This window comes from Malaclemys terrapin, chromosome 3 (genome assembly GCF_027887155.1).
Source record: "Malaclemys terrapin pileata isolate rMalTer1 chromosome 3, rMalTer1.hap1, whole genome shotgun sequence".
Lineage (NCBI taxonomy): Eukaryota > Metazoa > Chordata > Testudines > Emydidae > Malaclemys > Malaclemys terrapin.
In genome coordinates, this window is record NC_071507.1 from 7,096,093 (window position 1) to 7,228,919 (window position 132,827).

Here is a 132,827-nt window from a genome sequence, read left to right on the forward strand (position 1 = left end):
GCAAGTCACTTCCTCGCCCCATACCTCAGTTTCCCCCGTTGTAAAATGGGGATAATAATAAAGTGCTGTGTCACCTACTGATAACTGAGCAGGCCTAGAATGATTTCTTTAGAAGCATGTTGTTTGCTCTTCCAATTTCTCCTCGCTAAGGATAGCCTGCGGCAGGAGAGACTCTCAGATGATAATTGCAGTGTGCTGGGTTTGATTAATGGTTATAACTAAATATCTAAAAACAAATTAGACTTCCTGATTCCTAGTGTCTCGCAGTGAGACATTATCTCTGTTTGCAGCTACTGAGTCTGGCTTTCCCCCTTTGCTTTCATTGTACAAACAGAGAAAATCCTCCTTCAAATCTTTCCCTTCCCTTTCTGGATCTTGTCCCAGGAATTTAGTCGCAGTCCCTCCAATCATCACAGCCTGTCCACGGGGAGATCGTCCGCCCCCCAGATTGCAGGCAAATATTGTCCTAATGAAACATTTGACTATTTGCATCTTTAAAATCTGCAATTCAGTTCCTATGGAATAATAAAAATGAATCATAATGCCTTATGCTTATTTAGTGACACTCTGTCCCCTACCCTGTCTGCCCCTCGCAGGCGTGGCAATGACAACCGGCAGCAACAGGCGGTGTAAGTTACAAAGAACAATGATTTTGTGGAGGGCAGGGGCCCTGGAACAAGGCGGGGGCGGACAGAGGACCATGGCCCCATCCATCACTTTAAACGTGGGGGTGGGGTCTTGTGGGAGAGGTAGTGTAGGGACGGGGCCTCTGGGGAAGGGGCGGTGCGAGAGCGGGGGCTCTGGGAGAAGGGGTGGTACAGTGGCGGTGCCTTGGGGGAAGGGGCGGGGTGGCACAGGGGCAGGGCCACGGTTCGGGCACCGGTGGCCCCCCACTTTTAGGGGGCTTACGCTGCTCCTGGCTGAGGGGCATCTTTCAAATCGTCCTCAGCTCTTTGGTTGCAAAGTTTTCAAAGGGGAAGTGCAGAGTAGTTGTTAGGAGGTCATGCTGTACCAACGCATGAAGAGGAGACACTTTTCAAAAGGGGAAAGTGCTGTGGCCGAATCCCAGTGATTCCTGGCTATTTTCTTTTTCCCAGACATTGCCGGAGTATAAAGTTTTTTGGGACAGAGTGAGAATCATGTTTTTTATTCATATAATCGGCACAGCCCATGTCAGTGCCTGAGAGAGCTGACAAGGAAATCTGCTTTTTAGTACAGGATGTTTAGAGCTACATCCATATTAGACCCATAAAAATGTAGGGTTGGAAGGGACCTTGAGAAGTCATCTAGTCCACCCCCACCACGCGGAGGCAGGATTTAGTATACTTTAGACCCCATCGCTGATGGGTGTTTGTCTAACCTGTCCTTAAAAACTTCTAAGGATGGGGATTCCACAACCTCCCTTAGTAACCTATTCCAGACCTTCTCTCGCCGTATGGTTAGAAAGTTTCTCCTAATACAGGGGTCGGCAACCTTTCAGAAGTGCTGTGCTGACTCTTCATTTATTCACTCTAATTTAAAGTTTCACGTGCCAGTCATACATTTTAACGTTTTTAGAAGGTCTCTTTCTATAAGTCTATAATATATAACTAAACTATTATTGTATGTAAAGTAAATAAGGTTTTTAAAATGTTTAAGAAGCTTCATTTAAAATTAAATTAAAAAGCAGAGGCCCCCCAACCGGTGGCCAGGACCCGGGCAGTGTGAGTGCCACTGAAAATCAGCTCGCGTGCCGCCTTCGGCACGTGTGCCATAGGTTGCCTACCCCTGGCCTAATATCTAACCTAAATCTCCCCTGCTGCAGATAAAGCCGATTGCTTCTTGTCCGACCTTTAGAGGACATGGAGAACAATTCATCTTCAGCCTCTCTATAACAGCCCTTAATATATTTGAATACTGTAATCAGGTCCGCCCGCCCCAGCCTTCTCCTCCTGCACTAAAATTCTTTCAGCATTTCCTCACAGATCAGGTTTTCTAAAACTTTTACCACTGTTGTGGCTCTCCTCTGGACTCTCTCCAAATTTGCTCACATCTTTCTTAAAGCGCAGCGCACAAAACTGGACACAATACTCCAGGTGAGGCCTCACCAGTGCTGAGCAGAGCAGGACAATTACCTCCTGTGTCCTTCTTACAACACTCCTGTTCAGACATCCAGAATGACATTTGCCTTACTCGCCCTAGCCTGGCTGACTCCTTTTCAGCTTGCGATCCCCTATAACCCCCAATCTTTTTCTGCCATAGGGCTGCCGAGCCAGTTATTCCCCATTTTGTAGTTGTGCGTGTGACGTTGCACTCCATGGTCTTGATGAAAATGAAAATGACATAACTGAGATATACTTTATGCAAGATGGCTCATGTGAGATATCATTGGAAAGGTTATAACTTACTGAATGCGATTATCCAACTCGGATGTCTGTGTTACGTCTGTATCCGAAGTTAGGAATATTGACTATGTATCTGTATTTCAACTATGCTACTATGGGTGACCCCCTGCCTCCCACTGGCCAACACTTCAGGTACAACAACAAAAAAGCCGGACAGGGCGGATGGCCCATCAGCAAGAGCCAATGGAGTGTAAAAGAGCTTAGTCTTCCTGTGAACGTGTGGGTCAGCCTGTGAAGAATGGCTGCAGGGGCCCTACAGAGGCAGGTGACCATGTCACGTGATAGTGGAACCCATCTTGAATTCTGTACTTTTCCATGCTGGGGGATGTGTGTCAAACAAAGGAACAAAGGACTCCCGCCTTACACAAATCCGATTTAAGAATGGGGAGTGAGGTAATCCCGGCTGTCAGTTCTCCCCGGCTACCCCACCCAAGATGACGGCTGGAAACAACTAAGACTGAACTCGGGGAAAGAACCGGACCCAGGCTGGGAGGGTGTCTGGCCTGTGAAGAAGATTGTTAGAACCACATTTAGGGTGAGAACTTACATGCAACCAGTTTCTTTATGTATTAAGCTTCGTTTGCGTGCTGTTTTATTTTCTTAGTAATCTGCCTTGTTCTGTCTGCTACCTCCTTAACTACTTAAAATACACCTGTTATACACCTCTACCCCGAAATAACGCGACCCGATATAACACGAATTCAGATATAACGCGGTAAAGCAGTGCTCCGAGCAGGCGGGGCTGCGCACTCTGGCGGATCAAAGTAAATTCGATAGAACGCGGTTTCACCTATAATGCGGTAAGATTTTTTGGCTCCCGAGGACAGCGTTATATTGGGGTAGAGGTGTAGTTAATACATTTATTTCTGGTTTATAATATAACCCCGTTTATGTGATTTCTACCTGGGGGAGCGAGAAGTTGTGTACACCCTCCTCCATATTGAGAGAAGAGGCGAATTTCATATAATTTGGGGTTTGTACTCCAAAGGGGGGTGGATATCCAGGTGCTGTGGCAAGCCCCATAAGCTGAGCCTTCCCAGGGCAGATCTCTGTCTCTCTGTGCAGCTGGGTGTGCCCATGCCTCTGTGCTTGGCTGGAAAAATCTGGGGAGCCTGGCCTAGCAAGACCAGGTAAAAGGGGGCCCAGGCTGGCAGAAAAGTCTGACTCAGTAGTGGCCCAACACCCCAGGGGGTCCAGCCCATCACAGTGCGTTTGATTTTTTCCTTCCCAAGTGTAGTACTTTGCACGTGTCTGTGCGGAATTTCATCTTGTTGATTTCAGACCAGTTCTCCAATTTTTCACATTTTTGAATTCTAATCCTGTCCTCCGAAGGGCTTGAAACCCCTCCCAGCTGGTATCCGCTGCAGGTTTTATAAGCCTCCTCTCCACTCTGTTATCCAAGTCCTTAATGAAATGCTAGACCCAAAACAGGCCACTGCAGGACCCCACCAGATACATCCTCCCAGCAAACCATTTGGACAGCCAACACTCGAGAAGTATTCTTTGAGAATGGTCTTACGACCGGTTGTGCATCCACCTTACAGTAATTTCATCGAGACCACATTTTTTTTGTTGTGTATGAAAATGTCACGTGGGACTATGTCACAAGCCTTATTAATGCATTAAATTGCAGCAAGGGAGATTTAGGTTGGACATTAGGAAAAAATTCCTGTCAGGGTGGTTAAGCACTGGAATAAATTGCCTAGGGAGGTGGTGGAATCTCCATCACTGGAGATTTTTAAGAGCAGGTTGGACAAACACCTGTCAGGGATGGTCTAGATAATACTTAGTCCTGCCATGAGTGCAGGGGACTGGACTAGATGACCTCTCGAGGACCCTTCCAGTTCTATGATTCTACGTGCAGATGCATCACATCTACTGCTCCTCCTGCATCCATTGGGCCGGTTACCCTGGCAAAGAAGAAAATAAGGTTGATTTGCCCTGATTTGTTCTTGACAAATCCACTTTGGCTCTTACTTATCAGATTATTATCCTCTAGGTTTGAACAAATTGACATCTGATATTAAGCCAAGAGTGTCTCTGGCTTCAGCGGCCTAGGGAGATACACAGAAGAAAGAGCCTGGCCTCTGTGCGGGGCAGAGGGTTTTCTGAGGAAGGGAAGATGGACCTTGTCGGATTTCACCCCCATTGCAACACTGGAGATGCAGAATTGGAATTCAGCCTGACACTTTAACTGGAATATGACCCTGGAAGTCTGACACCTACATACAAATAGCACCTTCATTCTCAGCTAATCTGCTCCTTGCATCTAGTCAGAGTCCCATCTGCTGACTTCAATGACACAAATCATATTTTCACTGCTTTTTCTCCTGTGAGCTAGGTCAAGCGCATTCATCTTCCAGGAAAGGAACCTGGAGTCTGTTGCTTCTTGTGCATCCTCATCAGAACTGGTTGTTAGTTTCTAATCTAGGACACCTGTGCTAGACCACAAGTGTCACAGACTCTGTTCTCGCCCATCACCACGAGCAGGAAATAACCCTGCTCAGCTGGGAGCCCTGGCTGAGTTTGCAGGGCTGGAAAAACCCAGCCCATCCTTTTATAGGTAAAGCGAGCACCTTTGAACTGCACTCATGGGCACTACAAACATGGAACTTCACTAGCTTTTTTTTTTATGGAGCTACTCCAGCGCAAGCAAAACTTTGCACCAGGAAGTGAAACAACAGAAGACTCCTGGAGCAGAATGCCAAGCAAACCAGCATGGGGAAGGTCAGTAGGGAGAGGCAGAGCACCTCAGATTATAGCAGTGGGGCATAGGTGCAGGAACTAGGGGTGCGGGGGTGCTGTAGCACCCCCAGTTTTTGTGTGGGGTCCCCCGCCCAAGGTCCTGCCCAGCATCTGGTGTCCCAATTCTCAGCAGCCTGACCTGCACATGGGGCTCTGGTCTCGGCCCCACATGTAGAGTCCCAGATGCTGCAGGATCCATGCCCAAGGCTCTTTTTCCAGCCCCACACGTGGGGTCCTAGCCTTGGCCCCCTTATCCTTGTCCATGTTCCTTCCCCTACCGAGCCATGGCACTGCTCCTGGCCCCAGGTGTGGGACGGCATGGACTGGAGTAAGGGGGGGTGAGGTAAAGTTTGGGGTGGGGACCACTGGCTTTCAGCACCCCCACTGTAAAAAACGTTCCAGTGCCACTGCAGTGGGGATACGCATCTGAAAGGCCAAAAGGGGGAAGAGGGCCCGAGAATCTTGGGGGGAACTCTTCTTCCCTCCCCTTTACTCAGAGGTGGCACAGCCTAGCAGACAAAGGCGGCTTTAAGACACCTCCCAAATTCTGGGTGCATCTAGTGTCAATCAGAGCTGCTCTCGATTCAAGCAGCTTCCCTAGCCGCAGCTCTGCGAGCCGGGGCTAGCTGGGACAGCATGCTCAGCCTAGTAGACCCATGCCCCTGGCAGGCCTAGACCTGGAGCAGCGTAGGGTCATTGTTGTGCCAAGGAAATCCACCGTCTTTATGCCATTCCAGCAGAGTGCTCTGTGCGTACTTCCACTGTGTTTATGTGACGATCTCACCTCGCTTTGCAAATGTCTGTATGAACACAGCCTCCCTTAGAGGGCAGGAAGTGGGTTACCTGCTTTTACAGAGCAGGAAGGAGTTAGGGCCCCTTTCCAGAGCTCCCACAGAAGCCAGTGGGAGCAGCGAATTCTCAGCATCACATGCTCAGTGTGACATGCAGAGTCAAGGGCTGATTTTGAAAGCGTCGCCCTGAGCGAGTGGGCCCAGGTCACATAGGGGAGGCTGGAAATGGAACCCAGATCTCCTGGGTGCCAGCCTGGGGCCATAACCACAAGACCTGCTTTCCCCTCTTAGGCTCTGACTCGGCAAGGCACTTAAACCCCTGGCTAACCTTCAAGTCTACAGGAAGTGACGTCACTTGGGCCACTCCTGGGGTCAGTGTTGGAGCAGGTGCTTTTCTATCTTGCTGAACCTGGGTCCGAGTTAACAGCTTGGCTAAGAGTGAGAAGTTCCAGGTTTCCCTGTGGGCAGGGGGTTGTTGGGCCGGACTCTCAGTGACTCTAGTAGGGTAGGACAGGAATAACGAAGGACAGAATTTGGCCCACTTAATCACCCCACACAAGAACATACAACAGTTTGTATTGGAGGCAATAGAGACTCTGTTCATCTACGAAGAAGACATTGAGGCTGGACAGTTCAAGGCAGGAGAGACTTTATTGCAGGCCACAGAACATGCGAGGAGGGCTGAGCTCCCTAGAGGAAAGCGTAGCACCAGTCCGTTAGACAGGAGGCGCACCGCTGAGCCTGGCTCGGACTGGCTCCATACGCCCCTTTCAGCCACCTTTGGAAAACCGCATGGTCCTTTTTTAACAGGAGGAATTGGCCCAGAAGGATGTATGCCTAGGGGGAGGAACAGAACGAGTTAGCACTGCTAACGAGTTTCCCCCGCCCACCCATTTGACTCCATACCCTGGAGGAGCTGCTTAATTTGAAACTCTGGGCCCCTTTATAGTCTAAGCTTTGCCAGACAAGTAACTGCTTCTCTTCCTGTGGTTACTTCATTAGCGGCGCTCTACCAGGATAAGGCACTTTGCCCATTTTTAGCCTGGTGCTCAGCTCTCCAGAACGAGAGGGAGGCCAGGTTTGCTCTGACAAGTGGGTGACAGGCTCCTCTTTTAATGATGCTAGGAGCCGGTCTTTCATTTCCTTGCTCCGGGGTAGTATCAGCGCTACTAGCGTGTGTAGTGCAGCCTTGGGCCCTGTCTGACCGGCTCCCTCGAAAGGGGCTGTTTTCATGATGCGAGGCTGTTGCAGGTTAACTAGGATGACCAGATGTCCCGATTTTATAGGGACAGTCCTGATATTTGGGGCTTTTTCTTATATAGGTTCCTTTTATCCCCCACCCCCTGTCCTGATTTCTCACACTTGCTATCTGGTCAGCCTAAGGTTAACTCCACCCCATAACCACTGGAACAGGGTCTGTCCTAACTTTTGTGCCGGGGGTGAATCCGCCAGGAACTGGTCCCCGCTTCAATCCACTCTGACCCATTTTGATTGCAACCTGAAATGTTAGCTATTGTAAAAGACAAGGACAGGCTCAGGGTTGTTGGGCCTAAACATTGACCTGCCTTGACAGTCACGGTCTGCTAAAGGAGTTAGCTCACGGATTCTGCAGTTGGCCCATTAGTACTCCAGCAGAAAATGGACCAAGCAGTAGGAGGTGCCCATTACCCGATCAGCAGCACAACTCAAACCCTGCAGTCACCTGGTTACTTCAGTTTAACCAAATAAGGTGACATCATATATCTGTTGCTGTCTGACTTGCTTCCCAAGCATCCCATGGTAACCAAGGTGATGCACGTGTCCTAGGAGGAGAGAAGGCCTCGCACGCAGTGACCATAGCGGGCTGTTCTGCCCTAACTACTTGACTTCGTAGCAATGCTACGGGTGCAGACCGGATCCAGTAGCTACACAAAACTGATCCCCAACACAGACAGGTGGAGCAGGGTTTGCTCTTCTTGAAATCTACCCAGAGATCTTCCCACACCCCTTCTATTCACTTCCTTTCAACCGACACGCACAAAAGGTTAACTGGCCTAGAAGTGGGAAAAAAAAATTTCCCTATGGGGGAGATGGCTAACCAGCATTCAAGGAAGGTAGGAAGAAAGCAGAGGCATCGGTTTCTCCAGTGACGGAATTTCCCAAGCCAGCACTAGAAACTTAATAGCGCAACTTTCTTTAGCTTAGCTGCTGCTAGACTTACCATAACGAATGCCTGACATATATATTTTTAATGCCGTACTCCCACCCTCCCATGGGAAGTCCTTGTGACTTTCTTACAAACAAATTCTGCAACAGGGAAAAAAAATGGGTTTTAAAAAAAAAAAAAAAAAAATCAAAGGCATGGTTTGAATATTTCCGGTTGGACTGTAAAGAACTGTCACGATGCATTCAGTTTAAGATTGAAGAGATTTGAGCTTGCCCCTCTGAATAACATTCAGTCTTGCTTCTTTGAATAATTCAGCATAACTACCTTCCAGAGTTTAGATCAAGTGATGGTAATGAAGTGCCTTGAAGACCATAATAGCAGGAGAAACTGTCACGAGCAAAATCACAAGAACAGTCTTCTTAAAATCAAGTCCTTTCACAGTACCCACTCCATAAATAGAACAGAGGTTGGGAAGGAGTGGGAGGAAAAGATGGTTACCTTGTCAAAACCCTTTGCAGCTAATTTTAGTCCAAGCTCGTCATTAATGCCATCCACTGCTGTAACGTCCTTATCGCCCATCGGCTCAGACACAAACGCTTTGAACTTCTGGGTTCTGGTCGCCATGATCTGCAACAGCAGCAGCGGGAGGGTGGGAAGGAGGCAAAGAATAATCAAAGGCCAATGCTGATATCACACCTATCAGAGTCATCCAGGAAGACCAACACTCCCACAGCACAAGCGTTCCCCTAAGCATCCCTCCCTTGTTTTAATCCCAAAGTAGTTATCCACGTTCCATACAAATCCGACTTCCCCTACCTCCCTGCTTTGATGGTTGAAGCTTATTAACGCCAGAAGTAAATAACCATGAACCTGAGGTTAGAGAGTTGGATACTAAAGGTGCATTGTTTCAAGGTTCCTGCATGAATAGTTGGCGTGTCCCTCATTTGGGTCCTTTAGCACCCTGCATTTTGGCAGCAGCAGTGCACAAGGAATGCCTCAAACAGCTCCCAGATAAGGCCCTTGCTCCCTGTTGACTGAGCAATTTTTGTCCTGTATAAACTTCATTTTCTATCCCATTTAAAAAAACAAAAAGACTCTAGTTTACCCCTAACTTGATATCTAACTTGTAATAACGTATTTGCTGCTTCTTCCGGCTCAGCGGCACTTCTGAAAAATCAGGCTGACACCTGAGCATCAAGGCATCCAAAGTCAGGGGCCACTTTTGAGACTTTTTGCTTCTGTCTACACTGGGAAAACCAGCGCACGTTTTCCAGCCACGCTGCAGTTGCATTGTTGCCACCCACAGCGTAGACGGGGCTTATGCATTTATACCGCCCAGTCGTGACAAGCTGCTCAGAGGCCGGTAGCATCAGCGGAGCTGCAGCGCTGCTGATAAAGCGGGTACTGAGTTCCCCCGTGTGCAGGCGAGCTCAGCGTCTAACAAGCTGCGTGACCCCACAGAGAAGAGTAGCAGAGTCCTGGCCCATCCTGCACCACAGGACAGAACCCATGGCTCAGCTGGTTAGCTCGTTCCTGCTGCCAATTCCAGCGTAGCACCAGCGTCCCTGCTTGTCAGTCCCTTCGCCTGCCCAGCTGGTCTGATGGAGACGCCATCTGCAGAAAGGGGACGGCGGCGAAAACAAGCCAAATAGGCTGGGGCCACTTCTCTACCGTCTCACAGACCTTGGGCTTTAGAGGCCTTGATGGAGAAGCGGCAGCAGTGGGTGCTTCCCAGGCCCAAACTTCAGGTTTGTGACTACACCTCCCTCCCCACCATGGCCTGGGCTGGAGACGCCCTGGCGGACCTCAACTGCCACAGGCTTCTGGAACCCCTGTCCCTATGACATCACTGCCCCCTGCCCCGGGAAGAGGCCCGTTGCTCGGCCTGGGTTTTAGCTGCCTGCAGTTTCTCCATTGAGAGAGTCCTGATCGCAGCCGGTGGGCGTTGGGCAGGAAAAGTGGCTGCGGGCCCCAGGGCAAGCGCTCGGCGGCTAGGAACACTCCTGCAGTTATAAATATTGGACAGTGCAGTGCAATAGAAATCAAACCCATCAATACAGCGAATGCAGGTTATACCACGGCCCTACCCACACACAGGGGATATTTTCAAGTAACAAGTAGAGGGTTTTAGCCCATCTCCCCCTATTCATTCGTGCATCAGGGCCTGACTTGCAGAATCCCTGAGCATCGCCGGCAGTGGGGGCTCAGCGCTTCAGAAGCTCAGGCACGTTTCCAGCTAGGCTCAGCAACTGCAGGAAGGGCTGATTGAGGTGCTTAACTGGCAACCTCTCAACAATCAGTGCTCAGAGTGCTCTGCTCCCAGTGCCACGCCACCCTCTCTTCCGAGCAGTGGGAGCTTGAGCTCTGCAGAGGCAAGGGCTCGCTCCTGCACGTAGTCACTCCCATTGACCTCACATGCAAGGCCAGGCCCAAACACCACCTGCCATAGGATTGATGGGGCATGTGGCAGCGAGGGGTGGGGAATAAGGGAGAAAGAAGGTTGCCATGTCTCCTTTTCTCAGACGAGCACCCTACCCTTGGGCTTCTCCGCCACCTTCTTGATTTCAGTGCCGGGAGGTGGAAGCTCAAGGACTCGTGTGGAGTGGCGGGTACTCGCGGGAAGGCAAAGAGAAGGGTGTTGGACTGTCCCAGGCATGGGGTGGAGAGGATCTGGAGGGACTTGTGGACAGGGGGTGATGATAGTATGGAGGTGGCATCTCCTTCCATCTAAGACAGCCTGTGTGGGAAGGGACCCAGGCATGATCTGTTCACAGCCCTCAGCAGGAAATCTGCTGCAAAGACAACGGAGGAGGCCCCAGCTGTATTAGCCCTCTACTCACTGAAACCCTTTCCCCACTGCCTGGAGGGGTCTGTCTTCATGTCTATGCTACAGTCACACTGGCAGGGAGTTGGGGGAGTAGAGACCTCTCCAGACCACGGTTGGTTCCACACTGAGCAAGGCAGCCCCCTCCAGACACAGAGTCAGAGGAAGATTTACAAGGGAGAATTCGCAGGGTTTTCGCTCCAGATTGTGCCATAGGAGGACATGATCTGCCCTATGATTGTTGCCTGGCACAGTTTCAGCACAACAGACATGGTGCAGTTTCTAAAGATGGGAGCCACATAGACATTCAAGGTTATAATTAAACCAATAGTCCTAAAAACCCTGGATAGGTGCACCACCCACCAGCATGAGTAGACACAAGGAGCCAGTTATCTGATACCACTCCTAATCTACCATCACAACACCCTATGCCACACATAACTGCAACCGGTAGAAGTTTCCACTGCCCTTATAAACCACTCACTTCTTAAACCAAAAAGCACAAACCACTTGCAAAACACACCAGGAGCCAGAGAGCAGAAGGAACAGCCAGCAAGCAAGGAAATAGCAAAAAGCCAAGGCTCCTGCTTTTATAAGGGGCAGGGGAGGTGGCTGGCTACAGGAGCTCAAAAGGGACAAACTAGGGAAGTGCACTAGGCTATACCTCTCAACTCCTTGTGCATTGTGCCTATAGCATTATATAGCCTCCTAGGTAACGTATCTGTCTTTCTCTGACTAAAATAGAGCCTTCAAATCCTACAAGAGTTGCTTGTATTAAAATTTCTGCTAAGTTTTATTAATGATTATAGCAACAGAGGATCCTGTGGCACCTTTGAGACTAACAGAAGTACTGGGAGCATAAGCTTTCGTGGGTAAGAACCTCACTTCTTCAGATGCAAGTAATGGAAATCTCCAGAGGCAGGTATATATCAGTGTGGAGATAACGAGGTTAGTTCAATCAGGGAGGGTGAGGTGCTCTGCTAGCAGTTGAGGTGTGAACACCAAGGGAGGAGAAACTGTTTCTGTAGTTGGATAGCCATTCACAGTCTTTGTTTAATCCTGATCTGATGGTGTCAAATTTGCAAATGAACTGGAGCTCAGCAGTTTCTCTTTGGAGTCTGGTCCTGAAGTTTTTTTGCTGTAAGATGGCAACCTTTACATCTGCTATTGTGTGGCCAGGGAGGTTGAAGTGTTCTCCTACAGGTTTTTGTAGATTGCCATTCCTGATATCTGACTTGTGTCCATTTATCACTACGCATTGCTGGCATATTATAAACTGGATAGTCACTACGCAAGAGGATAAATGGACACAAGTCAGATATCAGGAATGGCAATCTACAAAAACCTGTAGGAGAACACTTCAACCTCCCTGGCCACACAATAGCAGATGTAAAGGTTGCCATCTTACAGCAAAAAAACTTCAGGACCAGACTCCAAAGAGAAACTGCTGAGCTCCAGTTCATTTGCAAATTTGACACCATCAGATCAGGATTAAACAAAGACTGTGAATGGCTATCCAACTACAGAAACAGTTTCTCCTCCCTTGGTGTTCACACCTCAACTGCTAGCAGAGCACCTCACCCTCCCTGATTGAACTAACCTCGTTATCTCCACACTGATATATACCTGCCTCTGGAGATTTCCATTACTTGCATCTGAAGAAGTGAGGTTCTTACCCACGAAAGCTTATGCTCCCAGTACTTCTGTTAGTCTCAAAGGTGCCACAGGACCCTCTGTTGCTTTTTACAGATTCAGACTAACACGGCTACCCCTCTGATTAATGATTATGTATTTTATTTGTGCATTTCTATAGCAGCCAAATCATGGTCAGTGCTATACAATCCCACCGAAAGATCCCATGCCCCAAACAGGTCACACTCTAAAACCTTTATTCCATGAATGCCCCTAGAGATTTTTCCCATAGCAAAACACAAGGCTTGTAAGACATGCTCCAATGTTAGAAAAGAAATGCCGAGCGGCTAAATTGGAGGGGAATGCTGCTTTGGGTGTGACTAATGTGGGGTGGGCCTGGCGGGCGTGGCCCTTATCCCACAACGAAATCTATTTGAGCAAAAACCCTGCATCCCCATGGAGCCTTGCTCATTGCAAGCGCAGGCCTAAAAGTACCTCACTGAGACGTGCATGATTTTAAGTAAACTAATAAATCAAGTGGAGAGATCTGGAAATGCACCAGCACTAAGCAACAGGGCTTGCCAAAGCCTCCCTAGCTAGCAGCCAGAGACTTGAGGCTATAAAATAACTTATCCTGTTTTAACCTCATCATTGTACAAAGCTTTATTTATTTACTCACCTGATTCTATTCCTTCTTCCTTCCCTCCCCAGCTGGGTGGCTTGGTTGGAAACACAAAGTAACAGCCGCCTCCAATGCAGATGTTGATCAGTCAACAGGGGCCGCTTTGAGCATAGAGGTGGAATTGTGTGGTTGATGACTATGCTATGCTGATGGAATAATCTCTGGTGTATGTCAGGGGCGAGGGGGGGGAGTTCATTCCCTGGTGTGTCTTCCTGAATTACATCTGGATCAAAGTTATAGGGTGAACTTTTAGCTGCTCGCTTGCTCATTAATTAAGGGGACTCCAGAAGTCCCCCCATGTAGTGCAGCATTCCAGGGAGCGTAGCCACCCTTCCCCCCTGCCGCAGTATCAGACAGTTGGGGGCAGCAGTGGGAGTTGCAGCCGCATCCTGTATGGATCCTTCATCTGCAAGATGGATCCGCTTGTCTGTTCAAAGGACCACTACAAACGGCCCATAGGACTGAGATGGAAAGAAAGCTGGGCTCAGCGGGTCAGTGTCCCTGGAGCCCTGTGGGCAGAGCCACCACTGATGGAGGCATAGCAGGATTGCTGGCCACGATCCTGCCATGATCCAGTGCATAGGCCCCAGGGTCCACACAGGTGCAGGGATCTGCTTGCACTAATGGGCCCTAACCTTTCATTGCCTTCTCACGCACCGTCTGATGCCGCCGGCTCAGGTGCACTGGTTCTAATGATTGGATCTGACATCCCTGCAAGAAGGTTTATTTCTACCCTTCACATTTCCTAATTAACAATGTGCGCCCAGCTCTGACTCCTTTCATTTCACCCTCAGATGCAGCAAACCTTCCCTTCGTGCCATCACCTTGGGCAGCTGTCACCGGGTCGCTGCGACATGGCATCAAACAGTTACTTGGTTACGTACCAGGGTTGGTACATGTGCCCACTCTTTCAGGGGTCTGGCTGTGAACTTTCAGCACCGCTTTTACCACGGAGAAATATTTCCAATACACTTCCCTTTCGCTCTCCTCGTTTGATTAAGCTTCGGCGCTGCATGACTTCACAGATCAGGGCCGTTCTCCGGTCGGCTAGGTCTGTTTTCACAGGCCCAGCGCTGAATTCTCTTCACTCGACATTGCTTTCTTGGCTACAAGAGGACAGGAACAAACATTGCAGGTTGGCAGCAGAGCCAGCCTTAAACAGCGTGGGCCCCTCAGGCCCAGATCCTCACAGGGATATAGGCACCTTGGTTTTGATGGGAGGATCTGGCCTGACTCCTTGGAGCCAGCACAGATTCACAATTGATCGGATTTCCTCCTCTGGCTGGACCAGAGAGGGAGTGAGCTCACCATCAGTTTACCCCATCAGCCGGAAGGCTGGTGAGGCACAGATACCCCCTCCACCTCTCTAGCTTGGAGCACCAAAGTTTGTAGTGCGTGCCCTGGTCCAGCTTGTCCCAGTTAAATCTAACTCTGGGGGTAGTTAACATGAGTGTCACTGGAGAAATAGAGCCATATAAAGAGAATCTTCCCCCTTTCCCTACACCCTCAAAAGGTTTTCTACTTAAGCTGCTTGGGATAGGGACCATCTTTTTGTTCTGTGTTTGCACAGCACAATGGGGTCTTGGTTCATGACTGGGGCTCCCAGGTGCTACCACAATACAAATGAATAACAGTAATAATAATCATTAATAACTGCCTCACAGTATCAGACCAGGGGGCCATCTACTACAAATTGCTTCAAGGAAGGTACAAGAAATCCTGCAGGAAATAGTAATGGGATAATCTGCCCCCAAAGAAAGTTTCCTCCTGACTTCCATTAGTTAGAGGTTGATTTAAGCCCTGAAGCATGTGGGTTTATAGTCCTTCCAAAACTCTTGAGTTTTTTTGGTTATGTATTATTATAACCCTAGATATTCTTTGTAATCAAATAATAATAATAATTAATATAGCTTATCAAGTGCTTTTCATCCACAGATCTCAAAGTGTTTCATGAAAGAGGTCAGTAACATTCTCACTATTTTACAGATGGGGAAACTGAGGCATGGGGAGGGGATGTGACTTGCCTAAGGTCACCTAGAAGGCCAATGTTAGAGCTGGAAACAGAACCCAGCTCTTCTGAGTCTCAGTCCAGTGCTCTATCCACTAGTCAACACTGTCTCTCCAATTCCTTTTCTGTCCCCTACTATGCTCTTGGTTTCAATGATATCTTGTGGCAATGTTGTGCATCGTGTGAAAAAGTATTTCCTTCTGGCACCAATCAATGTTTTCTGGGACTGCCCACTGTTGGGAAAATGTTATCACTGTTATGGGTGACTAGTCTGATAACAGAGAGTGACGAGAAACACTTGGTAGGATGTATTTGTCCAAACCAATAAAGAAAGTAAAAAATCAAATGAAAATTCAGTTCATACAAGTTACCATCCTGGGGTGGCTGATGGGATGTATAGGTCACAAGTGCCAAGAGAGCAGGGGAAAGGTTCCTGCAGGCCTAGCAGGTGGGCTCAGTTAAACTTGTGGCCAGGGGCATGGGCATTAAATTAAACCTGGGAATTCCTGAGGTTGAGAGGATGTTATGTGGGATGAACTAGTTGTGAACCACAAAGGGAGAAAATCAATCTCACCTTGTGACCCTCCAGTAAAGGCATTTCTTAAAGGGACAGCATCCAGTGGTGGGAGTCTTCCACAAGATGCAGCTTTCTCTGCAGTGTCCTCAAGGCAATGGGCCTGATCCTCCCCGCTGGTATAAATCAGCTAGTCCCTTGATGCTCCACCGGCGCTACCCTGATTTACCCCAGCTGAGGACTTGCCAGGTCTCCATGAGGCCAGCTTTGGAACAGCCCTGATTGCAACAGTTCTGTGGCTGTTGCAATCAATCAGTGGCAGCAGAGATTCAGGGCAGATCATTGAGAGTCTGGCTTCTAGACAAATAACGTGCAAGCTAATAGGAACTAATGTGCCAAAGACAATTAGCACAATCAAGCAAGAGTGCTGTGCTCTGAGAGCAGGGAAATGTAATTGACAGGGGCAGCCAGAGGCTTAGGATGTGATTTCCCAGAATACCCCAGGAGATAAAGACCCTGAAGAAGAAAGGAAACGGAGATAAGAAGCAATATGGGGCTAGACCAGGGGTCTCAAACTCAAATGACCACGAGGGCCACATGAGGACTAGTACATTGGCCGAGGGCCGCATTACTGACACCTCCCCCCGCCACCCTTGGCCCCGCTCCCACTCCACCCCTTCCATGAGGCCCTGCCCCCATTCCAACCCCTTCCCTGAAATCCCCACCCCAACTCTGCTCCCTTCCTGCCCCCAGGGAGAGCAGGAGGGGTGTGGGGCTCAGGGCAGGGAGTTGGGGTGTGGGGTGTAGGAGAGGTGTGGGGTACAGCAGGGGGTTGGGCTGCAGGAGAGGTGTGGGGGGCGGGCTCCGGCCTGACACGCACTGGGGGCAGGACAGGCCACCTGCCTGCCTGTCCCCGCACCGTTCCGGGAAGTGGCCGGAACCTGGGGGAGGAGGGGCACAGGGGTGTGTGTGTTGCTGTTGCTTCAGGCACCGCCCCCAGCAACTCCCATTGGCCGGGAACGGGGAACTGCGGCCAATGGGAGCTGCTGGGGGCGCTGCCTGAAGCAAGAGCAACACACAGAGCTCTGTGCCCCCCCTTCCCCACGTTCCGGCTGCTTCCCGGAGCGGCAGGGGGCAGGGCAGGCAGGGAACCTGCCCTTCCCCCGGTGCGCGTTGGGATGGAGCCGTTGGGGGGGGGGGGCGCGAGGAGCTCGCGGGCCGCAGAAAACAACCCCACGGGCCGAATGCGGCCTGCGGGCCGCGTGTTTGAGACCCTTGGGCTAGACAAAACCAGGGAAATGTTAAATGTAACAATGTAAAAACAATCCCACTGTGGGAGCTTTCTGTACTGGAACTGGGGTATGGACTATCTCCGGCCTGCCACAGATCAAAAGCCATGTGACAATGGGAAACCTTCTGCCCGAGCCACTGCAAGAAGCGGATTGAGGGGTGGTTCAGTGGAGAACTCCAGCCCTGCCATGCTGTGAGTGGTGTTTTATAGATGAGTTGTAAATCAGAGGCCTTGACAACTTCTTGCTAATACAGATCCCCGGGGCATTTTTGTTATGCAAAATCAGGAGGTGTCCTGGCAGAATGCTAGGGGAGTATACGCTACCTAGGTACAGCGCCTCCTCTGGGGCCAGCTGACCAAGGTATTCTTTACTTTCTACTGTGCACAGTCATACGGTGTTGCTGCTTGGTACTTAAGGGGAGGTTGCTTTGCAGTGTTGAGTGAAGAGATGCTTATGCATAGAGATCCCCTTACATCTGTGCTATCAATGGGCTGCACAGGTGCAGTTGGGCTTAGAATGTGACCCACGGTTTGGAAATCAATTTGTACAGCAATTTCTGTAGCTGAAGGGCACTAGGTAAATTCTAGGGTTGCCACCCGTCCAGTTTTCACCTGGACAGTCTGGGTTTCAGCTTGTATGTCTGGGTACCATTTGACAAGTCCTGATGTCCAGTTTTTTTTGATCTGGGGGAAGAGATGGTGAAGGGGGCGGGGCTTGGGAGAAGAGACAGAGAAGGGGGTGGGGCCCCAAGGGAAGAGGCAAAGCGGGGGAAGAGGCGGAGTGGGGGGGGGCTTGGAGGAAGAGGCGGGGCTGGGGGTGGGGCCTTGTGGGTTCAGTCACCAGCAATTAGAAAGGTGGCAACTCTAATAAATTCACCCATTATTATTACTTTGCAAAACTGGGGGAATATTCAGGGCAGAAGGATTTAACTATTTGCAATCCACTAACATTAATGGGAGACATGCAGCTAAATCACTTGACACTGTACTGGATGTGTGTTGTGATGAGTTTTATTAATATTTGCATTATCGTAGCCCCTAGGGGTACTAGACACCGTACAAAATAAGAGGCAGCCCATACTCCCAAGAGCTTACAGTCTGACCCGAAGTACCATGCCCGCCTCACAGGGCGGGAAGTGAGGGACACGCAGGTTAAGTGACTTGCCCAAGATCACACAGGAATTTTAAGAAGCAGAAATTGAATCCAGCCCACTTTCATTCCAATCCAATGGGCTAAACGTAAGACCTGCCTTTCTCTCCACCTTCTTTCTTTATGATTACAGCCTGTTCACATGATGCACTTGGAGTGCCTTTTAGTTGATTCATTTAATCAGTTTGTTTAGACCAGTGCCCTTTTTGTGTGTTGGTGGGGAGTGGCGGGAGGGGGGGGAGGAAGGAGGGGAGAGCACCCCAGTCCTATAAGACCCTGGCACCACGCCTGGCTGAGTATCCAGGAAAAACGTGAAAGCCCCGGAGTCTCTCGCAGGCGCTGAGAATAGAGCGACTATTTTGGGATGCCATGCAGAAGTAGCATTACCATAATAAGCAGAAAGTGCTCTTGATTAGCATATTTTTTTCACTTCTTTCATCACATCTGTTAGCGCAAAACAGTCACTCATTCTCATCTCCGCCGTGGCGAGATGTACCAGGCGATCAACGAGACCCATTGACCTTTGACAGCCCCTCTTCAATAGCAGGGCTTGTTTTCTGTGCACCAGCGGAAAGACGTCTGGCCAGATCCTCAGTGGGTGTAAATCAGCGTAAGTCCACTGAGGATTTACATCAACTGAGGATTTAGCCCCAAAAATTCAACAACATTTTAAAATTATTTTGCTTCCCCACGCGCTTCCCTGCCATCTTGATGTTGATTCCACGAAAATATTGAATTTTAATCTCACTGGGACAGGGACAGTCTCTCACGCTGTGTCCGAACAGCACCTACTGCACCTCTCATTGCTCCTGTAAAACAAATGATAGCAATAGGACATTTATGGATGTAGCCTTCAACTACCTATTTTCCTCTTCTTCCTTCTGTTATCAAAATTGCTTTTCCTCTCTTTGATCTCAGACAGTAAATGCCCTCGGGAGCGAATCCAGTTACGAGACTGTACGCTAACAGTTCTGTCTCTGACCTTACACTAGTAAGATGCGACAGCATTGATTGGAGATGTATGTCACGGTCCTTAGACCAGTCTGGTTCCTGCCTGAAGGTTTAACCGAACATTTAGTCAGAAGTGCAGTTTTTCAATCCCGTCACTCTCTAAGTACTTGATCCAATGCCCTGGTGCTACCGCTGCTGGAGTATTGTGTCCAGTTCTGGCGCCCACAGTTCAAGAAGGGTGTTGATAAATTGGAGAGGGTTCAGAGAAGAGCCATGGAATGATTAAAGGATTAGAAAACCTGCCGTATAGGGATAGACCCAGGAGCTCAATCTAGCTTAACCAAGAGAAGGTTCAGGGGTGACTTGATCACAGCCTGTAAGTATCTACATGGGGAACAGATATTTGATAATGGGCTCTTCAGTCTAGCAGCGAAAGATCTAACACGATCCAATGGCTGGAAGCTGAAGCTAGACAAATTCAGACTGGAAATAACACACAAAGGTTTAATAGGGTAATTAACCATTGGAACAATTTACCAAGGGTCGTGGTGGATTCTCCATCACTGATCATTTTAAAATCAAGATTGGATGTTCTTCTACATGATCTGTTCTAGTAACGCAGTTCTCTGGCCTTCTGGCCTTGGAATCTGTGAATCTATGAATGCCTATTGGAGTCACTTACTGGCTTCAGTGGGCTTTGGATCAGGCCCTAACTCAGTAGTTGCTAGTTGTTCCTGTCCTGCAGTCGGGGTGGCACAGGAGCCGGCTATGCCAGGACTGCTGCCACGCACCAAGGGAATCCCAGCTGGCTGGATCTGCCTGCCTTCCACTGCCTTTTGCGGCAGCGCAAAGGGGCTGGCGTGGGGCTCGGGACTCAGCCCAGCAAATCACATTTGTACAAATGTTTTTAGTAGGAAGTAGAGCAGTGAAATCCTAGATACTTTCACCCCAAACATACCCCTTCTGGCCCCCACACCTTGAAATCAGCCTCACTAGTGGTGGCTTTATCCCTCGCTGATAACTCTGCTTCTGAAGGGACAATGTTCTTTGCCAATTGGGAGGCACCAGAGGGAGGGTGTTTCTCAAGGGAAGATATTCCCAGACCTCTCCAGCTGGGTGCCATGCTTACAAACTCCCTTCTGCAACGGGCTCACTGCACATTACTGGCTTTGAACACAGGGGTAGAGTCCGAGAGAAAGGATTACGAAGGGAGGGGGCGTCATTAACATCACATGTGGAACGAGTGATGAGGGGTAATGTGACCCTCAGCAGTGCTAGACTGGAATCCGCTCCTGGGGCAAAGGTTAGGGGCTACCCCAGTATGGGAAAAGACTTAGGGGTAGCAGGGACGGACTTGTAGTCCCTTAAGAGGTGACCTAGAGAAAAGCAGAGAAGAATCACACTGGCTTGACGGTCTGCGGCCAGTGCTCCTGACGACGCTCAGATATTTGGGTGCTCCTCTCACTTTGGCAGCACCTTTGGGTGCTCCTCATCACTTTGGTCGTCTTGCAATCTGCCGTTGCTTCAGGGAATCATGCCCGTCCGTGAATGGAGCTGGGCTGGCAGGAGATGCTGACTTTGTGATGGCACCATGTCTTTGGAAGGCAGGACCTCGGAGGGCATCTGATTCATGCCAGGTCTATGCAAGACAGTTAAGCCGACCCAGCTACGTCGCTCAGGGGGGTGAAAAATCCACCCCCGAGCGATGTAGTTAAACCGACCCAACCCCCAGTGGAGAATTCTCCCATTGCCCTAGAGCTGCCTCTCCTGGAGGTGGATTAACTCCCCGCCTCCCGTGAGCAGCTGCAGTGTTTCTAGTGAAGACGTAGCCTGAGAATCAGGAGACGGACGGAGGTTCTATCCCCAGCTCTACCACTGACCTGGGGTGTGATACTGGGCCAGCCGCTTCCCTCTCCCCGTTCGTTTGCTTCATCTCTTTAGATGGGGAGTTCTCTGGGGTAGGGGCTCTCTTCCTCTGTGTTTGGAGGGGTTCTGATCTTGGATGAGCACTCTAGGTGCTTCTAGCATATAAATAGTCCGAATGGGTGTGTGGTCCTTATAGGAATGATCTATGTAGTTACCACAGGTATCGTCAATCGCACATTTAATTGGTACTCATAAGTGGTATATATTTGCACAAAGGCTTATCAGTACATGCAGTAATTGTAAATAACAGGGCTATGACCCTGCTGAGGACTGTCTGTGAAATGTAAAAACCATAAGAGTGACCCTAGTTGTTTCTGACTATCACCAGCACCAACGCAGAGAATTTGAACTGCACATGCCAAGTTGGAGGTATTATTTAAAAGTGTATGGTGACATGAGACTCACTTTTCATGGCCAATTGCTGCAGCTTTGCACCAGTTCAAACAATTACTTCTGGCCAGAACTGAAATAGTGTTGATGGTCTCATCCCACTTTCTAGTTGTCTACATATAAAAACCGCATCAGAATACGATGTGATTGACAGCATCTACTCGGGACCAGAAGAGAAAAAGTGGTTTAGGTCTGGGATGAGATCAGGAGTGAATTTCTCATGAAAAGGCAGGGGGAGGAAGGGAAAGGAGAAGAGTTGGACCCTTTCAAATCTGCAGCCTAGTTGCAAGGTGCGATTTCAACCAGAAAAACTGTACAGCAGTTGGAAACATCTAAATAAAAAAGTCTAGTAAACTATTTAACAGGACAAAACGCAAGAGAAAAAGGACACTTGAAGAAATGGAAATAATGCAAATTTGAAACTGATCAAAGGCAATGCTTTTCATACAATGCACAATTAGTCTGTGGAACTCATTGCCCCAAGATATCATGGAGTCCAAGAGTTTAGCAGGATTCAGAAAGGGATAGGACATGGGTAACAGGAATATCCAGAGTTATCACAGGAAATAGGGAAAAAATAAGGACGTTTTGGAAGGGATATAAATAGACTTGGAAAGATTAGATTTTTATCGGTAAATGTTGATGGATGTCAATTTCACCGTAGACACATAAACCAATGAAACAATATTTCCCTCTATAATAATCAAAATGTATGGACAGGTAAAAGTAAGAAAACTGTTGCTTGCGAACGTATTGGAATTTGATTTAAGGATATTTACTTTGTCAACGTCACATGCCAGAATAATCATCTGTGTTTGAACGGTTATAAAGCTTTAACTTTTGGAATCCCAGCGTCTACTGTCGTTAAATAATTATTGCCCTAGAGCCCCTTCCCCCCCACCCCATCGTCTAACCCAGCATAAGTTTGCGCAATTGTGAAAATGTAAATTGATAAAAACGGGGGGAGGGAGGGAAGCTTAAAAATAAACATTGATATTATCCATCAAAATGATAAAAGAAATGAATCAATCAAATTCTGGCCACGTGTAGCTAGAAATGCCCTCCCACCAGAAACACTGAAGAGTACATCTCTCCTGGTGCTGGAGGGGTGAATTGCAGCCTGGGCGGATGTATGCATGCTAACTCGCATTGAGTTACTGAACTAAAATGTAGCAGTGGAGCCCTGAGGTGTGAGTGGCAGAAGGGTAGCTGCTGAGTTAGTGTCTAGGGTCCAGGCTGCGATTGTGCTCAGGGTGACTAACCCATCCTGCTGCCAATGCCACGGCGTATGCTGCTATTTAGAGCAGCTAGCGTGAGCCCAGCTAGCGTGCACATGTCTACTGGAGCTCCAGCTCGAGGGTAGATGTAGCCTGAGAGAAGATTAGCAGACAATGGAAGGAGAAAGGGTAACGGAGGACATGGGCTACTGGGGGGGAGGGGCAGGGAGTGGGAAAGTGGGGAACATTGCGGGGGCAAAGGAGGGTACAATGGTGAAAACAATCATTTCGGGGCTCACCATCATTTGTTGTCCCACACTGAAGCGCTGGGAGACTGAATGTCATGAAGGACCCCTCAGGGCGTCAGCCCACAAACCAGCATGTGAGCTGGGTCCCCTAGCCTAATGTTCCTTTTGGGCACTGCATGGGATTGTTCCCTTATGGGGAAAATGCCTTTTCTAGCCTTCCAGTGCAGCCCAGGGCACGCTCCACGCCAAGTCAATCGCATTACCAGAATTGTTTAGGGGAGCGCCTACCTCCGTCTGCCAATTTCATCTAGTAGATGCTTTGCCTTCTGCTTTGAGCATGGTTCATTTACATCGCTTTCAGTCAAATAATGAAAAACACAGTGTGCTGCTGGGAATCAAACAATGGCAGTGCTTCCTAGATAAGCCCATAGACCACCAGTGGGCCACAAAGCCATTGGCACCGTGAATGGTGGGTAGGAAAGGAAGTGGGGCCTTTTATGCCGTGCTCCACACAGCCTGGCCAAACTGGAGAATGGCTGTTGCAAAGGAATTTCCTGAGGTATCCCACTGCATCCACACAGCTGTTGCAGGAGGGGCGCTAACTTTCCGGATGTGCACGGCGGGGTGCAAGCCACATATGCAGCACAGCTGTGGGCAGCACCTGCTGTCCCTCAGGGAGCGGAAGAGCAGTGCGGAGTTGAGACCAGGAGCTCTCTCACACTGCAGGAGGTTTTGTGTCCAGCAGAGCATGTCCGCTGGAGAGCAGAGGGAGAGCGGGGCTGGAGAGCTGCAGGAGAAGAGCAATCTCCCGTGCCAGGCTGGGGATTCAAAACCTTCGGCAAATTCAGTTTTTCCACTTGGCGTCTCTGCTTCCCCTGTCTCTGCCCGCAGTGTGAACAGGCTGCCGGGGCAGTGATGCGATCCAGCTACAGTAACCCCATGCCCTTCCATTACTGCACTGTACTGCTCGGCTTGTTTTGTACCCGTGCTCTTAAAATGCCAGTCCGCTAGGGCAGGGAACCTGTTATTTGTCCGGCACAGTTCTCCTGTTGTACAGAGCCTTTGGCCCTAGGATGATAATCAGTGCCACTGCTAGCCAGCTCCTCCCCACCCTGGCTTTGCCACTAGGCCCCATTGGGGATGTAAGCAGTCTTCGACACTCCTGATTAAACACCCACCGAAATCAATGGATGGACATCGTCCCATTGACGTCCATGGACCCTTACTCAGGCTGACATTTCGCTCCTCCTAGATATTAAAGCTTATGGGCCAGAGAGTCCACTCTGCTTCCATCCGAGGAAGGGACCCAGATATCGGGGATCTGCTGGTGGGGTGCGACACGTGGGGAATTCTGGCTTTTGGGCATTACCCGTCTTCACCTCAGCCAACAGCAGCGTGTCTGTGGAGCCTCTCAAGCTTTGTGATATCAGGGACCAGCTTGCTGCCTTCCCAAACTGTGTCAGTGAGATCTCCACGACCGGCGCCAGTCCCTGCACCGGTCGTTGAGAAACACTGCTCTAGAGGAACTGAGATGTACACGTGCGTGTGCATGAGGGATGGGGCAGGACAACCAGCAGCCACTTTCCATGGCATCAGGACATGAAGAATCCCTAAATCAGATAATGCTGCTTTGGTCAGTATTACCATACACACTGTCCCCCTGAGCCGTGTGGACTTCCCTGGCTCTGAATAAAGGGTGTTGGACTCCAAGGAGCTCTTGTGATACATGCAGATCCCAGGGTATCCGAGAGGGCTCAGCCCTATGGTGGGAGAGAGGAAGGGGAAACTCCCACCATCTGATGGATTCATGCAGTGGAAACTCGCTGAGTTTCCTGTCTATTCGTAGTCCCCCGCACCCTCACACCTTCCCTCCCCCCGGCAGAGGACTGTCTAGTCTTATAGAAGAGCTGGTGGGGAATTTTTTAACAAAACATTTTTTCCCCTGAAAAAAGCTGATTCATCAAAACTGAAACTGTTCGCAGCAAAGAGCCCGTTTCCACACCTTTCCTGACTCAAAAAATGTTGGAAAAAAGTTTCCAAATTGCCAAGATGTCCTCCTTTGACATTGTCAAAATGAAAAGTGACGGGGGTTTTGGTTCAAAACAACTTTTTGTTTAGAATGTGCACTGAATTTATACCAAGAAATTGGTTTAAAAAAGAAAAGAAAGTAAAAAAGGGTCAGATTTGTATTGAAAGGTTTCAAAATGATCAAAACCAAACACGTCACAAGACCGGAACTGAAATTTGGTTTGGTTTGTCGCCTTTGTGAACATTTTGAGATTTCAACTTTTCGTCCTGTTGTATGATGGGAAATTTTTTCAAAATCTCAGAATTCTCCTGGGACAGCAAAACCATTTCCCGCCCACTCCCAGTTTATAGGATTATACTAATTAGAGACGATGTATATGAAAAATAAATACATCCAGCCTCCTGGATGCACCATAGAAACCCTCACAATTTGGATTGCATAGTGTTGAAGCTAGATTTATCCATTGTGTTAAATCAGCCCCTGGCCCTAATTCTAAGGCTAATGCTGTACTATCTCTCACCATATCCCACTTGAAATTAAGTCCAATAAAGGAGTCTTTCTTCCCAGGGAATGTGACAAGGAGCAGGTCTGCAGCGTTTCACCAGCACTGAGAATGCTATATATATTAAATAATGACTTAGGGTCTTTTATTTCTTAGTTAGAATTAGGCTTCCAGACCTTTTTGTGCAGGCAGTAATTTAAGCCTTGAAAGATCCCCTTCCAAACAAGCTCTAAAGTTGCGACGGTAACTCGAATGGGGAAGATTTTGAAAAATAACGAATGACTTTTATGTGTCTCATTGAAGCACACACACAAAAATCCTACACCAGCCTTAGAGTTTTAGGTGGTGCCTGCCAAAGAAATTTTCACCCTCCCACTCCCAGAAAGTGATCACACAGGACTGAGCTGAAGACACCGTGGAGGGCCAGCGAGGTTATTCTATAGGACAGTTAACCGGCTCATTTTAGATAAGAAGGGGATGGGATAGCCAGAGGTCTGAATGTCACCACCAGGTTCCTGCTCTATGAGGCAGCACTACATGTGTGCTGGTGTTCTTGCACAGCTGCCTACATTTCCAAAAGTTGTGTTAGGGACAGCTGTCCGCACAAGCCACTAGCGTGATGGTTGGTACTTAGGCGCAGAGCCTCAAAAGGTATGTAGGCATCTCCCTCCCTTTGGCCCTGATTCAGCAAGGTTCTTAAGCATATGCCTAACTTTAAACACGTGAGGAGTCCCATTGGCTTCTGTAGAAAAACTTATGTGCTTAAAGATACACAAGTGCTCAAGTGCCTTGCTAAATCAGGCCCATGCGCCCCGATCTCAAAGCTTATGCAGAGTCAAGGGCTTTACAGGGTTAGTAGTGGAAGGTCTCACTGTATTCGAAATCACAACAGCTGGAGGGCTATGGGGGAATTTTAACACTTACACAGTATTTTGCAAACATTAATTAATTGTGACAACTCCTGGGAAGGGGCGAGTTGGGGGGTTGGGAAGTGTATCCCCATTTTTACAGAAAGGGAAATTAAAGCAGAAAGGCCAAGGCCAAATTTTAAAGTGTCCAATAATTTTGGGTGACCGACTTGGGACACCAGGGCCTGATCTTTCAGATCAGCTGGGGCTAACCAGAAAGCCCTTAAAATTGATCCTACGTGAAGCAATCTCCTTGTGAATAGATATAACTTGTGGGCAGGTCTGACAAGTCTACTTATTAAACTAATCAGGAATGTTTCACTATTTACCTTGCTCTCCCTCCTTTTGTTTGTTTTATCCACCTGCTCTCTTGGTATATACAAGACTGTAAACACTTAGAGGCAAGGCCTATCTTTTTATGATAATGTGTGCACCGTGCCTCGTACAAAAGTGATCCCCAAACAGGACCTAAAGGCGCTTATCAAATAATGTTCCAGTATTTGACCAAATTGAACATGCCACAAAGTAATGCCTGTGATCCCAAACCTTCAGTCCTTTCTAAGATCCCAGTTCTGCCATCATTTAAGCACATGCCTATCTTTCTTAAGCACTTGGACACAGCATGGTCTACTGGACAGAGCAATAGACTAGGACTAAGGAAACCTGGTTTCTATTCCCAGCTCTGGGCAAGTCACGGTCCCACTGTGCCTCAGTTTCCTCCTCTGTAAAATGTCATTAATGATACCGACCTTCTTTGTAAAGCACTTTGATATTTACTGATGAAATATAGTATATAAGAGCTAGAGATTATTAATTTAACTCAGGATTAGGTCCATTTATGTCAATGGGATTATTTGTACAAGTAAAGAAAATCACGTATTTAAATATTTGCAGGAACAAGGCCTTAGGTAATAGCCCCCTCCCCTCACTTTGAAGTTAAGGAGAGTTTTGCCTGAGTTAGGATGGCTGAATCCTGTAATCACTCCAGATTATGAATTATATACTCATTTCATTTCTTTCGAGTGGAATAGCACTTAACAACCCCAGTACAAAAAGCCCTTAGGTGCCCTAACAAGTAACTGATTTTGCAGTCATCAGCCATAACCAGATAATATTTGTAGTGCCTAGGGCACTCCAGCCAGGATCGAGGCCCCATTGTGTCAGGTGCTGTACAATTGCATAATGAGAGACAATCCCTGCCCCCAAGTGCTGACAATCTTTTATTTAATTATTTTCACTCCTGCCACCCGCACAGTTGACAGAGAAGAGGCCGGGTGCAGAGCAGAGGAGACTCCAGGATGCCCTAGTAAATCGTGTGTAACTAGTAGGTGTAACAGGGAATGCCCTTCCTTGGTGCTATTCTCCAGGTCAAAGCCTGCAGCTGGCAAACTACAACTCCCATAATTCCACTCGCCTCCAGCTGCCCCATTGGTCTCCCTGCTCATCCACTCGCAAGAGTCCTGGAGCCCTCCCTCCAGCTGTCTTCTCTCTCACTGGGCCGCCGCAGGCTTGACTGGCGGGGCTGGCACCAACCGCAGCAGGTCCATGCTGAGGGCGGGGGCGGGGTGGAGGGAAGCTTTGGGAAAGGCTCCGTGCCAGCGTAGAGGAAAAAGTGCCACGACTCCACAGAGGCGGCGGAGGGGTGTTGGGGGGCTTTGGGCATCGGACGGGGCGAGGGCAGCAGGGCGCATCACCTAGCCAGAGGCGCTGTCTCCTCCAGCCTGGGCGTTGCATTGGCAGCTGCAGAGCTTGGAAGGGGGCGTCTCGTTGCACCGGGGCGAGACAGCGAAGTCTGAGGCTCCAAGTCAGGTAGGAAACTCGAACCCCCAAAGCCATCCTCCCCTTCACCGCTGCTTGCAGCGAGGCCGGTCGCAGGGAGACTGAGCCCGGGATCTCAGCCTGCCAGCGCCAGCCTTCCGAACTCGGGGGCGCTCCGCGTTCCATGGAACCCGGGTCAGCGTTCCATGGGGTCCCCCAGCGTTCCAAAGAGTTCCTCGTCAGCGTTCCAAAGAACGCCGGGCCGGGACACCCCACAGCGGCGGCTACAGCGAAGTGGGACAGAATCAAAACTGGTGGGGCGTGTGTGTGGTGGCGCAGAGGGCAGCGATACCTCTTGGAAATCCTAGATCTAATGGGGGGACCCCTCCCCGGCTCACACTACGCGCCTACCCAGCAGCATCCCTCTCCCCCCGGTAGCGAGTGCTCCGTTTCCCCTGGGAAGCGCCGGGTGAAGTTGTGTGGCTCCGGCCACGTTCACAGCTGGAGCAGGAAAGGGTTACATGGCAGGAGCGCACACAGCTGACGTTGCTTGACTGGAAGTCTCCAGGGGATTTAAATGCCTCCTGGAAGCCTTAAGCCAGGGCTGGATAATTGCGTGGAGCCAGGGACCGGTTTGGCGTGAGATCCGCTGTGAGGCGGCTCCTGGACTGCGATCCTTTTGGAGGAGGGGGCTAGAAAGGTGGGCACTGGGGCGGCTTCAGGCTTTGCAGGGACGTCACGAACTGCGGCTTCGTGCCCCAACTCCGTGTGTACGCCTCTCCCTGGCCTGGGGCGCCGGGGGGCAGGCTGCAGGGGGAGAAGGGGATTAAAACGTGGCGGGGGAGTTTGCAGAACAATTTAAGGCGGAGTTTTCGCCTCCCGTCCCCTCCCCGGGGCGATCCGTGCCCTATCTGCCGAGCCGCCGCTCACTCCGCTTTCATAAGCGGATCGGTTTGCAGCGAGCTCGCTGGGGGGGGGGTGTCCCTTCCGGATGAATGGGACCGCGCTGTGCCAGAGGCGGTGCGGAGTGACGACGTGTTCAATCGGGGAGGAGGGGCGCTTACCACTGCCCCGGACCCAGGGCACAGCGGACGGAGCCCGCTCCATCGCCAGTGCTTGTTTCCTCCTCTGCTGTTCAGAGCCCACGTCCCCAGTCCCTTCGCTTCAGCGCTTGCGAAGCGGGGCGGGGGCGGCTAGCCATGAGCTCGGCCCGCTCCCTGAAAGTGCTCGGGGAGTCCCCGATCGCCGCCCCCGCGTGTCCCTCGCCTGCAGCCGCTGGTAACCCCTTCCACGATCGCTCGTGGGCCACTGGCTGCTGCCGGTTTCCGGATGGATTAGTGGCCGAGCTCTGGCCGCTGCTCTTCCTTGGTGCAAGCACAAGGCTGCACCAAATAAAGACCGAAGTGTTCCCTTCGGGGAAACTGAGGAACGTCTGCATTTCCCTCCGCCAGAAGCTTAACGGAGGGAGGGGTAAAGGTAATATTTGCTTAACAAACGGGTTAGCTACAGATGTGGATTGTGCTTCTGTGTAGCTTCTGTTGTAGCTGGTCTTATGAAATCCTGGAGGGGTAAACGTTTTCTCTTTATCTGGCTTAGGGTGACCAGATGTCCTGATTTTATAGAGACAGTCCTGATTTTTGGGTCTTTTTCTTATATAGGCTCCTATTACCCCACCCTCTGTCCCGATTTTTCACACTTGCTCTCTGGTCACCCTATCTGGCTTACCCAACAAGGAGTTACCCCTGGACACAGAGCTGTGGTAGCTGGGAGGCTGTCTCTGGAATAGCTTGTCCTCAGAGCTAACTTTCTCTCCCCAACTGAAACAGTCATGGCAAACTTCTAACAATCCCATCTGCTGCAAATATTTGAAACAAATTCCTTTGACCATAGTAGGAGCTGATCTGGTGAAATCCTGTAATCTGATTAAATACAGTTACAAGAGGTCACAACCATGACAGGATTTTTTTTTTAAGAGAACAAAGGCTTTCAGCTGTGTTAACCCATAAAACGAGCCATTGACTGGTGCAGAATTAAATGATAGCAATACAGCACAGAGAGGGTACTAGAGATGTGAAAACCAGTAAGAACAGAGAAATTATACAGAGTGAAATAGCAAGTAGGGCTCTGATTCTGTAATTGACTGTATGACCAGTTAGGCTTGCCTGCATGTTGTCAGTTGAATGATTGGGACCTAGAGGACAGAGCACTGGACTGAGACTCAGATCTGTGTTCTGTTCCTGCTCTACTCCTGGCCTGCTGGGTGACCTTGGGCAAGCTGTGTCACGTTTCTGCCTTAGTTTCCCCATCTGTAAAATGGGGATACTGATACTGACTTCCTTTGTAAAGTGCTTTGAGAAAAGTGCAATAGAAAAGCTAGGTATGATATGCAACCAATGCATCTGGAGTTGTGTAGAAGAACCAGATATCTACAGGAAGGAACAAAGCTCTAATGATGGCCTTGAGAGAGTGAGTATAGGAAGGTACCCATGAGCTTGCAGTGAGAGGTCTCTTTGGGTTGGGTACACATAATGTAGAAGCAGAATAATAGTCTTGTGCCAAGTAGCTCTCATGGGACTGCCTCTGGAGTATGGCATTGTTCTTGAAGAAAGTGGCCAGAACTGATCTCCGATCACATCAGAACAACAAAATAAATAAGACAGGTAGAAGAGACACAAAGGTAGCATAAATCTTTCATAACACCTTCTTACTTGAAATACTCTGTAGTCACCTGAAGCTACAAATGCTTGAAGGCCCTAGCCATTAAGAAGGGAGATGTATATTGGAAGACTTCAGCAGACTATCGCAAACTTTTTAACAATAGCTACTGGAGGATTCCTTCCAAGGGAAGATGTGACAGTTCCACTGTTTGGTATCCTTAACACTAGACCAGTGTTTTTCAACCTGTGGATCCCTGAGAATCTGCAGACTATGCCTAAGATTTCCAAAGTGCTCTGCACCTCCATTCTAAATGTTTTAGGGACCTGCAAATGAAAAAAGGTGGAAAACCACTGCACAAGACCATGCACGGCACTGCCAAATGTGTCGTAGGGGAAGTATCCTGCCTTGACAGAGAGGAGTCTAGAGATCTAATTCTCTTTGTGAACCTCAACTTCCATAGTTATACTAAGTCTAAACTTACTTAGTAACATGATTTGTATTGATATTAGCTTTACAAAGACCGTAGCTCTTTAAAGAGAACGATCAGGAAAAGCTATGGTCATTGTAACATCTAGAAAATAACACGAGTACATCTTGCTGGAGCGAACGCAGTGAAGAGAATGAAGGGAGCGATCATCTCTTTTTTTTTTTTTTTTTTTTTTTTTTACAAAAATAACCCTTTGGAAATTGAATTCCAGACTGTTTCCTTGCCAAAAATCATTTACTTATGAGAGCGGAGGGGCTGCTTCTGAGGTCTGACATTGAAACGCTACCTTTTTTGGGGGTGTGGGATAAAATTTCAAGGACGCTAAAAATGTGCTAAAAATAGGCAACGTTTTAAGACCCTAACAGGGGCCTGTTACACTCCTTTTAGTAAAAGCTGCAAAAATATACGGGGGGGGGGGAAATAAAATGTAAAGCTACCACTACACAGCTGCAGTTGCCTGGCTTTTGCGGTGGCTCGTTAAAAGTGCCTACGTAAGCTTAAGTAACTTATAACTGTAATGCGTGGGTGGGGTCTCTTGTGTGAAAGGTCACTGCATCTCATTGCCAATACTGAACAATATTAAATGCCTCTTTGGAGTGTTAATATGTAAAAATGGAGCGGATCCGAGAGAGGTGTATACTTCTCTCCTCCTTAAGCCATGGCAGCATCTTCCTTCCAGAAGTGTGTGCAGTGGGGTAAGGCTCTGTCAGAGGTATCCGCTGTGCATTAACAAACCACTCCAGCGTCCCTTTCTGGCTTATGATGTTGCCAGAATCCCTTGAAAGTTTCTGTTTGCAGGATCAGGTTCACGCTCTCTTTGCAGAGGCCCAGTGATGTTAATGAGAGTAAAGACTAGTGCTAGAGTAACTGCCCTTTTGAATACTCCAGGTTTGAGTTTTTTAAACCATATTATTGCCTCCTGTTTGGAAGGATGAGACGGTCTTTTAGGATACCAAAGAAGCAGCACGCTCAGTGTAAGGTTTGGATGGTCAGTCAGCATCCACCTCCATGGATGTGTGTGAAATACGCTTTTTAACCTGTTTGAGGTGGCTCCGTCAGCCACACGCGGCTCTGTTGCCTGCAGTCATGCATGGCTGTGGAGCTGGACAGAGAGTGACTCCAGTTCACTTGGTAGCTCAAGTGTAACTTCTTTTTTCCCCTTGTGTACTTTAACTTCAAAAGCCTTTGGGGGAAAGGAGGGGGGCCTTCTCTGGCTACTGATGGTGAGAATAAAACCAAGTATGGAGGGTGTGATCAGTGAGACGTGACTTTCTCTGCAATAAATACCCTCCCTCCACCCATTGTACAAGTTTTTAAATGTGGGGTTTTTTAATTGACAAGGTTAGGGGCTTCCATTTTAAAAACTAGTGGGTGGAGGGGGGCTCCCCATTAGAGTGGCATTGGAGTTCAGTAGCACTTTTAACTTCTACATCAAGTGTAGCTGTTTTCTTGTCCCGGAGTTGTTGGCTTTCTTAATAACTGTTGTCGTGCTATTTCAAACTAACTTTTTATGCACCTATTCTCCACAGGTGTTAATTGAACTACTCATAATTAACAACTACCAGTGTGAGTAAAGTTCTGCAGGATCGGGTCTTAGTTTGCCATTCTATTGGAATTTACTTCTTGATTTTTAAACTTTGCCTTCTGTTCTGCTAAAATCATCCCTGATTGTCATGCTGCTAAACACCGTAGTAAATCAGCTTGGGAGACTCCTCCTGGGATTCCTTTTGTGTCTTTCACTTTCTGGTGTCACTAGAACTGTTTGTGAATTATGGCGCCATCTTTGATATTACAAAACGGCTCCTTCATCTCTGGCATTGTTGCATTAGCCCAAGGTTACCATGCTGTGATACCAGATACTGCATCCACTCACGCTCTAACTACAGGAAATAGCTGCAATATCACAGATACTGCTCTGAGGTAGTTGGTGATCCCTTATGAAAGTCAGTTACTCCTGGAAACCTACATCATTCGGTATTAAGGAGCCATCGAGCCTGAGTTTTTAATGATGACCACGTTGCTGTAGGTATCTTTGGAAAGGCAAAGACAACTCTTCCAAATAATTATGCACAGCTCTTTAAAAGAGCTGGTGTTAGGGTAAGCACATGAAGTCACTGTAGTCAGGTTGCTTAGAAGTTTTCTGGTGCCTTTCCTTATGTCCTAAAGATGTTTAGATGCAGATGTACATCAACTTTAATGGTCATATTAATGCAGTATATCTGTACTGACTCAGGGCCAGGTCTTGCAAAGTCTTACCCAAATTATCCTACACAGTTATGTCTACACTTGCAATAAAAACCCTATTGCAACGAGTCTTGGAGCCTGGGCCAACTGACTCGGGCTCATGTGGCTCTGGCTGTGGGGCTGTAAAATGGCAGTGTAGACGTTTGGACTCAGCCTGGAGCCTGGGCTCCCAGACTTTCCCTCCTTGTCCAAGCCTGAGCGTCTACAGTATAACTTTACAGTCCCACAGCATGAACCAGAGTCCGCTGACCTGGTCCGGCTGTATTTAATACAGTGTAGACGTGCATTTGAGTTGCGTTTAAGTCCATGCTGAACTCTCTGCAGGACTTAGGCCCTTTGACTTAGTGTGCTGGAGAGGACAAATCTTAAGGCTGGCTGTTGCCTAGTGATTATTAAAAATGCCTTATTTCTGTCTTCTCAAGAAACTGGTCTGCCCTCCTTTGAGTACGATTGAGGGAATGAGGCTCTCTGTGTAGCTCAGCTAGCCGAGTGTAGTTGTCATATATGTTGTTGTTGAGCTAGTGAGTAGCAGCTTCCTAATTAAGGTTGCCTATGATTAGCTGGAAGCAGGAGTAAAATGTATTTTTTTCCCTTAAGCGCTATAGCAGGGGTTCTCAAACCGGGGTGGCCAAGGCTGGTGTTAGACTTGCTGGGGCCTAGGGCCGAGGCTGAAGCCAAAGACCGAGCCTCACCACCCAGGCCAAAGCCCCTGGGAAGGGGGCCTAAGGTTATGTGTCTCCTGCCCAGGGCAGAAGCCCTTGGGCTTCAGCTGTCGCCCCCAGGGCGGCAGGGCTGGGGTGGGTTTGGGCTCTGGTCCCTGCTCCTGGAGTCGTGTAGTAATATTTGTTGTCAGCAGGGCCGGTGCTACCATTAAGGCAAACTAGGCAGTTGCTTAGGGCGCCAAGATTTGGGGGCACCCTGTGGCAGCTCTCCCGCCCCCTGCCCTGAGGCCCCCCCCCCGCGACAGCTCCCCGCCCCAGCTCACCTCTGCTACGCCCCCTCCCCGAGCGCATGATTGCCGCTCCACTTCTCCCGCCTCCCAGGCATGCGGCGCCAATCAGCTGTTTGCACGGCTCCCCGGGCCGGGGGGAGTGGAGAGCTGCTGCGGTGGGGGTGGGGGGTGGGAGGTGCCTCAAGGCGGGCAGGGTAGCTGCCACAGGGCTCCCCACCCCAGCTCACCTCTGCTACGCCCCCTCCCCAAGCACGCCGTCGCTGCTCCACTTCTTCCACCTCCTAGGCTTGCGGCGCCAATCAGCTGATTGGCACTGCAAGCCTGGGAGGCGGGCGAAGTGGAACGGCGACCGCGTGCTTGGGGAGTGGGCGTAGGAACGCTGTAAAACAAAACAAAAATTGGGGGCACCGCTTTTTGGCGCTCCCAAATCTTGGCGCCCTAGGCAACTGCCTAGTTTGCCTTAATGGTAGCACCGGCCCTGGCAGTAAGATGTTCTTGCCCTCAAGAGTTTACAACCTAAATAGAAAAGACAAAGGGTGGGAGAGGAAACTGAGTCACAGGGTGGGGAAGTGACTTGCCTGGGGTCACCCAGCAGGTCACTAGCAGAACTGGGGAAGGAATCTGGGTCTTCAGAGTCTCAGGGCAGAGCCTTATCAACCCTGTGTTGGAAGGCAGTGTCATTACTCCTAAACTTGTCACTGGCAAATCTAAATCTACCACTGGTGGCTGATAGATGTGGGAATGGATTGGTGACCTACTCTTAAGAACCCAACGTTCCTAGCCCTTATGGGTGAGAGAAGAGATCCTGTTTTCTTCTCAGCCACGAAGGTTGGAAATACAGCTTCATACTGATTTCAGAGTATTCATTAGCCAACAAATTATAGACGCTGATGAAGTGGCAGTGCCAATTGTGCTGAAGTTAGACGTGACTTGTAGTGTTTAATTTCACAACTCTCCCAATATATAACCTTAAATAATCTGTACCATGGATCTTGCTGCAACCTAGACTGACGTTCCCAGAGGGGAATTCCTCCAGCTGGTACTCTAAGGTCTTTGGGCTCGTCCAGCTTCACGTGAGATTTTCTGAGAACCAGGCAGAGGAAGCTGGAATATTGGTTTAAAGCTTTCTTCTCTGGGCATCTGTACCTCTCTAGAGGGAGCTCTGAACTCTGATTCTGTAGCCCCCCTTCTGCCCCCATAACATTTAATCCAGTGTTTCTCAAACTGGGGTCGCCGCTTGTGTAGGGAAAGCCCCTGGCGGGCGGGGCCGGTTTGTTTACCTGCCCCGTCCGCAGGTCCGGCCGATCGCAGCTCCCACTGGCCGCGGTTCGCCGCTCCAGGCCAATGGGAGCTGCGGGAAGGGCGGCCAGGACGTCCCTCGGTCCGCGCTGCTTCCAGCAGCTCCCATTGGCCCCGAGCAGCGAACCGCAGCCAGTGGGAGCCGCGATCGGCCGAACCTGTGGACGGGGCAGGTAAACAAACCGGCCCCGCCCACCAGGGGCTTTCCCTACACAAGCGGCGACCCCAGTTTGAGAAACACTGATCTAATCCCTCTCTCCAGCCTTGGATCCTCTGCCTCCATATTTGCACATACACCTCTACCCCGATATAACATGGTTCTTGGGAGCCAAAAAATCTTACGGCATTATAGGTGAAACCGCGTTATATCGGGGTAGCGGCAGCAGGGCTCTGATTGTGATTTAAAGGGCCCGGGGCTCCCTGCAGCAGCCAGAGCTCCGAGCCCTTTAAAGTGCTGCCTGAGCCCCGGGGTAGCGGCGGCAGGGCACCAGCGGTCATTTAAAGAGCCCCGGGCTCCGGCCGCTGTCAGGAGCCCAGGGCCCTTTTAAATCTCCGCCCGAGCCCCGCTGCCGGATATAACGCGGTAAAGCAGCCCCGCCCCCCAGAGTGCTGCTTTACCGCATTATATCTGAATTCGTGTTATATCAGGTCGCGTTATATCGGGGTAGAGGTGTATCTTAAAAAAACCAAAACAAAAAAAACCAACAACAACCAGGCCTGGGTTTATGGTGGTTCAGGTGTGCTTTCTTAACACACATACTGGAAAAGCAGGGAAAACCATAGCTGCAACATTGCCATTCTGTCTAACACAGTTGGTTCAACAGTGCTGTGTGTCCTGAGGGAAGACAAAGAACTGAAAATCATGCCACAACACACGCAATGCTGCTTCATGTAATGATCACTTGGAATAGTAACATTTAAATCACCCTACGTTGGTGTTTGACAAAGATGAGTTGCCACCCGCGAGCTTTTCAGCGCAGTCACAGGCTGCGTGCTTGACTAAACGCTACGTAAATGCATTTTTAGGAATACGCCTTGATGATAAGAAACTCGCCGATGTCCGTTTTACTGATGCTGTAGCACTAGTTGTCACCTCAGTGGATGACCTAGTTGCGGCTCTTGGAGAGCTCAGCAACAAAAGTTGGCCTGAACATTAATTGTGGTAAAGCAGTAACTTGTCCGGCTGTGGAATTTGAATATGCTGCAGGTTCTAGCATCATAGTGGGCGACCACCCAGTCGAGATTGTCGGTGATTTCACCTACATCAGCTTGGTTGGGCAGCATCAAGAAATAACTTGAAGCCTGCGCTTCAAAAGTGTCGGCAGTAATGGGGCACTTCCATTAAGAACGTCTGTTGCAAACGATGAGTAGAGAGATGAAGCTGAGGACACTTAATGCTTTGGTGGTCAATATTCTGACCTATGGGTCTAAAAAGTTGGACACTATTCAGATAAAGCATCTCCAAATGATTGGAAACATCAAATGGTACAAATTCAAGTGAAATGAAGAGCTCCATTTTCTAAGTAAACAGATCCTGCTCTTTCAGTCATCCAGTGCTTGCCTACCAACTTCCCTGTGAGAATCATCTTCTGCTTTGACCAAATTAAAACTGGATGGAAAAGAACTCCTCCCCTGCCCCCAAAAGACCTAAAACACAATGCCTGTATGGTGTCAATAGACAACTGTCCCTCACAGACCTCTGACTTTTTGTAACATGCCAGTTTTGGTTCAGGACAGAACATCTTGGAGATGCATAATGCATTCGATAGCCTCTACGGCCGACCACATGAGACCTGACCGTTCACTGGATGGGAAAAGACTGCCAAGTTGACTAAATAAATTAAAATTAAGTACTTTTAAAATCATAATGTAAATATCTAGTAACCATATTATCTACGCAACACAGTACTAAACAATAGGGTGGATTGATTTTAAACCAGCAAGGAGGAAACCTTGACTGAAATAATTGATTTTAATCTTGTTTTGCCCTTTTTAATTATTTTCCTAAAAAGAATCTCAGTCTCATTGGTTTGTTTGATAAATATTTGGTCTATTCACAACCAGATATATCCTTTACACTAAATTTGTTGCTGCTGTTTGCTACATGTGTGATACACTATTTCCATGCACATTTATTTAAGCAGTTTAACATACTCAGATTTTTTGGTTAGATATTGGTGGATGGTGCACTTTTTTACTAGTTTATTTGGTTTGGGTCAAGCTGTACTTGAATGGGAATTGGAATTGAATTAAAAATGTACCAAAACATTTTAAAATTTGTTTATTAGTTAAATAAAAACTACCTTAAATGTGCTGGAAATGAAGAAAATGAGTGTATCAAAACATATTTTGCATTTAAAACTGGCTTATTAAATACAGGAAATATTAACTGTGGTTAGTGAATTGATTTTTTTTTTTTTTTTTTTTGGCGCATGAGCCAGATTTTTCTGTTATTTGGGCACCTAAAGATGCAGACAGATGCTTTAGGAGTGGTTTCAGAAGCTCCTATTTGCATCTTTAGGTGCCTGAATACTTTTTTGAAAATTCATGTCCTTCAGAATTTTTTAGAATTTTAGTAGATCTCATTGTGACATTGCACTCCATAATGTTTTATGGAAATATGCTTATGAGTGTGACTATGATGTAACTGGAATATGCTTTATGCAAAAGGTCTCTTGTAAGGTATCATTACAAAACTTACGATCTACTGAGTGTTCATCCTATTTGTTTGCATGTATTATTACGATGTCTGGAGTTAGGAGAATAAGATATAAACTTGTATCACTGATGTAAACATGTTAAGTGGAAGCCATGACCTGTAAATGGCTCTGTTTACTTGCAAACCTTTCTGGGTATGTGCGGGCCAGCCCTGGAAGAATGGAGGCTGGGGTCTCACAGGACATGTGAACATGTCACCTGATACTGGAATCCATCTTAAACCTGGTGCTTTTCCATTTAGAAGGAGGGGTGGGATCCCAGAGAGACACAAGATTCCCGCCTTGTGCCAAGGCTATAAAAAGGGGTGGAACAGAACAAAGGGGGCAGCCAGTCATGAGAACACCCCTAGTTTCCACCTAAGATGTCTGCTGGAACTAACAAGGACTGTACCAGGGGAAAGGATTGGGCCCAGACTAGGAAGGAGTCTAGTCTGTGAAAGAAGCTTATTGGAGTCCCAAGCAGGGGAAACGGACCCAGAGGTAATTCCAGCACATCTGGTAACAGTCCCAAGGGGGTCTCTGTGACCGAACCCGTCACGCTCCTCCTCTTCTAACTGTTCTCCACCCCCCGACCCCCGTTTACAGGCTTGAAGAAAACAAGCTTTCCTGCTGCTGAAACTCCCAATCGGTTTCTCAGCTTAAAGAAAACATTCTCTGCATGTGCTTGTTGAACTGAAACCAAAAGCTTTTCTGTGCAACAAACTCCAAGTACTGACCCTTGGAAAAATGTAAATACTAGCATTCACTCCATTGGAAAGACTGAAAATAATTACATCATGCAGGACATGACCTTGTGTCATATTTATAAAGCTTGAGTTGATGTCAGAAGTTAAAGGTGTCTTGTTGTCTCTCCACCCCAAGTCTTTATAAACTAAAACAGCAGCACCCTTTAGCTCATTAAAACGTGAGGAGTGCTCCTTGATGCAGCCTTTATAAAATGAATTTAAATGATCAGTAAGTTTAGACCTTAACATAGGTTGTCAATTCAAATTGAATTTGAAAATAAGCTATTTTTAAAAAAATACATAATTAAAATTTTTTTTTTAAATTCCAATTTAAATAAAATTGGATTTTCATCCACATTGATAAAGAACCATATATCCCCAGTAGGCTGGCCATTTGTCCAGTTTGAAATTGTCCAATCCTGTTTTGGGGCAGGCTTTTCCCTGTCCGGTACTGGATGTCCGGTATCATTGTCACACTGCATGGGGAACGTCCTTTTCTCTCCCTCTGGCGTGACCTTACATACGCTGTGTGGACAAGATCACGCAGGTGCGGGCGGAGCAGCAGGTTCTCCGTGCGGTGGGACCTCACATGGACTGTGCGTGTGAAGTTTACAGGGGCATGCAGTCAGGAGTGGGCCCATGCTGTTCCCAGATGTACTGGAATGTCCGTTATTCTGGGGTTGTGGCAGTGGCCACCCTAATCAGTGTAGCCTGTAGACACGTTGGTAATGCTATATATAGTGAATCAAACTGAAAGTGATTCAGGGACTGGAAAACTGGCGAGTTCTGATGTCAGTGCTTCAGAAAGGATCTTGAAAAGAGCTGCAAGAATGACTCGTGGTCTGGAAAACATGACTTTTTATGAGACTTCAGAAGCTCCATTATCTGTAGCTGATTCCAGAGAGCGTTAAGAGGTGACTTGCCCGTGGCCTACAAGTACCGGGGGAGGGAGGAGAAAGATATTTTTGATAACAGAGGGCTCTGTAACCTACCAGAAAAAGGCGCAGTGAGATGCAGTGGCTGGAAACTGAAGCTAGACATTTCTAACCTGAATTTAAGTTGCAAATTTTTAACAGTGAAGGTAATTAACCATCGGAACAACTTACTTAGGTAGGGTTGCCAGTTTTGGCTGGACATATTTCCTGGAGGTTTCATCACATGACATAATCTTTAAAGCAGTGGTGCCCAAACTTTTCCTGTCGTGACCCCCTTACCAGTAATGGAATCTGTCAGCGCACCCCGTCTATCCCTGCATTACTGTACAGTTGGTTCAGCAGAGGAGCTTGGGCAGAACTGGGGATGTGGGAGGAACTGGGACTGAAGGTGGAGCTGGCCTGGGGGTGGAGAGGGAATGTGGGCTGGGGTTGAAACTGGGGGCAGAGCGGGGCAGGGTGGTGCTCCCTTCCTGCCCCCCTCTGGGGGCTGGCCTGAGCTCTGCCGCACCCCCACACGAATGTTCCTCCAGTTTGGGGAGCACTCCTTTAAAGATTCATCTTTAATTCTTAGAGACTCCAGGCCAATCTTGAAGGGTGGGCAGCAATGGATGAAGTATGGGTGAAGGATGTATTCTCCATCGCTTGCAGTCTTTAAATCAAAGCTGGTAATCGTTCTGATATACGTGCTGTCGGCTAATCGGAAGTGTGGGCTGGCTGCAAGAACCGCTGGGTGAGGTTAGGTGACCTGTGCTTTGCAGGGAGGTCTGACTAGATGATCCGAATGGTCCCTTCTGGCTTTAGTTGTGAGTTGCAGTGTGTGTCTTGGCTTTTGCTGTACGCTGAGGGCACGGCTGAATTGACAGCGAGTGTGGGGTGAGAGTTGTGCTGGCCGTGGACTCACTGGTGTCACGTGTGACCGTTGCCTTAACTTACCATTTATTGCCTTTCAGGGCTTATATCTTGAGAAATACACTTGAGCAACCTTGATTCTAAGTGTGTCTGTGTAATTGCCACTGTGCTCAGGCAACACCAATGTAGTGCAGGCTCCACACCATGCAGCTGTGAATGGCATGCGCTCCCTCCACCCGGGATCTAGTGTGTGTGGGGGGGGTGGGGAGGGGGAGATCCCCCACAGCCTAGGGGGCATCTGCAGAGACAGGATTGGCAGCTTTGCGTGAACTGGCCCTGGCTTCTGCTTTCGAATGTTGTAGCCCGATGGATTACAGCGGAGGGAGTCGGCCAGGAGGCTGCAACTCCTGGAGTAGGCGGGAAGCAGTCCTGCATGCTGCATAGACATAGCCTCTCTAACTTGTGTTTATAGCCCCAGTAACTGAAACGCCGACCTGCTGCTATTGGAATAAGTGCTAGAGACATTGAATAAACTAGCAGGCTGGGGCAAGGGGTGTTGATACGTCCCTTATTTTAAAAAAAAAAAAGATTGGGCTGGGGAGAGGTGTACTTATGTACTTACTCGCTACACTGATACTGACTTGGACTCTTAATACATTCAATGGGTGTTGTACCCGAGCCCACTTATCCACTGACGCTTTAAAAACTCCCGCACCCCAATCTGGGTCTGTGCTGGTTATGTGATATGCATCTATCTCGTGAACCTTGTAACCAATACTTGTAACTTCTCATAATTTGAGCCTGACCCCAGATGTACAGTACCTTCCTTCTTAACTTTAACTTTAATAAAATCAAGAATACAGGCTGGGGTCTCTGCTTTGCACTGCTAGACTTGGTTAGTTTAGCAGTCAAATGTATGTAATTATCTTCATGCAGTTTCATGCCTGGAGACTGGCTGTGTACCCACACAGAAAACATGGGCTCGAATAACTGGGACTTGCACTTTTATTTTGTGTCTAATACAGGTCTTGAGCATCAGATCATAATTAAAGGCCTGGCTCTAATGTGTATAGTGAGGATTACATACTGCCGCAGAGAATAATTCTTGTTGTAGGTTATTAACACCCACTCGGCTGTAACAGGGAACATGCGAAGAAGTCTCGACATTGGCTTGTTCTCTTGTAACGTACATGTGTTAAGGGCTATAACAAAGAGGACAGTGATGAATTGTTCTCCATGTCCCCTGAAGGTAGGACAGGAAGAAAATGGTTTAAATTTAAGCAAGGGAGATTGAGATTAGATAATTTTTTTCCCTTCACTATAAGGATAGTTAAGCCATGGACCAGGTTTCTAAGGGAGGTTGTGGAATCTGCATCTTTGGAGGTTTGTTAAGAAATAGGCTGGACAAACACCTGTCAGGGATAATCTGGGTATACTTGGAACTGCCTCAGCAGGGGTGTGTGGTGGAATGGGTTAGATGGTCTCCTGAGGTCCCTTCCAGCCCTACACTTCTATGATTCTGTAGACCAGTAAGGTAGCATTCTATTGCTAAAAGATGGTGTGAAAAACTTTACCTCATTGCAATCTAAAATGCTGAACGTGTTTCTGGGTTCACTAGTCCTGGAAGGGAAGGAATAAAAGACTCTTGATGGCTCATGTCCTGGTTTTATCCTACTATATGTGCACTTGGACATTGTGTAATGAATGAGCTTCTTTAAAACCTCTAGATCCGTTGGCTGACTTTAGCCTAAGAAATCAACTCGTTTAAGCTGTTCTTCACCACATCTTTTCCAGTCTGACACACACTTAGTTTTGTAGCTTGCTGGGACGTGGATTTTCTTCTGCATTTTGTACAGTGCTTAGAATAATGGGGCCTCACCCTTTGGTGGCTATGCAATAAAAACAAGTGTTACTTTACGCACACGTGTACCCCCCCTCCCCACCTCCACCGCAAGAGATCTGGTGCTGGGAAGCTGTATCTTAGCACTAACTCTTGTCCTTGTGTCTTGCAGGTAGAGAGAAATAAGCCAGGATGGATTTGTACGATCCTCAGACGCTGGGTGTTATGGTCTTCGGTGGTTTCATGGTGATTTCAGCTATTGGGATCTTCCTGGTGTCCACCTTCTCCATGAAGGAGACTTCTTACGAGGAAGCCCTGGCTAAGCAACGCAAGGAGCTAGAGAGAACCCAGCAGCACAAAGTGGAGAAGAAAAAGAAAGAGAAACCTGTGGAGAAGAAAGGAAAGGCCAAGAAAAAAGAGGAGAAACCGAATGGGAAAATACCTGAGGAGGAGCTGGTTCCGGACGTGACTGACGCTCCCAAGGAAGTAGACCCTGAACCTGTTGCGGTGTCCGAGCCAGTGATCATTGAGTCTCCTATTCTGGCGGTTTCGGCTCCCCCTCAGGAGAAAGAGAAACCTGCCCCGTCACCTAAAGACAAGAAGAAGAAGGAAAAGAAGGTGGCCAAGGTTGAGCCAGCTCCCCCCCTTGTTACTTCTCCGTCAGTCGCTGTCTCAAAATCTTCTCCAGTCTTGGAGGTAGCTGCCAAAGAAGTGCCTATTGTGGCAGTCCCACCGGTCGGCGCGCTACAAAGTGCTCCTGTAGTTAATTCTGTTGCTGTCAAAAAAGCAGAAGCTCTGGTAACCCAAGAAGAGCCAAAGCATGACGGAGCTGCCAGGAAGAAGGCTGTGGCCAAGAAGAAGAGTGAGCTGAGTAAGTATTTGACTCCTGCAAGCCTCCTTACGGTATGTCACCAGAGGTGCTATGTGGTGGGGAAACTGAGCATTGGTATGTCATGTGAGGAGCAGAGGGGGAACGCTCCCTTTCTCTGCTGTTAACTTGCCTAGAAATGGCTGCGTTGCCTCAGGAGGCTGTTATTGAAGGGCTGATTACGTGTGTGTGACTCTTGTTAGACTGGGAAAGCCTCAGTGGCTTGGGTTCCTCTCTGTGAAACTTGACCACAGCCTTAATTTCTTTTTTTTTTTTTTAAATGTAGCATCTTGTGCTGGGTGCTTCTGTGTGTTTGGAGCTGGCGTATCACTGATTTCCCCCCCCCCCCCCCCGCCCCATTTATTTGGACAGGTGAGGTTTTGCAGCCTGTAGTGTGCAGGAGGTCAGACTAGATGATCATGATGGTCCCTTCTGGCCTTAAAGTCTGAGTCTATTTCCTTGGTTCTGAATACCTGAGTCTGACCACTTAAGTCATGTAGGTATTTGTAACATGCTCATCACAGGTACCTGAACACCTTGCAAAAGTGCACGAATGCAGAACAAGCGGTTGAGGGGTAGATTTGTATTCTCTCTTCTACCTGTCCCAGGAAAGGGGGAGATCCCTGCTTAGACATTGTGCCATCTTGGAAGAAGCAAGCATGAACGTAGAGAGCACGCATGGATTGCTTCTTACTAATCCTCATAAGGGACGGGTGGTTGTTGAATTTTTATCTTGAAGGTTATCAGGCTAGTTGGTTGTCAACCTCTGTCATGAAAGCAATCCTACTAAGGTGGGCCTACCCTGCAAAGGCTGAGAACTGCTAGCAGACTGCTATACATAGCTAAAGAAGGAACACCTTATCCTTCTGTATCCAGAAAACAAGCTGATTGGGTTTAGTCTTGGAGGACTAATGTTTTGCATTTGATAACTGTTCAGAAACTGCTACAGTGCACCGCAGGAACTCCTCCAATTAAACTGTAACTAGAGGGAACCAAAGCATGAGTATGCTTTGGAGAGGCAGGAATTTAGAACTTCTTTAAATTTTTATTGGCTGGCTTCGTTGCCTTTAGATTATTTTGGTGTCCACTGAGAGAATGGAGGATACGGCACATGCACAGCATAACCGTTTTGCTGTTGGAATCTTAACGTTCACGCTTCCTGACTTCCTCTTAAAACCTAAGAATGATACTTCATTCTGAAACGTCTGCTAGTCGTAGGCTTATCCGTAAATCCACTGGGAGGGCGGAAAGCACTTTGTGTTTGAGCAGTGGGTTTTTTGAAAATTTTAATACTATTACAAAGGCATCTCTCTTTCTTACACTGGGCGCCTTGACACAAGTTAGTGTCACTTTATTCCTGTGCAATCAGTTAACTTTCCTGGCTTATGTAGGCTTTTTCCTCTCTTGCGGCAACACGGTAGGGGACAAATTTCTCAGCAGAGACTGTTTCCCCAAGGTGGGCTAACAGGCTAACCACACAGAAGCCTCCGTTTCTAATGGCTACATCTGTGCCTTGTGCAAATGGAAATACCGAAGCGCTCTCTTTAAATGGAAGCCTGGGATATTGCAGATGGCGGCGGTGACGGCAAGATTTGTGATTCTTAGTGTCCATGTTGTTTTCCTACCCCAACAAAGTAGCAGCGTGTCGGGTGCTTAAATCGCCTGCATATAAACTACTTGGACGTCTGCGGCTGGGAGGGGCAACGTCGCTGGGCAGAAAGTACGCACCAATGACACACATGTTGTCACTCAACTATAGCTCAAAACCTTGGCAGATGTCCACTGAGCAAACTCAAATGTGACCTTCACCTCCTACCTCCAGTACTCGAATTCATCTCCTTCCTGGTCCACTGGACTGTCTTGCCAAGCATAATTTCTTCAGCTACCTTTTGCTGTAACCCTATTGTGTACAGATGCGGTAAGGCTAGACTACTTGAAAAACATCTTCCCATTCTCCTCCTCTTCCACTCCCCAAAAATCTTCCTGTGAAATGGATTTTGCCCAAAGCATATTTCCACCCCAGAATGCCAGGTACAGCTGAGGCATGGAGCTGTTCATCTCCAAAGACCAATGCTCCTGAAAGCTGGTTCCATGTGAGAAGTGTGTGGTTACTGCAAAGCCGGTGCCTGCTAAGAGGTCCCATTTTTGGAGAACAGAATGTAGCTTGTCTGACCCACAATAAATATGGGACCTGATCCAAAGTCCACTGACGTCGAGGGGGAAGACTCCCACTGACGCCTCCTAAACCTAGCAGCCCTGCAGTTGGTGCGCCATATAGTGACTTCTCAGTATAGAAGGAGCAGCCGTTTCACGACCTCATGTCAAAGCTGAGAATGGTGCTCTGGCTACGGTTAGCAGTTGGGTGTTTTTACTTGGCGTAAGTACCTGAGCGGCCCATATCTGGACTAAGAGGCACTGAGTAACCATCAAGGTGTATGTTGTGGATCTACCTCCTTTAGGGAAGAGATAGCAAAACTGTCACGTGACGGATCAGGACCTCGGTGTTCGGAAGCAGGAAGTGCACTAGCTTTTGTACTACTATCCCTTTGATCTCTTTAACTGTGGACAAAGACCCAGTGAATTGCTGTCTCCGTTAACTCAATGAGAGTCTTGCCATGGACTTGAACTAGGGCCATGTTTTCACCCCTTGTGTGTAGTGCATTTCTGCCCCCTTCTTCCTTACCCATGAGTTCCAACAAAACCTGAGCACGTTACCATGCATCTAGATCCTTTATCATTAGAACAGTGAGACAACGGAAGGTGCCGTGTGCCTCTGCACCTGCAAACGTCAGACGCAGGGGGTAGGTTTAAAGCTAGCCCTGTTATCCTGGAGGATCTGCAAACTCCCAAGTTTCAAACCCGGATCAGCGTTCCTGTGTGGTAGTGCCGCTGAATGCCCACCGGGGTTTGAAAAGTTCTTGGCTTCTTAATGTTAAGTATTTAATGCCTAAACAAAAACACAGTTCATCTGGTATTAAGCTTTTAGTCATTTTTGGAGGGCTATAACATTTCCCTAACTCTGGCAGAGGAATGTCTGGCTATTTTGAAACCCCGCCACAGCTCTCCATAATGTCAGGGCCCCTACCTAAAAGCAAACAGCTAGAATCCATTTCTTTGGGTGGCGGGACTACCAGTGACTGTCCATCCTTGTTCTCCCCATGCCCCAAGAAAATGCAGATTTTGGAGTGTGCTTGTCCCCTGCCTTAAAACTGAAAATGGAACAAAACCACTATTTTAAGCTCCAGATGCTTGCTAGAAGTAGTAGCAGCTAGTAAGCGGATCCACACCGAGAGGAGATGGACACCTTTCTTCCCCATGCCTTGTTGAAGAAGAATTCTGCCCGGTGCCAACTAGACGTGACACAGACCGCGAAAGAGTTGGAAGTGGCCAGAAGTTCACTGACTGCTGCCTCGTTGGCTGTGAAGCAAAGTAGGGAGGATCAAGAACTGCCACTTCTTTCGCTTCTCTCGGTGCAATGGGAAGACCAGGCGTTACAGGCTGTGGATGGCTATTTTTAATATATGGAGATATACCCATCTCATAGAACTGGAAGGGACCCTTGAGTCCAGCCCCCTGCCTTCACTAGCAGGACCAAGTACTGATTTTTGCCCCAGATCCCTAAGTGGCCCCCTCAAGGATTGAACTCACAACCCTGGGTTTAGCAGGCCAATGCTCAAACCACTGAGCTATCCCTCCCCCCATCTGCATCTAGCCCCCCAGTCCGAGCCAGGCGAATTTTTGATTATTTTTAGATAAACTCAAGTAGCTGAGAGGGGGAAATGGATGGAGGATGGCCCAGTGGTAGTGCACTAGCCTCAGTTTTAAGACTTGGGTTCAAATCCCTGCTCTGCCACAGGGTTCTTGTGTAACCTTGGGCAAATCACTTAAGCCTGGTCTCACTGCAGCTCTCCTAAGGTGGGTGGCCTACTTATTTCTCTGCTCCTGGTGGGGCTGGGTTCTCCTGAGCGCTGCTCTCTGCCCCGAGGGGTGATCTCTGAAGCAGCCCTGCTTCTTGCCAGCACGGCCCTCTTGCCCCAGCTGCACTGAACTGCGACGGGAGGGCTCACGGGGAAAGAGCGTGGCCAGGATGGAGAAGACCTGCTCCTGCCAGTGCTTGGGCAGCTCACGCTTCAGGAGCAAGAGGAGAGGAGCACAGGGAATGGCTGGGCCAGGCTGGCCTGGGTATTGCCTGTTCTCTGGCTGCTTCCCATCCTCTCTCCCCACCATTGTCAACACTTGTCCCCTCCTGCTCAAATTCTCCCCCCATTGATTGATCTCTCCCCTCCCACATCCCGATCTGTTTAACCCTGCCCCTGTGGTAGGGTTGCCACCTCTGAAGTACAAAACCAGGGGCATGATCCCGAGCCCCTAAAGTGAGGCAGCTGGTAGCATGTACTGAGCACCGGGCAGATCTGAGGGTGTGAGGCCTTTGAGGTGCAGGAGGTCAGATCATGATGGTCCCTTCTGAGACGGAGATTTCCCAGGACAGTGGCCTCAGAAAAGGGACGAGCCCAGTGGCAGCCCTACCCTGCAGGCAGCTCTGTGGCCTTCTGGGCCCAACACCACTTTTTCGTGGGGGGTGGGGGAAGAAAGCTCCTCCCCCCATACACTGATCTGGGCTGGGACTCCCTGGGGCAGGGGGTCTCCTGGACTGGCTGGGGCTGATTTGGGGGTCTTGGTGGGTTGTAGGGCCTGCTCCTAGACCAACACTAGCTTTCTTGTTCCTCCCTCTCCCACCCTCGCTGCTGGGGAGGGCGGGCTCCTTGCTTTCTGCTCCCCCATCTTCTCAAGTCCTTGCTGGGCTGCAGGGTCTCCTGGGTGGCCTAATGAGCCAGCCCAGCTTCTCGTCCCCCTCCCCTGCCAGGAGAAACGGTGTCCCCCGAGGCGAACTTGTCCTCCGGCTTTAAAGCACCAAGAAAGGCAGGGAAGGTAGTAAAGTTTGGAGCCTCTTGCGTCTAGGCTGCCACTGGGGATCTGTGCCTGGTGTCTAAGTGACCTCAGTGAAATGGGTAGTTGGCCTCGTCCCATGAACACGTGTCCCTGTCGTACCAACTAGCGTTCCTACTGGCGTGCTCACAGAAATCCTGTTGCCCTCACAACTGCTTACCTCTCAGCCCCAGAGCATTGTAACTGCATGTGCTTTATTCTGGCCTGGCAGATATGTGGCTGAAGCTAACTTTGACCTTTTGTGTCAGGTGCCCGGTTGATTTAGATGACGAGACACAGTGTTTGCATGACTTCAAACAGCCACTGTTCACCTTCTCTGTAGGCTTGAGATGAGATTGTGTCTGGCATGAGGCTCACCCTTTGGCTAGTGCTCTCCAGAATTTCTTTTAAAAAAAAAAAAAAAAAACCACCCCCGAAGCTATTGGCATGCAGTTACTGTAGTTCTGCAGTCCCTCCCTTATAAAAGGCTTCTGGGCTGTGACATAATTTTGCTGCTATTTAACACTTCGATCCCAAGCTGTTTGCTGCCGTGCTCCTGTATAAAGAAACAGTCTCAAATCCTTTTCCAGCAAGGCTAGTGGTGTTATTCTAATGCTTAGAGAAAGCACTTAGTTTGATAAAACTGCATAAACAAAATATCAAGCCAAAAACTCTTTGGTCTGTCTGCTAAAGCTTAAGGTCAGAGTCGGCTTTGCTTGCCAGATGTGTTCGATGCTTGCGCTTGCAGAATGAAGTGAGTGCAGACAAAGTTCAACAAGTCAACTCTTTATCTGGGTGTGTGTGTGGTGGGCGTGCAGTATTGTACCAGCAAATTGAAGCAATAAACAGGGCCTCATGTAGTCCATGGTGCTTCTTGGGGCACTAACCCTGCTTGAGTCAGCAGTGTGACTTGAACCCAGGAACTAAAACTGAAGGACCAATGCAGTTAATTGGAAGCAGTCTGAGACACCACCATTTTAACGGGGAACAGCCGCTGTGTGGATGAACTGCAGCCATATTTCCCCTGGTGGCCGTGACATGCACTCCAGAATCTAGTCCTGGTTGTATTGAACTTGGGAAATGTGAATGGAGTCTAAACCTGTGCGGTGATGCAAGATATGAACTGTCCCATCTTAATGGTTCTGAAACATAAAGCGACAGGCTGAGGTTCATTCGCATGGGGGAGCTGAGTGGAACAGCTATTCCAGAATAAGAATGTCTATTCCATAATAGCTATGGTGCTTTACGTTTACACCCTACCTTATTTTTGAATAATTTCCCATGTATAGACAAAATCTGTGAAGTACACACTGGAACTATGGGGGAAACATAAAATCTGAGCTCTAACAGTGTGGATCCAACGCTGACTGTATTATTCATTATCCTAGTTAATCCACTGAAAACCTCCATTCCTAAAATTTGTATGAAATTGCTGCGGGATTTTAGATCTAGATTTCTGCAGAATACAAGAGGCCCTGGCAATAACTGGTTATCTTAATTTGTCTAGAGTCCAAATCTATAAACTACGATTTCCTCCACCCCCTGAACCAGTAGTTCTCAACCTTTCCAGACTTCTGTACCCCTTTCAGGAAGCTGATTTGTCTTGCGTACCCCACGTTTCACCTAATGTAAAAACTACTTGCTTACAAAATCAGACATAAAAATACAGAAGTGTCACAGCACGCTATTACTGAAAAAGTGCTGAATTTCTCATTTTTACCATATAATTATATAAAAAAATTGTACTTACATTTCAATGTATAGTATATAGAGCAGTATGAACAAGTCATTGGCTGTATGAAATTTTAGTTTGTCTAGTGCTTTTTCTGTAGCCTGTTGAAAAATTAGGCAAATCTCTCGATGAGTTGATGTACCCCCTGGAAGACCTCTGCGTACCTCCAGGGCTATGCATACCCCTGGTTGAGAACCACTGCTAAACTAACCATAGATCTCTGTGTCACCAGTATTCTACAACTTGTTGCAGTACTACAGAAACTGCTGGCTCTGGAAGTGATGCCACTCCAGAAGATGAATCTTGAGAACTGGAATTTTTTCACAACTATGTAGTTCTCTTCCATCTATGCTATGTCTGAAGAATCTTGCATCAGTAGTTACTGGAGACGATCGCATTTTTGTGAACTTCCAGCGCTCTGGAAAATCAAACTGTATCTGCAAACGGCCCATGCGCTGTGGCCTCACCACTCACTATGTGCAGACTAGCTGAAGATGCTGATTTCCTGAAGGTTTCTAAATGATTAGGCTGTATTAGAATCCCAGAGCTGGAATATGGAACTAAAACTAACCTAGATTGGGTGTGTCCAAAATTCATTCCACTCTAGTCTATTAAAGGTCACTTTATAAAGTTGTGGTCTGTGAGGTTTTAACTAGGTCAGCGGTTCTCAAACTCCATTGCCCTTCTGACCACAAAAATTACTACATGACCCCAGGAGGGGGACCGAAGTCTGAGCCCAGCCGAGCCCTACCACTCCGGGAGGTGGAGGGGGGACAAAAGCCGAAGCCCAAAGGCATCAGCCTTAGGAAGGGGGCCTTTAACCTGAGCCCCGCCACCCAGGGCTGAAGCTCTCGGACTTCAGCTTTGGCCCCGGGCCCCAGCAAGTCTAACACCAGCCCTGGTGACCCCATTAAAACAGGGTTACAACCCACTTTGGGGTCCCGACCCACAGTTTGAGAACCCCGGAACTTGGGAAATGTGTTAGTAAGAAAGAAGACAATACACCAAAGATGACTTTATTACGCTTGGTGCTATAAGATAACATATGTGGTGTATGAATAATCTCATGAACCAGTTTAGCTGTATGTTGAGATCTGCATGTGCTGTCAAAGTCTTCCTTGTTCCTAATTTTGCACTACAACCTCAAGTGATTTTTTTTTTTTTTTTTTTTTTTTTTTTTAATTAAACCCGTGCAAAAGGCTGCTGTGTGGATACTGATTGAATTTAAGACGGACTTATTTTGGTTTAGCTTAAGTCAGTTTAGGAACAATTTCAGCTAGTGAAATAAGAGGCTCTTAAACCAAAACAAGTGTGTCTGCACAGGGACTTGCACCAGTTCAACTAAATCAGTGAGAACCCCCTAGTGTCCGGCCGTGGATAATTCAATGATTTATGTGAATCTCTTACTTTTCCTTCTCTAGTTCCTACAGATGCTGATGGCCCCCTCTACCTCCCATACAAGACCCTGGTTTCCACCATTAGCAGCATGGTTTTCAGCGAGGGAGAGGCTCAGCAGCTCATCGAGATCCTGACCGATAAAGCAGGCGTTCAGGACACCTGGCATACGGTACTGTAACTCTAGTTACAAAAAGCTGATTTCCGAGTAACGAAGGGAGAACCAACAGTAACGGCATGGTGTCGTTCGTCTCTACCTTACATGTTAAATTCAGATGCATTGTAGAATGCCACCAGAAGATGGCGGGCGCCACATCCGCTCCTGGTGTAAGGAATGGAGCTGTGGTGACTTACACCCATTGAGGATCTGGCCCCTGCTCTTCAGCGATAATGTACTTGCCTTGCATGAGTGTAAATCAGTTTTGCAGAACTCTCCCTTTCTGTAACGTCCTTAAAGTCAGAAGAGAGCGTTTCTCAGCAGTGGCCATAGATGGCTGCTCAAAGCACCCATCCATTCCATTAACGTAATTAGGGAAGCTCTGACTTCCAGGGTTACATAGTGCCACGGCCTCCTCGGGCATCAGAAGCCTTGTGAGGACTCCTGCATTGGCACCTATATCTCACGGGACTGAGACGACAGGATTTTGTTCCTTGGCACACTGTGGCACCGAACTGTCCTCATAGGTAGAATACTAATCTCTCTAGACCCTGCCACTCCACTGAGCGCGAATCCCAGCATTGCATGTAGCGATTAAAGGAAAACTCCATCGGTTCGAGGTCAGCTGGGGGGAGAATGCTGAGCGAGGGGAGGCAGTGCAGCTTAGCGGACAGGACACTGGACTGGGATTCAGGAGTCCTGGACACTCTTCCCAGCTCCACAACTGCTTTGCTGGGTGATGCTGGGCAAGTCACTTCCCCTCTCTGTGTCCCCATCTGCAAAATGCGGATAATGCTATTGACCTCCTTTGTAAAGTGCCTTGAGATCTACTGGTGAAAAGTGCTACATCAGCGCTAGGTTTTATTAACGCTTGCCTTGCAGTGTCTTGGTGCCAGCAATTCTAAAGTCCTTCCGTGGTGCATCCCCTTAAAATACAGTGCGTGCGGAGGGCTGTCTAGATCTCTTATCCGCTGGTGACGTCAGCGGAGTTCTGCAAGCCGAGGATCTGGCTGTGTAGTTTTGTTGTTGCTTGACTCTTCGGTGTGGCTGTCCAAATGACTAGCCTTCTGGAAGGTAGGGACGTGCTGTGTTGGCATACTAGCTTTCAATCCCATGCCAGGCACTCAATTTGTTGCCCTTTGCAGTGGGAAACGCCCTTCCCCCACGTGACGAGATTAAGCGAGGGTTGGCTAGAAACCACCTTCTGCATGCTCTGTCCACCCAAGTGTTTGCATTCTTACTGAGTCTGCTTCCCCGCTGTTGCACTTGGCAGTTTAGGCACAAATTCCTGCTAATCTTTCGGATTGCACAAATAACATGTGGTCTGTGCTTTGCAGGCGACTCAGAAAGGGGACCCGGTTACTACTCTGAAACGTCAGTTGGAAGAGAAAGAAAAGCAACTTGCCACTGAACAAGAGGATGCATCTGCTGCCAAAAACAAACTGAGGGAGCTCACTAAGGTGAGGCCAGCGTGGTCTCCTCCATTCCCTGTTCTGGACCGCTCACGTTGGCTTTAGCCTGCATGATGGAGGAAGATGGAGAAAGTGTCTATCTGACATGCTCCCCTGCTGCCAGTATTTCTCAGTGGGCTCTCCAATCTAGCTGTCTGGCATGTAAAATTCTTCAGAGAGCTCATTTCTGGTGTGACGCTGATTCTATACCAGGCACGTTTACGATCTGAACTGTGGTAGCACCTAGGGATCTCATTGTACTAGGTGTTGTACAAACAGAGAAGAAAAAGACAGTCCCTGTCCAAAAGAGCTCACCCACAGAAGTCTGTGTCACACGCTCACAGGGCTGTGGCTATCCAGAAAAACGCCTTCTGCAAAATTCCAACAAACGTTTTGCTTTCTTTGTTTGGGGGGAGAATTCTGCACAGTTCAATGGATCCGAAGCAGCTTCATGCATGTTCACGTCCTTGCTATCCTTCACGGGAAGGAGGATGCTCTTTTAAATCCAAATGAGTTGTACAGTGTAACCACACAGATTCTGTTTCTGAGCTGGTATGGAAGCCTCCCTCCAGAATCCAGCCGAGATCTAAAATCCTAGTGTTGACTTTTAATGCAAATATTTTCTGAGGCTGTGCAGTCAATGGGGGCCAGAACAGTCAAAACTAGTCACCTCTCCTAGGCTCCCAGAATCGCTATGTAATAGCAAGGTGGGTTATTGGCGGTAAAGGGGAGAAGGGTGGAAAGAACCAAACTCGTCTAGATCCACCCTAATCGTAGAGATTCTTCTCCTCTCCTTGCAAATAGTGAACGTGAAAATTTCAGTATAGTGTCTTCATTAGAGCCAGGGATGGGTATCCCTAGACGACACGCTAGCCTCTCTACCGCCTTGCACTCTGGAACCAAACTTCAACTCCTGCTCTAATTAAAGCTGAAAGCCAATAAGGAAGCCCTTACACCCTCTGTTCAGGCCAAGCCATGATCTGCACCTGATTTAATAAGTGGTGTGTGTGAGACTCTGGAAATTAGCCACCCATCCTGCAAATATTCTCTAATCTCGTCCTAGCTGGTGTCACAAATCTGCTTGTGACCCGTGCGAGTTAATGGAGCAGAATAGTGCAATGGGACCGCGAAACAACTAAAGAACAGTGGTGCCGCCTTCTGGCGTGGCTTTCCCGCTTGGACACGTGTGTGTGTAATAGAAAGGTTATTGATCTGGTGAAACTCTAGGATGTCTTACTCCTCTCCCTTAGCTGACCTCATGTTGAACTGTAGCGGCTACAGCACTCAAAACAGCATTCAGCAACAAACCTAAGGTTTTGTTGGAGTTGAATAATTCAGATCAACGGTGCTGGCTAATGCTGTGTTAGTATGGAATTGGATGGATGTCCTCTGGCTATAAAATTGCTGAACACTTAAATGTGTTAGATTGTGAGGTGTCTCTTTTTTTAAAGAAAAGTTGCTGAGAATTAAAAGCATCTCCTCTCCTTGAAGGAGCTTGCAGCTGAGAAGGCCAAGACCGTCGCTGTCGAAACCAAGTTGAAAGAGCAGCTGTTGGCACGTGAACAAGATATTACCGCCGTGCAAGCTCGCATGCAGGCTAGTTACCAGGATCATGTGAACGAAACCCAGCAGTTGCAAGGAAAGGTAGGAGACGCACTTATGCTTAAAAACAGACGCCTACTAGACTTAATCTGCGCTCTGGCAGCACTGGGAGCAGACACTGGTTTGCAGGGCTTTGTTTCCTTGGAGATCTAAGGTAAACTGCATTCAAAACCCCAAAGGGGGGACCCCCAACTCCACCTGCTTTGGCATGGTTGGAGCTGTGACCACTGTCTTTAACATCTGAGTACTTCCCACAGCTGTACTTCTAAGGAAATACCACTGGAGTTCCCTTTTGGAGTTTAGGATTAACGGATCTTAAGGCCGGAATGGACCAAAGTAACTTTAAACACTTCTGAAGCTGGAGAAAGTGTCATTCCATTTTCCCTCCCCTCCCCCTCCAAAAATACCTTTCCAAACTTACTTACTTGGGGTAGGGTTAGGGGAGGAGGAGAGGTGAAAGGATCTCACAGGAACTGTCTAAGATTTAGATCTTGTCGCAGAATTTCCCCCTACTCAGTGGCTTCTGGGTGTGGGGAGGAATGTCCTCCCCCTTTCTCACATGCTTTATCTTGAGCTCTGCATTTGATTATAACCAATATGGTAAAAGATGTAATAAAAAGGGAGGGCAAGGAGTTTGGGGGCGGAGGGGCATGTCTGCAGAAAGCCAGGCTTTTGCTACGGTGCCCAAGTCGGGGGAGAGGGGAAATCAGGGTTTCTGTGGGTGACTTTAAATAAAGGAAAACTGTTGTTGTAGTCTTGGGCCCAGCGCGCTATGGGAGGCGTCCCCCGCGTACTGACGTCCTTGCTCTTCCAGATTCGGACTCTTCAAGAACAGCTTGAGAACGGCCCCAGCACGCAGCTAGCTCGCTTGCAGCAGGAGAACTCGATCCTGCGGGATGCTCTGAACCAAGCCACCAGCCAGACGGAGAGCAAGTAAGAAAATGTGTTTTGGTGAATACACGGACGTGAGCCTCAGACATGGGTCCTGTAGGGTAGCTTTACTACGCGGTCTTCCTCCCTTCCAAAAGTCCAACCTGCCAACCACCACAGGGCACATCCAGTGCCCATGAAAGTAAGGCACGCTCCAAGCTTCCCCATCTCTCTGCCAGTTAGAGCTGGTTGCAAGCTTTCTGTTGAATCCTTTGTCTTTTGAAATCAGTTTTTTGTTTTTTTGGATGACTCCGTTTTCTTGAGGAAAAATGTCTGCGTTCTCTGCAGAAAACGTGGTGGGTTTTTTTTTTTTGGGGTGGGGGCGCTTGGGGCATGTTAAGTCAATGTTTTCAGCTGGAAAAGCACATGGTCACTGTGGTGCTTCATGGGAGTTGTAGTTCAGGTGCCCCTATTCATGCACTGCCTTCCCTTGATAGGAAGTGAAATTAACACCACAGGCGATGTAGTCTGAGCATGGCCAATAGAGGACAATGCGAGCATGAGGTACCCAAACTACAACTCCCAGGAGGCACCAGGGCAGCTTTTTTTTTTTTTTTTTAATTAATTAAACCCCTTCAGTCTTCTGAGGGTGGGAACTTATTTTCCACCCAGCATTATTACCGATGTATTGCAAAATGCTTGCCTTCCCACACCCCATCCATCTAGTTCTGGAGCAGACTGCTAATTCACACTGAATTATGGGGCAGTTAAATTGTGATGTAAATGATAGAACTCCTTTGCCTGACCTAACCAGGGCTTGAATTGAGCCCAACTCCATAACACTCAGCACTCAAATATCATTTTCTGAAGTAAAATTCAGTTTAGCTGCCATCTGTGAAGACTAACAGACTCCTGGCTCATGCATTGTGATGGGGCTCTTTGTGTTTGAGGGGTTCAGAATATTTGGTGATTGAACTTGGATCATTTTTCTAGCTTTATAGATTCATAGAGTTCAAGTCCAGAAGGGACCACTAGATTGTCCCTGTTCCCATTCCCCCCTTACTTCCTGATTGATTGCAGACTGTATAGTAAAACCATAGATGTCTTGTTTAGTGCAGGTAAATTATACTGTTCAGTTTCACTCTTTGCTCTTCAGTGTCTGTCTAACCTAGATCTAAACTACCCTAGTTAATTATCCACCCTGATTTAAAATAACATTGCATACGTGATTGATGGAAAATCTTGTACTTCCTAATTGGATTTAAAAAAACTCCAATTTTTTTTGGCTGTAGAATAAGAGAAAAGGAAGAGTAACAATAGAGAAACAAGAACTGGCCAGTGCATATTAAACAAATCTCTTTAAAATAAGAGATCATTGACGATTTAGTTTTTATATAAAAGCTTTAAAGTAATTGTTGACTCAACTCCAAATGCTTAGAGAACTTCCTTTTTATGTCCGGAAGCATAAATCCTCAGATTTTTATGTCCTAAGAATGAAACTCCATCTTTTGAAAAGGTGATTTAACTTCATTGTGACTTTTCTTGCTAAAGAGGTTCTCTCCCATAAAGGAAATTAGATATTTGGGGAAGCAGGAAAATGACCAGTCTCTAAATATTTACATCTTAAGTAATGCAGTAAAAATATGTTTCCAGTGTACAGGGGCACTGGAACAATTTGTATAGTGGGGGTGCCGAGAGCCAAACCCTGTCTAGAATGGAAACCACTTCAAGCCAGGGGGTGCGGCAGCACCCCTCCTTCCAGCACCTATGCAAGTGTTGGATTGAGGCTGATGAGATAGCTCCAGTCCCACCGAGCTGGAATAGTATGAGTCTATACAGAAATGTAACTGGTCTGTCTGTCTGTCCAGGCAAAATGCGGAACTAGCCAAGCTGCGGCAAGAGTGCAGTAAACTAATGAAAGAGCTGTCTGAAAAATCGGAGACGCTTCACCAGGAGGAGCAACAGAAGAAGAACTTGGAGATAAAGGCTGCTGCATATGAAAAACAAATCAACCAGCTCCAGGTCAGCACTGTGCCAACAAACCACTGGTTTGTTTTTCTGCTAGTCATGTGGCTTTCTTCTCTGAAGTATCTACCTTTATTGTAGCTGCTGCTCACACAGAGGAAGGATGGTCTTGTGGTTAGGTATCGGACTGGGACGCTGGAGATCTCGCTGTTTGGTTGAGCAAGTCATGTAAAGCTCGGTGCCTCAGTTTCCCCGCTGTAAAATGGGGATAAAACGTAGGCGAACGATGGCGTCTGTTTCGAACCAAAGCTGTTTCTTGCTGTCTGTGCAGCGTGCGGCACAACAGGGTCCTAATTAAGTTGTGGAGCAGTGGGTGTTATTCCAGTTAGAGCTGGATGAAATGTCTTTCTGTCACAATACTGATTAGCCAAAATGGAAGCTTTGCAGGAAAGGGTGTTGGGCTCGATGAATTTTTTCCACTGAGGTGGGGGGGCGGTGGGGAGAGGGAGACGAGACAGTCCATACATTGTTCCATTTCCACCTTTTAGAAATGAAATATTTCTGGTTCAAAACAGCGGGTTTGAAATTTTACGCTAATTGGTTTAAAAAAAAAATTGGCCAAAAGCAAAACAAAAATACTTCTATGAAATGATGATTCTGGATTTTCAGCTCATGAAAATTGGTAACATTTTTTTTTTTTTTTTTTTCCTGGTCAGTTCTGGACCGAAATATTTCCCCCCCCCCCCCACCGCAGGTTTGTGCGGGACAGGGAACAGTTTCTTGCCCAGCAGTAATGGCCAAACGAGTAGCTAATAACATGGAATATTTAGACTGTGAATTGGTAAAGACTTCTTGATAAGGAAGAGTATTGTCTCGGGCCTATTTCTTGCTGAAAAATCAACCTCTTCACATCCCTTCCCTTCCCCCCCATGTTAGCCTGTACACCATAGACTTACAAGGTAGGCATATTGCATCACTGACAGACGGTGGTACTAAGCCTGAGATGGGGGGCAGGGGAGCGGAAATCTCCATTTAAAAAGAAATTCCTCTGGACACCAAAAATGCAGTTGATGATAAACCTGGGGTTGATCTGTTCAGCCTTAGCACCACTTTGCCAGGCCCGTTTCTATTCTGATGGAAACTGGTGGTCAAGAAACTGACCATTGGCCGCCTTCACCCCCGTAGCCTCTTCCCTGTCCCAGAGAGTCAGCTGCCACCAGAAAGATGAGCCTAGCCTCACATGAGGTAAAACAAACTAAAAACACCATTAGTGTAATGGGGCTTTAACACTGAGTGCTGCTGAAGATACCGGACACTGGTCCGAAGTTGTCTGGCACATTAGTGCTGTCCGCACATAAAACTGCCATACCAGTGATTCTCCTATTCCTGAATCCCACCTCAGACAGGGGCCGGCACCAGATGCCTCAGGGGAAGATTGAAGAAGCCCTGCATAAGCAATTGGGAGATAATCTGCCCCCAAGGAAAATTCCCTCCTGACCCCCAGCACTCCAGAGGCTGGCGCTCACCCTGGAGCATGAGGGTTTACAACCCTGCCTAAGCTCTTGTTTGGTTTTTAAAATAACTCTGCATATTCTCAGCCATATAAATGTCCAACCCAACTGTGCCGCTGCCAAGTGCGGCTACAGCATGGAGCAGGTCAAAGTGACACGTGACTCAGGCACTCTAGAACAATGATTGCCATCTGCTTGATAACAGGAGCATCATAAAAATAGTTCCACTCTGGAATTTACCAGCAGTGTGTGTCTCGTGTGAGGGGGTTCATGATATGAAATGTACCTTGCACTCTGTCTCTCTCAACCTCTGCTGTGTCAGACCTTGTTTACCTGCAGATAGGTGAGAAAACTGGTTTTGCATTACTGACGGGGGAATGTTTTTTTTCTGTTGGCTGGATTTTTAGTTTTTGGTGGCTTGTTTTGTTACCACGTGGGAGGCGCTTAAACACTACAGCGCTGGGTGTCAATATAAGAGCAGTGGATACATGGCGCACAGCGTATGGACCGAGTAACCTACAGTGCCTCATAGCAAAAAATATTGATCCTCCGGCTGTAGTTTGATTAAAGGGGAGACTTGCAGTATTGCTTCTTCCTCTCACGCACCGATGACATGCAAGGAAGTTAGGCCATGCAGCCGCAGCATGGGGCAGGGGTCGCTTGCTGGAGGATTCTCAGCGATTTGAAGTCTTTAAATCATGATTTGGGGACTTCAACAGCTGAGTCAAGGGAGAGAATTATTCCAGGAGTGGGTGGGTCAGCTTTTGTGGCCTGCATCATGCGGGAGGTCAGACTAGATGATCATAATGGTCCCTTCTGACCTTAGAGTCTGAGTCTGAGTCTAAAGAGATGGCTGGCTGCCACGATCTCCTGAAATGATGTTGGCGCGCAGTCAGCAACAGCAGGAAATCCCAGCTTCATAGTAGCGGAGAACGATCTCACGTTACAGCTCTCACAGAAACCTTAATATCACTTTGCTGTAAACTCCCTCTTATCTACTGAGATGTGGTTTGATGCCTCTGATAGCTCCCAGTTCAGAATAGGCTCTTCCCAATACGCATTAGTACATGTACAAAGCATGCGCTCTTCTGTTGAACTGTGTGCTTACCTGGCTGCAGTAAGATTGAATGGAACTGGGGAATGGGTCACGTCTCAGGAGGGACCTCCTTTGAAGTGGCCACAGGGGCTCAGGCATGCAAGCTTGAGGGCCACGTGGCTACCAGACAAATGCAGGCCTCTTGACACGTAACACTGGCCTCTCTGCATGATCTACAGCTCTGCCTACCTGCTGCATCCTTTAATGTTAACGAAATAATGGGCACCTGACTGAAATATTTCCAAGTGAATAATCTCTGTATCACCGTGTCACCTTAAATTAGGGTATCTTTATAGGGAAAGAGAGCTAGTTGTGACCATGACTGGTATGTAGATATTTGTGTGTATGTAGATCTTATCTTGGAGACTGAGTCAGTCTCAAGTGACTTAGGCTCTTAAGTGACTTCGGAACTTTTAAGTGTTGCTCAATATTTGAGCTAAGTTTGTGCAGTTGCACAATGTTGTCATCCCTCTGAAAAGCTTTCAGTTTCAGATATCCTCCCTGCTGGCAGCTGTAGGAACAGGACAGATGGGAGGGAGTGTTGGCCACAGATCGCTATAACTTTATCCTCACCGGGGGTTCTTGTCGGAAAGGGGCTAGGGGAGGAGAAATGAAGAGTTTCTCTTTTAGCGTGATCATCACATTCTTTGCTCTTGTGCCTCCATGAAGGGCTGGCTGGGAGGGGGAGGTTCTCTTGCCACTTCTTGATGTGGAAGGATTGTACTCCGCCCAAACCACACAGAAAATTCCACTGAGCCGAACACACTTAACCGTAATAACGTATCGAGTCCCTCTGTTCCTAGCCGGCTAAATTCTATAGCTGCTTCAGCTGCACATCTAGCGTGTGCCATTGACAAGCAAAATAAGCAGGACCTCCTTGCCATGGGGAGCAAATGCCCTTCCCCTGGGAACTCTGCCCCCTGAAGGGGTGAGATTGGGCAGCAAGAACACAGTAACTGAGGGGACGGGGTAAAGCATGAGACGTTAGAACTGAAACAGACGGATCTTAGGCTAGGAAGGCTCTCACCAGCCCCTCGAATTGTTCCCAGCACAGGAATGCAGGACGGAGATTTCAGCACGGACCATGCTCCCTACCCCGCTGGCTGGGTAAGCAGCTGTGTCCTGTGCCAGCTGGAGTTTTGGGGTTGACTTTAAAGGTGGCTCACCACAGTGGTTCATCACCCCCAGGCAATTTAAAGGCCTGGAGGAGTGAAGCCCCCAGAGAGACGCATTGCTTCGGAATGAGAATTCCCAACAGGAAACATTCTTCAATAAGACTTTTTTTGGACCAGCCCTAAATTTCAGATGTGGAAACTGTGCACACCTGACGTGCACGTGGAGTTTCCATGGTTGTGCACGAATGGCTAGATGCTTTGGCATCCCTAGCTATCCGGCTTGTGCCATGTTGGAAATTGTAGGCCCGCTTCAAAAATCTCACCCTAGGAATATACAGAAACAAGCACGGCCCAAAACTGGGGAATGGGGGGGCGGGTTATACACAGAACGATGTTGCTGTCAGCTGAGGGAAGGAGACCATTGAAGACCACTAAGCACTGTGTGTGTGGACGCTTCCTGCCTGGAGAATGTTGGGGGAGGACTGGGTTTCAAACCCCAGCTTGCAGACATGCCATGGGGCTGCTCTTTCCAGACTGGCTTAGTGTCTAGCATTCTCTTTTTTGATTTTTCTCTCTTTCCTGCAGACTTCTCAAAAAGAAACTGAGGTGACGCTGCAGAAGAGGCTGGATGAAGTCAGCGAGGAGCTCCGCAAATCCCAGACCAGCTACAAGAACCTGCTGGCGGACACGGAGAAGGCGAAGGACCAGCAGCAGAGCATTGCTGGTGAGAGGACGCTGCAGGGACGCCCAGGAGTGCGCGCACGCTCGGACCTGGAGCTCAAACGGTGCCCTTAAACTGCAGCCTTAGCCTCGCGAATGCTATCGCGTTCCTTTCTGAAGCCGAGCAGGGCGGGCCTCTGTCTGAGTTTCGGCGGCTGGCCCAGCGGGAGCAGGGACAATCCAATGGTGATCGTTTGGTGGCCTGTGGGTGCTGCTGGTGAAGCGCTGAGAGCAGGAGTGGGGAGAATCGGGCTCTTGTGGGGAAAGGCTCATAGGCGCTCAGGTGGGGTGGTCCAGAGAGGGGCAGCTGCACTAGCGATGCCGAATACGCAAGAAGACGGGAGGTTCCCAATTTTAGCCTCTCTGAGGCTCCGTCCTGCCTGGCCGAGGGTGTTGCGCTAAGGGCCTGACTCTCAAAGCTGAAGCGCTGGTGAAGTCGCTGCTTTATGTGACGTGCTGCTGCGCCGTCACAGTTACTCCTGCCTTGGGGTGGCAAGCGGGTGACTCGGCTGCCTGCATGTTGAGGTCTGCATGCAAGTCCAGAGCTCAGCCGTGCCTCTCGTAGACCCGCAGCCTGTGCCGTGCTTTTGGCATGGTAGATCCTCCACTCCCCCTTGCGCTAGAGGACAACAAGCGTGTGCTCCCTGCTGTATCATGCACAAGGACTTGCAGGTTAAAGCCGATATGTGGGGTGTACTTTTTGGCCAACCATCTTGTCGAAAATCCATCACTCTTTCACTGCAGTGTGCGCTACACTGAAACACGAGCATTCTTCCGGGTGAGCCTGCAAATAACCGCCTGCTAGCTCTCTCCCTCTTTGAATTTGTGCACATCTAACTTGTCTCTTTCTCCTCTACCCACCGTCCCCTGGCAGAGTCTGAAGCCAAGCTGCTGTCCTATGAAGCAGAGGTGAAAAGTAAATCGGAGGAGCTGAGCAGCCTGAAAGTGAAGCTGCTAGAAGCCAGCTCTGAAAACGAGCGGCTCACGGAGAGGATCAAATCCATCGAAGCTCTCCTGGAGGCCGGCCACGCGAAGGAAGTGGAGAAAGACGCAGACTTGCAGGTCAGAGGCTCTGCTAACATCCCAGCACCATGGTGGTGGTCCCTACATCTGAAGAGGAGAGCAGGTCTGGGATGAAGGGTGACTTATAGCATTGCACACACCATAAGCGTACTGGAGATGGGGGGGGTTTTAGAGGGCTTATTTCTTCACCCGCTCGCTTCCCTGGTCTTTCTCGCGTGAACAGAGAGCAACAAGACCCGAAGTCCGAAGGTGCAAACAATTCGATGTTTATTGGGGTGAACTTCCAGCAAGCATGATTCCAGTTTCCTTCCTCAGTGTCCCCCTTCCCAGCTCTGATGCCACAGAGCCTGGCCTGTGTCCCTGTTCCCATTCCCCCCTTACTTCCTGATTGATTGCAGACTATATAGTAAAACTTGAGTTCTGCTTAGCTATATCTTAACCAATCATTTGACTGAAATTTAACTAACCAATCCTAATATATTGTAATGTGATTATCTAACCAATAATATCCCACCGCCTTAATTGGTTTACACCCAACAAAATTAATTGTTTCTGTCTGCTGTATAATCACAGAACCAGACAGACATTATACAGACAAACAATAGGGAAGTGGGGGCTACGATGCTAGAACAACAAAGAAATGAGGATTTCACACCCCAGCTATTGAGAAGTGAGTTCTTGCCAGACAGGATGCTATCAAACTATGTTTTCTTTAACCATCTAGGCTCTTCCCTTTCTCTGGAGGCGATAGATTGGATCACGTTTTTAACAGCCCAAAACCGCCTCATTTCAGTGTGACTGGTGAGGACGTGACTGTTCGCTTCCCAGTTTACGGCTGCCTCTGGTGTTTAGCCAAAGGCCTTAGCTTAAGAACAGGGCCTCAGACTGTCACAGTGAGAGAAGGCCCTTACACAGGCAGGCAGTGATGTTGATTCTGTATACCCCTATAACTAGCTAAATGATAAACCTATACCTAAATTCTTAAACTATAGGCCTTTACAGACAGGCCTGAATATCTATATCCTAACTGGGGGGCTGTCCTGTACTGTGTTTATAATGCGTGTAGTAAAGGCAACCTCTGTCTAATTTTCAGGCAGCTAATCAAGCAGAAGTGAGCCAGCTGCAGTTAAGGTAAGACTGGTGAATGTACCGATCTCTCCGTCCGTGTGCTAAAAGGCTGCAACAAAGGAGTATGGGCCGGGATTCCTTTCCCCCAACTTTCCCATGAGCTGTTCATGTGCTGACGTTACTGGGGCACAGTCTCCGGTCTGCTGTCACGAGAAGGCACAGTTAAATTGAGTGTTCTAGGTGACTTCTGGCAATTGTAGACCATGGAAATGTTGATTCGAACACTGGCCTATAACAATGACGCTTTTCGCAAATGCACATACAGCTGAAGACCTAAGGTGCCTTTTTAGAGCTGACTGGCATAGTAGTTCTGTAAAAGCTTCCCGTTTTTGAGAGATGCTGAAGTAGAGGCCAATTTTGTGTCAATCAAAATGAAGTTTGCCTGCCAATCAGAGCAACTTCTCAATACCCTCGTCGAAGGAAAAAAAAAAAAAAAAAAGAAAACAGATTGCAGACTTCCTGAAAATAAATAAATAGGCATGACTTTGTGGGCATAAAGCCAGGCTGAAAACACCCATTGACTGACTTAGCACACCAATCGCTTACCTGAGTGTCTCTGTACAACTCTAAGGTCCTTGGCTCAAAACTTCCAGAAGTAACTAGTGATTTGAGTGCTTCAGTTTTTGGGTGGCTCCTTAAAAGGGACCTATAAGTGGGTGCCCGATGCTGCTGGGAAAACCAGGCCCCCTTCAAGGTACCGAGCTGATGGACAGAAACCGTGGCACCCAAGTAACTAGTCATTCCTGAAGATTTGGGCCCTTCACTCTCAGTAGCCATTTTTGAAAAATCTTGGCCTAGTTTAATTTCAGACAGAGGTGAGCTAAGAGCAGTTTCAAGTCCTGCGTCTCACCCTACAAAGTTCATGGCTTGACAAATTGCACTCTTGTTTTGAATGCTTGTTTTTCTTTCCTGGTGCCGTTTTGAAGACCCACCTAGCCAATTTCTGATGACACAGGGGAAATGGTATAGGTAACTGTACTCTGCCCAAGTTAGAACTAGTTTGCTATGGTATTCTGTCCTCCCAAAAAAATCTGCCTGCCATTTGCTTTGGGGAAAGATCTTTGTTTTGTTTTTATTTTAAAATAGAGACCCCAAAACACACTGGTGCATATTTGGTGGAATCTCCATCATTGGAGATTTTTAAGAGTAGGTTGGACAAACACCTGTCAGGGATGGTCTAGATAATACTTAGTCCTGCCATGAGTGCAGGGAACTGGACTAGATGACCTCTCGAGGTCCCTTCCAGTCCAATGATTCCGTGTTGCTGCTGTCACAGTCTGGCTGCATGCCACTGGGGTCTGCAGGGACTTCTGGCGCTACATCGCTGTTCTGTTAGCACTCTGGGGTGTGTGGGGGAATTCGATCATGACTGCTGAGAGTGCATGGCCTCGGAGATGAGCACCGCTCCAAACACTCCCTCTTGTGTCATTGCAGACTTCAAGCGAAGGCTGACCAGGTCTCCTCGCTCGAAAAGGAAGCTCTGGAGCTGAGAGAGATAATTGAGCAGCAGAAAACAAAAAACAACGTGAGCGACTGGACGAGCCGAACTCTCGTTCCGCCAGCACAAACCCGAACAAACCCCTGATTTGCACTTGACCAACAATTGGGTTTTAAAAGTTGCCCGATAAAGTTTTAAAATGTAGCATTGGGCAAGTCAAAGGCCTAACTTCTGTGCGCCCTGAGGGACGCTCGTCTCTATCCTAGGCACCTAGGCTACTGTTACCCTTGCTAGGAGAGAAGCTGGCTGACTTCCGAGTAGCAGAAAGCTAAGTCTTCGGTGGGGGAGTCTGACAGAGGAACAAACGAAGCTGCGGTCTGGGCCTGGCAGCCCTCTGGCTGGGTGGGGGTGGAGAAGGGATTCCAGCTAGTCGAGCTGCCTCTGTAGGCTTAGTGTCTTCATCCCATGAAGGAACGTTAGGAACAAGGGCTGGAGTTCACTGCGGGAGTGGGGGAACCACTGAAGCAGGCCAAGATGGACCTTAAACAGGCCTTTAGGGGATGCTCCCAGCCACTGAGAATGGGAGTACTGATGAGTTGGCTAACGGGCCTCCTTCTTCCCACCTTGCCAGGAGACTTGATGGGCTGTCACTGCAAATAATGAGGTTCATACCTGATAATCTTAAGGGATTAGCCCACTGCAGGTGTATCTCAAGATTTAGGAGTTGAAGCAAAATCTGGTTTCTTAAATGGGATCATCCGACATCCCCCACCCCTCACCCACCCCCGTGATGTGGCTCCATAACTTCCAACAGTGGCAAGTAACATCATGCTAAGCAAACCTTGTGGTGGTCTCCATGGCAGCGTGTGGCTTATTCCTGCGTGCGTCTGTCCCAACAGGATCTTCGCGAGAAGAACTGGAAAGCAATGGAAGCTTTGGCCTCGGCCGAGAAAGCGCGGGAAGAAAAGCAGCTTTCTTTCACAAAAGCAAAGGTGAGTCTTGCTTCAATCAGTAACAAAGGGGAGCTGTTCTTTGGAGCTGGATTCTGCTGCCGGGGAGCAGCTACACGATTAGGGGCCTGTTCATTTTTAAACTGAATTTCAGCATCTCCGTTTGCAGATTCTGTTTAAAACCTGTGATTACTCTCTGTGCGCGTTGACCCTTTCGAGCTCGTCCAATAAAAGCTTGCCACAATTGGTTACGTTTGGGGCTTGATCCTGCAACCTCCACGTGTGGCGAAGGAACCGTGCAGGGAGACTGTTGAGCGCTACCGTGAAATGATCTTTTCAACGGTGGTCTCCCATAACTTACCTCCCTGAACTCTTTGAAAACAAACTTTGTATGGAGCTGTTGGTGTTTTCCCCTCTCAATGTTTGTGGTGGTTAATGTTGGCGTGTCCCTGGTGATGGTGTGGGAAGGTAGCGGTTTCGTAATGTTCTGTAAATGTTATGATGCAAGGAAGATGACGCAAACGGCTCGTCAATATTTCCGCGTTTCTGACTCCTCCAAAGATGTGCACTGTCACTGCCCGGGATGCTGACATGATCAGATGTACGTACGGGTGTCTCAGAATGGGAACTTGACTCCTCCGTTCTTGTGTAATTAGCCTCGTGGAGATTTGTGCAAGTTTTGTTTTGGCTCTTTTCCCTCCCCTCTTCCACAGTGACGTATCGACTACAAAACAAAGGCCAGGCCCTCAGCGTTGTATAAATCAGCATCACGCCATTGACCTCTGTGAAATTAAAACAGCTGGGATCTGGCCCCAGCTGAAAGGTGCTGGCTTTAAGTTTAGTTCATGAAAACCTACGTTCTCTCGTTTAGGAAGATTTGGAGCAGCAGCTCAGTGCAATTCAGACGCAAACAAAGCAGACGCTGCTTTCTCTCTTCCCACAGATCACTGTAGCTCCACAACAGGTAGGCACTAACGTTCTCCTACTTTTGGGAGGTGATCAGACAGCTGTGCCAGTGAAGGACTGGGATAGACCAACTAACGCTCTGTTTTTATTTGTTTAATCAGGCTTACGAGGAGTGGCTACAGGAGTTTAAGGAGAAGAGTCTGGGAATGTTAGAGCAGCAGACCGCTAAAACAGAATCTCTTGTAAGTGACTTCTTAAGCACTGGGCAGCCACACCCCAAACATTTGCTTTCTGTGAGCATTGGGTGTAAACATCAAATCTAGCAGCAGCTATTCGGGGCGCGGTGAGACGGGGGAACCTTATAAAACTCCTTTTTCTTTCAGGATTCAGCACTTAAATTAAAAGAAGCGGAAGAGGCGCAGAGCACTTTACAAGCAGAATGTGAGCAGTACAGAACTATTCTTGCTGAGACGGTAGGTTAAGCCATTCTGGCCGTTTCTCCTCTTTACTGAAAGTACCACTCCACCTTTCTTGCCACTGACTTTGTAACAGCCAAACCGTGCCTATAGTCGCTGAAGACAATGTACAGATGTCATGCATGTGAATCTTGCCCCTTTGTTTGAAGGTTTTTGCAGAGCTTGGTTAAAAATATTCCTCTCCATTTCACGGTCTGATTACATCTAGCCTCCTTATTTCTTAGTGTTTATGCTAGAACTGCCCTTGTAAATTCTACGGCTCTGCTACAATATGGTCTGAGAACATCCTGTGAAAGGGGTAGTCTGGAGCAAGTAGAGGCAGGATGGTGTAGTGGGTAAGGTACTAGCCTAGGGCCAGGTCTACATTACCGCCTCTCGGGGAGGCGGATTAACTGTGCTGGCCTCCGTTCCCCACACACCCGTAATCAGGTGCTTGATACAATGTGAGAATACGCCCAGCAGTATGGGTCCCTTCCTCCCCTAGCTTTGCAGAGACAGTCCAGCAGGAGGCTGCTTCTCTAAAGAACCTAGCAGCCAAGCTGACCTATTGATTTTAGTGGGAGCTGGACCATGCCCTTAACTCTCTGCCTTGACAGCAGTTTGAATGCCTGCCTTGAGTGCTCTGCCCCAGTGAGCCTTCCCCTCTCCGCCTGCCCAGCCTCATGTCTCGGTCCCTTCTCCCTTGGCAGGAAAGAATGCTCAAAGACCTGCAGAAGAGCGTGGAGGAGGAGGAGCATGTGTGGAAAGCAAAGCTAACAGCGTCTGAAGAGGAACTGCAAAAGGTGCATCCTAAAGATTCTCACCTGTGTGTGAGCAGGAATCCCTGGGGTGCTGGCTGCCTAGAGGTGCTGGGAACCAATGGGCTGGTGACATGTCTAACGCTGTAAATAACAAGAGGATCATAATGATCCCGTCTGGCCTCAATCTATGAAAGGCGAGGGCTTTCGAGGTCCCTCACTAGGGAGGGGCACATCTTTAAGGCTCTAGGGTTGAACTTGGTGTAAAAACAATTTATTGATTCTGAAATAAAGATAAACGACAGGGCGATACCACATCCTTTGCCCTTTGCAATACTGCGTGTGCATTTGCTGAAAGGTGAGAAGGAACGATGCCCTCCGTATAAGCTACTGCCTCCCTGAGATCCTGACACACACATTCTGCCTCTTGAGCTGGTGACAGTATTCCATTACTTACCTTACAACATTCGTATCCAAGCTTGAGAATCAAACTCCGGCACCTGCACTCCATCCAGGGGAGTCTGGAAAGCCTTCTGAACGTTGATGTACCAATGTACGTTGCCGAAGAGCCACAATAATACGTCAGCAGCCCCGCATCAGCGCCACCTCCCAGCGCCTCCCGCCCACCGGCTGCCCTGATGATCAGCACCTCCCTCTCCCTCCCCGCACCTCCTGATCAGCTGTTTCATGGCGTGCAGGAAGCTCTGGGGTCGGGGGGTGAGGAGAGAGGGCACGGCAGGCTCAGGGGAGGGGGCAGGAAGGGATGGAGTGGGGGCAGGGCCTGTGGCAGAGCCAGAGGTTGAGCAGTGAGCACCCCCCCGGCACATTGGAAAGTTGGCGCCTGTAGCTCCAGCCCCAGAGTCGGTGCTTATACCAGGAGCCGCAGGTTGGCCACCTCTGCTTTAGTGAGTGTGGGAATGAAGGGGTGTTGCTGATGTTCGTGAGACCCTGCCTGGGCATACTACATTATAAAGGAATTTAAAATGTCCCTCTAAAAAGATTTTACACTGAAAAGTGACTAAGTATCGCATTGTGGAGTTCAGTATTTGTGTCAAATAGATAATGTTAAATTTACTCTGGTTACAAGGGGTGTGTGTAATCCCCCCCCCCCCTCCGTGACCACCAGAGTTTTGAGAGAAGCTGGCTTCTTTTCTTTGATGGCGGTGCATGAAATCAAGATTCTGCTGGCCATATTATGTTCTGTCTTGCCCGTGCGGGTAATGTGAAGTTGGTGAGGTGGCATGGTTGTAGCAGAGCATAATATGGCCAACAGATTTGTCATGGTTGGTGACTAGAGTTGGTCAGGAAATGACGTTTTCCTCCTGAAAAACAAAAATTGTGAGTGGTGGGGTTTTTTGTATTAATTTTCCTTTAAGGTTTTCATTGAAAAACTCAAACTTCAAAAATGTTCCGTTTAAAACCAAAAATATTTCACGTTTTTTTTTAAATATTTTTTTTTGGGTTCTTCAGCAAAAATTTCAATGCCCTCAAAAAGCCACTTTTCCCATCAAATGCGGCCAACAGAAAACATTCTATTGACTTCAGTGGTGACTCGTTGGAAGGGAGGAACCCAGTTTGACTCTCAGATCCTTGGCTTGGTTTGCAGGGATGACTGTATCGTCATCCTTATTTGGATGCTGTTAGTAAAGGTCCCAATCCTGGATCAGGAGCCCAGTTGTGCCAGGTGCTGTACAAATGCAACAAATGGTCTCTTCCCTCAAAGAGTTTACAGGGTAACCCCACCGTGCCATTTTTAGTCACTTGTAGGAGACGTTTTAGAGGAGAGTCCAAGCTGGGAAATACTGCTTACTAACACTTTATTTCTTTATTTTCCATTTTTTGGGGGGTCAACGCTTGGTGTAGTCACAAGTCCAAGTGAAATCTCTTGCAGAGGCTGTGGACCAGCTGAGGGTAGAGCTCCAGAACACAGATCAGGTATGGACATTCTCACCTACTCCAAAAGGAAAGGGTACTGATTTCTGCTGCACCCCCAGAACTTCCCTTTAATGTTGCCAGGAGAGAGGCATTATAATTTCTTCTCAACCCCTCCGGGGGAAGGTTGGGAGAATTGGTCTTGCTGGTCTAGAGAGGCTAGATATGCAAACAGATGAATGCCTGCATCATTACCGATCAAGTCACTGTGCTCTCCTTGTTTTAATCAGCTGAAGGAATATACTTCTCTTCTGGAAGCACAGCTGGAAAATCACTTGGAGACGGCCAGTTCCGAACGCCAGAACTACACAAAAGAAGTTGAAGCAGTAAGTGTTGGTCATCTGTTTGGGGGAGGTGGGGAGAGACTAAAGCTAACCAGGGCCAGGGATCTCCAGAGCTTTAGTCCAGTGGTGCTAGCCGCAAGCTCATCTTTCGCCTCTTGGAAAATGCTTTAGGTGGTATCTGCCTAGTTAACAGCTGGGTCCATTCCTGACTTGAAATGCACAGAGTTGTGTAGAAGAGTCTCTCCTTTTGAGGTTTTTAAACACTCCTCTCCTTTCTGAATGGCTGATAATTAATTCCCCTGGCATTAGGGTTTAGAAGGGGCAGATAAATGAAGCCATAGGTGTCAGAAGACACAGAGGGCACCGCCCACTCCTCTCCCTGCAGACCACCAGGCTTTGTCTTAACATCAAATCTGGTGTTTGAAGACAAGCAGCTGAGTTAACTTTAGGTGGGACTAAGCGAGAGCCGCTTGTGTACTGAACAGAGTGAGGGGGTTTGTTCGTGTGAGAGCGGAATTCCTCAGTCATTCATGGCTTTGCAAAGCATAAAGGAAACTGGTGTCTGGATGTAAATAAGCCGTCTGCCGTGCTAAACTAGCCGACCAGGTGAGGGGTGAGATGCCCCAGCTCCTGTGCCTGTAGAAGCCGAAGAACTGCTTAGAACAGACAAGTCTTCGATTTGCAGCATAACTCTCTGGAGGATTTGAAAGGGAAGGAGTGTCTCCGAAATGGGCAGCAGGTTGGCATGGCGACCACTAGGACCTGGCTGGACCTGCTACGCCTTCACTAGCCAGAGATGCGGATCCTACTTCGCTAGCCTGCGTCTGCTCACAGAAGGACAAACAACCTCTTTAAAATGGGCTTTACAAGACTTTAGGCTTGGCTCTCAAACCTGTCGTTTTTTCAAAGGTGCCTCAGGGAGTCGGGCACCCAAGTCCCGTTGAATTGTAGTGGGAGTTGGGTACCTAACGGGCTCCTTTGGTGATCCAGCCATAGATCTCTTTCAAGATGCTGGCAGGAAAAGAGGCTGCTTTCTTGACTGATGATTGAGCTGTTCTGGTCTGTCTGGTGGTCCTAGCCATCGCACCATAAGTATACATGGTTGTGAAGTGGGAGGAGAGCGGCCTAGTGTATTTGCAAACCAACTAGCGAACAGGAGCAGCAAACAGGCGAGATTTGCGAGGGGTTCTCTGGGTGCAGGAGGAGTGACTACGTGAGTTGGGGGGGGGGGGGAGATTTTGTTTGTGTGCTTGCTTGGCGGGTGCTTGCTTGACGTTTTTCTAGTGTGGTCTGTTCTAGGGGCTGAGCACTGGGCCTAGCGCCCTGCTGGACAAGGCTGAGAGCTTTCTAAGGTGGCTCTAGCGTCCCATCCTCTGATCCCTTGACAAGGGGGCCGGGCTAACTCGGGGAGATCAGTTGATAAGTGCAAAGTAATGCACATTGGAAAACATAATCCCAACTAGCTCTACAAAATGATGGGCTCTAAATTAGCTGTTACCACTCAAGCAAGCTCTTGGAGTCGTCCTGGATAGTTCTCTGAAAAGATCTTCTCAATGTGCAGCAGCAGTCAAAAATATCAACAGATTGTTGGGGGCCCATAAGGAAAAGGCTAGATAACAGAACCAGAAAATATCCTAATGCCACTATATAAATCCACGGTACACCCACACCTTAAATACGGTGTGCCGTTCTAGTTGTCCCATCTCCAAAAAGATCTATTAGAATTGGAAAAGGTACAGAGAAGGGCAATGAAAATGATTAGGGGTATGGAACAGTTTCTGTCTGAGGCGAGAGTGAAAAGTCTGGGACTGTTAAGCTTGGAAAAGAGACAACTTGGGCGGGATATGCTAGAGGTCTATAAAATCATGACTGGTGTTGAGAAAGTGCGTAAGGAAGTGTTATTTATCCATCATGTAACACATGAATGTGGTCACCAAATGAAATGAATACACAGCAGGTTTAAAGCAGACCTCACACAGCTCGCATTCAACCTGTGGAACTCATTGCCAGGGGATGTTGTAAAGGCCAAAAGTATAACTGGGTTTAAAAAAGAATTAGAGACGTTTACAGGGGATAGGCCCCATTAATGCCCATTAGACATAATGGGCAGGGACACAACCCCATGCTGTGGGTGTCCCTAAACTTTTTACTAGCAGAAGCTGGGATTGGATGACAGGGGATGGACCCCTTGCTAATTGCCATGTTCTGTGCCTTCCCTCTGAAGCATCTGGCACTTGTCGCTGTTGGAAGACAGGATACTGGGTTAAATGGACCTTTGGTCTGACCCAGCACGTCCGTTCTTATGTAACTGATATGCTGTTTCTTCTCCCTGCCACTCCAAACACCCAAGCTTCTTCCAGACGCTAACACAGCTGCTGACTTCCCTCTTCTTTTTTTCCAGTTGAGGCAGCTCTTCTCTGAATCCCAAGAACAGCTGGATGCAGCAAAAGCAGAAGCACAGAAACAAAGCCAGGAGCTTGCACTGGTAATGGCTAATTGCTAGTTCATATCTAACCTAAGGTCGGGTCTACACTTAAAAGTTGTTGTCTCTATAGACTCTTTTGGTTAGGGGTGTGATTATTGTTAATGATGGATCGGTACAATCTGTAGAGTGGCTGCAGCTATACTTATATAAAGGTGCTTGTACCTGCGTATCTTTAGAGCTTGTCTACATGGGAATGCTCCAAATTGTTCTGAATTAACTTATAAAGTGGATTAAAGGCCCCTTCGTGTTCAGGAATAGCTGTACTGGCGTAAAGCACTCTTATCCTGGCATAACTCTGCCAACACTAGAGGGGATTGTAGCACTTCAGTTATACCCGTACCTCTCTAACTCCACAACTTTCTAGTGTTGATGAGACCTAACAGAGGCGCTCTTCGGTGGAGAGTGGCAGGCTGGGAAGCTGTTGTTAGCTGGAAGGGATGTACAACTCTGGGACACTAATGAATTTCCCAAATCTCCACAGAACTCCGCGTGGGGTCGGACTTAAAGTATGTCCAACTCCAAGTGCCCGTCGAACCATCTGCCAAGGGGATTTGTGTTTTGAAAATGCTGAAGAAGGCGGCAAAGGGTTTCACACCATGAAACTCTTTGCGATTCTCATTGTTGCTTTCTTGATTAGGCCAGATTTTTCAGGGTGCCAGCTATGCCGGATGATTCCCAGGCAGAAGCATGAATCTAAGTAGCTGTAAAACATATACAACCCAGCCAAGAGTTAAGTGCTACTGAGTCATCTTCAGAATGTCAAGGAGTTACCATGCGAACTAACTCTCTGGGCACAGGGAACAATGCTCTCATGGGGCCAGGGATCAAATAACAAATTGACTCACTCCCTGTACCTTGCACCCATACACAACTATATTAGAAGAACGTTAAGGTTGCGAAGTCTAGCACGTAAATTGGGAAATGCCAGTGTAATCTTTTCATCGATTTTTAAGGCCAGAAGGGACCACGCAATAATCTAATCTGACCTCCTGCGTAACACGGGCCAAGGTTGCAAAGGTAGCCTTAATTCTGGCATTTCCTATGTTCAGAGTGCTTGATTCTACAACCTTAATATTATTTTAGTGTAGAGTGTCTGTCTAATACATATGTGCACACATTCCCTTTTTGGTTGCAATTGGATTTGGTAGTAGGTCCCCTTATGGGAGGGCGTCCGGGGTCCCTCAGATGTCCTTACAGATCATCTGTTGGCTGGAGGAATCTTACTTTGGGTTCCTTTTGAAACTGGCTTTTCTGTATGTAGGAATTAGCCATAGAAATCTATGAAGGTTGCCTGTCTGTCTCTGAAATGGGGGAGGTTTAGGTTGGATATTAGGAAAAACATTTTCACTAGGAGGCTGGTGAAGCACTGGAATGGGTTACCTAGGGAGATGGTGGAATCTCCTTCCTTAGAGGTTTTTAAGGTCAGGCTTGACAAAGCCCCTGGCTGGGATGATTTAGTTGGGGTTGGTCCTGCTTTGAGCAGGGGGTTGGACTAGATGACCTCCTGAGGTCTCTTCCAACCCTGATAGTCTATGATTCTGTGAACCTGTTTGATCAATGTGATGTGACTACCCTGTAAGAAGGGGAAGTGCTAAGAAATTAACAGGAGTGCCACTCCGAAGGGTTAAGAAATCATGAGGTTTGTCTTAAAAATGCCGGAATCTTTTATGCTGATTCTTATTTGCTTTCTGGGGTGGGAACCTTACGGCTCACGTCTCAAGCTTTTCTTTCCCAATATGAGGGCTAGAAGCTTTATTTTATTTTATTTCTTTAAACGAAAACTGTGCTTCTCACGTCGTGGTGTAACTCCAGGAACTTTGGAGTTTGATATTGGGAGACTCATGATAAAAGCCTGAGGGTTGGTTACACTTTTTAAATGGACGAGAGCCGGGCAGTTCAAAATCTCCCTCCACAATGCACCAACTGGTGTCTGGTTATAGCTTCTTTGGAATAACGAACGCCTCCCCTGCACTGTAAGTCTAACCATTTGGATCATTCAGGTAGCTGTCACAGATCTATACCTGCTGCTGAAGAGTAATTAGGCCAATTAAACAGGGAAGCAGTTGCAGATATTTAGCAACTTTGTATTTTCATCGAGCATCTCTTTTCCCAGAACAGGACCTGTTGTAAATCTTCTAACCTTCAAACCCACGTCTCTATAAAGGGCAGCGCCACACGGTGGATGGGCTGAGCAACTGCAGGGCTCCTTGGCGGACAGAGCAGAAATAGATGCTGGCTTCTCTTGATAGCCGCCGCTGGCTCTGCAGCTCTCACTGGAAATGTTGCTCTTCATAACGGAAGTGGAGACAACTTAAAAAATAAATGTCCTTAAACAAATGCAAGGAAGGTGCAGTGTCCCTGCTCAGACCCAAATTTTTGCCTGCATGGCTTAGAAAAAAGTTGTAGAAAGACCCCATTTAGGACACTTCCCCCCCCCCCCCCCCCAAACATGTTTGGGTCATTTTTGTGTGATAAGCTGCTACCCAAGGAGTTGTCCCACTGTTACTCTATTAACTGCCTGCAGCGTGTTGTATTAAAGCGATTTCCCCTGCCTTTCTGTTGCTATTGCACTGTGAATGTCACCTGTTGGAAAGCAAGACTGACTCTATCAGCCCCACGTTCTCCCTTTAATGTTACCGACTATCCATTTATTAACTACTGTACTCCAAAACCATGGACTGAATGCCCCAATCCTCCAGTTGGCTTCACCTGGATCTGATCCTTGTGTCTCTGAGAAACCCCAGGAACACATGTGAACACAGAAGTCTGAATGTGGGGATTCCACTGCAGGATCAGGGTCTGTTCTTGTAACTCTTCCATAGGGTTGAGTACTCGTGACAGGTGAATTTCACTGCTGGGGGTACCTGGCGAACCCCATCCATACCAGTGAGGTTGCAGCTGTTCTCATGTCACTGAGTCTGATCTGATAAACTTTGAGCTGTTACTTTTGGGCGGTTTCAGGAGGACGTTCCGTGTTTGATCTTCATGGATCCCTTCTGGGATTTCCGACAGCGCAGTGGGATTTGGGTGTCATCCCCTTAGGCAGCTCTGTGAATCTCTTCCCCCGTTGCTCAGCTAACTTCCTGTTGACTTGTTCAGGCAGCAGAACAAATCTGACTGCAGCTGCGTTCCTACTTTTGCTGGCCACGAGGCGCGTTTTCCATTGGCCACCCTATCTCAAAGCTTTGCCCGCACCTTGGCTGCCACTGTGTGTCACTGAGCCAGGCTTGCTGGTCCTTGTTTCAGGTCAGGCAGCAGTTGAGGGAGATGAAGAGCCATGTGCATGATGGAGAAGCAGCTGGCTCGCGGGCTGACCCAAGCGAGCACGAGCCCCTCGAGGTTAGGGCGGTGAGACCACTGCATGCTAAGGCACTGATTAACGACTGCACTTGTCCCGTCTCCCGCTCGACACCTGCATGATCATTGTATATGGCTTCACTGATGACTGTAGAATGTGTGTGTTGTGCTGTTTCTGTGGGGCTTCTATTGAGGTGGTTAATTTTCTTAACTAGATAAGGGAGGGGAACAAGCTTCACGTAACAAATATTCTTACCATGGCCCATTTGTAAAGAGAGGATTCAAAACACCCACTTTCTTATCGTAGTTCTAGTGGGCCCCAGCTGAGATCAGGGCCCCATTGTACTAGCTACTGTACAGACCGCCCCGCCGCAGAGCGCTTTGTTCAAGTAGATACCATGCAGGGTAAGAGGAAGGAAGTGGCATTACAGATGGGGAGGACTGATGAAGTGACTTGCCCAGGGTCATGCAGGAAATCTGTGCAGAGCTGGCAATCCAGCCCAGATCTCCAGAGTCCCAGCTCAATGCCTTAGCAGTGAGACCATCATCTGATCACTTTCTGAGCAGGAATGAGGTCTGGCTTTGAGCAGTGCTCTTTGCTTTTGAGACCTCCTTGGTCGAGGACAGTGGGCTGACCGCTGGGCTTAGTGGCAGCAGTATGCTTTAGGGGATCCGGGGTCGGAAGATGGGTGGGCAGGGAGTCCTGCAGAGTTGATGCACTGGGTCCTTGAAGTGAGGGAATCCATTACACTGCACCCCATATACTCTCTCTGGCTGGCTTGATGGGGTGCTGTCTTGTCTACTGAAGGGGTGGGCAGTCGTCATGTGAGGCCCTGGAGGGTGGAGAATTCTGGTCTTACAGGACTTCTTGGGCTAAGGATCAGAATTCAGAGGGGCAAGGACTTTGTGGAGGATTGGATTTCTAATCTCACTAACCAGAGTTGGGTTCCAGGAATTAACTCTATGCATCCGAAGAAGTGAGGTTTTTACTCACGAAAGCTTATGCCCAAATAAATCTGTTAGTCTTTAAGGTGCCACCAGACTCCTTGTTGTTTTTGTAGATACAGACTAACATGGCTACCCCCTGATACTTGACAGGAATTAACTCTGAGAGTCTTTCAGCCTAACCTTTCTCTCCTCACTAGCTTACTGACCCCACAAGCTGTGTTCTCTGCTCTTTGAATCTTAATCCTTTCCATTGTGGAGTTTTCCCCAAGGTGCTGTGTTGCCCAAGTGGTGGGGAGCTGTCAGATGAGATGGGTGGGGTCAGTCTGCTCTTGGCCTTTGCAACCAGTTCCAGTTCAAGTTGCTGGGGCTGGAACAAGGGTGGAATATAGCACCAAATTGGGCAGAGACTGGAAGTGTAAAAGTACTGGCTAGAGATTTCCTTTGGCTTAATCTTGGAAGCCTTTGGGGATTAGAGATCGGAAGCAGGGCCTGGCAGCTGCCCTTCAGGGCTTTGGGGAAAGCTCTAGAGTCAGTCTCTGTTTATCTATGTGTAGCAAGCTTCGGAGTCCCGTCTGCTCCAGTTGATCTTTCCGATGTGACTGATTCACTTTGGTTTCTGTGCAGTTGAAAACGCAGCTGGAACAAACTGAAGCAAACGTGGATAATGAGCAAGAGCTAAGGCAGAAACTAGCGCTGGAGTTTGAAGAAGTAAGTTCAAACCTGCGTGCGCATGGGACTCTCTCTGGCCTGCTGTCTGTGACAAGGGATTGGGGGCTTTGCTTCCCTCCGGACAGAAGGTCTGCGTTTAAACCGATGGAGGAGGGAAAGTCCCTTTGAAAGGCTGTATGTGATCACCAGCATAGCAGAATGTTCATGATGCCGGCTCTTCCGAGCTGTTAATATGGGTGGGATTGCAGAAGGTCAAAATCCCTTCTGGCCTTTCATCTATGCCTATTACTGACAAAGACCTAAAACTGAAAGCAACAAGTTTGGTCCTTTAATCACCTTTTACCTGTTATAAAATGCTGGTAACGAGCCAATGAGTTTCACTTTAAACAGTGAAGTGCTCTCTCTTTCCCCCTCACCTCCCATTTGGGATTTGCCTTTTTAGCCATGCTCACTTTTTTTTTTTTTTTTTTTAACTTAAGGCAGCGGCTTGCTGCTGCAGGACTAAAACTGTAGCAAAAAGAACATTGTCCAAACACACACCTCCAATCCCTCTACCTGTTTCCAAGCGTCCTCCTAATCCTAAAAGGAAACTGTCAATGCCAAAGAGCTTATATGGGCCACTTCCTAAATACTGGTCGTCCTCCTGGTTGGCAAACAGGAAGGGTCTAAAGCTGCAGTAGCAAACCCGCGAGTGTTTATTTTCACCTACAGGTGGCAGTTGGCCTGTGTTCTCCAAGTGACTAGCCTTTTGAAGGGCTTTCATTTGGGGGTACCCATGTTGAGGCATTTTAAAGGGGCAGGGGCTTGGCACTTTGACAGTTTGGGGATCTCTTTGGAAGGTTTCAGATTAGACGCCAGAGTAGCTAGTCGCTCCTGAAAATCTCAGCAGGTTTTACCTGTCTTGCGGAACTGAAACGGTTCCTCGGTCATACCTCTGTCAGCCTGTTTCACCCCGTGCATTTGGTCTATTTCTCCTCGCCAAAATCTTTGGGACTCCCCTAGCCTGCTTGTCTGCCTCCGGGCTGCAGGAAAATGACTCCCACAGTCTGCTTGTTGGGTCAAGTTGGCTGTCATTGGAACTTTTTATTTATTTATTTTTTTAAGCAGCTCTCCAAAAAAGTGGAAAACCAGCTTGAATTTAACCAGTAGGACCCTGGCGTGTAAATGGGGGGAGACCAGGCTGGCTGCTTCTGGTCCCAGTGCTACTGGGGAAAATGCTACAACGTCCCACCCAGCTGCTCATGGGGTGGTGGAAGGGCAGAACACAGGTCTGCTCTGGACGCACCTGCTAGCCGGTTAATTCTAGCATTAAATGAAGGCTGTTTGAAATATTGCCTTGGCCTGCCTCTTTCCAAGGAGCAAACCATCATGGCTGCTGGGAGGGGCGTGGCTGTAGGGAGATCTTTAAAACTTCCTGAACCTGATATGAAAAGACGTATGTGCATTTTACTGGCAATCTTGCACGCACAAGCAGTACCAAGGCCTGCAATGCATCGGCTAGTTTCTGTTCGCAGCCTGCCACGGGTACGTGCAAACCAACGCCACAAGTGGGGAAAATTGTAGCCCGTGGTGGTCATGAAGAGGGTTTATCTTTAAAATTTAAGCTGAGATTAGCCTGAGATGGTTTCTTAATGTAGCCAGTGAGAGCAGTGTACGCACTGCAGTGTAACTTAACTCTGCGCGGCTGGTGAAGGATAAATGTCGCTATACCCACTGCCGTGCGGTGCTGGGATTCTTAGCCGGCTGAGTTTGCCCTCTGCTCTTCTGGGCCCCTGTTCGTCCTGTCTGCCGACCACCCGTTTGATTCTCAAGTATCCTAGTAAGGTAGGACTGACCTCTCCACTTCCCGAAACCGCAGGCGCAGAGCTCAGTGTGCAGTTTGCAAGCTGAACTGGAAAAGCTGAGATCCGCTGCAAACGTAGCGTCCTCGGAAACGGAGGAGGTTCAGCACCTGAAGGTAATTCCCTGCACACGCCCCCCTCGCAGCACGGGGTCTGCAAGGCCAGGAGGGTGAAGGGCGCCCTGGGCCAGATTCTGGTTCTCTGTCTGCTGCTCCGGTAGCAGAACGGTACCACCGCAGGCTGGGGGAGAATTCTCTAGCTTAAGGACCTAGCCCTGTGAGGGGGCAGGGTCACTGTGTTCAATGCTGGCAGCCGCCGGGCCAGATGTAATCTACTAAGCGGGAAGTCTGGGTGCCCATAGCAGCCCAGAATACAGCCCTGCACTCTGATGCAGCCCGGAACCGATCCCAGCAGTATGGCCTGAGCAGCACCGGAGGGGGGGAGAATATCTCAGTGGTTTGAGCATTGGCCTGCTAAACCCAGGGTTGTGAGTTCAATCCTTGAGGGGGTCATTTAGGGATCTGGGGCAAAAATCTGTCTGGGGATTGGTCCTGCTCTGAGCAGGGGGTTGGACTAGATGACCTCCTGAGGTCCCTGCCAACCCTGAAATTCTATGATTCTATGCTGTGCATTAAGGGCGTATGTTTGCTAAGCCAGGGAAGGGAAGCCATGTGCAGGGTAAGTAGGGGCACCCTCGCTGCGATTGCTGTGGTCCCTGACTCTGGCCTGAGAGCTGGCTCCTGAAGCCACTTCTCACGTCGGGCGTTGCACTGTTAGGGGCTTCGTCTTCCTCGTGTGATGTCTCGCTGCAGCCGGCTCGGGCTCCCCAAGCTCGGGCTGTGGGATCTGGCCCTTGTAGGGTGGAGGAGGAGGAGAGGAAATAAGATCCAGGGCTGCTTCTCCCTTCAACCCTGGCATCGAGTGTGGCGGGGGTTTAGGTGAATCCGAGCCCCGTCCTGCCCATTCCCATCGGTCCATGGCACTAGTGGGGAAGGAGCAGCTCTGAGACTCTGCCTCTGATGGCTAGAGACTGGCAACCACCATGTCGTCCTCCGACACCAGTCGGATTCATACAGGAAGGAATGGGGCCTACTGACTGTGCTGGACGGGGCCATCCATTGCTTTGGCCCCATCACAGAAGGTGGCTAGACAGTTGGTGGGGAGATGAGATGAGATCCTGGCCAATGTCTGTTGTGCAGAAGCAAGTCTGGATTCTATGTTTCTGCACAGAGACTCTCACTAAGGGTGACCGACCTGTGAAATGTGGGGATGAGCATCAGTTACATCTAGAGGGAGCTGAGCAGATGTTTCTCCACTGTCAAACAAAAGCCAGAGTGCAACCCCATAGCAAAAACCTCTCCAGGGGCTCTGCGAGGTGGGAGTGGCCTGTGACTGCTGCTGCCCTGTGTCCAGTGATCGGTAAATTATGGATCTAGTTATCGCAAATAATAGTTTACTTCAATTGTGTGCAGGAAAGACTTGAGAAGGAGAAGAAGCTAACAAAGGACTTGGGACAAGCCGCTACCAAACTCCAAGAGCTATTGAAGATTACCCAGGGACAACTGGCCAAAGAAAGAGAAGCAGTGAAGAAATTGAAAGAGCAGCTTCAAGAAACGGTATTGCATCTGTTTCCAAATGGAACGTAGTGGTGTGCAGATAGAATCAGGAAGCCATAACCGAGATTGGGACCCTGTTATGCTAAGCACTGCACAGACACGTAGGAAGGGACCGTCTCTGCCCTGAAGACCTTAGAGTTAAATACATGAATCAAAGGGTGGGGAACGGAGACTCTGAGATGAAGTGATTTGCCCGAGGACGCAGGGAATCCGACAATTGGCAACAGAATCCAGATCTTCCAAGTCCCAGCCCAGTGCTTTAACCATTAGACCATCTTTCCTATTCAAGACGCACATAATGTACAAAAATGGGAACTTTACAAGAGGAGCACTCATACACTGCCTGGGCTGATCTTAGCGGTGGCAGAACATAGAGTAGAGAAATCCATTTCCCCTTATCAACTTTTTCAACAAAAATTCAGATTCTGGACAGTATAACTGTTGTTCGCAGTGGTAGTGTAGCCATGTTGATTCCAGGATATGAGAGACACACGGTGGGTGAGGTAATCTCTCTTATTGGACCAACTCCTCCTGGTGGAAGGGACCCATGAGCTCCACAGAGCTCTTCTTCAGATCTGGGAAAGGTACTCGGAGCCTCACAGAATTTAAGCTTCCAGGCTCATCTTTTGACGGTGCCGTGCAGGTTTCCTTTTGAGTATGAGGATTGAGAGGTCAGATATGGAGTGATCACTTTATAGCAAGTGTTCACCCACAGGCAATACGTGTGGTTTTTTTTTGGTCTTTTTATCGTTTTCCTCTGAGTTCATTTGAGAGTATAGTTTTGTCTGGTTTTACACATGTAGTTGTTGAGGCATTTGATACACCTTCTAAAGATGGGCTTGGGAACTTAAATTCATAACTCTGCTAGACACCAAAAATTATGGATTCAATAGAGACCTTGGTTTTATGTCTTTCTTTTCCTATGAGTGCAGAGGTGTTAATTACCCCCTTCATTTTGAATGGTTTCTTGCAACATGTGTTAACTCCTTATGCTTAATCTCTTCCACCTTGTATTTAGCTGTGACACCATTTCCCAGACTTGAGGAAAAGCTCTGTGGAGCTCAAAAGCTTGTCTCTTTCACCAACAAAAGTTAATCTGACTGCATGGCCGGAAGGCCAGATCTGGCCTGTAGGGCATTTGTGTTAACTTCGCTGGATCAGGGGTTCTTTGAGTCGAATGTTGAATCCTGCCTCTGCCATTATGATATTGACGTAATTGTTAGATAAAACCCTGTCCCTAGGAATACCTGCTTACTCAACTACTAAAAACATAATACGTGTTCTATATACAATCCTATAACCTGTTCTGCTCTTTCTCACTTCCAGGGGGAAGACAACGGTTCAAAGGAAGGAACTTCGGTCTGATGGGTCTAAGATCTAGAATTTACTATTCCACTTACCAAAATGCCTTACACGTTCCTAAAAATATATGCTCAGTTCTTTGCCGATAAAGACACACAAGCCATTAGTGACCCCCAAAACCTCCTAGTTTGAGATTTAAAAGGATCCAAGTACACACTGCAGACGTACATCTGTAAAGGAATTTTCATACTGTTTTTTTGTAAAACTGAGTTCCCTTGGGAAAGCCCTGACTGGGTCAGCCAGCTGCTTCCAAGCCTTTACCTTCTGTAGTAACAGAATCCATGAATGTGCGAAAAGGGAAGACTCTGTGTGTGTTCATCGATCAGTGCAATTTTTGTCTTTTGGAGTGAATGAAGCCTGGAAGGTACACGCCGCCCCTGTTCGTCGTACCAGGCGGCTGTTGGCAAGTGTCCTTGTGAATTTCTGGATGGTAATGCAATTAAACCAATGGTGTAGCTAACTAGGGGTTGTGCTGGTCTTATTTTGAGGCGCTTGCTCCTGTTGATGGTATAAAGCGCTATGATCATAACAGCCCTTGAGTCCTCCATGTCCCAAAGGCCCCATCTCCCCCGCCTCAGGACCGAACAGAAAGGTGGTGCTCCACTTTTCTTGCTTTTTCCTGAGTGATGTGAGCAGAGGGAAAAGTAGTACAATGCTCCTCATTCCATGGTGTGAGCGAGGGACGGAGATGGTCCTGGGGCGTCAGGGGAATGTGTCCTGTACTAGGAGCGCTGAACACAGCTATGGGAGCTGGCGAGACGGGTTGGACATGGTGGGAGTGCCAGCTGCCCTGGTCCATCTTGGGCATCCAGGAAGTTTCCCTGCTGCTGGTCGCGTGCATCATTTTCGCTGCATCCCATGGGAGCCTCGAACCTGGAGTTGTCCAGGAGGGGAAGAGCTGTATGGAGAAGTCAGGCCAAGCTGTGACTTCAGCTTTTCTGAACGCAGGGAGCCATGAGCCCATCTCTGCTGCCATTGAAGTTGATGACAAAACTCCTGTTGACTTCGGTTCGGGAGGAGCTGAGCCAGGTCGGCACTCGGTGCTTTCAGGGGTGAGATTTTTCCCATGTCTTAGTCAAAGGTTCTAACTCTTCCCCGCGCTGCCCCCCGGTGGTCACTTGTACATGTTCGATAGAGTGGCCTAACTGGAGGAGGTGAAAACACAGTGGCTGGTCTGATCCTGCAGGGATCAGTTAGGAGGCTTGTGTGTATGTAGCCAAGGGAGCCAAGTCCCTCTCTGTTTAAGGGCAGTTTTAACTGGTGCTTGGTGAACGTGCTGGTCCGTACAACCCACTTGGGCTTGCTTATGTTAAACCAGCCCTTTTGCGCCCCCTGCTGGTTAAGCACTCGTTTTGTTCCTTGAACTGTCCTGTGTCTGTAGGGGTCCCAGGCGTCCGTGTGCAAAGCACGGGCTGCTTTAGCATCAGAGGGAGCCTTCAAAGCCAGGTTGGAGTGAGAGCCCTGTGGGGTTAGTCGGGGCAGAGTCTGGGTCTCTGTCAGTAGAGGAGAAAGAGCCCCTTCTCTTTGTTCCCAGCAGGGCTCTAGGGGACTGGGTGCAGGTGGAACCTCGTGCCCTGGGGAATGGAGCGCCAGCACTCAGGTTTGTCTTGGTGCTGTCTATGTTCCCCTCCCTTGTATTTACACCTGAAATCAGATTCCTGCCCCAGGCTCTGGCTGCCCCTAGCACATCACGGCACAATGGAATCCCACCAGCAATTCAAGTCATCGGCCTCCCGATGTCCTGCCGAAACGACCCCCTCCCGAGACTCCCTCCCACCCCCTCGGGGCTGGGTGTGGCGCCGCCTCAGCCTGCCCAAACTGGCGGCGTTTGCAGCATGCCAGGAAGGTAGCAAGCTGAAGAGCCCTCCCAGGCTGAGAGGCCTGACTACAGGAGAGGGTTCACGGCTGTGCAGCCCAAATGGAGGGAGGGGCCTAACTCATGTGAGGGGCGGGGCCTAGGCCACACCCCTCTCCTGAGCATTTCCTATTGGCTTGCTTTGGCAGCTCCCGGCCCAGCCTGCTGACTTCCGTCAATGCCATTCATAGGCCGCTACCTCTGCCCAGGTGTGATATAGGGACCCTGAGCGCCTAGCGCAGGGTTGTGAAGTCCACCAAGTGACAGGGCCCGAAGACTGAGCAGTGCAGTGCCTCTAAGTGACTCTAGTTCCAGGAGTGCATTGCCCGGCACTGTCTTGGCAGACCAGGGACGTATTTATACAGCAGTCACCTGACCGGTGCTTCTGGGCCAATCAGGATAATGGGGATCTCGCCGTGCTTTGTTGTGCTGCCTAGTGAAGCTGTACCCGGCTGGGAGGTCCTTTGCTACCCCCATTGCACCAGACTGGTGCCCCTAGGTTCCTTTTGGGACGTGAGTCCTGATCCCGTACGATGCTGAGCTGCAGTAAAGCCTTATGCTCGTTGCACCTTGCGGTTTGGGAACCGACCAGGGCTGCAGTGACGTGTGGGTGGCTGAGCCCTGCTTCTGCTCCTGGAGGTGAGCCCGACAAGGGATGTTCTGTGCTGCTCGCTCACTCGCTGCCACTCAGAGGAGTTCGGTTTCTGTCCTGATGTGCTTATCTCCCCGGGCTGATCTTCACATCCGTCGAATGTTGCTGTAGCAGTAACAACGTCACTGATTTTAAACAGCGACGGGAGGGAGAATTCACATCTGCGTGGAGGTGCCATCCCCCCTGCAGTCCAGCTCCAGGAATCCAGCCGTGTCCAGGCTCAGCAGTCCCCAGAGGCCGGGCATGGGGAAGACTCACTGGTGGTTATTACTTGCCGACTAACCATGGGCATGCAGCTGTGAGCTGGGTTTGCAGCCGGCCCGGTTCCTGGCTGGCTGCCGGCATGGGCCAAAGTCACTGCATGGCTGGGCCAGCCGCTAGCTTTTCATTCCAAGCCCAGGATCCACCCCTCTTGCCTTCAGGGAAACCACTAGACCCTAGGTTGTCTGTTGCTGCCTTGGCAACTGGCCCTGGGCCCAGCCTTCCATTTACTGGCACACGGCACCTAAACATCACCAGTGGCTCCTGGGCTAGTCTCTTACTCCTGGAGGGTTCTGGCAGCCCGCGCTGGATATGGACTGTGCTGAACCAGCTCAAAACTGGGCTGCAGTTCCCAGGGTGGGGATACGGCCTCTCAGCCTGCGAGAAGAATAGCGGGTCCCAGGCCAAGTCCTCCCACGATGGCCCACCCAAGGCAGGAGGGTAACACGGCAGCTAATTAATTCGAATGGAGAGAACTTTCCATAGAAGGTTGGGTGGGTCTTTAAAGTCACAAAAAGGGTGGTTAGTAGGGTTACCATACGTCTGGATTTTCCCGGACATGTCCGGCTTTTGGGGGCTCAAATCCCCGTCCGGGGGGAAATCCCCAAAAGCTGGGCATGTCCGGGAAAATCGGGAGGGCTGGGTGGTGCTCGGCCGGGGCCGGCGGTGCGGGGCCGGGGGCATGGTGCCGGGCCGGGAACGAGGGGCGCAGTGCAGGGCTGGGCGCGGGGCCGGACGGGGAGCCGGGGGCGCGGTGCCGGGCCGGGGTCCGGGCTGGGAGCCGGGTCGGCCGGGCCGGCGGGGAGCCGGGGGTGGTGGGCCGGGGCCGGCACCCCAGGGCCCGAGCCGACCCAGGCTGGAGCCGCCGGGGGGGCCAGCCTGGGCTGCGCCTCCTCCCCCCCACACCCCCCTTACCTGCTTCAGGCTTCCCGCGAATCAAATGTTCGTGGGAAGCAGGGGAGGGGGCGGAGACTTTGGGGAGGGGGCGGGGTTGGGGAGGGGGTATGGGCGGGGCTGGGGGCGGGGCCGGGGGCCGTGGAGTGTCCTCCATTTGGAGGTACAGAATATGGTAACCCTAGTGGTTAGGCACCTGCCTTCCATGGACTAGCCGCTGGGCAGTAGCTGCTAGTGGTGCCTTGGAGAATCTCCCCCGCCACCTAACTTTAATGTACTGGAGCTGTCTGCATCCAGCAGACAGGGAGAAGGGAAGGGGATTCCTCAGCTCTGCAGCAGGTCCTCAAAGCTATTCAGGCTCCTGCAATCCATGGAAGCCAGGGGCCTCATCACCTTTAGGGATCTGGGCCTAAGTCTCTCTCTTGAAAATGAGCCCGTTCTAACATTCTCATGCTTCAGGGCCTAAGCCAATCTCTAACTAGCAGAGTACAGGCTGAGATGTAATGTCCGGGGCACATTATGCCACCTCCACCTGCTGCGGGGTGTCTTGTACCTTTCTCTGAAGTAGCTGGCACTGGCCCCAGTCTGAGCCAAGCCATGAGGCTGGATGGAGCTTAGGGTTGAGCCAGCCTGGCTGTTCCTGACTAACCCTTCCCTTTTAATTCTGGCCAATCCTTTTGTACGTTTCTCCTGCTGCAGCCGGGCCTTCCCGCTCTTCTGGGTACCAGGCAGACGGGATCAACGCTGTTGCCTAGTCCCCCAGCCACACCCACGCTTTCTATGTGGTGTCATCCCTTGCCAAAATCCTGATCGAGGGCAGGGCAGGCTGGGCTTTTCAAAAGAACCCAAGGGAGTTAGGAACTTGAATTCCAACTCCACCCCCTTTGAAAATCCCATCCTTAGTATCGGATACAGCAAAGCTACCACCTAGTAGCTTTAAGTAAGGGTAGGTCTCCACTTCGAGCTGGGGGAATCCTAGCTCCGGGAAACACATTCCCACTTGCCCTGATGGAGCTAGTACCCTAAGAACACTGTAGCCAGCGTGGCACAAGCGGTGGGATATGCCCAGGGGCTGGAAGGTGGGGTGGCTACCCCCTCCTGCTGCAGTGACGCTAGTGTGGTTGGAACAAGCATGTGTATGGCTCCTGGAGTAGGGAAGGTGTAGACATACCCTGAGTGTCAGGTGCTGAGTGTCGTTGATTGTAATTAAATCTGTGCAGTAGGAACCTGAACTCCTGTAGCCCGCAGCCATGTGGCAACGTCCCAGGCTGAGCTCTGTTGGTGGGCCTGGAAATCCTCAGCTAAGTGGGGCGAGAGGAGGGGTGAGAGCTGACTTGCGCTTCTTCCATTCATTCATGTTCCCTTCGTGGCCATCAGCCTGTGAGCAGTAACTCCGCTTGAGGCCGCAGCTTTGCCATATGCCGTGATTCCTTGCCTGAGTTGGCAAGCGACGGTACCAGCACCAGCTGCTTTCCCTGCAGGAAACGGGGCATAGAATTGCGCAGGGAGGTTTCCCGGCACAATCATGAGGCCACCTTCACAGCACCACTTCACCATTCAAAATCCAGCTTCCCTTTACCCCGTTCATGCCCCGCCCACCTTTTGCAATTTTTTTTATTGAGATTGTTATGTAAAACAGTCTATGATGATAACAAGAAACAGCTCCAGCGGGCCACAGCAAAGAGCCGTGGGGGTGCTGCACACTAGGCATTGTTAAATGTGTACAAGCATTGGAAAGGGGCTCACAGACAGGACTGCTACACTGCTGTGTGGTAACAGGCTCGTCTTCTTTAATGTCATGGCCACACTAGCTTCCCTGGAGTGGTTTACACATTTTCTTGGAGGAAGAGGGGTAGGACTGGACAATGGAGGCAAAGCCTGCAGCAGGGTCAGCAAAACACGTCCCTGTGGAGAAGGGGCCGAGAGCTATAGCCGCCCAGCTTGGCAGGCTCACACTTTGCTGTAAAAGGCCTGGCGTGGAGGAGGTAGGATGCTCCGGTGGAGATGTCTCAGCCTCTGACCCAACTGGGGCAGGGAGCGAGAGGCAGAGTCCCTGCATGCGAACACCAAGCAGCCTCTCTGTGGCTATCCCTTCCCCAGGGTGCAATGCAGTAGCAGAACAAGAACACAAAGGCCATGCCCTGGTGGTAGCTGTAGAAGTTTGCAAACCACCCCCTGCAGGCAGCTGCTCCTGGGCACAGACTAAGGCCCTGACCATATTTTAGTCCCCTTTAGCTGAACACCTGGCTATGCTCCCCTGGACCCGTGAGTGGCTCACAGGTGCGTGCAGCTATAACCCAGAACCCACATTGGATGCTGATGAGCGGGGCTGGAGCTAACTATGGTATAGGGGGTGGGGTGGCTGAGTGCATGTTAACTTTAGACCAGGAGGGCAGAAGAGCCCTACAGTATTGTAATGGGGTCAGGCCAGACTTCCCAGGGGTAGCAATGCTGAGCCACTCCTGAAAGTGAACAAACAAAACAAACACCCCTCCCCCCCCCCCCCCCCCCCCGAAGTCCCATATTGGCAGCTGGACTGGAGCAGCAGGGTGGGGGTTCTGGCCCCTGTAATTTTATCCTTTGGACAGCGGAGGTCAGCACTCTGAGCCAGCGCCCCACTTGTAGGCAGTAGTGGGGGTAGCATCACCCCCATCCACTTTCCTTTGGTGGTGTCCATGCAGCACCTCTACATTTGATAATACCCCTTTGCTGGTCCCCCCACCCCAACCATCCTCCTAGTCTCGCTTCACAGTGCTGTAATGCAGCCTGACATGCTGGCAGCGCATGTCCCCTCTTCTAGTTGTATTACTGTATAACACCCTGAGGGTGTCACGCTGGTTTCGCTTCTTTCCCCTTTAGCACATACACTCTCTGTTTAACGGCCTGCCCTAGCCCCGTGTCACTTCCCCCTTATCTACAGTGGAGGTTTGCTGGATTTCAGCCAGTGCCATTGGTATACCAGTCCAAATGCCTACAGCGAGCAGGATAAACTGCTCTAAGCCTGGAGTCTCACCCAGGCAGTTTAACCTTGGTTTCAACCAGGTGTAGGATTTGCTGGGCTACCCTACAGGGCTGCATCATCAGCTGGCACCTGATGGCTGTGTGACTCAGGGAACGCCTCAGGCGCCATCCTCTCCCAGCCACGGGCAAAGTTAACCCTGAGAACCTCGCTCCCTCCCAGGGCCCTTGGCTTCACTCCAGCTGCTGCTTCCAGAACAGGGCTGCAGGAGGGGCGCCCTTCCCCTGGCCACATGCACATCTCTGCCGGGCACTGCACAGACGCACAGGCTGACCACGCCTCTTTCTGCAGGGTGCCGAGGAGTGGCAGGCAGGTTCCAGTTTCTTCACGCCTCTCCCTGCCAGGAGGCTAGGGCAGCTCCTCCAGCAGCTGGATTTGCTTAGGGAATGCTATAGCCTGTGTGCCAAGTGCTCCCCACGTCCAGGAGGAGCCCAGCGCTGTGATGGTAGCTCTGCTTATTTTACCATAAAAGGGCATCGAGGGTGATAGGAAGGGGGGGGGGGGGGGGGGAAGAGAGAGAGAGAGTCCACCAGTAGCATGGGCTGTAGCAGAAGGATAGTGCAACTCTAGGATTCAGGAGGCCTGGCACCTTCTGTCCCCACACGCACTCTTAGACAGTAGGTAGGTGTTTTAGGCAAAATTTTTCAAACTGGGCAGTCTAAAATTAGGCTCCTGTTTTTTCAGAAGGCTGCAGCCCCAACCGCCACCAAAGCCCACAGGAACTGCAGGTACGCCGCAGCTTTGAAAGTTAGACTATTGAAGTGACCACATTCAAACCACTGGGCTTTTTAAATGTCTCTGCTCAGTGTTGCCATCTAGAGGACAGGGCCATGATACACCTAACCTCCTTTGTGAAGAAACCCACTGCAATCTATGCCGCAGAGCTGAAAATGTTCTCTGAGTAGAGAACGCTGACAGATTGGTGCAAGACATAGGGGACTCTTTCCCTTTTGTCCGTGGCTCCTAGGTCAGGCTCCCCCGCAAAGGTGCCTGTGATGAAATCCCTTTCTTTGACACTAAGCTTCCCCCCCCCGCCACACTCGGTCATACAAGCAGAGGCCTCGTAGGGAAGGTTGAAGAGAAGTTTTGTTCGGTAACTCACCCCAGGACTAGTGGGGTGTGGTTAGTGCCTGCAGAAAGCCTGGCATAGTATAACCCTTGGATACCTTCTGGCAAGTATCAGTGTCTCCTACCAAGGAATATTGCCAGCACCAAGAACCATTTTACTCCAAACACCAGTATCCTATCCACCAGCATCAAGGCTGATGGGGAAGGCAGCCATGAGCCACTCCCATCAGCTGGAACTGGGAGAACTGGGCATTATCCTCCCAGGTCTCATCTCTATGCTCACAAGGGTGCTCATGATGAGAGGACAGTCAACCCCCCCTGCCAGCCTAAGTCATTCCAATTGATTTCTTTCCTCTTCCATTTAGCAATGAATCTTGTTAAATAGGGAATGAAATCTGGGGCCCGCCCAACTCCCCTTGACTTAAGTGAAGCAGGAATTTCCCCTAGAGATTTTGATCTAGTGCTTGACATCTCATCTGGATTGTAGCTCCACCTTAACCGAGAGGTCTTTATTTGTTAAGGCAAAGTCTGCGTAAGGAATTAGGAGCGGCACTTATCTGAAAACAGACTTTAACCAGACATTTATTTCAGCCAGCTGAGAAAGCAGAAACTTCTGGCAGGTATTACTCACTCCAGTTAGCGGAGGAGTGAGTTGGGACAAATGCTCAAAGAGATACTTTTAACATAGCCTACTTCCTTTTCTCGACTTAAGGAAGCATTTCTGATGCCTCATGGATCTTCATAGATTTCAATCACAAAAGCAGAAGCATGCGGATATCACATGAGCAGCTGCCCAGTTAATCAGAAAATGCAAGTGTGATGGTTTCAACAGCAATGCAACAGAGAACATGCAGGGCAGGGAATGTGTTTATGCATCATGCAACGATCAATTACATTTAACCAGAAAAACAGGTCTAGGCAGTCGCAGATATGCACTGTGACTACCCAAGCGTTACTATTGGAACCTTCACTTTCATTGTATTTTCCCTGTTAAACAGGGCAAACCTTCCCACGGCTGACCCCTTTCACTGCCACATGAACCTCGACTGTGGTGGTTCTGGCATTCAAGTTGAGGAACAGGCAAAGTATCTGATAGCCAAGAGCGGAGACCACTTTGGGCTGCTGACTAGATCCTCATGCAATCTTTTTAACACAATAGTGGAAGTTACACAGCAGCCGCTTCCTAGTTCTAGCTGGTAAGGAACTGGGGCTGGCTCTGGAAGGTACTGAAAGAAGAGATGTATTCATGTTGAGAGAATCTGCCTGCTGTTCACATGATGTTTAGGACAGAAGCAGCTGCATTTGGTTTGGTTGCTGGAGGCAGATATGCAGGCCAGCAGCTGCCACTGTTGGGGAAAGAAGAGAAAATCCCTGCTTCAACTGAGCACTTGCTTTCTCTCCTGAGCAGGTCCCCTGCCATAGGGAACTAGAGTGGTGCCTGAAGTTCCAGCTACTGGAGTCCCACAGCAACAATGGCATTGGGATGAGAGCCCAAGGCAACATTAACAAGCCTGCTCATGTACTGCATCATGGGTGGCATTCTGCTTCAGGAGCATCACTAACAGGGCAGTGACACCCCCATGCTTACAGTAGCTGTAGATGGCAGCAGGGCTTGTCTAGGTAGAGTAATATAACTTTGCTCTCCAAGGATCACCGAGGACACGAAATGTTGATAGTACTGTTGAAACTTTGGTACTCAGAGTCCCTTCACTTGTACAGAAATGGAGGTACAAGAAGTGTGATTGATACAAAGTCACATAGCCCTGAGTGTTGTGGTCTGTGCTCCATCCAACGCTCCTTCCCCACTAATCCTGGTTTGGGAGTGTCCATGCAGTGAGTCAGGGAAAAATAAACCTACATCAACAGTGCAGCTACATCAGGACCAAGCTGCATGAGTACAGCAAGAGAAGAGCACTGTGCACTTCCTCACTCATACCAAGTGAGTAAACGTGTAGGTCATGCAGGGTTTTGGCTTGTACAGCCCTGGAATACAGTCCCTGCTGTACACCTCCCAAGGTACATCTAATGCCAGGTGTTGCTATTAACCCCGTGGAGAGACTCCCTGCTGGAGATTGTTAGGGCTGCCAGCCCAGAACATAAGTTAGTGCATGAGAAGTGCTATAGATATGTCCTATACAATTGCACAAGTGACAGTGGCTGAGAGACTGGTTAAAAGTCCTTCCTTTATACAGCTGATTGGTTAAAGGTAAAACTTGGAAGCTTGATGGTATATTTGGGTGGAATGGTCTCTGCATTTATTGAAAGGCAGTTGCAAGTAATATGCTTTGAAGTCTGACTACAGATTTCTACAGAAACAGGGTTGAGAAGCCTCTACAAGTCCCTACAGCAGTTTAGCTCAAACCAGTGTAATGAAAATGGCTTAATTCCAAGCTTGAGAAACATGGAGTAGTTTACACATCCCTATTCCACTGGCCTGAATCAGATCAGAGGTTCAGAACATTGCTTAGGTGAGTTAAAATGGCCCCTCCAGAACCCTCTCATCATCAGCAGCACAAATGAAGTAAGAGCTTCTGATTGACATTTAAGTTGACTTGTCAGTATTGGTGTACAAGTTTGATTTAGCAGAGAGATTTAGTACTATAGAGCTTGCACTATGAACACAGAACTGTTCTAAATCAGTTCTCAGAATGCACAACAAGGGAGCTTTCAGACACTAATAAAAGACCATGAGTTTACAAGAAATGGTTTAGGATTATTTCCCTAGGAAAGGGTGTGGTTTTGTACTTTGATTTTAGCTATTTGCTAGGGTGCACCAGAGCGTGCTGTGTTTAAACATAAGAGGAGTTTTGAGCAGTACACTGAAGGGGTAAGATGACAGACAGCATTCCTTTTAGCATATGACATTTAATAAAGTTGTCTTACTCTTGTCCTAAGACACTAGCCAGGAAGAAAAAAGCTGTGACTTGGCTGATGGCTACAGAGAAAATTTAAGATTGTGATGTTTGTTACAATTTAGATCATCTCCCTCTCCCCCCCTCACTATGCAGTACTGAAGCCAGAGTTCAATATTAAACTGGTTTGTGATAAGACTGCTCAGGCAAGAGAAATCCTTAAACTTGATTTATTTAGGATCATTTGTACATAACTACGTCTCCAAAGTCTACTTCATTCTACAAGACAGACAGCTTCCCTACCATTAGTGAAACCCTGGTTTAGAATGTTTGCTTTACATAATTGATATATTAAAACATGGAATGCTTGTGGAGTTGTGGCACTGTATGGCATCTACACAGGACATCCTTCAAAAGCTACGATTAGGGAGCCTCCTAGCTTATCGGCAATGTAAGCTCGGTTAAGGTCTTCTGGCCCATTTGCTTGACATTCGTGCTTTATGCCTAGAAGAAAGGCAAAAAAAATTCAGCGACTCACAAGTTCTCTCATATGCTAGTAATTCTCATTAGAAACTTGTATATGTAGCTAAGAGTGTCTGAGCAGGTAGTCCAACAATTCACAGGAATTCAAGCACATCACAGTCCCATCTACAATGATATGAGCCCAAGGGATTTAGGTGCTCAAGTGCCATTGAATTTCAGTATCAGTGCTTGCACATCACTAAGTACTCGAGGCATTTGGACATGTTAAGGCATTGGATATTTGAACTGGATGTGTATGTTTTGGTCTTCCCAGTTGCAGATTTTGCTGGAGTGAAGCTGGGAGTTTCAGCATTATAAAAAACCCACTGAAGTGGCACGGGACCCTGGATGTGTGCAGTTGAAGAGCCATGGACTAGGTAACAGGGAAGCCATGCTCACAGAGAGGGATTAGGGACTGGGGATCTCAAAAGCAAGCTTTTAATAAAATGGCTAAAAAACGCCAATTCAAAATAGATACATAGACCAAGTTCAGTGAAGTAGTGAAGAGAAGCTTAAGTCACCTCTCTGTACCAGCAAGGCCTTGCTAGTTTGGGGAGGAGATGACAAATGCACTGGAAATGGTAATAGATGTGCTTTTTCCTATGGAGGGCGGCGTTACTCCTGCATGTACTACATTCAGGACCACTCCCTGACCAATGCCAATTTGTTTTTTGGCCTGTGCAGGCTACCTGTGAACCCCAACTGGTTGTTCAGCACTGCTGCATTCTTGTCCTGTTCTGCCCCTGCAGACTAGTGTAAGCCTGGAGCAAGTTTAGGCTTAGCTGCCAAAAATATGTTAGTGAGTTTACATATTAATCAGTGGAAAAATTTAGGAAGTGTGAAGGTGAAGATTAAGGGGTCACAATACAACAAACATCAGGGTACGCAGTCCTGCTCCACTAGTGATTACGGTGGCTGACTATGCCTTAGTAACCCAGGATAGCATCTTGGTTGCTTACTCGGCTACCGCACACCTTTAAAGAGCACTGTCGTAAGGTTTGCTATAGAAGGTTCAGTATCTCACTGAATCCAGGATTGAAATACCCTGAGCCACATGGACAGCTGCCAAGATCCAATTTAGTAGTAAAATTTTTACACCCCCTCCCCCCCATTCCCAAGTTATGCCATTGAACACTAAGCAGAACAGTGTCTGTACTTATTTCCCCCCCACATTTTGAAAGATCTGCTCTAACATGGCATGTTGGTCTTGGCTTACTCTTCAAAACGCAGTTCTAACGCACATGCAATTCGAACACTTTTTTGCTCTGCTGTGTTTTAATCATGTTTCAAGGAGTTTCACTTGCTAAGTAGTCATCTTCAACTGGTATTTCTAAATAAACACTAGTCAATTAGCAACAGTTAAGTCCTGTGTGTCAGCAGTTCTATGGTACAAGACCGATTTAATTGGGCCAAGTCAGGAAGTGTTGCCTGTATTACATACCTTGAAATTTCTTTTTGATTGCATCCTTAGAGCTTGCATAGATCATCTTACTCTTGAGAGGCGCCTGGTCTGGTGCCCTAGTTGGATACACCAAGAGGAAAGTAGTTAAGACAATGATGCTCAATATCCAGATATCAGAATCTTAAGACCTACAGACTCAGGTGACTGAAGCAGTGGCCCTACAAGTTTATGAACATTTGATACCCACCTAAACTGCATGCAATATATTGGACCAGATGAGTGTATCACCACATTTCAGTGTCTTACACATTAATGTAGACCCTGTGTACAGGCCAGGCATGTATGTACATTGGGTAAGCCAAGAGACCAAGTCACACATATAAACCACATTTCCAGCTTACCATAGGACAAACATCAACTCTTCTTTTTTTGATTCCTTTGTTTCAAAGCTTGCATCATACAAGGCATAACGGCAATCCTTTTCAGGGAGCATCTGCACAAACTGCTTGAAAGGATCAGAAACTGTTACGCCAATATCTCCCACCAGGATTTCTTTGCCTTCTTCCACAACAATGCACTTTTTGTCTTCACTGAGACAGAAGATAACTGCCTTCTTCCTTTTCTTGATTTCCTCAGGCGTGGAGCACTTCCGAACTTTCATGTCATAAAAGATACGGCATACTTCATCAGCCACTTGTACTCCTGATGCCTATGATAGAAAATGCTTTAAGTCAATTTCAGTCCTGGACTAGGCACTTAATATAACTCCTACATAACCTCACCATAATGCATTAGGCTGATGAGGCTAGAAGACAAGCAATACTTCCTAGAGTATCAAAGTATTGAGTGGCAGATACAGAAAGCCTGAAGTAGTTAACTCCAGAAATTTATACAGGAAAGACAGGGTCTAAACTAAGGCTTCTATTCTGGCTACAGTTTGATTTTAAAATCAAAGTTCCTAATGCACATAAGCTACGTTTTTGAAACCTGACCAATGGGGAAGGAAGATCCTACTTGCACTGAAGGCTTTCTACTGAGGGACAGGAACTTGTAGCTCCAGAGGTCTGTTTAACTGACAATCTTGAAGTGAATGCTTATGTCTGATCTTTTGGAAACACCAAAAGTAGCGTTTACCAGGCAGTCATTTTGAGACAACATTCTTTAGCTATTTGACAAGTCTTAACTTGCCACTATTTTGGCTAGCCATTTCTAGCCTACAGGAAAGTAAAGCGGCGCTATCAGATTCTACATGTATAGTCACATGTGGGGTTCAGGTTTAGAAGTGGTGTACTGGAGCAAAACGGGTTTATGAAAAATGCTGGATTTTAGGCTCAAGATCTGACTAGAGTGAGTGACAAGTCTGTGTTGAAGTTACTCAAAGAAAATGTCATTTTTATTAAAGGGTTAGTTAGATCTCTGGAAACTGGTTGATAAGTTTCCTCGTTCTTTGGTTTGCTGCTGGCTCTTAGTGAAATTAAAATAATCCAACAGGGAATTTTGACTACATAGTAGAATCCTCTTACATGGCCCATCTATGCCACAAACTTAGCCACATCAGGGGCCTCCCACATAGAGAGACACCAAGATTTAAAGGTAAAAGACATTAAGAGGGAATAAAAGGAACTATCTAAAATAAATAGACTAAAAGCCTGCTGCTCCTTCAGAACTGAAGGATGTTTGGGGTTATCCCTACTGTTATATACATACTCTGTGCAGTAGATGCATGTGTGGCCCCAACAGCTCTAAGTTTGTCCATCATGGCATACTTCTCCAGAAAGTTGCCAGTGTGGATCATCCTGAGGTATTCCCACATAGATATCATTTAGGCTAGAGCAGTAGAAGATGACTGCTAGACATGCTTCAGTCTAATCTATTCAAAATGATACATGTTTCAGTGTAATGAGCCTGCCATATTTGAGTGTTAAACCTCTTCATCCTTGTAATGATTTGAGAGACTACAGGTTCACACATTTGAGTTCAGCACCTGTGAGCGCCCTTTGATTATTACAGTGCCCTTGGTAGGCTGCAATATTACACCATGTTGTGAGCACCTAAATCAGAGTTACCAAACAATCAAGTGCAGCTAGTGTTACAAAGCAGTTGATTAACATTTAGGACTGAGGTTAGAGAAAGGTCTCTTTTGTATGCATTTGACAGCCCTGTTTATCTAGAATATTGCCACTTGTTTGTAGGGGTCTTTCATAGCAAGAGGAGAGAAAAATATTGTTAAGAGACATGATAGTTCAATTGTAGCACTATGGAAGTCATTAAGAGACTCCAGATGCAGTGTTTAAAGTCACTGGTACCAGCTTAGACGGATTTCAGTTTGGTACCCATTTAAGGTAGGTAGTTACTCTAATATGACTAACATGGCACCTTCTTACTCACATCTGCTTCAGGTGTGTATTTTAAGTCTTGTTTAATGAGGTATTCTTGCAAAGGAAGAAATAAATCCATGCTGTCTGTGGCTTTGCACTAAGAGTTGTTTAAGAACATAAGAACGGCCGTACCGGGTCAGACCAAAGGTCCATCTAGCCCAGTATCCTGTCAACCGACAGTGGCCAATGCCAGGTGCCCCAGAGGGAGTGCACCTAACAGGCAATGATCAAGTGATCGCTCTTCTGCCAACCATCTCCATCCTCTGACAGACAGAGGCTAGGGACACCATTCCTTACCCGTCCTGGCTAATAGCCATTAATGGACTTCACCACCATGAATTTATCCAGTTCTCTTAAACTCTGTTATAGTCCTAGCCTTCACAATCTTCTCAGGTAAGGAGTTTGCACAGTTCTAATCTGTTAGAATGCACTGTGCAAGCCTACTGATGAAGCAGAGTTGCATGGTTGTCACCACGAGCATGATTTGAAGACCCCAGAGGTGATAAAGCCTGCAGTATCTTTATTAGTGCACTGAAGTATAAAAAAAAACCCACCACACTTGCCTTTCAGATGCCAGGTTGAATCTGCAAGGCTAGCAGTAAGAGACAGTACACATCATAGGGAAATGGAGAGGGAATAAAGCCCTACTTTTCAGTGAGACAAAGCCTTTAAGGATTTAACTTGACCCCCTCGTTGTTTCCCCCTCCCCCCAAGCAAGAAAATGAATTGATTCAAGCTACTCAGCTACTAAACTGTAGTCTCACTGAATACATGTTAATTCCCTTGTTCAGACATCTGCCATGCTGGTAGATACCACCTGAAATCTCGCTCATTCCCTGTAGCTAGGATTTCCTCATGTGAAATCTGAAGTACCATCCTGAGAGCAGCATTTAGAGATAAACCACCTAGAAGTGGGCAACAGAATCTGTTTCAGGATAGTCTATGTAAACATTACAGTAGGCACTTACATTTCCAGTTAAAGTTGCAAGATGCTTCAATGTTTAGAGCTTGTGGCCTATTAAATTTGAAATGGACAGTTCTCTTCACTCCCTACATTACATATGTAAGTGGCAAAAGCCATATGGCTTCTCTTATGAGCCCTCAACCTTGGCTCTAGCTCCCACACTGACCTGTTTTCCCAAACCCAGACCTGCTAGCAATCTTACTGCTATCACTTTGGATAAAAAACACTTAACCCTAGAAGACCAGAGAAAAGCTACAGTAGAGCTGTGAGTCTCAACAATACAGCCAAGAGCAGAAGATTCTTGTTTATTGCATAGAGCCAGGAAACAAGTAGTTTCCTTACAAAGAAATCCAACACATCCGGCAAGTTATTGAAGATTCAAAAAGGGTTAAGAGGGTTAAATTTGGAAACTCAAGTTGATTGTTTAACAACTGCTGTTGAACGGCTCTCTCCCAGAGGATGTAAGCTTTGCACCAGCCAACAGGGCTGGGTAAGTGTTCTTTAAAGACAGACAGTTTTAGTTGCAGTAGGAAGCTACAGTTCTATGAAAGCACATGCAGATTATTGCAGTGGGGATTACTACTTCCTTGGCCCCAGACTTCTGCACATCTTTTAGTTAAGTGAGTTTTCCCAGTCTCCTGAACAATGGATTCTTTGAAAGAGAAAAATTTCCCCAGCATTTGGAACACTGATCTTCCATACCTGAACACCAGTAGTGAGCAGCTCAGAGGGAGTGCATATTGCACACATCAGTATTTATGCGGTCTTGACTATGCAAACGAAATGGAGCAATGCTACGGTTAACACTGCAGGACTAGCACAGATCTAGTCAAAAACTCCATTTTACTCCATCTTGGGCATCAAAATTGTTAGCCAAGTTCTAGACTTATGGCTGCTTATTTAAAATGTGAAGCTGCTGGTACATTGTGTGAGGCAAGGCCAAGCCACCACTGGAATATATTCTGGTTTATCATATAGACGAAGACAAATTTTGACTCTGATTCCCAGAACAAAGAACAGAGGCATGAGTCCAGCCTGATCTGCTTCTACAGGTGCCCACTGCAAGAGCCCTCAAGCCTGTTAGAGCATTTGAAACCCCCCTCCCCACCTTACTAGCAACCCTATAGAAGGAGGAAAGAAAAGAAACCATCTCTCATTACAAGGGTGGAAGAACCTAGGAGAGAGGGGGCCAGGTGGTAAAAATGCAAGAAGGAGGAGACACAGGAAGAGTACAGAGTTCTTTAAAAAGGATAAAGTTCTACATTAGTTAGGAATAGATCCGCAATACTAATTTCCATGCAACATGGATGTTATATAATGGAAAGCATGAAGGGAAGCACGTCTCATGGGCTGCTATTAAATAGCACAATAGTTCCCAAACGGCAGGTTGGGAGTGGGGTGTCATGAGATGAGGGGAAAAATGCAAGAAAGCGTCAGAGCAAACAGCTCTCACAGCAGTGAGGCAGCACCAGCTGCTACCGGATCAACAAAGCACTCACAGCAGCAGCTGGCCAGCTAGGCAGCACTGACGGCTACCAGAGCAATAGAAGCACTCACAGCAGCATGCCTTCTATGGCCAGGAGCCAGTCACACAAGTGGAGGATGCTTGAGCAACATGCTGAAATTGGAGGGGGGCGGGGAGAGAATACCTCCCTTCCAGCACACAGGGTAGCAGACCAAATAAAGGGATCCGACAAGCTGAATGCGACTCTCAAGCCACCAGCTGCCCATCCCTTTTTTGGCCTGGTGCTCCTAACCCCTGTTCAAGTGCACCACATACACTAGTTAATCCAGGCTTGGCTGCCCAGAGTTTTCAAAGTAGACTTAAAATTGAGAGTTCATTTGTGCAAAGCCAACCTGAATACTGAGTTCCAGAGGTGAGCCCAGAGGGAGCTGTGGTATGAACGTTTGCGAATTCTTGCAACACCAGCCTGTATACCTGTCTAGACTACTGCAGGCACATGAGGTCTGCTAATATACAAGAGATGCATTAGGTAACAAGAATGCATGACAGTGACGCAGCCCATTTCCCATCTCTTTTCTGAGTAGCACTTTTCCTACACCTTGCATGCTGATGCCTGATGTCTTGTGCTAGAGGAATGCCTTAACTACCACTATGTACTAAAAGCAAGAGACCTTTCCTTAAAAAAAAGTCTCCCTCCTGTCCCTCACATCCCATCTTGATGGATGCAGATAAAGGTTGTACACAGCCATGTCAGCTTCCCACATTTCGCTTTCTTTAATTATGTTCAGCAAGTGCCCTAAAACCTTGCACAAAATCTAAACTAGAGTTATTCCTTTAGTACAGTGTTTTGAAGTTAGAGGCCCTGCAAGTTGCCACCAAAACCTATGCATTTTTGCAAGGATATTAGTATTGGGAAGAAAGCTTGCATTCAGAAAACAAGTTCAAGATAGGATACACATACCAGACATCTGGCAGACTGGATTTATAGCACATAATTCTGCATTCCATTGTGTCCAAAGTTGTATTGAAGCTAGTGCTTCCCAACAAAACCCTGGGCTATGAACCTTAGGGTTTTCCTTTAGTATTTGATATTTTATGCCAAAAATAATAAAAAAGCTTAATCTTTCCCCCTTCTCAACTGCAGAGGAGCCAAGAAGCCTTTAAGCTACTTGGGAGTTTTGCACGAAGATGATTTTTTTGGGGGGGGAGGGGAGAGGAGGAGAAGACAAGGGAGAGACCAGTATGGATAACATGTAGGTTCTCTTCCTCCAAGGCCAGCAGTATAGAACCAAAAGCCATAATATCAGTGTTAAGTTTACATATGGTTAACCAGTTTAACTGGTTACATTATTCTTGAGACCTGGGTCTTGATGTAAGATTTTGCTTTCTTTGGGAGCTACATTAACTGTATGTATGTGTTCTAAGCAATGTGGACTACCTATATACCTAACTGAGTGAAAAATATTTGCTTATTGGAAAAAAGATTCAGTTCTTAAGTTCAGTTGTACACAGAGCCTGAAAGCTACATTCCTCAAGCATGCCTAGCCAAATATAGAAGGAATGAGTAGAGACAAACAAGCTGATGGAGGCTGTGATGAACTGATTTGGGTAAGACTACCTTGCATCAAGCCAGGCCCTTGACAGGTTAGAACATGATTAAATAAATAGTGACAAAAGTCTGTACACAATATGGTAAGTAACTAGTTATAAACTAGTCTACATTGTGGTATAGGCAGGACCTCAGACAGGCAGCTGTACCTCAGACAACTATTCCTACACAGTCCAGGAAGTCTAAATTTCTGCAAAAGGGTATTTAAGATATGATTGTTTGCATATCACATTTAAGGTAACTGCCGTTAAGTGTGAGAGAGATTATTTACAAATCATAAAGCAGCAAGAAGTACAAAGTTTTTCTGTACATCATATCCTAGCCTGGCTGGCATGATTTGCCTATCGAATAAGTCACTTTGTATTAATCTAGTCTTTCCAAACCAGAGTCAAGTCTCCATCCAGCCTTGTCTACCAATAAGAGATCTTACTAGCTAGACAAAGGCAGAGGAAGATTAGGAAATAGCTGGAATAGAAACCCTTCCCTCTGAATTCCTGGAGTTACTCCATCACTCCTAGCTGAAGGAATCCACTTCCATCAGCTGGATCATGAGGTCAGTCCCTGAAGGTAGTCAGATATTGTATGGCATATCTCCAGTACCCACTGGTGTGAAGTAATCCCAGCCCATGCCAGAGAAAAATGAGAATTGTGGCACCCAAAAATGGGGTGTAGAGAAGAACGCTGTTGGAGTACATGAGTGTTGATGCTGCTCTCTGGAAGAGGATGCAGGTAGAAGAATGATTTAGGGCTCTTACAGACGTTAGGCTTCACCATAGGTTAGTCAGCAGGCCTCTATTGCACATGAGGAGGAAGTTCTGTCTGAACTGTCCCTGGTATCTAAAGAGATTGCCTTGGGAGCACATTTATAGATACCCAGGGATTTTGGTGTGACCCTAGAAACCTTTAGGGCATGTAACAACTCATCCAAAGAGCATAAAATATATGCTCCTTTAAAGGTCTCCCCCCTTTTCAGTTATTTGAATTTCTCTGAATCCCTGAGTATTGTAACCAGGATGTCCTTTTCATGGCGATAGCTGTAGAAAGAGACAAGACTGCTGTATCAGAGACATCCAGGGCTACTTGGAGCAAAGTTCTGGCTACCAGTTGCCTCTCAAGTAAGCCCCAGCTTCCCGTGGGAGCTTGTCAAAGAATGGTGATACTCTGGAGTGTATGCAAGGACATGCAGAGTGCATGCCTAGTCCCAAAACACAGCTGGTCAAAAGCTTCCTATCACACATGATGTCAGTACGTCACAAGGTAGCCCACAAAGTCTATAAGGCAATCTTGGCAGAATTAGGTTTATTTAAAAGCCATTGTTGATTTTTTTATTAACACAGTTGTGGGAAATCATGGGGCTCAGAATTAATTATGGCAGATGTTGAGATTAAGGTGTCCAGACAGCAAGTGTGAAAAATCAGGACGGGGTGCAGGGTAATAGGAGCCTATATAAGAAAGAGACCCAAAAAGTCGGGACTGTCCCTATAAAACTGGGACATCTGGTCACCCGAGCTGAGATTCAGAAAGTAGGCTTTATTGCTGTTAATGCAAAAATCACATAAAAAAATATTCCTAAATCAAGCCAAGTTTGAGAAGCATTTCTCACTTTGCCTATATGTAGATCTCAATGGAAGTATTTTTGCCCATTTCTATGTATGGCAAAATTAATGTTTACCAACATTTACTAATAAAAGTCTAATCTTGCCAAGCCTAGTTATAAGGATTATAGGATTTAAGAAATATTAGCCAACGCCTTTGCAAAAAATACACCAAGGTACTCTGAAGGCTGTTTCAAGAGTGAGAAAGTTTCTAGAGGTCATTAGTCAAATGCATATAATGTTTATGAGCGGAGAACACAGATCTTGTAAGGGGCAGTAATCCACACAGGAGGACAACCCAGTGCTCTACAATAGGAGCACTACAGTCTTAAAGCATGTTTGTCTTTTGTTGGAGGCATCTTTAAATTGGACCTTGCGCCAACAAGGAGGCCACCATCACAAAAACTAGTTTCTCATGAAAGATTTTGGGACCTTATAACAACTCTCAATCATACATTGCTATGTTAGAAGCAAACATTAAGCTTGTACGGTGACAATAAGTTTCAAGATCTTCATCAAATACAGTAATTCTAAACTGGATTTTCCATGCTGCAGTACAGGTATAGACTTGAACAAGCCAGTTTCAGCATTTTCCACAAAGAACAAGAGCCAACAGATTTGCACTTATTTTTTAATTATCCTTTAAGGAAACCTCAATGTTTAATATCAAGTTTAGTCCAAATGAGAACTACACATTCTTAAAATGTACTGAAAAGTTTAATTCAGTATTTTCTAAAAGTAACTGTCAGAATTTTAGTTCCTTCCTACAGTACTCCCATTAGCAAGATCCTATCTTGTAGGTGCCGTTGTAGACAAAGATTTCCTCTGTAACCTGTTTTTACAGGAGGCAGTGAAGGGATAGTAGTACACTCCACCAACAGGCCATGCACAAAGCAGTTAAGTATTTTATTAGCTATATAGATGGAAGTGTTTGGAAAGCTACTATTATATGCTTTGTAGCCCTGTTTTAAATGAGAGTAAATTAGGAACAGACTCAAATTAGCTAACATTTGTAAATACTAATCTAGACAATTCAAATATTGTTCCAGGACAAGTGTTTGTGGTTTATCCTAGGCTCAGCCTAAGGTAGCATTTATCAACAGAGTAGCTAACAACGTAGTTGTAAACCTCATTAGTTTGTGGCCCAGTAGCACCTCAAGCTCTACTGCAGACAAAGCCATAAAGGTGAATAGCAAAGCTAACAGAAATTGAACTAAGCCCAAAGCTAATGCCAACTCTCCCCTGTCCCACTCACAGAAAACCCTTTCTGATTTATGAAAGTTACTCCTATAGCAGATTAAGGACAGGGAGAGAAGCAGCAAGTCACTGTCTATTCAGCACATTTCTATATTTACTTCAATTTTTATTTTCAGCACTTCACTGTAAAGCTGCACTACACAGACCAAGTATGGCAATACAATCTTTGTCTAGTAGGTACATCAGTTAACAGCCTTGTAGTTTCAATGGAGGGGCAGCATTAAAGAGGTTATGCTTGAGAGTTTACTATAGTAAAGTTGATTTACCTCTCACCCTTCTATTGGCTATTAAAAGTTGATTTAAAACAACAAAACTGATTAATTAGAATCAAAGAGGCTTGATCACCCCACCCAGTATATTGGAACACACAGTAATAATTAATAGAGAGAAGTGTTAGTAGTCAGCTAGAGATGTGAGAAGACATTCTCTGGTGAGTCATAGTTCTGGTTTTGAGACAGTCATTTCTATGACAACACAACATACATACAGCTTTCTAACTTCACTATAATCTCAAATGAGAACAGAAACAGCTTTGAGGAAGAATGCTCTTTAAATAGGTTTAATAAGTTACAGACTAGAGACTGCCTGGTTTAACACAGGCAAGCATTCTTTTGGATGACCTCTGAAGAAGTCCTTTTGTAGCTAGATGCTAGTTTTCTTTAAAAAAGATTTCAACCAGATCAAGTTTCATAGTGAACTGTAAACTGAACAACCTATATTCAGCTGAAGCAGCAAATCAAGGCCTCAGTACAAGTTATCATCTCAACATGTAACGTCTTGCCAACTAGCCTTTTCAGTAGGAGTCTACTGACATTAGGAAAGTCACAGCCTAGAAACTTTTTAAAGTTTAATTCCTTCTTAAATTCTGCATAGCTAATTATATGGGTAGCAGAGGGGTTTGTTTGTTTTTTAAACCTGACAAGTAGGGTATTCATTAACCCCCCCCATAACAGGTGATTAGATTTTTGCCTACAGAGTTTAAAAGTTTCAAAATTAAGTTGTATAAGTTTAACATTGGGCAATGAACGTTACTCTCACGGGAAAACCAAACCCTGAAGTCAAGTTTTCACATGTACAGGAGGAGACGGCTGAAGGCAAATAAGCCCCTGGATTCCTCCCAAGTCGGCCCTTGTCTGAGAGGGCCTGGAGACGTCCCAGCTGTCAATGCTGAAACGACCCGTGCCAACGCCTTACCCACCCGAGGTTAGCCTGGAGCCAGTGTCCCCGCAGCGAGGTGCCCGGGGCACAGACACCGACCCTGCCCCGGGAGGGGGGGGGGGGGCAGCCAGGCCAGCGCAGCCCGCCACCAACCGAAGGCGGAACATCTCCCCCCCATCCCGGGAACGGCTCCGGCCGCGTCCCCACGTGCTGCCGGGGCAGGTCCCGTCCGCACAGGGCAGCCATCGCGCTGGCCCGGGAGAAACGCGCGCAGGGTGGGGTGGGGGAGGAGGACACGGGGGGGGGGGCAGTGACACCTCCGGCTCCCTCTTCCCCCCGCCCCTCCTCTCCCAGGCCGCCGCCCCGGTACCCAGCCACAACCAACGGGGGGGGGGGGGGGGGGGGGAGGTTAGCGCAGGGCTGCGCCGGGCCAGGCCGCCGCTCCGCCTCACCCCCGGGGGCGCCCGCCAGCTCCCGGCCAGGCGGGAAGGGCTGGGCCCAGCCGCAGCGCCTCGGAGGGGACCCGCCCTACGACGAGGGGAGGATGGAAGCCGGAGGAGCCACGCGGAGCGGCAGGGAGATGACGCTGCGCGCGCGCCCCCCACCCCCAGCCGGCCGCGATGGACGCGCCGGCGCCAGCGCGTATAAAGCGGGGAGGGAGGTACCACCGGCTGAGGAGGGGGGTCGCCGAGCCAGGGAGCGGAAGGCTCCATCGCCCCAGGCTCCGTGGCGGGCGGTACCATCGGCGAGTGCGGGGGGTGGGGTGGGAAGAAGCGATGGCAGGGGCCGGGGTACGGCGGACGGTGCTGTCGCTCATGAGGAGGGTGCGTAGCCAGTGCACAGCCCGGGTCCCCCGGCGGGCGCTGCCCGCATTCTCACCATGGTCTCGGCGGGGCTGGCGGGGCTCGGAGTCCGGGGAGCGGCTGCCTCACTCGGTGCTGCTGCTGGGCGAGGCGCGGGAACAGGAAGGAGCGAGAGAGAGGCGCGAGCCGGGCGGAAGCGCTGCCGACGTCACGCCGCCGTGCCTGGAGGAAACGGTTGCTAGGGGGGGGGAGCCCTGCTGGCAGCGCTCGGACGCGACCTGCTCTGCGCCGCGCTCTGATTTCCACCGCCCGGGGGCGGGGCCCTTATATCGCGAGGAGGGGCCGGCGGGCTGCCAATCAGACAGGGCGCTGCCAGGTGGGCTCACGTGCCCGCCAGCCAATGGCAGGGCCGTTAGAGGGGGCTACGTGCCCCCAGGTGAGGCAGAGGCCGGCAGGGAGGGAGGAGAGAGAGAGACGATGGGGGAGGCGGCATGACGTGGGGGGAGGCAGGGTGGAAGCAGAGATGGGACTGATGGGAGGCAGGGGTGGGAGCAGGCAGGGCAGAGAAGGGGGAGGCAGGGGCGGGAGGGGAGGCAGGGTAGAAGCAGGCAGGGAGGGGGAGGCAGGGGCGGGAGGGGAGGCAGGGTGGAAGCAGAGATGGGACTGATGGGAGGCAGGGGTGGGAGCAGGCAGGGCAGGGAAGGGGGAGGCAGGGGCGGGAGGGGAGGCAGGGTAGAAGCAGGCAGGGAGGGGGAGGCAGGGGTGGGAGGGGAGGCAGGGTAGAAGCAGGCAGGGAGGGGGAGGCAGGGGCGGGAGGGGAGGCAGGGTAGAAGCAGGCAGGGAGGGGGAGGCAGGGGCGGGAGGGGAGGCAGGGTAGAAGCAGGCAGGGAGGGGGAGGCAGGGGCGGGAGGGGAGGCAGGGTAGAAGCAGGCAGGGAGGGGGAGGCAGGGGTGGGAGGGGAGGCGGGGTGGAAGAAGAGATGGGACTGATGGGAGGCAGGGAAGGAAGCAGGCAGGAGAGGGGAGGCAGGGGTGGGAGGGGAGGCAGGGTGGAAGCAGTCAGGGGAGGGGAGGCAGGGGTGGGAGGGGAGGCAGGGTGGAAGCAGTTAGGGCAGGGAAGGGGGAGGCAGGGGTGGGAGGGGAGGCAGGGTGGAAGCAGTCAGGGAAGGGGGAGGCAGGGGCGGGAGGGGAGGCAGGGTGGAAGCAGTCAGGGGAGGGGAGGCAGGGGCGGGAGGGGAGGCAGGGTGGAAGCAGGCATGGAGTGAGGCGAGCAGGGAGTGTGAGGCAAGGAGAGAAGGGGAGGAGGGAGGTGGGGGAAGCGGAGGAGGAGGAGGATCATCAGTGAAAAGATGTGGGAAGGAGCCCTCATTTTTACCTACTTTGGTGCGATTATAGCAAACCACCCCCTATTGGTTCAATCCACCAGATTCGCTGTGTGCTGTAGGGAAACCCTGTGTATTTCTTCCCAGAGGTGACTTGGCAGCTGCAGAAGAAGCAGTAGCTCCACTGTGTATGAGTCAGACTCAGTTTGAGTCATTTTTGTTTCAGGTTTCCAAAACAACACGGGGTTTGTTTTTGAGACAGGAGAAGTGAGAGATGGCAGAAAGGTGTTTCTGAGAAAAGGCTTAGAGAAACTGCCTTTCCCTTTTTACTGTAGTGTGCTGCTGGTAAGGTTGTGTCTGAAACGTCATTCTCAAGGAAACTCTGATTTCCCTAGAGTTTCTGTGCAAGGAAGAAAGAAGGATTTCTATAACCCGAGCACAAGCTTAGTTGAAAAAAGATAAAAAAAAAAATTGTAAAAATACTGTAATATTATACTGCTAATGGATCAAAAGACTATGGCTGATATTTCTGGCCCAAGTGCAGAGGCTCCTCTCAATCCAGGAGCACCACCAATAGGAAAATCATTCCCTTAGAGTCCCAGTCCTGTGCGATCATACACGTGGGTGGACCCCTGTGCCTGCAGAATCCCGTAATTACTCACAAACATAATGTTAAGCATCTGCTTAAATGTTTGCAGGATCAGGGTCTAAGATAATATATCATGCCAACTCACAGTTCTTTGCCGCAGGTAGTGTAAGAAAAGTCCTACTGCTAAGGCTTGGGCTACACTTAATGTATTACTGTCCTAGCTGCATGTCATTCAGGGGGTCTGATTCTTTTACCGACATAGATATGCTGGCAAAAGCCCCAGGGTAGATGCAGTATACCACTGTAAGGCCTTGTCTACACTAGAAAGGATTTGCCAATACAGTTATACAGTACAGCTATATTGGCAAACCCTCCCTGAGTGAATGGAGCTTTTACTGGCAAAAGAATGCTTTTTAGCCAGTATAGTTTATACCAGTTCCCCAAATGAAATAAATTATACCAGCAAAGGGGCTTTTTTGCCAGAATAACTGCAACTATGTTAGGGCCTTAGCTAGCATATTGGTTGGGGGGTGATTTTTTTCATTCAAACTCCTAACTGACATAGTTATGCCAGCAAAATGAAGTGTAAACCAGGCCTAAGATCATTTTAGTGCTTTTGAAAATGGTGAAAGCTTCTCTGATAAGAACTAACGATACATACGTATGACTTTTACAAAAATACAGCCCTAAAACAAGTGAGACTTAGAAGGTTTGCCAATTTACCTGACTGCTCTTTGAGTGAAAAATCCATATTATCTTTCTAGACTCCCAAAATAAAATCCTTCTTTCTCCTTCTGCCTACCTATTCCTCCTGCCACTCCACTCCTTGCCTCTTTATTATTCTTTAGAAACTCAACTGGGAGCTTTTACTCAGGTCCCTAAATTAAACTCATCTTAAACGCTGATCTAAAGGCCATTTCTTCCCTGCAAGAGCTTGGCGGGCAACGTAAGCTGCATTTCCCCAGTGCTAGCGGTTATAACAGCTCACCCAATAAGCACCCCAGCCTGGATGGGGCAGAGGTCAAATAAACATTCTGATTGGCCAGTGGTGCACAGCTGGCACCTTCTCATGAACTACACAGAGAATCTGATCCGATGCCCATTGAAGTCAGTAGGAGTTAATGACTTTGATGGATGCTGGATCGGACCGAGACAATCACTATGGCCATTGTGTTACGGGGGAAGGGGCGCACAGAGATATTAAGACACCATTTGGGGTTGGGGCTGAAGTGAGGTAGCTGGGGTGGGGAAGGAGAAAAAGTGATCGTTTCAAACTGTCTTCCCCTCCCCATCAAATACCAGGTATCAGTTTGTGGCTCTTTCAGACCTTTGATCTCACTCTCTACTGTAAAAGCCAAACAAGGGCTGGTTCCATATTCTGTACTTAACTTCTATAAAAGAAAATGAGTTGAAGCTGGCTTCTGGGCAACAAAGTGCTGCAGAAGGGGCAACAGAGCTTCTGGGGGTATTGCATTTGGGAAGAAGGGGCCCAAGTAACCCAAGGAACCTGAAAAAAAAGAAAGGGTTTGAAAAAAAAATAAACAACCTATCTAGTTAAAACAGTAGAGAGAAGGTATGCATAACCCTTCTTTATTACTTTCGCTTATCTTTTCATAGGGACTGTTTTTCACTACATGCTAGTAGAAGCCCATAAACTGTTTTGTCAATGTTTTGTTAAAAAATAAAATGCAAAATAGCAATAAACCACTCTAGTATGTGCATCCTAATAGGCAATGGGTATGCTTTTCAGGTGGCTAAAGGCATGAGATATACCACCGGTTATCAAACTTTAGCAACCCGAGGACTCCTATTTTGATTTAAAATTTTTCGTGGACCCCCCCCCCCCCCCCCAAGTCCTCTGCTCAGCTCCAGGCCCCGCCCCCGCTCCACCCCTTCCCCCAAGGCCCTACACCTACCCCACCTCTTTCTGTCCCCGCTCCACCCCTGCTCCTCCTCTTCCCCTTGTCTTTCCTCCCCTGAGCATGCCCCATCCCCGCTTCTCCCCCTCCCTCCCAGTGCATCCTGCACACCGCGGAAGAGCTGTTCCCTGGGTGTACAGGAGGTGGTGGGAGGGAGGGGGAGGAGTTGATCAGAGGGGCCATGAACCCCCTAGAGCAGTGGTCTCCAAACTTTTGATTGCGCACCCCTATCAGTAAAAAATTTTGAGCACGCACCCCCTGCTGCGCCGCAGAGCCGGCTCTACCATTTTTGCTGCCCCAAGCTGGGACTGGATGACAGGGGATGGATCATTCAGTAATTGCCCTGTTCTGTTCATTCTGAAGCATATGGCAGTGGCCACTGTCAGTAGACAGGATATTGTACTAGATGGACCATTGGTTTGACCTAATATGACCATTCTTACATTCTTATCTGAGAAAGAGCTCTAGACATTTCAGACAGAAAGGTGCTTTCTTCAGGAAGTTAAAAGGCTTTTGTGTCAAAATGCAGCTTATAACATCAATGGACTCACTACTTTGACTCCATTCTATGATACTTTGGCTTTAATTTCAGCTGTTGGGACTTTCTGGTCAGGCAAAACCTGCTCAAAAGCCCAGTGAACATAAGAACGGCCACACTGGGTCAGACCAAAGGTCCATCCAGCCCAGTATCCTGTCTACCGACAGTGGCCAATGCCAGGTGCCCCAGAGGGAGTGAACCTAACAGGTAATGATCAAGAGATCACTCTCCTGCCATCCATCTCCATCCTCTGACAGACAGAGGCTAGGGACACCATTCCTTACCCATCCTGGCTAATAGCCATTAATGGACTTAACCTCCATGAATTTATCTAGTTCTCTTTTAAACCCTGTTATAGTCCTAGCCTTCACAACCTCCTCAGGCAAGGAGTTCCACAAGTTGACTGTGCGCTATGTGAAGAAGAACTTCCTTTTATTTGTTTTAAACCTGCTGCCCATTAATTTCATTTGGTGGCCCCTAGTTCTTATATTATGGGAACAAGTAAATAACTTTTCCTTAGTCACTTTCTCCACACCACTCATGATTTTATATACCTCGATCATATCCCCCCTTAGTCTGTTTTCAGAAGGACTCCCATTGACTTAAATGTCTCTGGAGGGTTCCACCCCTTTCCCTGTCTTTTTGCAGTTCAGGTGGGGATGCTTGCTTACTGTATATACCTTAGCTAGTATAACTCTCTCCCTCCCATCCTCCAAGGCACTGACTCATTTCCTCCCTTTAAACCTTGCTTTTATAGACTCTCACTATAAAGTATTTCACAATGTTCTGGGCTGCATGTTCCATGCCTTACCCAAACTCCTACCTGACAATAAAGTGCCTTGCTTTTGTGCCGTGGAAATCCTGTCTGTTCGTTTTTGAAAATACTTTCAGATTTGCAGGTGCATTTCAAACATGGACCGTGCGCCTATGCAAATGGCTAATGTGCTCTTGTGACTGTTGGTTCTTAGGCTAATCACTGATGCCCTGTGCTCCCCTTTGCTAAATCCTCCTGTTCTCTTGTCATATTTTTACATCCTGATACTAAAATTCATTGCAGTGCAGTGACCACACAGAATCCCGTTCACTTCAAAGGCTTCTACATGAGGTCAGCATATATCCACATACAATGAATTGCAGGATCAGAACCTCTGACTGTAAGTTCTTTGGGGCAGGCGCTATGTTTTCATTACATGTATATATGGTACCTAGCACAATGGGGCCCTGATCTCTGACTGGCACGATTCTATTATAATATTATAACAACTTTGGGTGCTTGAATACAGGAGTTTGTTTTGTTCCGACTCCAGGGATATTGGTTCATCAGTTTGCTTGGGGTGTAAAAAGTCTCAGTGAAGATTATTTTTGACATGTACACAAATGGCTGTAAAAGCTTACAAAGACCGAAGAGCCAGTGGCTAGTATGAGACTAAAGGAGAGTGATAAAACCTCCATTGATAGAGGTCATAGCATCCCCCAAATCAAAAGTTACAAAGGGATCAACCTCTAAATGGAAAGTAACTGAAAGTTCAGTTTCAAAAACTGCTGATATTGGAGCTAAGTTATCCCATTTCCTTTTGGCCTAGTGGCTAGAGCACTGGGCCGAAACTCAGGAGACCTGGTTTCTATTCCCTGCTCTGACCTGCTGGGTGACCTTGAGAAATCACTTCCTTGATCTGTGCCTCAGTTTTCCCCATCTGTAAAACGGAGCTAATGAAACTGACCTTTAAAAGCACTCAGCTCTTTTCACCAGTAGATCTCAATGTATTATTCTCTAGAAAGACACCATTCTTTACAGTAAAGAAAAGCCTGTCCTGAATTGCTAGAGATCAATGCCAGAACCGCGTGTACTTTGAAACTGTTCTTGGCTTCCATAGTGGGTGCAGGTTGCAGTTTTGTCATTTTAAGTATAGGTTGCACACCCACTGCTAAGACCTCCTGGGCCAGAATCTGATTTCAGTGACGTTGGCGTAAATCCAAAGTAACTCCATTGATTTCAGTGGAATCAGTCTGGATTTACACTGGTGTAACTGAGGTCAGACTTTGGCCCAGAGTTTGGTTTGTAGTGGGCCTTGAATACACAGAAACATTTTTAGTGGCTAGAAGGATAAAAAGAGAACTGGAATTAGAAGGCGGCCCACACTGGACAGCATCCTGTATGTCTGATCACGGGCTTGCATCTCTTGCTTCTCTCCTGTATGGTTCATTACATTTTGGATACATCACCTAGGTGAAATGTTCTGGGGGTTTTGCACAATGAGTCAGAGTGAAATGCAGAGGGCCAGCTCCAGGCCTTTGCACAATTTAAGTCTCACTTCAAACCTCAAAATAGGGCATAAGTATGACTTACGTCCGTGCTGCATGGGCTCCTTTGCACAGGAGTGAGTTGCATCTGAAATTCTCTTTACTCCACGAAAAGGGAAACTAGTGCTTCATGTGCTAAAACTCCAGACTTGCATTTATGTACCCATTACCGTAATATTGGATTGCTTCACAGTCTTTAATGTATGCATCCTCTCAACATCCCCGTGAGGTAGGACAGTGCTATTATCCCTATTATACAGATGGGAAACTGAGGTCCAAGGGACTACCTGACTAGCCCCAGGTCTCCCAAGAAGTCTATGGCAGAGCAGGGAGTTAGATGCAAGTCTCTCGCTTCACAGGGTAGCATCCTACCCACTGGGCCCTCCTTCCTCTCAGCAGGTTAGAAACATTAAGAATGTTCTATTGCTTCATCCTGGCTCGAGGATCCCTTTGAACACAACACAGGTATGAGAATGTCTAGAACACATAGCAGAATGGCTCATGCTCTTTTTGCTACAAATGTGGAGGTGGATTTTTCTTGAGGACAGTTACTAGTTGAGGGTAGTGAAAAGAAGAAGAAAGCTCCAGATGTAACCTTTTGCCTTGTTGAAAACTCGATTCCTGACTCCCACTGAGTTCCAATGGGATTTGGGTGCCTTCCTCAGGCTCTTTTGAAAATCCCAGCCTAGATCCTCAACTTCAAAAAATACACAACTAGGTCACTCCACCATCCCTGCCCCCTACAAAGCCCCTAACCCCAAAGGATACCCCCTTCCCACCTTGCCATTCCCCACCAGTCCCTATGGGCTTCTCATCTCTAAGCAGATGGTTGATTTACTTTCCTTTTCTATATCCTCAGCCCACCCGGCTCTTTCAAAACCCATCTTGTGCAGGTCTCTTATCCCACAGGACTGGAAATGTTCTGTACCTCTTAGATGCCCAGCCAGGGTTATGGACCAAGGCAGAGGGGATACTTGTTTTAACTATTGATGGGACTGAAACTAGCTGATGGTCTTAAAAAGATGGTGTCAGTAAAAACGAATCTAGGGCAGAATAGCTAGTAACTTTGCAAAGGCCTTTGTGCCCTTGCCTTCTCTTCCATTCTCAAGGGATGATCTGCCACTCCTTCAAACTGAAATATTCGGGGTGTGCAGTAGGAACAACAAACTTCCGGCGAATGACTCCTGAGACCAGAGCACCATCTTGTGACGTAAAATGGGGGTATTTCATGGTTTTGCCATTCTGAAATCAGTTGTGTTCACAGTTCTTGAGGGCTGATTCTCTCCTGTACCAAGATCCACGCAGTACAAGGAAGTAGATATTAGTACAGAGCTGGTTACAGCTCCTTGTCTCCATGGCATGATTTGCACTGGGTCTAATATGAGTTAGAGCAGCCATGGGGGTGCTCTGACTTCCACCAGCGAGGTATGGTGTCTAAAGGGCCATATGTCAACAGAGGTTTGGTGCCCTCTGCCCCATTTTCCAGCCCTTCCTCTCCGACATGCTCACCATGCAGGGGTGAGGAGGGGCGGTGTACAAAGGAGCTAGCTACATGGCTTTACACCAAGTGAGAGCTTACCACATGGGGTGAGGATGGGAAATTCGCTGCTGGCCAGTTCCAAACGGATTCCAGCTCTTTTGCACTGCCTGAGTGGTGTGAAGGAGCTGACTCAAAGGGGAGATGATGGGGAGGAGGCAGTCCATAGGGAAATGATTGCCCACAACAGAATTCATTTAACTTATTTTATACCTAGGATCACTTTTGAAGCTGTCCTTTGAGCCTCGGTGAAATATTGTTCTGGGTCATTGTGCAGCAGCCAGGGATTTCTCCAGATTCATGAGATGCAGGGAAAGTAAAATACCCAAGGAGAAGTTTCATGGTTTATTCTATTTACTAAAGGTAAAGCACTGGGACAACAGCAACTTCATACGGGAATTGCAACTGCTTACCCTGAGAGTGACTGTGGACTGCGACTTTCACAGGAGTGTAAGGGAGCGTAAAGGGATTTGGGCATCTAACTCCCTTGGACTTCTTTGAAAGTCCTACCCTTGGTCCATGGTATTTTGTGTCTCCAGCTTCCAGCATGAGGAGCCACAAGAGGCCAGGCTTGGCATAAAAGCGTTGGTATTATTTTTAATGATCACTCATGTTATTATGGTCATGCCTAGGGATCCATCCAGAATAGGACCCTGTTATGCCAGGCACTGTTCAGACACACAGTGGGTGCCAGTCCCTGCCCCGAAGAGCTACAGTCGAGACAGACAAGACAGACACCGGGTTGGATAAAGACTCTAACAGCTAGCGTGATCAATGTGATTGCTGCAGACGGCATGCTAGTATCACCATTTTTCTTTGAAGGGGGTCAGGGTTACTTAGCCAGGGACTGGGGACACTAGCTGGAGGGCAGGAAGGGCAGGATATGAAGGGAGGTGCAGTGAAGAGGCTGTGAGACAAGGGCAGAGGGATTGAGTCAACAGCCAATAAGCGCCAAGTGTGAACACTCTGACGGCAGCATCGGTGTTCTGCACTCCCGGCTGCTCCAGTCACAGACAGGGTCTTTCCCCTGAGCCATATGGCTGGAGGAGAGGGGCTGCTGCATGGGCCCCCGTGCCCCCACAGGAGGCCTTTCCTGTTAGCTTGGGGGAAAGGACTTTGATTATGGACTGATCAGGAGACACCTTGTAATGGATCTGCTTTCCCTGGTTCCTCAAGCTCCCTTCTGGTCTGATCCTAATGGGCACTTCGGCTGGACTGATCTGCCATCCAGAAAGGAAAAGCTAGTGCCAAAAATCCTCAGCCAGGACAGAGAAGAAATGAGGATGTACTAGCCGGGGCAGATCCTCTGCTGGCGTCCACTGTTAAGAGAATCTTCCCCTTCAGTTCCAAATTCCACAGTCTCTGGGCCTGCTGCTGCTCCCCTGGCAATCCGTGGCAAAACCCTCACTGATCAGGGTCAATTTCATTTTCTCTGCAGAATGGTCAGGTCAGTGGCATGTGATTCAGAATGCAGCCGATTGCCTCCTTCCAGGTGCACCGTTGTCTCAATATCCCACTTCCATTTAATCCCCAGAACAGCTTCCTTTAAAATATCCCATTGCTTTTGCCATTCATGTGCTAGCATTGGAGCTCTGTAAAGTGGGGCTTGCCTGGTTTTTAGGCCTAACTACCTTTGTGAAAAAGGGGTTTTGTGTGGGTCTAGCCTCCAGTTAAGGCCAGTAATCAAGCACCTGATTTTCAGAGCCAGCAGAGGCTGGGTTGATCTCTGAAAATCAGACCTTGAGCATTTAGAGGTATTGCTTTGGCCACTAGAGAGCTCTCAGATCATTCACTAGTCATAATGCAACAGAAATATTGGTGAAAATGAAAACAATTAGTAAGAAGATTACATCTAAGGACACTAAAGTTCCCAGTGCATTCCTGAGTTCACACTACCTGTGTTCAATGTATTGTGCAAATCAATCATGATAGGCTGTGTTTTGCAGCTTCAGTGCAGAATTAGTTGCAGGAACGGTAGTGTATTTTGCGTGACTGTAAGTAATGATAATACAGTGATTCATTTGATACACAACGTAATCAGGCAAATATGGTAGCACCAAACCCCAATTGATTTAACTCTCTGCTGAACTACTCTATCAGACTGTGTTGTGTGGCTGGCTGATTGGTGAGTCATTTTTTTTCCCACGTTGACTTTATAGCACCTATCTTAGGCGCCGGTTCAGTAAAGCACCTAAGCACATGCTTAACTGTAAGGATGTGAGTAGTCCCACGGAAGTCAATGTTGCTCGTGGCCACTTCTGCTGCCTGAGCAGTGCAGGATCGCGTAGAACTGATCATGTGCGCTGAAAAAATGGCTGCACTCCCTCCATTAGGGTGCCTGTATACTTTTTGCTTTTCCAGTTGCTTCCTACAACCTACCTCCGAACTCTTTCTTACCCAGACTGAGCCTCACCCATCTTGTCCTTATCCAGCCCTCAATCTCACATCAATAGCTCTCCTTCCTGAGTCACAATCGCAGCTCAGGAGTGGGGGGAAGGGGGAAGAGAACCTGAGAGGTGACACTCAGTTACAGCTCCCTGCTTCTCTGCACCACACTGGGTTAGAGCAGCCTGGGAGTTGCTCTAACTTGTGCCAGCTGGCAGTGGTCTCCCTAGAAGGCTAAATGGAATAGACAGAGCACAGCATGCTGCAACTACTTCCCTGACATCCCCACCTCCTCCTGCACAAGGGACTATAGGAAGACATAGGAGCCAGCTACACCGGGTCTGCATCGACTGGGGACTTCCCCATGTTGGGGGAATCCCAAGCAGGGGACTTGAAGGTGGCATCTCCTCCCTTTGCACTGTGTCAGCAGAACAGGGCAGAGAATCTGGCCCAAAGTATTAGTTGTGGCCTCTGTGAGCGGCACTGGCCCCCTCAATACTATTCTGCCTCCACGGCGCCAGCAAAGTTACCTGACTTTATCAACGAAGTCACAGGGACATTCTACCCAGTGAGAAGCACTCAACTGTAACTGGGGGGGGGGGGGAGAGGGGGCAATGCAGAATAGCTGAGCTGTTCACCATCTGGAGTGATTCTGCTGCACAGCTGCTCAGGGACTGTAGGGTGGGGGAAAGGAACTAGTTCTTCACATTGTGCATAGCCCCACAGAAGACTCTGAATAGGTTCTGTGCTGCAGTTGGTCTGACTCAACCGGAGACTTTTCTGCCACTGGCCAGTTCCCCGCTTGGTTGCAGATCATTCTGTAACATCATGATGACCAACTACAGGGATCTGTGAGAGCAAAACCGGTAGAGGTGGCTTTGAGAGTCACTCTTTTGCTAGTGGAGGACACAAATCCATTATAAACTGCCTCCAAGCCACCGCTAGAGTGATTGTCATGAAGCCATGAAATGCTGAGCCGATCCATCACCGTGAGCAACCTTCTAGCTAGCTAAAGCTTGTAGGATTGTGGGGCGGTGTGCAGCCTTCACCCCAGCCCTGTCTCAGGACTCACACACATGATGGATGGACCGAGTCCAATCTAGCTTTGGACTAGGAGACCTCCTGCATTAGAGGCAAAGAGCACAGCTCTATCACCTCTCAAATCCACCTCTGCCAGTGCTTCCTGCTGAATGATATACCATGGGTGGGAACTACAGTCCAACTGGGTCACTGAACCATATTACATGTGCCAGTTCCGGGGCCTCATCCTTTGTCAAGTCACAGACAGCACTGACTCTACTAGCCAGCAGCTGAACATCAACCAGCATTGGTCCAGGCTCGAGATGGGAGCTTAGCACAATCATCATCATCATCCCTAACTCTTCTATAGTGCTTTGCATCACTAGATCTCAGCGTTTATCCTTACAACACCCCACAGGGCCAGAGCAGGACTAGGGACAGTCAGTTTGCAAGAGGTGCTGGTTGCATCTCTGGGCTTTGGGGCTTATTTCAGAACTTCCAGTCTAAGCAGGATCACCCAGACTTGGCAAAAGTCACTGCTTGCATTCCTTCCATGCAGCATACAGCCAGCAAACTCCAAAACAAACCAGCTCACAGGCTCACTCTCCCGACTGCCCAGAGCTCCTTGCCTTTGCCGCTGGGTAGCATACCCCCATCTCCCCCATGCCAAGAGCTATACAAGAGCAATGTTTCACAGCAGTGCTATATTTCACCTCGTGGTCTATATTGAGCCTGATTCTCATTTACACATAGGCCCCTGGGCACCACTCTGGCAGCATAAAGGGGCTTGCAATTTGCATAAATTACATTTGTGTCCATTCTAAGGCACCTTTACTTTGCCAGAGCAGTGTGAAAGGGCCTTGGTGTAAACAAGAATCGGGCCCTTTATGTTTGGTTTCTTTAATAAAAATACAAGGAGATGGTGAAGCGTTTCCCTGCTTTTTGATTTCTCCATAAGCTTGTCATCTAGCAAACTATTCGTCTGTGAGGCTAGAGTGAATCTTGCAGGCCTCTGCCAAAACACAGTGGGGTAAATTGCAGGTTTGCCCAGAGTGAGGGCAGCACACAGACCAGGAGCCCGTCAGAGTCACCACGCGCCAAGGGTAGGGTGGTAGGGGGAGTACTCTGTGCCAACCTTATACCTGGCACAGATTACATCCCTGGTGTGCCAGAGCAGCTGCTGGCATGCTGGGGGGGGGGGGCAGCCCCCTCCTTGCTGATGACCAGTATATGCTGGGCTCATATATATGTATCATTCACACCACACAATACCAATATATGGCCTAAATTGGCCCATGCCTTTTTATAATCCTGTTCACTTACACTAAGTATCCCATAACACCTGGCATTAGCTGAAGTAAGTTTTGGCTTAAGTAGATAGGAAAACTGTCAGGAGCAGAACATATGGGCGTTTTACCATAGCAACAGGTAGAGAGTTACACTCACAGACCAGTACTAGAATGTCTCAAAGGAAAAAGGGAAGACATATGAGGATTCTACCCTGGTACAAAACCTAGGAGATGCCTTCACGCCCTCTTGGTACATGGAATGCATGTGTTCAGAACAAAGAGATAAGGGGTACACCCTGGTACCTTAAAGCTGATTGGTTCAATCTAGTTTCAGATGATGCAAACAGTACCTATTACTTGTAAACAGGTTGGGTATAAGCAGATGGCTGGTGCGGAGGCGGGTAACGTTGGGAGCACATCTTCTGTGTTAGGTGTATTTAACAATGCTGCACATGACGGCTTCCCGGTAATTGTTATCGTATTGGCCCTGTCTTCGTGTACTGTACTATTATTGACTTTTAGCAATAAACCAGACTCATATTGGTTATTTGGACTCTCGAATATATTTCATACCAAATCAAGGCCAAGTAATTGACCCTACAATTTATTGACATTACCTACCTTTGCCCACACTTGACCCCCACGTGCTGCAGGTGGCCCTGAGGGGGTTGCTTTTCCTCCCGCGCCACTACCCACAATTCAGGTAGCAAGCTCAGTAGAGTTAGGGCCACCTTGCGCCTCCTTAATCCCCTGCACAGGCAGGTGTAATGACGTGCATGCACCCTCAAGGCGCCCCCTTGTGTCAAGGGGCAATGCTGCAGGGGTTTTTGTCTCCACTGCCCGGGCACGCCGTCTGTTTTTGCACATCATTCAGCCCTCTGGCTGAGAAGCGGTTACTTCAAAACCCTTCCAGGGTAACAAAATGTCCGGGTGTAGTCCAAAGACTCAATTTATCCTCCAGGCCCTTGCTCACACCCATTCCCAGGGTTCCACGCCTTTCCCTGGCTCTGGGGTCGAGTGCTGTCCTGCCCAGCCTACAGCTTCGTGATACCTCTAAGAGTCCCTGGTGCATCAGCACTTCACAGGAGCCAGCCTTCTTGTGTGCTCTGTGTGGCTTCTCTCCCCTGACTGAACTCTCTCAGGCTATTTATAAGGCCCAGGTGTCTGTGGCGTTATCACCTGATCCTTTTAGTCCCGCCCTCTCTGTCTGAGAAGTAACCACCCAATCACCGCCCAGGTGAAATGAATGGGACCAAGCAGGCCTTTAACCTTTTATAGCCCACAAGGGGATTTCACCCCATCACAGCAGGCCATACTCTGGCCCAAAGAAAACAAAGATCATTGCGTCAGGGAAACACCCAGATTCCCCCTCACCTTCAGTCCCTCTGGCGCGATTCATTAGGCTGGTCACAAATTTTCTGTCAAAACGCTTTTTCTGATGGAAAATTGGGTTTTCAACTACATTACGTTTTTCAGGAAAAGTGTCTGCAGAAAATTTCAGTTTTAAAACCAGAACACCGCAAAACCAACATATTTTGATCTGGAAATGGTGCCTCACGGGAGCCTCCTGGGTATAGTTCAGTTGTCTCACGTGCCCATTCGCCAGGAGAGGAGATGAAGTCTGACCAGGGAGCCCGGCCTATAGAGGCACGAGAACTGCAACCCCTATGAGCACCATGGAAGCATTTCTCAATCTAAATATTTCACTTTGGGGCCAAAATATTCCGGTTTGGGCTGAAATTTGTTGGTAGTTGCATTTCCACTGGAAAAATTGCATTTTCCTGAGAAAAATTAAGACAAAAACATTTTTTTTCCAGGTTTGTTGAAACTTTTTGTGGAAATCCCCTGACCAGCTAGTAAGACTAGCACCTTTCCTTTGGCTTTAGTTTACTTCACTGACTCTCAGCTCACTGATGTTGTGAGTCTGTCTCTTGAATTTCATGGCATGTCAAGAGAGCGCCCTTCTCTACTGCTACTGCAAATAACACAGACTTTTATCATTATTATTAGTATTACAGTAGTGTGTAGAAAACCCAACTGATCTCAGGGCCTATGGTGCTAGGCGTTGAATATATACATAGAAAGACAGTCCCTGCACAAAAGAGCTTACACTGTAGACGGAAGGTGGGAGGAAGATAATATTATTATCTCCATTTTAGAAATGGGGAATTAAGATTCAGAGATTAATACTGGGGTTTCCAAAGGAGCCTAAGGGAGTTAGGTACCCTTCTCCCATTGAATTTCAATGGGATCATGTCCTAAGTGATTTGCCCAAGACCACCCAGGAAGTCCATGGCAGAACCAGGAATGAAACCCAGATGTCCTCCAGCCCAGTCTAGTGCCACATCCACGAACCAGTCCTTCCGAACCATGAGCTAACGGAGAAGCGTCAGTCAGCCTTAATTAGGGTTCAGTTTATAAAAGTTTAATAAATGATCAATAGATGTTACGAGCATGTTACAGGTATGAGCAGTGTGGGCTGTAGCTGGTTATAATCACATCGGTAGGAGGTGTTAGAGATGGCTGTAATCCAGGGTTATAAGCAATTGACTGACTCACTGGACGCTAAACAACTGATTTATTAAAACATCTAGTAACCATTGATTAACCCTTTTAAAACTTATTATACATGGACCCGTAATAAAGACTATGACCAAAGTTGCTTTAAGTTCAGGACTATCAGGGCCTGTGACACACGCTAGAACAGTAGTGATGTTTCCCTTCCGTTGCAGACAAGCAGGCCACACACACATTAAATAGCATTTTTCCTTTTTCTCCCTGCTCAGCTCATCCTCAGATTGTTAGAGTCCACAGGAGCTTAAATCCAACAGTTGGGTCCCTTCCTTATAACTTTTGCCCCGCAGTTAGAGCCCCACGTAGGATGTGAGAACCCCTATTTCAAGTCCCTGTTCCAATGACTATTTATATAAAAGCTTCAACAGGCAAGAATGAACAATCTCCCCACACACCAAGATATCCCACTAGTTAGGGCTGACTCCTGCAAGGTAGGAGACCCAAGTTCAAATACCTTCTCATGACCAGGTTGCTGCCATTAAACTACTAGTGTGAACGAGTTTGCCCAGCTCTGCCAGTGACAGCTTCTGTATTTAAAAGTTCTAGCAAAACATCCAGCTTCTCTGCTAGAACTTGGAGGGCAGAGGGCAGGAAAAACATGCGCTTTATTGCGACAAATGTGGTGATTATTATACGGTATCTGGATCTGTCACTACTCTGGCGTGTCCATGTCATAAATCACGCTTGTGGGCTGTTGGAGCGTATCTCTTCGCTGCAGACTTAACCTGGGTCTAAGAACCCAGAGATTAGCCTGGCCTGGGTGCAAGTGGAAATTGTAAGAAGCAATTTGTTGTGATTGGTTGGAAGGGGAGGGGTACATTTTCAGCCACGTAGGTATTCATGAAACAATCGCACTACAAAAAATAATAGCAAAAGCCTCTTCGTTTCCTTGGTGCATAATTTTTCTCGCTTGGCGTTGTGGATCTTGATGAATAAGCAGCGAGGTTCTTTTCAAAGTGGGTATTATGAGAGAGAACTCCTAGAAGGAGCCGCAGCAAGGGTTAGAGTTACTCATTTCTCAGGGTCACAATGGGCAAAGAGAGACGAGTGGCTACTAGAACTTGTCGGAATTTTTGAACTGTTGGGTAGACTCCCAGCGGCTAGGCAGAGGTTTTCCTTGTATGTCTAGGTTTCACAGGTGTTCACATCCAGTTCAGAACTAGTCAAAATAGCTTCATGTCCTTTGCAATGAAAAGGGCTGATATAATTGAGGTCTTGAGGCTGCAGCAAGAAAGTTCCTTTGCTTGTAGCAGTATGTAGGTTTGCACAGCAGGTGGCAGTATTGTCTAGAGGAAAGGGCACACAACTGTGAGTGGGGAGATGTTGATTGGAGTCCCAGTCCTGCCACAAACTTGGTATGAGAACGTGGGCAAATCGCTTCCCTTTTTTCGTGCCTCTGTTTCCACTCCCCCGTTTTGCCAGTTGTAAGTTCGGTGGGCCACGGAGTATCTCTTGTTATGTGTATGTACTGGGCCTAGCACAGCGGGGCCCTGATCTCAGTCAGGGCCGCTAGGTCCTAATGGCATACAGCTCCTAACGCTCGGAGCAGATCAGGGCAGCGGTGCACACACATGCCAGCCAGAACCCTGTCACTCTAACAGCCAGTGGCAGCATATGAGAAAACAGCTGTGAAGACATGGCTCTGGGGCAGCTAGTTGACTCCTGAAGTGTCCACTTCCCGAACTGCTGCCTGTCAGATAGGCTACAAGCCCTTTAGTTCTCTGCTCCGGGACGGCCAAAAGGCTATGCCACGGGGTCCACTCGCCGCAGGTGCGCCTCCTTGTGGCTGGGTCTGGGAATGACCTCACGCCCCATCTGGCACCCCTTGCAGCAATTGCTCGTGCTGTGCCCCCCCACCCACACTCTGTGAGTCGAGTGTTCCCTTTTCATGCCTCCAGGTGCTCCCTCTGCATGACTGGGTCCTCTGGCCAGGTCACTCTGCAGTTCCCCCCCCCAGGCCGTGAAAACACAGTCCCACCAGACAAGCTGGATGCTGTCTCAGACAGTTGTTCAAGTCTCCAGGTCCTGGGCCACTTTCCCGGGGGCTGGTAGGGGAACCCGGGCCCACCTGCAATACCAGGTTCCCACCTGGGGCCCCTATGGCTAGCAACCTAGCTCTGCTCAATTTCAGACCCTGGTGCTGTTTCCCTAGGCTCCTTCCTACACCGCCTCTCTACCTCTGCCTATCCTTGGGTTTACCCTCGGAGCGTCCTCTGTTCCCTGTGGCTACTTCACCTTTCTTGGCCTCTTGCTGGACTCCCTAGGCTAGGACAGGATCCCCTGGGCTTACTCTCCCTCTGGACTCCTTGTCTCATCCCAACTCCCTTTCCCTCTAAAGAGTGACAGCAGACCCCTTCCCTGCCCTCACTTCCTGGTTTATAATCCTATTCCAGTCCCCCTGCTCCCAGCTGGCCTTCAGCTGCCATTGGGCTGTAGCAAGCCCTGGTTCCCCCCCAAGAGCAGCATTTTATCTTAATTGATCCCTCCTGGTCCACATTAACCCGCTCAGGGCTTGTGTGGGGGACACCTCACCACAGGCTGTAGAGTCAAGGTAGGGATAAAGCTGTCACTAAAAACAACACTGATAAGGCTGCTGTACAGGGAGAGGATACAATGAGCCACAACAGCACCACCTCTTATTTCCTGCCGAGTCAGCCGTAATGTCTCTGCGACTCTCTCCCAGAGAGCAGGGGCTGGCCCCTTCTCTTGCTGGTGCTGTTAAGGTAACTGTGCGCGTCAGCTAGTGTGCTTGTCTCATTAGGAACCAGTGTCACACAAATACCTGCACAGGCAGTCGGTGCTAATCCCACTCCTGAGTCCTAAACTATCACCTTCCCAGCTCCCTGGGGCCATGTGATCGCTCTCATGGGACTCCCCAACCCAGCTAGGGGCTCAGTGTCCACCAAACCCCGATACTAGTGTATGTCTCTTAGAAGGGAGAGCAGCTGCTGTCGTGGTGCAGCATGGCCCTGGTACGTTTCACAGCATGCGCACAGAGAAGGCACATAAATATTCTTGCTGGAAGGCTGCAGTGTAACACGACTATTTCTTAGAATTCAGAATGATAATACTCAAAAACCCCAAAGCAGAGAGACAAAGCAGGCTGCTCCCTAAAACTAGAGAGGCACAGATCAACCCACCTTACCCTAGCTTGCTGTCTGGAGACTGACTGCTGCTGTGCCCAGATCTCATGCTTCTCTACAGAGCCCCCTAGCCTGCAAGCAGGACCAGGAAAACCCTGGACATTTCAAGTGACAGCTTACAATTTTAACACAACTCTCAACACACCACAGGTACTAGCCTGCCCTTCCTGCCTGTTCCTGTCAGCAGTGTCCAGCCATTCTGCGGAGAAGGCTGAATTCCATTTTCAATGAGGATCCATGGACCGAGGTGTAGTTTAGGATCCCCTGCTCAATCCTCAGTGGAATTCCCATGAGACTGCACAGGTACCAGAGGGGGAATTCAGCTTTCCTGGAATAGCAAAGGCTGGGATTTTTCAAGCACCTAAAGGGAATTAGATGCTGAGCTCTCACTGACTGACTCTCAGTGAATGCTGGCCCTAAATGCCTAGGTCCCTTTGAATCCCAGCCTAAATGTTTATCTATGATCAATATACGTTCAGGACTATTACTGTCCTATTTGGCATCATCCTGCCTTTAGTGTCTCTTCCTTTCCCATCAGCCTCTCTCTGTTTCTCTCCCTCTCCACCATCTGTCTCTTCTGCTCTTGCCTCTGCATTTCCTCAATCCTCACCTACCAAAGGGCTTGACTCCTGTCCTGCCGTTCCATCCCATCCATTAAAATAATGAATACTGACATTTCAAAGTGCCATCATCAGGTTTCATAGTTAACACCCCAGTGGGATGAGAAGAGGTGAGGGAGTTCACAGCTCACACAGTCTTTGTTTCAGGTTGTCTGCAGACTCAGGAAGATAGCAGTGAGTTGGTGACAATCGGTTCACATTTGGAAGGTTTTCTTTGCAGTCGTAGGGCTAAAAACTTTCCCTTCTGTTCCCAGCTCTGCCTCTGACATGGGGCAAGTCACTGCACTTCTCTGTGCCTCAGTTTCTTCATCTGTAAAATGGGAATAATGATACTGACCTTTATAAAGTGCTTTGGGATCTACTGATGAACAGCACTATGTGAGAGCTAGGCATTATCTTAGGTTATTTTTAGTGGCGTTAGCAGGCATCTAGCTATCTGTTTTTATATTATACTGATCACTGCAGTCTCTGAGTCCCTTTGGTTTTAGAGTCACCTCAGACAGCTTTACAACCTTTTAGCTTTACAGGAGCATTAATTTCACAAGTGTTTGGCCTATAGCGGATGAGCATTGGGGGGATTTCACCATCTGTTCCGAATGTTCTAAGCACACACAGTCTAGGCTGAGCAAGCTGTTTGGCGGCTGCTGGTTCAGCAGAAGATTTGGCTGATTTCAGTTTCAAGGCGAGAGAACACAGATGTGACACATTTCAAGACGGGGTTTTTTAAAGAAGTCGAATGGATACTGAAATTCCTGGGAGTTGGGTGCCTAGATATACAGTATGGAATCCATCTGCGTCAGGAAGAAAATTGGGCATCTGGGCTCAGGCAGAGGGTATTGGCACATGCTGTGAAGCAACGACATGATAGGTTCTGTTGTAGTTGGACATTCCATGGATGTAGAGTTGAAACCCGGGCTGGCTCTGCGCAGAAAAGCTGACATGCAGGGTTCAGATTTAAGCTGCACATTTCTACTCAAACGGTGGCATTATGTGAACACCACTGTTTCGGGAGTCTGGCAAAACAGACTCCCGTGGCCCTGATCCAAGGCCCATGGAAGTCAGTGAAAAGATTCCCAGTGAAGAAAAGCTCTAATTTCGCAGAAGTATGGTACCCAAGGCCAAAGCTGCAGAGAATTAGAGAGACATGTAGGGTGTCAGTTGTGTTGTCTGTTACGCACAGATATTCCCACCCCCGCCCCCCCCGGCTATTCTTTATTTTTTAAACAGAGTCCAGAACGGACCATTGGCTATTTAGCTATTGAATGACTCAGTAATGGTCTGAACATTCCTTCCCCTCCAGTTATTAACACTGTGGCTCCAAGAGGAGAAATCTAGCCACAGACCACACCATGATTGCTGGGTGCGGGGATGGAATTTTCCCCCCTAGAGACTTGGGGAGATGGTTTGAGTAAGAAATGTGATGGCTGGAGATGGGGTAAAACGCTGACCCAGAGCGTGGGGGCGAACTTGCTTTGTCTTCAGTGGATTTGCACACACTCACCTCACGTCTGAGTCTGGCACCGCCGGTCACTGAGTCACTGACTGTGTCAGAACCATTTCGTCCTGTGGTGGAGCCACTGACCCAGGCAGTGGGAGAGCTTTGAATCAGTTCCCAAGGAACTGAGCGGGGCAAAGGAACTTTCCGGTGCCTTGGCTAATCCACTGGAATGGACTAAGGGCTGCAGTGCAGTGGCTGGCCTGTGCGTCAGGATGAAACCAGCACGAAAGACAGAGACCGCTTTTTAAAGTGTGACTTTCGGGTGGGTGAAAAGTACCTGAGTCAGAGGGAAAGTTTTCAAATGCTCCCAAGTGATTTCAGAGCTGACGTCCCATTTTCAAAAGTGGCTTTCGGTGAGATATCGGCTCCAGGATTTATTATTTATAATTATATAGTTGCCCAGGGAGGGACGCCGACTGGGATCAGGGCCCACATTGCACTAGGCTCCGTACAGAGTAAAGGACAGTCCCAGCCCTGAAGAGCTTACAGCAGGGGTGGCCAACCTGTGGCCCCGGAGCCACACGCGGCTCTTCAGAGGTTAATATGTGGCTCCTTGTATAGGCGCCGACTCCGGGGCTGGAGCTACTTTCCAATGTGCCGGGGGGGTGCTCACTGCTCAATCCCTGGCTCTGCCACAGGCCCTGCCCCCACTCCACCCCTTCCCGCCTCCTTCCCTGAGCCTGCCATGCCCTCGCTCCTCCCTCCTCCCCCCCCCGAGCCTCCTGCATGCCACAAAACAGCTGATTGGGAGGTGAGGGAGGAGGAGGCGGCACTGATTGGCGGGGCTGCCAGTGGGCGGGAGGCGCTGGGAGCAGAGGCGGGAGCCGATGTGGGGCGGCTGACATATTACTGTGGCTCTTTGGCAATGTACATTGGTAAATTCTGGCTCCTTCTCAGGCTCAGTTTGGCCACCCCGGCTTACAGTATAACTAGACATGCCCAGGGGTATAACAGACACGCAGAGTGAACAATGTGACGGGCTACAAATGTCATGTGAGTTCCACAAAGGGAGGGGGTAGGTATTGCCTGAGGAGCAGGAATTGCCCTAGGAATTTACCTCCCCGCCAACCTGGAAGCAGCCCAGTATTGGCAGAGCAGGAACCTGAGAAATTCATCCCATATACCCTGACTTTCCTGTTTACATGGTGTCCTCCTAGCCTTCAAACCCGTGATACTCAGCCAGAGGCTTGCGAGCCGCAAGTGGCTCTTTAATGGGTCTCCTGTGGCTCTTTGCAGCACGTGATATTAAATCACCGTGTGATTTAATTATTCACCAGTCTTAGTTATTAACCAGTCAGGATGCTTTTACCACGTTATTGACCAATTGTAGTCGATCAAATAATAATACTTGGTCAGTCATTTTGCTGTGAGTATATTTAAAATGAAACAGTGAATTCCCACGACGGGCTCCTTTGGGTCTTGAACCCCTGCGCTCTGAGTATCACGGCTTTAAACATTCATTAACGGCCCACCCCGATACTGGGGAAGACCCTCAGTTGTGTTAAGTGCCATAGCTGTCAATGGAACTCTGATAATTTACACCCCAGTATATTCCCTTTAGTCTGGGTACTTCCCTGCGTTGAGAACTATCCTTTGCTGAATGGGTTACGACATGCTGTCTACCCTGGTCTGCAACGTTGGGGTCACCATATTGTTTGTCGTCTCCAAATCTAGGAATTTTACAATTTCAAAGAAATCAGATCCAGGCTACAATCCAGACCAGTGGGGGGCTGTGTCACCCTTGCCCTGCAACCTTGGGTGCCTTACAATGCCTTGCTGAAGTAGCTCCCACCTGCGCTGCTCACAAATACCATTCCAGCATGCAAGCCACACCCTGAATGTCTGTGTGTAACTGGAGCCTGCCAGATACACATGGGTTACGCTCTGGCTCTCACCAGCCTGGGTTATTCTGCAGGGTGACCCCAACACACCCCCAGTCTTAGATTTCCCCCCAGAAATGTATGCCCTGTACAACCCAGCCCTCTCCTTGACAGTGCAAGTTTTATTAAGTCCATTATTTCTTTAAAAGAAAAATAGGCCATTTTATGATTTCAAATAGTTATTCAGCTACTTCAATTTAAATGCACCGGAACAGATAAAACAATAAAACAAGTTGAATAACTACAAAGCGATGTAATTATACTGGGGCAAGTTTTCTAATATAGACCAGCACTAGAAACATAGGATGGGATTGTAACCCCTGCTCCAATGGCCAACAGGGGCTGTGAACAGGTAATTCCCCCAACTCAGGCACTGTGCTGGACCACTATAGGTAACCTCCAGGAGCAGCTGCATGCGGGAGGTGCTGGGGGTGAAGCCAGGGAGCTGGGGCCATAGTTCGGATTGTTTCATACCAGTCTGTATTCACTCTGGGTTGCACTGCATGACATGGGCAGCAGTGGGGAGGCTGTTGTGACTTACACAGTGGTCCCAAACGGGCCCTGTAAAGCCCTGGATTCGGAGGGCACAAAGTTGGCTTTTGCCCCATCTTCTCTGGTCTGCTTCTTCTTTGCTCTGGAGACACAGCACATAATCAGGCCCGTTACAGGAAAGGTGAGATTCCTCTGACTTCATCACGTGACTCCAGAAGCTGGGCCCTAAGCACGGACCTATAGTGCTGATGCCTTAATCCAGTCTTGACGAAGGGACATCTCTTTTTCAGTTCAGGTATCAGGCTAAAACAGCTCACGCACCTTTGGATAACCTGACATGGGAGCTGGTCGTCAGGCTAAGCCCAGTAGGAGTGTTGAAATGCTTTACTCTTGTCTAAGTGAAAGCCTTAAAAAAAAAAAAAAAAAAAGCAAAGGTTCTCGCCACATTCCTGACAGTATTAAAATGGATATTGTTAATTATGTGTAATGCGGGATTAGTGAATGGTATTAGCTCAGGTGAAAGGGATTATGGAATGGGCCATTAATGCTAATCAGTCAGAAAGAGCTCTGAATTTTCCTTTGTCTTTATTAACAATGACCCACTGGAAGGATTTTTTCACCTATAAATGAAGGGAAATATGCTAAACTGAGAAAGAAAGAATAACAGAATGAACTGAAAGAGCATAAGCCACGTTCAGAATCTCTACCTCTGATTCTGCATTTTCTGAGGGCCTGATTCAAAGCCCACTGAAGATAATCTACCCACTTGCACCCTCCTTTGGCTGACAGCCAACCTCAGTTGGCCTCTTTTGGGGTGATCAACTGATAATTTATTGGTTCAAAACCTTACAAAAAATGTATCTATGAAGGAACAGCCTTTACCAGTGGCTTCCTGTTGTAACGTTCATCTTTTCTTCCCAAAGATGACTTCAAAAACCACTAGACACAAATGGATTCTGGCAGAAGTGTTTTAGGGTGTGGGGACCGATCCTGAACGATTTTCAAATTATGTCAAGCACATGAAATCCACTTCTCCAATTTAGTAATTGGCTGCCTAAATTCTTCCCTGGGATAGCAGGTAAAACCAAAGAGATGTGCTCTTCTCTGAAATGTCTTAGTTTAACGTCCTTTGATGTTGGTAACAGCAGATGCTGTATCAAATTGTGACCTGAATTTTCAAAAGCGATCAGTGATTTTGGATAGAGCTGGTTGGACATTTTTTGATGAAATGTAGAGATCTCCTTTTTAAAGTGATTAGGGATCTACTGATGAAAGATGCTGGGTATTATTAAGTGCTATAATAATAAATGACTCTCTCTTCTTTCAGAGTAACAGCCGTGTTAGTCTGTATCCGCAAAAAGAAGAACAGGAGTACTTGTGGCACCTTAGAGACTAACAAATTTATTAGAGCATAAGCTTTCGTGGACTACAGCCCACTTCTTCGGATGCATCCGAAGAAGTGGGCTGTAGTCCACGAAAGCTTATGCTCTAATAAATTTGTTAGTCTCTAAGGTGCCACAAGTACTCCTGTTCTTCTCTCTTCTTTGCAGCTGGATAAGTACAACTTTGATTAATATGGTCTTATGGTTATAGACCAATTTTCTAGCAGGGAACAGCTGCATGTCTGATGGAATATTAACACAAAACAGCACATGTGGGTGGAATTTCTGCCCTCTATTTTTCCTTTAGGATGGCACAAGAAGACCAAAAAGAAGTGGAAAGAAAATATTAAGAGTTAAGGTGGCTGATTTACTTCCGCATCCAGCTGTGAAACTTCTCTTTATTTCTTCTATAAACAACCCATTTTAGAAAAGAGGAAGGGCGGAAATCATAATGTCTGTGTATCATCAAAATGAGACTTGAGACTTATGTAAAAACAAACAACTTTGTGTTCAGAGCTTTGATCCTGCAAGTAAAGAGGTCTGTGAATAACTTTATCCATGTAAGTGGCCTCATTGCCTCCAGTGAAGACTCCTTGTTTGTTTGGGGTTTTTTTGTGTATGTTCTGTTTATAAGGGAAAGAAAGAACGATATCTAGCACTACTAAATGTCCCTCAGGGTTCTGAATTAGTGTTGTGCTGGAGTATTGTCAGAATTACTCATCATTGTCCCAGTGTTCATAGATTCCAAGGCCAGAAGGGATCATTGTGATCATCTTGTCTGGCCTCTTGTATAACACAGGCCAGAGAACTGCCCCAAAATAATTCCAACTCTCAGGATTTTGTGATCAATCTCATGATATTTGGTGCATGTCTTAAAGTCCCAGCTCCTGGAGTCATGTGAATATGTGACTCTCAGCTTTCCTTTGAAAACAAAACAAAACAGTTCTCGTCCTCATGACTGCAGAGAAAAGCTTGAGAGTGTGACCAAAGTGTATCATTAAGGTTCAAAACCCCGAAAGCAAATAAAAGCAACCAAAATATAGTAAAAAAAAGTCTCATGATTTAAGGAAATCTCATTATTTTGGGGATCTGACTCCTGATTTTTGAATGTGTGGGGCCGATAATACTGTTTGTCAGTTTCTGGGGTAACTGCACCTGTGTTCCCCCTCCATGGTTCACTCCAGGAGGGCCCAGTCAAGGCTCAGGACTGCTACCATCACCTGTGTCTGGGCAGGGACCTGTGTCCCCCTCTCTTCTGACCAGGGAGTTTTTGAGGCTGCCGT

General features: G+C 48.2%; 3 protein-coding genes across 8 annotated transcripts; 1 reads left to right on the forward strand and 2 right to left on the reverse strand.

The window, feature by feature from the left end:
• Nucleotides 1-6,579: 6,579 nt before the first annotated feature.
• On the reverse strand, nt 6,580-29,525 carry BANF2 (BANF family member 2). 4 transcript variants are annotated; one of them, XM_054022410.1, is made up of 3 exons: nt 29,161-29,525; nt 8,565-8,693; nt 6,580-6,757 (listed from the first exon to the last, which is right to left on the reverse strand). In XM_054022410.1, the coding sequence occupies exons 2-3, from the start codon at nt 8,688-8,690 to the stop codon at nt 6,611-6,613; spliced, it is 273 nt and encodes a 90-aa protein (XP_053878385.1). In that variant the 5' UTR covers nt 8,691-8,693; nt 29,161-29,525; the 3' UTR covers nt 6,580-6,610. The 4 variants fall into 4 exon arrangements, with proteins under 4 accessions (XP_053878385.1, XP_053878382.1, XP_053878384.1 ...); XM_054022407.1 differs by lacking the exon at nt 29,161-29,525 and adding an exon at nt 13,202-13,306; XM_054022409.1 differs by lacking the exon at nt 29,161-29,525 and adding an exon at nt 11,414-11,442.
• RRBP1 (ribosome binding protein 1) lies at nt 27,976-83,762 on the forward strand. 3 transcript variants are annotated; one of them, XM_054022404.1, is made up of 24 exons: nt 27,976-28,147; nt 42,975-43,673; nt 51,750-51,895; nt 53,218-53,340; nt 54,823-54,975; nt 55,748-55,866; nt 57,672-57,825; nt 62,076-62,214; nt 63,085-63,272; nt 64,327-64,364; nt 65,796-65,886; nt 66,699-66,791; nt 67,621-67,713; nt 67,817-67,897; nt 68,039-68,128; nt 68,821-68,913; nt 70,732-70,803; nt 71,031-71,126; nt 73,486-73,569; nt 76,816-76,908; nt 78,439-78,522; nt 80,342-80,440; nt 81,797-81,940; nt 83,267-83,762. In XM_054022404.1, exons 2-24 carry the CDS (start codon nt 42,995-42,997, stop codon nt 83,303-83,305), a joined length of 2,991 nt encoding a protein of 996 aa, XP_053878379.1. In that variant the 5' UTR covers nt 27,976-28,147; nt 42,975-42,994; the 3' UTR covers nt 83,306-83,762. The 3 variants fall into 3 exon arrangements, with proteins under 3 accessions (XP_053878379.1, XP_053878381.1, XP_053878380.1); XM_054022405.1 differs by lacking the exon at nt 27,976-28,147 and adding an exon at nt 28,775-28,796; XM_054022406.1 differs by lacking the exon at nt 76,816-76,908.
• A 10,357-nt stretch (nt 83,763-94,119) lies between these two features.
• DSTN (destrin, actin depolymerizing factor) lies at nt 94,120-107,307 on the reverse strand. The gene is made up of 4 exons (XM_054021879.1): nt 107,133-107,307; nt 96,229-96,536; nt 95,867-95,943; nt 94,120-94,407 (listed from the first exon to the last, which is right to left on the reverse strand). The coding sequence occupies exons 1-4, from the start codon at nt 107,133-107,135 to the stop codon at nt 94,298-94,300; spliced, it is 498 nt and encodes a 165-aa protein (XP_053877854.1). The 5' UTR covers nt 107,136-107,307; the 3' UTR covers nt 94,120-94,297.
• Nucleotides 107,308-132,827: the final 25,520 nt, after the last annotated feature.

Excerpts from the sequence above, each read along its gene's own strand:
- BANF2 (XM_054022410.1), bottom strand. The coding sequence starts at position 8,690 with ATGGCGACCAGAACCCAGAAGTTCAAAGCGTTTGTGTCTGAGCCGATG. Across the intron at positions 6,758-8,564 it reads CTGCAAAGGGTTTTGACAAG|GCATACATCCTTCTGGGCCA; the intron begins GTAACCATCTTT and ends TCCTCCCCCTAG.
- DSTN (XM_054021879.1), bottom strand. Across the intron at positions 95,944-96,228 it reads GAGTTGATGTTTGTCCTATG|GGCACCAGACCAGGCGCCTC; the intron begins GTAAGCTGGAAA and ends GTATCCAACTAG. Across the intron at positions 94,408-95,866 it reads AATCAAAAAGAAATTTCAAG|GCATAAAGCACGAATGTCAA; the intron begins GTATGTAATACA and ends CCTTTCTTCTAG.
- RRBP1 (XM_054022404.1), top strand. The coding sequence starts at position 42,995 with ATGGATTTGTACGATCCTCAGACGCTGGGTGTTATGGTCTTCGGTGGT. Across the intron at positions 53,341-54,822 it reads AACTGAGGGAGCTCACTAAG|GAGCTTGCAGCTGAGAAGGC; the intron begins GTGAGGCCAGCG and ends CTCTCCTTGAAG. Across the intron at positions 67,898-68,038 it reads CCGCTAAAACAGAATCTCTT|GATTCAGCACTTAAATTAAA; the intron begins GTAAGTGACTTC and ends TTTTTCTTTCAG.